We start from the raw sequence: 144,179 nt of genomic DNA on the forward strand, positions 1-144,179 counted from the left end.
ACATTTATTAGATATGTAATAAAAAAAAAGTGCCCTCAAACCACAAAACTGTGTCATATAAAATAACCAAACTAAGTGCAAAAATTCACAAAAAGCCCCAAAACCAGAGGCTACAGGAGGGGTAATCTGATTTGAGCCCCAATGCAATAAGAAAACCAGCCTGTGATATGCTATCAAGTATTGTCCTAGAATTCAGTACATTATATATATCTCAATATGCATCAAGTCCCGACGCGTTTCCTCCCTAAGAATGCAAATAAACAAACAATGCAAGGGGTTCATCAGGGGACAACAAGTAAAAGGATGACAGGCATAATTGGATATAAGGAAAGTAGGCTCATATCCGGCTCCCAAGTCAGGATAAAATCCAAACTTTACTGAAAACTTTTTAAAAGCATACAGGTACGGAGTGTAGAAAAAACAAACCAAAAGTAAAAACACAAACAAAACTTTTGTGTTTTTACTTTTGGTTTGTTTTTTTCTACACTCCGTACCTGTATGCTTTTAACAAGATTTCATTAAAGTTTGGATTTTATCCTGACCTGGGAGCCGGATATCAGCCTACTTTCCTTGGATCTACTACACCTGGGGACTCTGCTCTAGTGTTTCCTTCCGTGTTTCTGTTATGGATAATATATGTAAAATGAAGATCATTCTTCTTTAATGGAGGTTACATCCTGTATTACACCCTGTGTGACCATCCCCTTTTGGCACAGAGCGATTATGAAGCAATGCTTACGTAAAGTAGCTGACCAATTAGAATGCTTATACAATGTTCTACACCCTACTGAAGGATATATCTTGTGTTTACGCTATACAATAAATCAGAGAACTGCTTTGACCCAATGAAATAATCCGCGTGTTTTCTCCGTGCTCGTAGTATTTACCTAATTTGGAGCAGGACATCAACATAGAGCAGTTACTTGAAACTCATCCAAAACACTTCCAACATGAAATACATACCGCTACCTCTTACCTGATAGACCCACGCTGGAGCGGTGAGCTGATCAGTTTTGTACTTGAGGCTCACTAATGTAGACTCTCTGGGGGAGATTTATCAAAACCTGTCCAGAGGAAAAGTTGCTGAGTTGCCCATAGCAACCAATCAGATCACTTTCATTTCTGAAAAGGCCTGTGAAAAATGAAAGAAGTGAGCTGATTGGTTGCTATGGGCAACTTTTCCTCTGGACAGGTTCTAATAAATCTCTCCCTCTATGTGGTGACAGGAGCTGCAAGGCATGACTAGGGGATCGTCTAGATCCACTTGCCTACTACCACACAACAAGACACCGACACCTGCTTTTTGGTAGAAAAGGCCACAGCGGACCAAATTTTATTAAACATTTCACATAAATATATATAAATATTCACATTAACATAACATATTCAGGCTAACAACATCTACCCCTTCATAACAATTATAAAAGTGCAAAAACATGCTTAACCCTGAGTTAAACTGCCCCAGAAGAAGGGGGGACATGAACACAACCAAATCCAATCTTTAGTATACTGCCACGACCAGCTGGGTCTCATCCCACCATTTTCCAAGAAATGTCCCCCCTTTTCGCTCCTGCCACTGTGACAACACACCATCTCCTGCACACACACAGCCGCCACCCACACCCAATACACATGGCGGGTGGTCAGAAAAATCGTTAATTTCTAATGATAATTTGTTTTCCCTTTGTCCTAACAGTGGCACAGATGGGGTATTCCGCCCCCCGTGGACTGGTTAGGACCGGTGGAAATTTTATTGACATCCTCTTAAATAAATAAATTAGACCCTCCCACCCCCTTACATATAGGGGGGAAAGAGCCCAACCCCCTTGTGTAATTACAATTAAAAGAAAAGTAAAGGGAGGGATTGTTGTGCCACTAAAGGAAAGCAAATTATTGTTAGAAATTAACGATTCCCTTACATCCTAACCAGTGGCACAAATGGGGATTTAGCCAGCAGATACCCCTATGGGAGGGCACTCATGCCTGGTGAAGGATAAAACCGAATGTCCAAATGAGGAATAGCTGGCTATTCTAGAATCCACTCTATAGTGTGAAATTAAAGTGGAGTGTGAACTCCAGGAAGCTGACTTACAGATGAGTTCCAGAGGAATCAAGCTTCTTTCTGCAAAGGAGGTAGCTACTGCTCTAGTAGAGTGAGCTTTAACAAATTCAGGGGGCTCCAGACCCTGAGAGATATGAGATTCCCGAATGGCTTCCTTGATCCAGCGACTAATAGTTGGTTTGGAAGCCCCGTGTTCTAGTATGTGTGTGCCCCTTTCAGACATAATTTTAAAAACAATATATATATATATATATATATATATATATATATATATATATATGTGTGTTAGTATCTCACAATAGCGGACACTCACAGGGAATAAAAAAAAGTGTCCGCTATTGAGAGATGTCCCCTATTAAGAAAAAAGGCTAAAAAATCTTTCTAAATGACCGGATTCTAAACTTGCCTGAAAAACAAGATAAAAAGTAATATTACAGTAGAATCTCCCAGTGCTGTTTAATCATCCTCTATCAACTCGTGTCACTTCATTCCCCTGTGCCTATTCATCCCCCCCTTACCCCCCTGTGCGACATAATTTCCCCTTGATCCCACCTGTGCCGGGGGGGGGGGGGGGGGGGATGATCTGGCACAGGGGAAGTAAAGTGGAATGGGGAATGGGGGGCAAAGAGATGTGAAATGGCACAGGGGGTGGTAAAGAAGGGGTGATGAATTTTCACAAAGGGTAATAAAGGGGGAATAAAATAGCACAGGGGGATCAAGGGGAAATGATGTGGCACAGGGGGTAATAAAGGGGGAGGGATAATTTGGCATAGGGGGAATAAAGTGGCATGGGGGATCGGGGGGGGGGGGGGCGAATGATGTGGCTGGTGAATGTATAGAAGCAGGAGACCACTGTTTGTGCTGGGGCTGCTGCAGTGGGGTGCAGCGGAGACCAAGGCCCCCTGGGAGCCTGGGCCCCTTACTGAGGGTATTGGCTGTACCTTCTGATGGCGGCCCTGTGTACAAGGTAGGACTGGCACATAACCTGATTGTCCCCTGTTGGGAGTGTTTTGTCCCCTGTTGGGTGTGTCTGCATCCGCTATTGGGAATGTCCCCTAGTCAGAGGGTGCAAATACATTGTCTTATGGGACTCTGCCAGAGAATTAAAAACTGTCCACTATGGGGAGGTGTCCCCTATTGGGAGGTGTCCACTAAGGAAGATTTTACTGTATTGCATTAAAGTTCAGTAAGGTTGCAGCACAATAGAATGTGCACAATGCCAACCTGAGCAGCTCTCACTGCCGATCCCTGTGTCTGGTAAATGCACCTTTTTTTGGCAGCTGGGGAAAATAATTGCAATCCTCACATCATTTCTTCTGAATAATATTAAGACAACATAATCATATCACATGATCACAGAGTGAATTCCAATGAGCGGTTTTCTATTGCCTTGTATCTCCAGCTGTCTTCCGGCATAATGGCGCTATAAGAGGAGGTCTCATTTGTTTAGCAGAAGATTTGAAGCGCTTATAATATTAGGATCTAATGACAGGCTGGGCGGTAATTGAATTTCCAGGGAGGACTTTTAGAGAAATAGGTGTCGTGTTTGTTTTTGTGTTATTTATTTTACCGGTCACAGAGCAGCATGATAAAATCTATTCCTGTCTGCAGTAGTCAGTGCGATGTGTCCTGATAACACGTGGGATGCCTTCTCTTCTATAATATCACCCTGCACACCGTGATGCTGCCCGTGCACAAGGCTGACAATTAAAGGGGTACTCTGCTGCCCCAGCGTTTAGAACATTTTGTTCCGAACACTTGGAGCGGGCGACGGGGGTCGTGATGTCACACCATGCCCCGTCAATGCAAGTCTATGGGAGGGGGCGTGGCAACTGCCACGCCCCCTCCCATAGACTTGCATTGAGGGGGCGTGGTGTGACATCATGAGGGAGCGTGTCCGTGAGGTCACAACCCAACCGCCTGCACCCAGCATTACAAATGAATGCCGGGTGCTGCACAGAGATCTCAGGGGTCCCAGCAGTGGGACCCCGGCGATAAGACATCTTATTCCCTATCCTTTGGATAGAGGATATGATGTCTAGGGGCAGAGTACCCCTTTAAAGGAACACTCCAAGTAAAACCCTATCTGTGTTATGCATGGTGCAGGGCTTAAGGGGGTGGAGCATGACTTGTTGTTTGCATCTGAGTGTCATGCACCCTCCTCCTCTTAGAGTCAGCACCAGGAATATCAAAGGGAATCCATTTTACATGCATCGTTCCTTTTAATTGCACACTTTTTATCAACCCTAAAACGTTTTAAAAAACGTTTTATATGTTGGACATTTTGGCAAAACATTAACCTTGAATATACTTTATAAAAAAAAGTTTATCTCCTTTTTATAGAATTCATGGCTTATAAAAAAAAAAAAAAAAAAAAAAAAATAGGGGTCTCCATACTGGCTGCAGCACCATCTTTGCCCCAACTGAAGCGGAGGCTGGGATAAAGTCCAGGAAGTAAGATCGGGACTAGCACTCCTCTGTGCTCCCTCCTGAGAGGAAGGGGTTACAGAGCAGCTGGCAGTGATTCGATGAGGAGACCTAGGACAGCACAGTAGACTCTGGGAGGAAGTAAATGCACGGTAAGTGAGGACATGCCCCTTCCAGGACATGACCCCTGATCGGCAATGGAGGCCACTGAAAAAATGCAGAGTCTAACATATTTGTCCTACAGATGCTGAGGAAATGAAGTTTTGGCTGAAAGAAGACATCATGGCGGTCTGAACCGGATGGAGAAGAAGTGGAAAGAGGACGACGCTGATCAGAAAAGATGTAATTTTGAGTCCCTAAATGAAATTTTACTCACTTATGGTATACAGATCTGTATACAGCTGGTATATACCTCCATATAGTCCTGTATATAATCACTTATATGGTATACAGGATATGTATACAGCTGGTATATACCTCCATATAGTCCTGTATATAATCACTTATATGGTATACAGGATATGTGTACAGCTGGTTTATACTTGTATGTGTGTGGCACTATTATATTCAGTTGGTACAGTGTGTGGCACTATTATATTCAGTTGCTACAGTGTGTGGCAGTATTATATTCAGTGGGTACAGTGTGTGGCAGTATTATATTCAGAGGGTACAGTGTGTGGCAGTATTATATTCAGTTGGTACAGTGTGTGGCAGTATTATATTCAGAGGGTACAGTGTGTGGCAGTATTGTATTCAAAGGGTAAAGTGAGTTGTAGTATATTCGGAGGGTACAGTGTGTCAGTATTATATTCAAAAGGATATGGTGTTTGGCAGTATTATAATAATACTTTTTTCATATAGAGGTTCAGAATCCGCTGACATAGTGAAGGGCCGTCTGGGCATCAAGTTCTTCAGCGAGAACATTTAGCTGGACCCGGTGGTGTGTACCATCTGAATTAGATAAGGAAAGACTATAGAGAAGACGTCACCTGTAGTCACTGATATCATTGTGTATTGTCCTGACTGTTACATCAGAGCTGGAGTCACTTGTAAGTTTTGCAGTAATGATGGGTGAAACAACAACTCCCAGCATAACCTTACCACTACTTAGGTCATACTGGGAGCTGTAGTTTTAAATGGTAAAAACTTATTTAGCGCTTTCCCATTCTGTGGCAATTGGTATATTTGATTATTGTACTGGATACATTTAATAATATTGTAAGTTCTTTAAGCAACACCTTATTTTCTGTCCGCCAACGCAAGATTCTCTAATAGTGCCCCTCCCGAGACTGGACTCTGGATCCGCCCCTGCATGACCCCACCAGCGGGATTAGAGTGAAGCAGTACGGGCCTGTCTGCCATCTTGAAGTGAGGAGTCTCCGCTGGCTGGTTAGTGTCTGCCCTGGTAATAGTTTTTAATTGGTGTGTAACCTTCAGTATACAAAGAATAAAGCACTACAACCATTGTTGTGCTTTGTTACTTTGCATACTGGGGATTGTAGTGTTATGTTCCTTTACCGGTTGGAGCGGACCTGGGGAGATGTTGAGGAGATCAAGCATATAATGGCTATTAATGAAACCAGTGTTTCCCAACCAGGGTGCCTCCTGCTGTTGCAAAACTACAACTCGCAGCATACATATATATATATATATATATATATATATATATATATATATAGCCGCTAATATGCCAGCGATGACGCTAAGGCAGTGTTTCCTAACCAGCGTGCCTCCAGCTGTTGCAAAACTACAACTCCCAGCATGTCTGGACAGCCGAAGGCTGTCCGGGCATGCTGGGAGTTGTAGTCTTGCAACAGCCGGAGGCACACTGGTTGGGAAACACTACCTTAATAACATAAACAGCCAAAGGCTGCCTGGGTATGCTGGGAGATGTAGTTTTGCATCAGCTGGAGGCACCCTGGTTGGGAAACACTGAATCCAACATTCCCAGAACAAAATAAAAGAAGAATATAACTACAGAAGTTAACCACTTAAGGACTGGGCAATTTTTCATTTTTGCACTTTCGTTTTTTCCTCCTCACATTCTAGAAATCAGAACGCTTTAAATTTTCCACCTACAGAACCATAAGAGGGCTTGTTTTTTTTTGCACAACCAATTTTACTTTGTCAAGACATCAATCATTTCACCACAAAATCTACGGCAAAACCAGAAAAAAAAATATTTGTGGGGCAAAATTGAAAAAAAAAGTAACTTTTGGAGGCTTCTGATTGTACACAGTGCATTTTTCGGAAAAAAATACACTTCATGTTTATTCTGTAGGTCGATACGGTCGCAAGGATACCTAATTTATATAGGTTCTATTTTATTTTACTACATAAAAAAATTATAACTACATGCACCAAAATTTGTATGTTTAAAATTGTCATTTTCTGACCCCTATAACTTTTAAATTTTCTGTATACAGTGATGTATTAGGGCTAATTTTTTGCACGGTGATCTGAAGTTTTTATTAGTACCATGTTTGTTTTGATGGGACTTTTTGATCACTTTATATTTGTTTTTTTTAGAGTATACAAAATGACCACAAATGCACAATATTGGGCTATGGAATTTTTTTTACATATACACCATTGACACTGCGGTTTAATTAACAATATATTTTTATAGTTTGGACATTTACGCACGTGGCGATACCACATATGTTTATTGTTATTTTATTTACATATTTTTTATATGGAATTTGGAAAAAAGGGGGTGATTTAAACTTTTAGTATGAAAGGGGTTAATTCACATTTATTAAAGGGGTACTCCACCCCTAGACATCTTATCCCGCATTCTCAGTAGTTACACCCAGCCGTCATCACAGAGGAAAATCTCTGTGTGTGATGGAGCGATACAAGGGCCAGAGCACCGTCACGCCCCCTCAATACAATTCTATGGGAGGGGGTGTGGCGGCCGTCATGCCCCCTCCCATAGACTTACATCAGAAGGGGCCGGAGCCGTGATGACCGCTACTAAGAATGCTGGGGATCAGACATCTTATCCCCTATCCTTTGAATAGGGGATAAGATGTCTAGGGGTGGAGTTCCCCTTTAACTTTTTTTTTTTACTTTTTACAGCACTTTTTAGTCCCCATAGGGGGCTATACCATGTAATATTCTGATTACATATACTGTTCTGTACCATAGCATAGCATTGGTCAGTGTTATTGGCGCTCTGCTGCTCTAGCCTGGATCTCAAGCATGGAGCAGCAAATTGCCGATCAGACGAAGGGAGGCAGAAAAGGAAGCTTCCCCCCCCCCCCCCCGTCCGCTTAGCTGTTCGGGACGCTGCAATTTCACAGCGGCGTCCCTAACAGCCTGACTTAGCTGCCAGGAACCATTTACTTTAACTTTAGACACGGTGATCAACTTTGATTGCAGCGTTTAAGGGGTTAATGCTGGGTATCGCCTCGATCGGTGATGTCCGGCATTAGACACGGGTCCTGGTGGCTGATAGCCGCCAGGACCACCTGGCTATGACGCGGGGTCAGCCCGTGACCTTGCGTCATAGTAGGGCAGCGTGACCAGGGCATACAGGTACGCCCTTAGTTCCCAAGGTAGAACAAGTCTCATGCCCAACAGTACAGAAACACTTATTCCCTACAGTGTGTGGAAGTATTATATTTAGGGTACAGTGTCTGGCGGGTTTATAATGATCATTGTTTTCATACAGAGAATGAGGATCTAGTGACAAAGTGAGGAGCCTATGATGTGCGTCAGACTCTGCAGAGAAGATGTCGCTGGAAGAAGACCTGGCCTCTGGACCATATGAGGAAAAAAAGGAAAGATAACAGAGAAGACGTCACTCAGGTCACTGATATTCCTGTGTTTTCTCCTGACTGTCCCATTAGAGCTGTAGTCACTTGTAAGTCCTGCAGTGATGATGGGTAAAACTGTACCCCAATCTGTAGCTCTTCAGCTGTTACAAAACTACAACTCCCAAATGCCTGGGCTCTCCAGACATAATTGGAGTTTTAGCTTTCAAACAGCTGGACAACCACTTGAATCAAGGTGATCGGTGGGGGTCCCAGCCGTCGGACCTCCACCCTAAAAAATGGGCAGTTTATTCTAATATGCCAAGCCTATTTTTGGTCCCAGTTTGGCCTTTGCCTAGGGGGGTAGGGGGCCCTGAGGCAATTTTTTGCATCAGGGCCCTGTGGTTTCTAGCTACGCCCTTACTGGTGCTTGTGGGTTCTGGGGGTCTGATTGGGACCTTCATGGGTTCATGCTAACTTGATGGCCAGAGGTCCCTTACCTCGGGAATTGTGGTGTGTTAACATAAGTAAGATTTGTATAGTGCCCTTTTTTTTAATTTTTTTATTTGAGCCCCTGCCCTCCAGAATGTCTGTGCACGTCCCTGGATATTAGTCTATGTACAGTGGATTTTATTCAGAATCAGTTTGGTAGTATTATCCAATCATTATGTGATGATAATGGTAGTGGTTATCGTGTGGTACAATTATTTGTCCCTTGTATAGTGATGCTATTGGTGACAATTTGATATTTTGGGGGATTTGATTTGAGTGTATCAAGTACCTACATAGTGAGGAGGCATACATGCCCTGCCACCTAGCCCCTACTCTTATTTTGTGGGTACTTACTCCACACTCTGGTTTATCAGAGGTACGAGACTGGTGTTTTTAGCAAGGGTCACGTGACCATGTTAGTGCCCCCTAATGACAATGTATGCCTCAGTACATACAGGAGAAGAGACTCTTGCCTTTGACAGGAGTTCCTGTTCCTGTACATAGTCCTGTAAATAGCAATGGGTGGCATAGAAAGTACATACAGGGGCAGGGACTCTTGTCAAAAGCAGGAGTCCCTGCTCCTGTACACCCATTCAGAGGTTAAGTGGTGATTCTCTATATACACTCAATGGTACACTCACTGGACTGGGCGCTCTGCAACCGGCCCAGCGAGTGTGCGGCTGAATCCACATCAAATCCGCAGCTGATTTGCAGCGAATCCTCTTAAAGCAAATTACGTAAATTTCGCTCATCTCTATTCACTCCTTCTATTCAGATTAATTCTTCCATTTTTCACATGGATTCAGATTAATTTACTCCTATGAATGTCTGGTATAGTGCAGCTGAACTGACATACACAAAGGTCAAAGTTGAAATAAAGAATAGTTACAAGTTGCTTAGCGAAGTGGAATGAGGTAAGGGAAAATCGAGTCAGTTTCTGTTTTTTCCCAGCACCACTCTTGTCCATGGACTGTGTTGGTGTTGCAGCTCAGTTGCATTCCAGTGAAAGGGGCTAAATTGCTCAAGTTTACCGCTGTTTCCTGTCAGAAGAAACAGCTGTTTCTTGTGTATATATTTATATACAGTACATAGGCACCACAATGTCTGTCTGTGATGGTGAAATGTCTTCTCTGTTGGCACATTTCCTGGAGTTCAACTCTTTTATGCTGACATAATACTGAATATGTTTCATGTGTTTTCCTGTCCATAGACACAACCTCTTCTCAGGATGATCTGCATCTGTACATTATACTGATCGTATAACATCTTTTTACTTTTTAATGCAATCCCAAGCTGTTGGCAAATGTTTATCTAACTAGGACAATCCCTTTAATATAACCTCTCCCTTTAAAGGGGTACCCCACTGAATTATTATTTTTTTTTTAAATCAACTGGTGCCAGAAAGTTAAACAGATCTGTAAATTACTTCTATTAAAAAATCTTAATCCTTCCAGTTACTTATCAGCAACTATATGCTCCACAGGAAGATCTTTTCTTTTTGAATTTCTTTTCTGTCTAACCACAGTGCTCTCTGCTGACACCTCTGTCCATTTTTGGAACTGTCCAGAATAGGAGCAAATCCCCATAGCAAACCTCACTTGCTCTGGACAGTTCCTGACATGGACAGAGGTGTCAGCAGAGAGCACTGTGGTCAGACAGAAAGGAAATTCAAAAAGAAAAGCATTCCTCTGGAGCATATAGCAGCTGATAAGTACTGGAAGTAATTTACAAATTTGTTTAACTTTCTGGCACCAGTTTATTTGCAAAAAATAAAAAAAATTAAAGTTTATTTTTTGACTGACAAAGTTGTATTAGAGCTTATTTTCTGGATGACCAGTTGGACTTTCCACTGATTTACTTTATTTTTTTTTAATCATACAATGTATTACAAAGCCAGAAAAAAATTATATGCAGGGAAAAATTGAAATAAAATATGGAATTGCACAATTTTGTAGGGCAATAATTTTTTCGGAGTTCAAAATACGGTAACTGATATTTCACCTTTATTCTATGGGTCAGTACGATTCCAATGATACCGAACGTAAAATATTTTTTGTTTTGTTTTATGGTTAAAAATTAACTGTAGTTTTTAACGGTACTATGTTTGTGTAGTTCTGGCTTTTTATTACAATTTTTTGGGGATGTAATGTAACCAAAAATCAGCAATTTTGGCACTTGGAATTTTTTTGCATTTACGTTGTTCACCATGCAGGATCAGAAACATAAGAATTTAATAGTTCGGACAATTACGCACACGGTGATACCAAATAAGTGTATTTATTTTTTTGTTTGTACAGTGTTTTGTTTAAAAAATGTAGAAAAAGTAGAAGAAAAAAACAGGGATATGCGCCCCTAGTGAAGGATGTTTATAGGTGAGATGAAAACAAGTTAAGTTGTAACACTCACCTATTTTCGTTGTGCTGAGAGCACAACATCTGCGATAGCCTTAGGTGATGTCTCAGGTCTGCAGCCACGGTCCTCTGGAGCAAAGGTGATGTCCCAGCAGTGTAAATAACAAGAAAAAGGCAAAGTTGGGCCGTTGGTGGCGCTGGTCCCTTAGTCTATAAATGATAGACTAAGGGACCAGCGCCACCAACGGCCCAACTTTGCCTTTTTCTTGTTATTTATTGTTTAAAAAATGGGAAAAGGGGGGTGATTTGAATTTTAATTAGGGGAAGGATTTAAAAAAAAAAATTTTTAAAACATTTTTTTACACAAACTTTTTGATCCCTCCCCCGGGGCCTATCATAAGCCATCATGAGATGGCTTGCATAGATCAATCTAATGCTATTGCATTAAATTGATCCATCAAATCTGTGGTAGATTGCTAAGGGAGTCCTAAGCAATCTGAGTCAGGGAAGATGCGGAGGACCAGGTAAGGCCTCAGGCTTCCCCAGGAACCCATAAACACCCAGCAACCCATAAACTGCAGAGATTGGTTTAAGCATTATGCTCTGTTATCTGACAAATTTGCACGCGTCCTATTAGGTGATGTAGGTTTCACAAAAAAATTTAGGCAGTGCACAAAAAAATAAAACACATCCAAGTTGAATTTGCACAAATAATAAATACAGCTCCACTGCAAAAAGTGGTGTATGGTGCACCAAACAGTAGACAACTGAATGGCAGTGAATTGCGGCAGGTGAATGCAGCCTGTTTAGCCCAATCTTGAAAGAGGTATTCCCATCTTGTTTTTTTGGGCTTTACAGACTGTTTGCGGCCCATGAAAGCGGTTGGGAAGGCCAAAATACCCGAAAAGGGCAAGTTAAGCTATTTTCATAACTCCCATTGATTTTTAATTAGAGTTGCATAAGCGGCATAGCTTGGGAGCTACACTTTATGTAACAACAGGAGTTACAGCAATAAAGTAACTTGCTGCTGTATTTGAACAACTCCAATTAAAAGGAAAATTGCATAGCTCACCCTCTTTGGCTTTTTTACTGCTTTACAACCAAAAAGGAATATTCCTTTAAAGTGTACCAGACATTAACAAAAACTTTTGATATAATGTAGAAAATACCATTATATGTGTATTTGCAATATACATTGGTTAAAAAATGTGCATTTTTGGGGTAGAAAAGTGCTGTCCCTGCAGCTATTGCCTGTGAGGAGTCCAAATACAGGAAGTAAGGACAGGACAAGCAGGGCTCTGTGCAGGCTGCTGGCTTGTTAATCATCCTGATGTGTGAGCCTGTAGCAAGTCACAGAGCCTCACTGCACAGAGCGCTGCTTGTCCTCGGTGTACAGGGCCCTGCTTGTCCTCGGTGTACAGAGCCTTGTTTGTCCTTGGTGTACAGAGCCCTGCTTGTCCTCAGTGTACAGAGCCCTGCTTGTCCTCAGTGTACAGAGATAGCCCCGCTTGTCCTCAGTGTACAGGGCCCTGCTTGTCCCCAGTGCTCAGAGCCCTGCTTGTCCTCAGTGTACAGAGCCCTGCTTGTCCACCCTCACTTCCTGTATTTGGACTGCTCATAGAGACAAACAGGCAATAGCTGCAGGGACAAAAATATACATATTTTATCGTCTTGGAAACTGCTTTTTCTATAGATGAATACCATGAGTGACAAATATAGGATTTTCTGAAAGCGAGAGTCATTTTGCTGTAAAATGAATGCATCAAACATATAATTCTCACTTAAGGTGGCAGAGCTGACCTGAAGATGCCATGCATGGTCCAATAGTAAGCATACCCCAGATTTTATTTAGAACTAAATGGATTGCAGCTTAACAGATACAGAGGAATCATAACAGGTACATTCAGAGAGCCACAGATGATGGGGGAGCGACTTCAAGTTATTATTGAGTCATTGCATTGTGTTGCTTTAAGCCCTGTAGTTAAGTCCTTGCAATGTGACGCTGTCTGAACAGTTATCTTAAGCGATGGGACACGTGTCCCCGAGGAGTACCTGAGACGCAATCTGTGATGACTTCAACAAATTGTACATGAAAAAATGCAAATAAATAGCAATTTAAAAATTGAGGGTGTCAAGCAGATAAAATCCTATTGTCTCATTTTTACCATTTACATTTTTATTTAATTTCTTTAAGGAAATCCATAGGATATTTCTGCCACCAAAATAAAAAGCTGTGCAATATCTAATAGGGGTTGGCAATCTTCTTATCAGATATAAATAATGTAGTGTAATACTGCTCGGATAAGGGTGCATTCACACCACGTTTTTGCAATACAGTTCCCGTATCAGGTTTTTGATGAAAAACTGATTCCTCGAAACCAGACTAAACTGTATCAAAACATGTGTACAAGTTTCAACCCGTATACGGTTAAAAACCGTATACGGTATGAAAAATGATGTCCAGTTGCATCCGTTTAAGAAAAAACTTATACGTTTAACTTTTCACTCCATTATGAATAAAGTTTCACTTGTTTGATTTAAATTTCAAGAAAAAAACCGTGCAAAGTAAAAAACCGTATGGAACCGTATGCACATACGGTTCTGTGCGGTTCCCATTGACTCCCATGTTAAAAAAAAAATAAAAAATTATACGGCTTAATACAGTTTTTCACCTGGACCAAAAAACGTGGTAGGCTGTGGTTTTGGGTATGGGAAAAAAAAACCTGACAAAACTGTACAGGATGCAAAACGGACACAACCTGATGCATCTTTTGACATAATGGAGAGTCAATGCATACGGTTTTCAATACGGTTCCATATGGTTTTCACATTGAAAACGTATACGGGAAGTGTATTGCAAAAACGTGGTGTAAATGCAGCCTAAGGCTGGGTTCACACTACAGTTTGTCATTACGGTTCCCGTATACGGCTGGGAGGAGGGGTGGGCGGGGCTTAATCGCGGCACCCGCACTCAGCCGTATAGGGAACCGTAGTTAATGTATTTCTATGAGCCGACCGGAGTGAACCGCAGCCTCCGGTCGGCTGCTTTTTCGGCCGTATGCGGTTTCCCGACCGCAAGCAAAAACGTGGTCGACCCCAGTCGTATACGGGAACCGTAATGACAAACCGTAGTGTGAACCCAGCTTAACTAAGGTTCTACCCTCTTGCTCCCCCCACCCTTCTTCTGAGCATTTCATAAGATGGCATATGAGTGCACCTCCCTCTTCATCCTCCATAGGAATACACTGGATAGCAGAAGCTAGCCAGGTGCAGTAGTGCAGCGTTTCCCAACCAAGGTGCCTCCAGATGTTGCAAAACTACAACTCCCAGCATGCCCGGACAGCCAAAGGCTGTCCGGGCATGCTGGGAGTTGCAGTTTTGCAACATGCAACACCTATCTCAGCAACTGGTGACAGAAACTGCATCACTTTTGTCCATAGGCTATGAATTAGCTCCATTCAGGTGACACGACTCAATACTAAACCTAACGTATGGACAATGGTGGTTTTATTTCTATAAAAATAAAAAGCAGCCATTTTTGTTATACACAGTGGTCCCACGACTTACAACGGCCTCAGGTTACAATATTTAGGCTAGGTTTCCACTTGTTTTCTTTTTGGCAAAAACGCCAATAAAAATGCCCATTCTGCAAGTCAATAGGGAACTGCAAAACGCCAAATCCACTTGGCATTTTTCAGTTTAAAGTTTTCTTAATCCTTTTGGCGTTTTTCAGCTATTTTTGGCTCCTTGGCAGTTTTTCAAAAACGACCTCTTGTTGAGACTTTGGCGTTTTTTAACCCCTTAAGGATGAGCGATTTCACGTTTTTTTCCTCCTTGCCTTTAAAAAAGCATAACCCTTTCAATTTTGCGACCTAAAAGTCTGTATTATGGCTTATTTTTTGCGCCACCAATTCTACTTTGCAGTGACAGTCAATTTACCGAAAAATCCATGGCGAAACGGAAAAAAAATTAATTGTGCGACAAACTTGAAGAAAAAATGCCATTTTGTAAATTTTGGGGGCTTCCGTTTCTACGCAGTAAATTTTTCGGTAAAAATGACACCTCTTTATTCTGTAGGTCCATACGGTTAAAATGATACCCTACTTATATAGGTTTGATTTTGTATTACTTCAGAAAAAAAAATCATAAATACATGCAGGAAAATGTATACGTTTAGCCCTATAACTTTTTTATTTTTTTGTGTTCAGGGGGCTATTAGGGCTCATTTTTTGCACCATGATCTGAAGTTTTTAGCGGTACCATTTTTGTTCTGATCAGACTTTTTGATCACTTTTTAGTGGTATAAAAAGTGATCAAAAATGCGCTATTTTGGAATGTGGAATTTTGCGCGTACGCCATTGAACGTGCGGTTTTAAAAGCGGTATATTTTTATAATTCGGACATTTCCGCACGCGGTGATACCACATATGTTTATTTTTATTTACACTGTTGTATTTTGTTACTAGGAAATGCCAGAGGATTTAAACTTTTAATTCAGAAGGGAATACCTGAAGGGGTTAACTTTTTTTTTTTTTACACTTTTTTTTGCGAGCTCATAGCTCCTATAGGGACCTATGAGCTTGCAATGGCTGATTGCATACACAGATTGTTGCCTTGCCGTTGCATGGCAACAAGCTGTGTAATCGGCGGTTGATTGCTCCAGCCTGTAACTCAGGCATGGAGCAATCAGAGCCGGGACACCGACGGAAGAAGGTAGGGACTTTCTTCTCTCCGGGTAGCTGATCGGGGCATCGCGATTTTATCGCGATGACCCCGATCAGCCCGACCGGGAAGCATTTACTTTCACTTTCGATGTAGCGCTCAGCTTTGAGCGCCGCATTGGAAGGGTTAACAGCGCGTGACCGAACGATCGCGGCCGCGCGCTATTAGCCGTGGGTCTCGGCTGTGAATAGGCGCCAGGACCATCCCGCTATGATGCGGGATCCCGCCGGGACCCCGCGTTATAGACAGGGACCGGACTTAAGACGTACTCATACGTCCTAAGTCCTTAAGGGGTTTAGGAAAATCGCGGTGTTTTTTCACTGCCATAGACTTCCATGGGAGAAAAATGCCAAGAAAAAAACGCCATGTGGGTTTTAACTTGCCGGCTTTTTTTTTTTTTATTCTTTTTTGGACTTAAGCGATCAAAAAAGAGATGGAGATACATTTTTTAATAAAATTCCGTAGGGTACCATTAAAAAAGAAAAAAAAGATACAGTAGTGATGGAAAAAAAATTGTATTTAACAAAATTAATCTTTTTTTTATAACAACATTTTTATACATTTTTAAACAGGGATCAATTTATGAGGGCGGGTAGGGCACTAAACATGTAGCGGACAATAATAAAAATGTAGTGTGTGTATGTTTTTCACTTTTTTTCTATATATTTTTTAGGTAGTACTACTACTCCCAGCATGGAACACGCTGTTCCATGATGGGAGTAGTAGTACCTGTACCAATTGACAGATCGCCCGTTGCGATCCTCCTGTATAATGTATAGATGCGGCGGCCGTTCTTCTATGGTCCCCTGCACTGACTTATATATACACCTATTCATATTTCCCGCAGAGAGTTGGGATTGGCCAGATGGTTCCAGCCAATCACAACTCTCTGTGGGAAATATGAATGTGTGTATATATACAGCAGTGCAGAGGACATAGAAGAGCAGCCGCATCTACAGGAGGATCGCACCGGGTGTCAGAAGTGACACTCGCTGCAATCTATTAATGCAGGTACTACAGCTCCCAGCATGAGGCAGAGTGTGCTTCATGTTGGGAGTAGTAGTACCTGCAGTTAGGATGATCGCATTGGGTGTCAGGAGTGACACCTGCTGTGATCTGTCCTTATCTATTGCAGAGATACGGAGCTGCTTTCTCCTGCGCTCCGCATCTCTGCACTATACTCCGGCCAATGATATGAATAGAACATCACTCATTCATATTTCCCGCTGAGAGCTGTGATTGGCTGCATCCATCCATCCAGCCAATCCCCACTTTGGGCGGAAAATATGAATAGATATTCACCTCACTGGCCGGCCGGAGTATGGAGCAGAGATGAGAGCGCCGTATAGAGCCGTTCCGCATCTCTGCAATAGATAGGACGATCGCATCGGGTGTCAGGAATGACACCAGATGCGATCGTCCTATTAGTACAGGTACTACTACTCCCATCATGAAACAGTCTGTTCCATGCTGGGAGTAGTAGTACTACCTAAAAAAAATTAAAAAAGAGAAAAAGTGAAACGCACACTTTATTAAAAATTACTTAAAATTTTGCTATAAAAATGTTTTTTTCCCATCCCTACTGCATTATTTTTTTTTTTTTTGGTACCCAACAAATTGAGAGAATACTACCAAAGGGGCCAAACATGCAATTTCCACTCAAAGGCAAAAACGCAAGAAAAAAAACTGTTTTTCTGGTGTCTTTTTTAGTGTAAAAAGAAAAAAGGGGAAACCTAGCCTTAGTCTTTTCTAAAAATGTATATTTAATGTATATGTAAGGACTTGCTTTATCTATATATTAGTTATCTACTTATTTTTCTTGAATCTCCACTTTTTTTTATATTTTGGATGACATTTTGGAGCTTGAAAACAAATTGCTGCGTTTTTATAGAGTTATAGTCTCAACATACGATATTAAAGGGGTGCTCCAGGGAAATAAACCCATAACCCATCCTTTCCCTCTCACCAACCTACAGTATGTTTTTGTCTAAATATCATTCTTTAGCTATATATTGCAGTTTCCATCTTTCAGCTGTCACTTACATACAGCAAGTGAAAGAAAAACGTAATTTTTAGATCCACTCTGTCTCCTCAGTGAGGAGGACAACACCACCTGATTTCTGTTTGGTCTAGAGCTCTGGGGCTGTACAGCCACACCTACCCTCCCGCTGCAAACAAGGAAAAAGTATTTAGGAGACATCAGGGGCCAATGGAGCTGCAAAAACCACTTGGATAACAACAGGGGACACAGGACCGGTATTGTGGTGGCTTTGGGGCATTTTTATGTTTCTTAACTTCCCTGGAGTACCGCTTTAATTGGTTCCAGGAGGACCACTGTAACTTGAGGGACCACTGTATCTGGTTTAATTGGGCAATTTTCTATGTTTCAGGGGTTAAAAACTGATTATCTACCCTAAAGGTAGGCCATCAATATCAGATCGGTGGGGGCCTGATTCATGGCACTCTCCTGATCAGTTGCTTGAAAGGACCATGGTTCTTGCACAAGCCCTGCAGCCTCTTCAATGTTTACATCGGACTGTGCATGCTATTATCGTACTACTGCATCATTCTCCAATTCACTTGAATAGGAAGGACAATGCTGCAGTACCTTGCATTGCTATTACTAATAGTATAGTGATGACAGGTGTGAGCTGATGGAAACATGAAGACACCATGGCGCCTACAAGCAGCTGATCAATGAGGGACCCTAAGAACTGGACATAAATACTGAGATCTCAGAAAGTCACTCAACATTAATTTGAACACTTTGCTTAATCCCTACGGGGGAGATTTTTCAAAAACTATGCAGAGGAAGAGTGGTGCAGTTGCCCATGGCAACCAGAGACCTGTGAAGAATGAAAGCAGCAATCTAGTTGCCATGGGCAACTGCACCCCTCTTCCTCTACACAGGTTTTGATAAACCCAGCCTAAAAATGAAGCACATAGGGGTTAATTTATCACAATGCATTTTTTTCCCCTCAACTTCTGCAGTTTAGCTTGCAGTTATTGGTAGCTTGTAGTTATTGTTGGAATGTTTAACCTGATAAAACCACTCTGCCGATAACAGCAGTGCTAGACGATTTGCAGTAAAAACATGATTAAAAAAAAAACTAAAAAAATGTAATTCCATGTGAACCAAGCCTTAAAAACCTAAAGGAGTTGGCCAAGGCCCGTGACCCTGCTCTGGAGGCATTTCCATCGACCTGGTCTATGCCTGCCTTCACAAAAGTGTACCACAGCTCAAAACTATAAAAAAAATAAAAATAAAATGTAACTTCAAAAACATTTCTCTTTCAAGCAAAGGGTTTGTATTAAAACCAATTTACAGATATAAAAATCTAAAAGAAAAAATATATATATCCATGTTTTAAAGTTGCTGGTGTTCATGCCAAATTATTGACATCTGATCAATGTGAGGACACAAAAACCATCAGTTATCTGATCCCCTTTAATAAAATTATATATATAAAAAAAAAAAAATTCTAGTATTAGTGGTGAAAATTTCACAGTATTTTTCTTTAGTTTTTTTGTTTATTTTTTTATTAACAAAATGTTATTTTTTTTGTTATAAATAGCATCAGTCAATAGGGCCCTGGAAAATAAGTTTAACGCAGCTTTCTTCGCCAGTCAGTTGTGTTGCACAGAAAGGACAAGCAGCGTGAAACGCGTGGGTACCGTGAGGAAGTGGGATCTGAGACCAGTATTTGGCAGACTTTTCTGAGCTGACATGTCCACAAGGGCTAAAAGCGTGTGTAGGAGGACCAGCGTCTACATAAAATCCAGCTTCACATCCAAGCCAGAGAGGCACATATGGACCAACTGTTCTGCACATCGGGCACTCCCTCTCATTGGCCTCTGTGTCACTCCGATGACCCCAGTTGTGATATCCGTGTACATGGCCACAGGTAAGGTACGCCCAAGGCTGTTTTTCCTCCACTACATCCTTGCGGTTAATACTTGGAAAAGCTAAAGTGTTTAATCCGACCGGACATTGAGGTCGTGCGGCATTAATCTCCTGTCTCAAGGCTTCAATGTGTTTTTGGGTTGGTGTATGAAACAAGCCATCAGCTGTTCTCCATAGGAGGGTAGCTCCACACAAGTCAACGAGAGATCCATCCTGAAGAATGTTGGTTTCGTTTTCCACCTGTTAAGAAGAGAAAGGGGAAATGTAAGTCCATCAGTTACTGCACCAGTGCGTTACCATACAGAAAAGGGGTGACAGCGGGTAGAACAGACCCTAAAGAGGACCATTGAAATCTACACATACTTTAAAAATGTGAGCAATTTCCTAACATATTTAAAGAACTTATCTGAACTTTTAAAACTGATGGTCTGTATTTATAAATGTAGCATTAGATCAAGGTGCATGTTGTGGATGTGTCTGTTTTTTTCTCTAGTTGAATTTACACTGTTTTCTATCCCCCTCTTTTTTTGTTTTCACTTGGTCAGCACTCTGCCCCTCAGCCCAGGCCTATTTAAATTAGCAGGAAGCTGCATTAGGGCCCTATTTTCTGGCAGCCTCCCAGTGTCTGGCTGGGAGCACATGGTGAGTGAGCTTTTTTATATCTGTTCACGCTGGTGCGGTGCTGTGGGGGGCCCATTGCTGCTGTCTGTAGGAGACGTGGCCCAAGGACTGGTTTGAGTGGCATTAAGGCTGCTCTGCTCTGTTATTCCCCCTGTGGGCACTGGTGTTGGGGCGGTGGTAGTCGCCAATCATTGCTGCGCCATTTTATGCTAGGGATGTTAGGGACCCGCTACTTACAGGTGGCCGTGATGTGGCTAGCAGGCTTGCACTTTATGGTCATAAAGTACACTAGCGACCTGTTCGTTTAATAAATGTTGCTGAGAAGCCTTAGATCAAGGTGCATGTTGTGGATGTGCGACCATGTCTGTTTTTTCCCTCTAGTTGAATTCACAGATTTGTAAATTACTTCTATTTGAAGGTGTTACAGGTAAGGATTAAATTAAGAGAATCACATATAAAGTTAATACATTCTTAACTCTTTCCTGAGCATTGGAGAAATTCCCTGAACACCTATACACAAACTTCCTGCAACATGCTTGTATACAAGCTCTCCATGGCTATAGACCAATGTTTCCCAACCAGGGTGCCTCCAGCTGTTGCAAAACTACAACTCCGGGCATGCTAGGAGTTGTAGTTATGCAACAGCTGGAGGCCCACTGGTTGGGAAATACTGCTATAGACACTAAAATGCATTTATCAGGCCAGGTTAATCTTTCCAATGTAAGTAAGAATTCATTTGTGTCTTTAAAAAGGTATTCCATGAAAAAAATAAAAAACATTTTTAATATCAACTGGCGCCAGAAAGTTAAACAGACTTGTAAATTACTTCTATTAAAAAATATTAATCCTTCCAGTACTTATCAGCTGCTGAATTTGAGTTGTTCTTTTCTGTCTGACCACAGTGCTCTCTGCTGTCCATGTCAGGAACTGTCCAGAGCAGGAGAGGTTTGCTATGGGGATTTGCTCCTGCTTTGGACAGTTCCTGAGACAAGCAGAGGTGTCAGCAGAGAGCATTGTGGTCAGACAGAAAAGAACAACTCAACTTCAGCAACTGATAAGTACTGGAAGGATTAAGATTTTTTTTTTTTTTTTATAGAAGTCATTTACAAATCTCTAACTTTCTGGGGCCAGTTAATATGAATTATTATTATTATTTTTTATTACTGGAATACCCCTTTAAACCTCCACTGTTCTGCTTCTTGAAGGCACTCCCACTCTTTAATGGTTAGGGATACATAGAAATATATATAGAAAGGGAACAAAAAAGGGACGAGTCGCTCTCTAAGTAACAGTTTGCCAAATGAATGTCAGTGTAAAATTGGTTGATTTGTGCTGTCAGATACACGGTGAGATTGCACACACACCTTTCAGTGTTGCGCTGCAGGCACAACACTGTGATGTGCATGGATGAGTATGTATACTCAAGATATATCCTTGTGGCAGCCTTGCATCCTGGTCCCGGTCATCAAGGATGGCGGTCCGGCAAATCAAAGGTATGAAGAGGTATGCACCCCTCACTGGTATGGATCGTAGTTCGGCACTGCAAGGTGGCTGCCTGTCACAAATGCACGGAGGTTTGAGTATAAAAACATGGAGACAACGCGTTTCACAAGGATCCCCCTTGCTTCGTCAGGTCTGACGAAGCAAGTGGATCCTTGTGAAACACGTTGTCTCTGCATGTTTTTATACTCAAACTTGCTGGTTTTACCTCCGCGCATTTGTGACAGGCAGCCACCTTGCAGCGCCGGACTGCGATCCACACCAGTGAGGGGTGCATACCTCTCCATACCTTTTGACTCTTTAACGCTTACCACTGCTCACCCCTGCATTGCTATACTATAGGTAAACATTGAAGGGGATATAGCCCCTTCAACCAACTGATGGGTGTAGGTTCCAAGAGTCAGGCCCCCATCAATTTCGAGAGCTCAGAGAACCTATAAGTATAGTCCGACCTCTATTAACATCAATAAGACCCCCACTTTTGGGTCACTGCTAGACTATCCTAGCCCTTATGTATGTCTTTCATGAGACAACCCCTTTAACTCATTACAACTAGAGATGAGCGAATTTACAGTAAATTCGATTCGTCACAAACTTCTGGGCTCGGCAGTTGATGACTTATCCTGCATAAATGAGTTCAGCTTTCAGGTGCTCCCGTGGGCTGGAAAAGGTGGATACAGTCCTAGGAGACTCTTTCCTAGGAATGTATTCACCTTTTCCAGCCCACCGGAGCACCTGAAAGCTGAACTAATTTATGCAGGATAAGTCATCAACTGCCGAGCCGAGAAGTTCGTGACGAATCGAATTTACTGTAAATTCACTCATCTCTAATTAGAACCACCTTATTACTACCCAGGATCCTAATAAATATATTATATAAATATTATTTATTAAAAAATATATATAAACAAACATTTACCAGTTTTCCTCTCTGCTGAGCGGACCGAGTTTCTCTGAGAGTGTAGACATCCCCACAAACTGAGATTTCCCTCCAAACACCAGGTTTGGATTCTTCGGTGAACCCCCCTTTCGGATGCATTACAAGAACCCCATTGGTGGTTAATCCGTCCATGTGACCGTCAGGATTCTTCCACTTGGCTGCTTTCTCCTGAAGTAGGAAGAGAAATCTGGTCAACCTTTATGACAATATTGCATAGTGTGTGGCATCAGTTGTCACTGCTGGTCTTCTTGGCTAATCTGCTTGCCAGGGACCGTCCTATACAGCCCTCCAGCTGATATCCAAATGGTTCCTCTCCACAGTCTCATGCTGCCTGGCACAGGCATTGCTACCACCAGAAATGGCACGGACGAGCTATTTGCACAACAAAAGGTAAGAATAGAAAATATTGCTTTTCAAATAATTTACTTTACAAGAGGATGAGACGTACTGACAGAAGCATCTCTCATACTAGATTGGTGAATTTCTGGCTGGACTGGAGGGTCCAATCACCAAAGGAGAGTACTTTGTTACTACTTGGGCGAAGCCTAGCACTAAAATAATGTTGTGTGGTCTGTCTATGCCAATGTTTCCCAACCAGGGTGCCTCCAGCTGTTGCAAAACTACAACTCCCAGTATGCCCGGACAGCCAAAGGCTGTCCGGGCATACTGGGAGTTGTAGTTTTGCAACAGCTGGAGGCACCCTGGTTGGGAGACGGTGGTATTATTTTATAGCTAGACTACTTCTGAATGATTCCACATGGACGTTCTCTCAGCTGAACCCCAACCGAACTGTGATCAATAATTCAGGGGCAGGACGGAATGGCTGCTGAAAGAATCACTTCCTCAGTCATATATGCTGGAGGTTAGGCAGAGTTGACACAAATATATAAATATACAAATATATAAAGAAAAATATAGCCAGCTCACCGCTTATGCTGCGTCGTAATCAAGCACTTTGTCATTCTTATCCAAAAGCTAGTCAAGCCGTTATCCTCGATATTGCAATGGAAAAAGGGAAAAATTCCAGCTCCCCGGAAAATTGTGAAAAATTGTGAAAAATTAAGTCCAAAATGTATTAGTCCACTTTAAAATCCAAACGAAAAAACAACCAGTGCGGATAAAAACACCCCTGCGCTGATGTGTTTCGGACTAGTCAGTCCTTTAGTCCTTCCAAATGCGGGATGGGTTTTTTCTGAACCATGTGTTCTTACTGCATGAAGTATATAAGGTCAAGCTTAATACTCCTTTTTTTGCCATGACTAAGGACTGACTAGTCCGAAACGCGTCGGCGCGGGGGGGGGGGGGAGATTTATCCGCACTGGGTGTTTTTTCATTTGGATTTTAAAATGGACTAATACATTTTGGACTTTAAATTTTTCAGAATTTTTCACAATTTTCCAGGGAGCTGGAATTTTCCCCATTTTTCCATTACAAATATATTCTACCACTTAGCAGGCCTAAAAATCTGAAACTGTTCCATACAGATTATTTAGCAAAAATGTTTGCATCTCCTACAACCTGCTGCAAATTTGGGAAACTGCAGCCTGTGGAGATTTCACTGCAGATTTTTACCCTGTAGGTTTGATTTAAAAAAACCAAAAAAAAAAAAAACACTTACTTATATTGTAGTATTTGGAGTACTTTGGTGCAGGATCCTACAACCCAAGGGGCACAAGGAATACGCAATGAGCGGACCTGGCCATGGATACCTGCTGAGTTTTGCCCTGACTGAAAAATGCCCATGCGTTTGTTAGGTCAGCAAAGCCTGTAGTGTTCAGCAAGATGTGACCAATGTAACGAGACCTTGACAGTGATTCATTGGAGGCCTAGAGATTCAACCACAATAGCTCGAACGGGGAGGTAAAAAAGGGGTTTTCCTTAGGGCGCACACCGCTACGGTAGGTTAAAACCGCAGACATCAATAGTAAAATAATAAGACGGCTTAAAAAGGAGATATCGAGTGGTGAAAAACGTATCCCCTATCCTTAGTTTCAAATTGTGGGGGGGGGGGCAGACTGCTGGGGCCCCCCGCGATCTCCTGTACGGGGCCCCGACATCCCGCGGGAAGGGGGCATGTTGACCACTGCACAAAGCAGTCGGACCCCCTGAGATAAGACACTTATCCATGGATAGGGGATACGTTTTTAATAAACCCTTTGAACCCTCCTTCTTCCAAAAAGCATCCATTTTTTTGGGGCCAAAGTGGCTGAATAACCTTTGTTTGACTTTTGGATTAGAACAGTGTTTTTCCAACCTGTGCCTCTCTAGGCATGATGGGAGTTGTAAATTCAAAACAGCTGAAGAGCCACAGGTTGAAAACACTATAAGATCTTAGGTAGCCAGAGCCTCACAAAATATCAAAGACTGACTCAAAAACTGCTGGGAAGTCGTCATTGCACAGACAAGGCCCTAGTGCAGTGTTTCCCAGCCAAGGTGCCTCCACCTGATTCAAAACTACAACTCGCAGCATGCCCGGACAGCCTTTTGCTGTCCGGGCATGCTGGGAGTCGTAGTTTTGAAACAGCTGGAGGCACCCTGGTTGGGAAACACTGCCCTAATGTCACATGGCCGCTGTATGTTACTCAATCTGTAACCAATACTTACACCAAGAAAGATATTTTTTGAGGAGTCAAATCCTGCCGCAAAGATTTTTGCTGTGTATGGAGGATTCCGGTCACAGACAATTCTGCATGCAAACCTGGAGATGGTGCTTTGTGTTATCTGAGTCTCATCGTTCTGGTTACCAGATATTGTGTCCGTAACAACAAAGTCAATGGGGCTTTCTGTCGATCTTCCAATCTGCAAAAGCCAAAAAAAAGGAGTCTTGGTTGTAAAGAATATAAAGCAAATCAGTAAAGTCACAATGTAATAAATTATTAGAAAGAACAGTGTAAAGATTGGGGCTCCAGCCATAATGAATATATTCTCGTACGGAATATCATGTTCTAGATGTAAAGGTGCATTCACATCAAGGACTGGCGGGAGACTTTCGATACTGCCTCCTGTTGTAACCCTGCTGTTTCCTTATTGATTTTTATGAGCTGACCGGAGTCAGTGTCTCTGGTTGGCTCAAATTCCAGCCGTATTCTTTATTTTTTTTAAACCAGACAGAAAAAGCGCAGTCCGGTTTTCAGTCTGGTTTAAATTTTTTTTTTTTTTTATTATACGGTCACAATTTGCAATCAGAGATGTGAATGCACTCTTTTATGATCAGGTCTATGTTGTTTGTGTGTGTGTCATGTACATATAGCAATATATAAATTTGAAGGTTTCCCTATACCAGTACATCCCAACCAGGATGCTTCCAGCTGCTGCAGAACTACAACTCACTGCATGTTTGTACAGCCTTCTGCTGGGAATTTTAGTTTTGCAACAGCTGGAGGCTCATTGGTGGTTAAACACTGCCCTATGCACACTTATCTCATTTCTATTGTTGAGAAAACTTGGTTTAAAGGAGTAGTCCAGTGGTGAACCCAGTGGTGAACAACTTATCCCCTATGCTAAGGATAGGGAATAAGTTTGAGATCGCAGGGGGTCCGACCGCTGCGATCTCCTGTACGGAGCCCCGACAGCCCGCGGGAAGGGGGCGTGTCGACCTCCGCACGATGCGGCGGCCGACACGCCCCCTCAATACAACTCTATGGCAGAGCCGAAGCGCTGCCTTCGGCAATCTCTGGCTCTGCCATAGAGATGTATTGAGGGGGCGTGTCGCTTCGTGCGGGGGTCGACACCCGCTATCTGGCCGGAGAGCCTGGAGCCCGTACAGAGAGATCGGAGGGCCCCAGCGGTCGGACCCCCCGCGATCTCAAACTTATCCCCTATCCTTAGGATAGGGGATAAGTTTTTCACCACTGGACTACCCCTTTAAACACTGCCATTGATTGCTTTGGTCTGCATGACTCAGTTTCACTTTCAAAGGGCTCTGGTTGCCTGGAAAAGTTGATGTTGACAGTCTTAGGCCTCGTTCACACAGCGGAATATCCAAGCGAAATCTGGGGGGAAAAAATCTGCTCGGAAATTCTATTGCTTTCAATGGGATTCTGCTGCCCCGTGCACACAGCAGAATTTTTGCATTAAAATAAAAAAATAAAAAAAATCTGCCGTGGAAATTCAGACTCCAGCCTCTGCAGAAGGAATTTACTTATTTCTTCAGAATTTGCTCGGAAATGCAATGCAGTCAATGGAGACGCCGCAATTCCGAGTGGTCCTAGTGCCAGCATGTTCTGCCGGCGCTCAGTTTGCTGAAAATTTTTAGGGTAAAACTTGCACAAAAAATAAGCCATGTGAACATACCCTTAAGATCTAGGAGTGTATCTATATATTGTTCCAGGCAGCCAGAGCACTTTGAAAGTGGATTTATGCAGACCAAAGCAAACGATGGCCGAGCAGTTAGGTTTGGCTGCGTTTACTGTAATTTCCCTCAACAGGACTCATTTTCAGTACCTAGCACGATCATTTAATCCGTGCAAAGAATATCTATGTTGGGAACAAAGGGGTTATGGATATCCCATACAGGGACCCCCTATCTGGGATTGACTATTTATCAGTGTCAAGAGCTGCTAACAAGCAGAGGCGGATGTTCTGGTAGACTCAGCGGCCATTTATATTAAATACATGACCACGCTAAGGGTAGGGCCACACGTAATGGATCCGCAGCGTATTTTACACGGCGGATCCACCGGTGACCCGACCTATTTTGTGCCTCCAGCTGTTGCCACCCCCCCTTCCCCCGGCGGGGGAAGGGGGGGTGGCAACAGCTGGAGGCACAAAATGGGTCGGGTCACCGGCAGATCCCCATCGTAAAATACGCTGCAGATCCGCTACGTGTGACCCTAATACATTTTCTCTGCAGTTTAAGCTGGGTGTCACAGGAGCTGGACCTGCATTGATCAAGTGATCGCTGTGGGGGGCTCCCTGGTCACCAGCTGCTTGTGATGAGACCATTGACAAGTCAAAGATGAAATGTGAACAGAGACTTACACGTTTCTGGCTGCACTACTACTACTTTTTGTAAAAAAAAAAATTAAAATAACCAGATTTTATATTGAAATATCATATGCAGAAGCATGGGCACCTGAAACATATCCGTGTCCTTGTCATGCGTGTACTCCACGACAACAGTCTGGTTTCTGGAAAGTGTGTAGGAGATGCTGTGCTGACCTCTGCTGCTGATCGCCTGCCAGGAGGAAAAGGAAGAAGTTTATTGATCGCAGACACTTAATGAGGCTCCATCTCTGTAAATGTCATCACTCCCACAGGTACCTTCACAGCAGTACAGGAGGGCAAGGAAAAAACTGTCAAAATATGGTTACCCCCTATATAGCCACATAAGCAGGGGTCTAAGAGAAGGGGACAGGATTGAGGCAACCCATTTAAAGAGGGCATGTGGTCGACCCAGATTTCTTTTTAATAGTTTCTTGATACACCCTTCCGTTTCCAAGATATGTGGCTTTATAGTTTGTCTTAAAATTCAGGGAATCAGTCAGATGAGCGTAAATTTAATAAATAAATGGGAGATTGATGGAATTATACAGTCAGGGGGTTGTACATTCAGGGACGTGTAAGTCTAAGGGTACGTTCACACTGCAGACTCTCCGCTTGCGGTAGGACCGCGGAGCACTGCACCGTCACCATTGATGGCTAAGCAATACTCGCGGAATTCCACGCAAAGAATGAACATGTTCTTTCTTTGCACAGAAATTCCACAGTGTCAACGGGTCTCGCGGAAGACCCATTCACACTGATGATAATGTCCAGTGCTGAATTCTACTTGCGGAATTCTACTTGGGGAATACACCCCCCCTAACCGTATAATCCCGCCCATCACCTGATCACTCTTTAATAAAATTAGGCTCCAACCCATCTGACTGATTCCCTGAATTGTCAGACAAATTATAAACCCTCATATGTCAGGAACAGGAGGGTGCATCAATAAACTGTAAAAGGTGTGTGATTAGTAAACCCCTTAAAGGGGTACTCCGCCCCTAGACATCTTATCCCCTATGGAAAGGATAGGGGATAAGATGTTAGATCGCCGGGGTCCCGTTGCTGGGGACCCCCGGGATCTCCGCTGCGGCACCCCGCTATCATTACTGCACAGAGCAGACTCGCTCTGTGCGTAATGACGGGCAATACAGGGGCCGTAACATTGTGACATCACGGCTCCGCCCCTCAATATAAGTCTATGGGAGGGGGCGTGGCGGCCATCACGCCCCCTCCCATAGACTTCCATTAAGGGGGCGGGCCGTGACGTCACTATGCTCCGGCCCCTGTATCGTCTGTCATTACACACAGAGCGAAGCCGTGACGTAACGATGCTCCGGCCCCTGTATTGCTGGTCATTACGCACGGAGCAAGTCTGCTCTGTGCAGTAATGATAGCGGGGTGCCGCAGCAGAGATCCTGGGGGTCCCCAGCAGTCGGACCCCGGCGATCTGACATCTTACCTTATCTATAAGATGTCTAGGGGCGGAGTACCCCTTTAAGGACACAGGTTTTTTTCATTTTTGCACTTTTTTTTTCCACCTCACCTTCAAAAAATCATGACCCTTTTAATTTTCCTTCTACAGACCTATATAAAGGGCTTGTTTTTTTGCGCCATCAATTGTACTTTGTAATGGTATCAATCATTCCACCACAAAATCTATGGTGAAGCCAGCAAAAAATTAATTTACGGGACAAGATTGAAAAAAAAAATAATAAAAAAGGTGCCAAACTTATATAGGTTTTATTTTGCTTTACTTCTTTTAAAAAATTATAACTTTTTGTACGAAAATTAGCATGTTTACAAATGTCCCTTTCTGACCCCCTTCAACTTTATTTTTCCGTATACGGGGCTAAACGAGGGCTAATTTTTTGCGCCATGGTCTATGAGACTGATGGGACTTTTTGATCGCTTTTTATACATTTTTTTGGGAGTATACAAAGTGACCAAAAATACGCAATTCTGGACTTTAATTTTTTTATACGCATACGCCATGACTGTGCGGTTTAATTATTATATTTTTATGGTTCGGACATTTATGCACGCAGCTATACAACATATGTTTATTTTTGTTTATATATATTCTTTTTTTTACGAGAAAAGGGGGTGATTCAAAATAATTTTTTTAATACATTTTTTACACTATTTTTTAGTCCCCATAGGGGACTATTACATGCAATCATTAGAGTGCATACACTGTTCAATGCTATCATTGATCAGTGTTATCGGTACTCCATTGCTCCAGCCTGCTGAGAATTGATTGGCCGGCAAAGAGGCAGGTAAGGGCCCTCCCACCTTCCTCTCAGCTGATCGGGACATCGCGATTTCCCGATCAGCTCAGCTGATCTGCCAGCATTGCATTTTTGGCATTATAGATGTGTTAATGATGGGCACTGACCTGATCGCTGGTGTCCGGCGTTAGCCAGAGGTCCTGGCTAATAGGAGCAGGTCATTAAGGGGTTAATTACATTTTTTTTTTTTTTTTTTAAGGATGGGCACCGTTCCTCTAAGAAATTGCTATTTAACAAATGACCTTATGGCCGCATTTTTACATGCTGGTGAACAGCAGCCAAACCACATCCCCATGCACTCACCAATGGCTATGCAATGATACAGAAAACTGTGCATTCAGCTTCATGCATTTTCTAGTATGTGGGAACGTGTCCTATAGAAGCTGCTCTTAACCCCTTAAGGACTCATCCCATTTGGGCCTTAAGAACTCAGACAATTTTATTTTTACATTTTCGTTTTTTCCTCCTCACCTTCAAAAAATCATAACTTTTATATTTTCATCCACAGACTAGTATGAGGGCTTGTTTTTTGCGCGACCAGTTGTCCGTTGTAATGCCATCACTCATTATATCATAAAATGTATGGCGCAACCAAAAAAAATACTATTCGAGTGGGGAAATTAAAAAGAAAACGCAATTTTGCTAATTTTGGAAGGTTTCGTTTTCACGCCGTACAATTTATGGTAAAAATGTCATGTGTTCTTTATTCTTTGGGTCAATACAATTAAAATGATACCCATGATAATATACTTTCCTATTACTGTTGCGCTTAAAAAACAAAACAAAACACGCAAACTGTTTAACCAAATTAGTACGTTTAAAATCACCCTATTTTGAAGATCTTTAACTTTTCTGTTTAAGCGGCGGTATGAGGGCTCATTTTTTGTGCCGTGATCTGTACTTTTTATTGATACCATATTTGCTTATATAAAACTTTTAATACATTTAATTATTTTTTTGGAATAAAAGGTTATAAAAAAGCAGCCATTTTGGACTTTTTTTTTTACGTTCACCTTATGGCATCATTAACATTTCATTTTAATAGTTGGGATATTTAGTTGGCGATACCAAATATGTATATCAAATATTTTTTTTTACACTTTTTGGGAGTGAAATAGGGAAAATTGGACAATTTACGTTTTTATTGGGGAGGGGGTTTTTCAAAATATTTTTTTTTCTTACTTTTACACTTTTTATGACCCCATAGGGGACTATTTATAGCAATCATTCGATTGCTAATACTGTTCAGTGCTATGTATAGGACATAGCACTGATCAGTATTATTGGTCATCTTCTGCTCTGGTCTGCTCGATCTCAGAGCAGAGCAGAGCAGAGCAGAAGACCCGTGGAAGGCAGTGGAGGCAGGTAAGGGGACCTTCGTCTGCTGTTCTGGATGATCAGATTGCCGCGGCAGCGCTGCGGGCGATCCGATCATCCATTTTAGTGACCGCAATGCTGCAGATGCCGTGAACTGTATTGATCATGGCATCTGAGGGGTTAATGGCGGACATCCGTGCGATCGCGGATTTCCGCCATTACAGGCGGGTCTCTGGCTGCTATCAGCAGCCGGGACCTGTCGCGCATGACCCAAGCATCGCTCCCATGCTCCAGTTATGTATAGGGCGTAAATGTCCTGGTGCGTTAAGTACCAGCTCACCAGGACGTACATTTGTACTTGTTACGTGTTCTGATGACATGGTAGAAGTTTTGATCGGTGGGGGTCTGGGTGGCGAATACTCCACTGATTACTAAAATTTTAAAGCAGAAGTCACAGAAGTTTTCTATAAGACCGGACACCACTTACTCTGCTTTCTGGAGGAAGATAAGCAGAAACAAAGCAAAACAGGGTGTCTATCTTTTGGTTTAAACAAATGGTGAAGTAGAGGGGTGTATCTCAGCAGCCGGACCATCAAAAATCTCAACTTCTGACATGTCAGTATGTCATAACAGAAGTTTATTAAAATTGTAGGTATAATTTTATCCAAATTGGTAACATCCTGGGCGCTCTCTTGTCACCGCACTTTCGGGAGCCCTTCTGCTGGCAGATCCTGTGTTTTTCTTCTACTGCTGGTTTTAATGACCTGTAATGTTGACTTGACATGAATCAATGGAGTCAGAAAACAATGTAAGCTCTTCTCCCCCACTCCCTCCCGGTGTAATAACAGGACTTGGAAACCAGAAAGAAAAACTTAACTCCTTGTGGTGAAAAATGTCTAACAATTATTTATACTGATCACTAATACAAGTGCAACCCACCTTGGTTTTATACAAGTGAAACCTACCACACACAAGACTTGTCTGCCAAACCCACCAATTTCAGTGAGAACGGCCAACCATCTCATGTTTAAGCGGGGGTCGGACTCCCACCACCACTAATACGCTGTTTGCTCATCAAAGTTCCACAGCCTTTTTAATGTTTTCTTGCACTCGTCATCGATGTATCATTAGCAGTTCAAGGAACCACCGCGTTGTCTATTTAATGGAACAAGACATCGCTGCCCTGTCTTGCACCACTGCTACAAAAAGTTCAGCAATGCAAGGAAAAGCTGAAGTAAGTACTGCGGAGGCGGTGGCACTCACACAAGCACCACAGCAACCTCAAACAGCTGAGGGTCCGACCCTCAATGATCTACTAGGGTTAACAACATGGCAGACATTGAACACACATAACTCAAGAGATCATATTGTGGGATGGAGGGGTGACTGAGTGACAGACTTTAATGCCACTTGTCTGCCAAGGTCTACAGTGCCCAAAGCATCTAAGTGGTAAGTGACCAGGAACAGCGTTGTCTCTGCAGCACAGTATTATCTAACACTTGCTCCATATAGTCCTTGCACCATCTGCCATAAAATGTACACCAGATGGTGCCAAGATGTTAAAACTCCCAAAGTCCATACATAGTGTATACAGAAGAGCCAAGCATCCCTTTCCATCCAACCTCCAGTTGTCATATTAAAGGGGTACTCCACTGGCCAGCGTTCAGAAGTAAATGTTCCGAACGCTGTTTTCCGCACTGCCGGGGTCGGCCAAGCCCCTTGTGACATCACAGCCACGCCCCCTCAATGCAAGTCTATGGGAGGGGCCCGACCCCGGCAGTGTGAAAACTGCGTTCGGAAGGTTTACTTCCGATGGCTGGCCAGTGGAGTACCCCTTTAACACCATTAATCCCAGATCCGTATAAATTCAGTTTGCTACAAAAATGGTCTAAATCTACGCTATAAGTATTCGTTGAAATGAAAATCCAATTGAAATGAATGCTCGTTAAATATTCACAGTATTTCTAATTTAAACCTATAATTACACATCAGTCAGTAAGACAGTGTATGACCGAAGAGCGGCTCCTCTGTCAGTGTTATATCCGAGAATGTTAAGTACAATATTATTGGCTCCACATGGCGGCCGGCTAATATAGAAAACAGATTAAATGAAGCAAATTAAGAGTCCAGAAGAGAGGACGTACGTTTAGTAAATAATATTTATGGCTGAACCATTCTCTGCAACTGAATCCCTCATAAATTATGTACTATCCGCTCCAACCCACAATGGGAATTCATTAATGCCCGACGATGGAGAGGAATCGATAAGAATGTGAATCTAGATGGGAGAGAAGAAAGAGTCACGTGTTCACAAGAAAACCTTTTATTTTTCTGGTACATGTGAACAACCCTTTACTGTGTGCCCCATAAGGGCATCCAAAAGGAGGGGGGCCAACGCTCAGGACCGCCCTCCAGCAGCCAGAGCAGAAAGACGATACATCCATGTATTACACGGTCAGCCATTAATTTCAACAATCAGATGTAATACATCATTAACCCAGTAGTGGCTTCTAAAAATTTTGGGTGCCTTAATAAGGAGTTGTACGGCCTTAAAATGTCATAATCATTGTACAGAACATAAAAAGGAACAATGTTTGTGATGCATTGTTCATTGCAGAGAAGCCTGCTTGTCAGAAAAGGAGCAGTATAGCTGAGAAGGGTCCTGCAGGGGAAGACAGGACTATATTGTCAGCTGCCAGAGGAAGGAGGAGTCAGATTCTGTCCAGAACCTTTTCCCAGCAGCAAAAGGTATATTTTTATGCTAGATATGTTCTCATTAACTCTTTTAAAGTAATTTACAGGCTTTCAGGACTGCCTGCAGTTGAGGTACACAAAGGGCATGAAAAGGATTAATGGGAAATTGCTATTAATATATAAAAGCCAAAGTGCTAAGCACTGCAAACCTGAAAAGTGTGATCCCCTTTACCACCACTGTAGACAAAGCCTGTTACAGTTATGTTTAAAAGGAAATCTGTCAGGTCGCTATCATGCTAGCTGATAGGAAGAGAAAACAAATGATACCAGTCTCTTAGATGATGGCTGTTTGCAAGGTTATAAAATCAAGTTTTCCTTCCAAGCTCAAGTGTTGTGGATACGTTTGTTGAGCTGCAGCATAACAGGGCTCCCTGCTTGAAGCCAGGTGTCCATTTCCAGGTAGCATTAATAAAGCTAGGCTAAATAACGTTTACCTGGGAACTGAAGATAAGATCTATTTGTTTAGCTTCAGCTGCGAGAGGCTCTGAGTCACTGCTGTGACGTTCCTACATATACATAATGGAAAAATGTATTAGGTACCTTAAGGGTATGTTCAGACTACGGATTATAAACGGAATCTCCGCTCGCAGAATTCCACGAGGGGAGATTCCATTCTCCGCAATACTTCGACGATAGGACCGCACAGCACTGCGCAGTCACCATTGACGGCTATGCAGTGTTCGTGGACTTCCGCGGAATTGTCCGCCGCTGAAATTCCAGAGTGTGAACGGGTCTTGGGGAAACCCATTCACACTGGTGTTTATGTTCACAGCACGGAATTCCGTTCACGGGAATTACGTAGTGTGAACATACCCTAAATCATACAGTTCATGGTTTGGATTAAACAGATTGTGACAACCAACCATGACTGCCCTGTGGTGCCTTATCTAGGCTGAGCATTCTGGTATATACAAGGGGATCCCGAGCAGGGGACCACTCTATCTGAACAAGTTTTTACCATACTTCTTAAAGGGAACCTGTTATTAATTTCATGCTGCCTGAACCTTTTTCCAAGAATCATAAGGGTGGTCCCAAATGGCTTCAGCCTGCCTTACCAGGAACCACTGGGGACCGGCCTGGCGACTCCGGGTTTAGACAGCAACGACAAGTTCCATTGAGCAGTCACTCTTCATGGCACTAAATCCTACAGTAAACAAAATACTCCAAGTGGAAATATATTTATGACTTCACAATGGAGGTCATGGGCATACCTAGAAGCAAAAAGCCTGGGGATTTTTTTTTCTCTTGCACATGGAAGTATGCATTAGAGCAGTAGTCTTCAACCTGCGGACCTCCAGATGTTGCAAAACTACAACTCCCAGCATGCCTGGACAGCCAACGGCTGTCCGGGCATGCTGGGAGTTGGAGTTTTGCAACATCTGGAGGTCCGCAGGTTGAAGACCACTGCATTAGATGATATGTTTGTGGATAATATACGATCACATCTATATTAGACCCTCTTAACATCACATTTGGGGGGGGGGGGGGTCGACCATGCCCCTCATGATGTCATGACCACGCCCGTCACGTCCCCTCCCATAGAATTGCATCGGGGGGCGTGGCAGTGACATCACGAGGGGCATGGCAGAACTCTGCCAGTGGAGTACCCCTTTAATTTAGACATATAAGTGCAGCCTTATAAGTCACACCCAAATGAGGAGAAACTCTCAAATAATCTTATATCCTCTATATACCGTCTCACCTCCTGTGTAGGACTGTGTGACACCTGTAAACTATCAGCGCCGCTTCCTTCATTCTGCATGTATAGATCCTGCGTGCCAAAATTGAAGAGATTAATCCAAGCAGAAGATGACCCACAGCATGTATCATTACAGGTAGAGCTCTAATGGACCAAAAAAAGAGAACCCTTCCCCAGAAACAAACCCTACAACTGTACTGCAATAGTCCAGCAGCCTCCCATTATTATGTTCAATAGGATTCTGCTGCACCGTGCACACTGCTGAGCTTCTGGGCTCCACCAAAAGAGTGAATGGGTTAATACCTTTGGCAGAATTTTGTGCAGACTGCACTGCCCTCAATGGGGACGGTGGTGGGTTATCCTGCACACAGAATCTCTGCCCGGAATATCTCTACTCGAAAATTCCATGGTGTGAACGGACAAATTGTGTTGCGGATTTGGCGCAGATTTTACCTTCCCTTATTGATGGAAATTGACATGGTGCGGATTTTGAATCCATATTGCAGGTCAATTGTGTGTGAATTTAAAAGGGGTACTCCACTGGAAAACTTTTATTTTTTTAAATCAACTGAGGCCAGAAAGTTAAACAGATTTGTAAATTACTTATTTTAAAATGTTTTAATCCTTGCAGTACTTATCAGCTGTTGTACGATCCACAGGAAGTTCTTTTCATTTTGAATTTCCTTTCTGCCTGACCACAGTGCTCTCTGCTGACACCTCTGTCCATTTTAGGAACTGTCCAGAGCAGGATAGGTTTGCTATGGAATTTGCTCCTACTCTGGACAGTTCCTAAAATGGACAGAGGTGTCAGCAGAGAGCAGTGTGGTCAGGCAGAAAGGAAATTAAAAAAAAGAAAAGAACTTCCTGTATATCATACAGCAGCTGATAAGTACTGGAAGGATTAAGATTTTTTTTTATAGAAGTAATTTACAAATCTGTTGTGTACGTGTTATAAATATAAAATATATTTATAGATACCAGTCCTCAAAAGTACTGCAGATATAAAGTGGAATAAAATGAATATAGTGAAGAATAAAGAGATAGGACAGATAGTAATAAATGAATGCAAATTTATTTATAGCAATTGGTGTATGTCGTCACCTTTAGCAGGGCCCTTGCGTGGGGTGAACGGCAATACTAAATAATATCATACAAATGTCACGGTATCATGGTTACCATATAGCTACTGAAGAAAAATGTCTGTGACATTGAAACGAGTCTAGCTTGCCACAGCATAAACGCTATTGCACAATAACTACAAAGACTATTATTACTGCCATTATTTGATTCATCATCATTTTGAACTGTTGGATGCCCTTTATTTGGAGACCACTACAGCCCGCGCGCACATAGTGCCGCGTTCACACACGTGGAACGCTCTCTTCAATACCTAAGTGAGTCCCGGACATCTTATCCAGAGGCTGGACGCCTGCCGTGCCAGCCCGGGACCCACGAACCACCGGAGAACCACTCACCCATCACACAGACGGGCTCACACAGGACAAAGCCGTCCCCAGCACAGGACGCAGTCGTGATAGCCGTACCAGCCGAAGCAGTAATCTATCCTGCAGTGGGTGAGTGGTGCTGTGCACCGTTGATTATTACAAGCGATACACAATCAGCACGCTTCCAAGTTACCGTCATAATCGGCACTATATCACCAACAAACTATACTTATGAACTGTATCCACTGAACTGCATCCACTTAATACAATTTCACGAACTATATCATATGGATCTAATACACCAAATGGACTAAGTGCAATAAGCGAGTGAGAACATCTCTATCCAAAGCGTTATTTTATTAATGCTAGTGAATACTTTTTACTAGTATTGCCGTTCACCCCACGCAAGGGCCCTGCTAAAGGTGACGACATACACCAATTGCTATAAATAAATTTGCATTCATTTATACTATCTGTCCCATCTCTTTATTCTTCACTTTATTCCACTCTATATCTGCAGTACTTTTGAGGACTGGTATCTATAAATATATTTTATATTTTTTATTTTTATATTTATAACACGTACAATATAGTTATAGGCCTTTTTGGGTGAAGGTAACACCTTTAACCTCCAAGTACTATCTCTATCCTAGGTGAGCTACACACACCACATAATTTACAAATCTGTTTAACTTTCTGGCACCAGTTTATTAAATTACTATTTTTTTAAATATTATATATATATATATATATATATATATATTTATATATATATATTTTATAATTATAATAATAATAATAATGTTTTCCAGTGGAGTACCTCTATAGGGCCCCCATACACATTAGAAAAAAAGTTGGCTAAACTCGCCGATTTCCATGGGACTGTCTGACCAACTAAAGTGTATGGAGGCCTCCAAGCAGCAGACTATATATAGCAAGTATAGGAAGTAAATGTAATTTTTGAACTTTCATCTACACAAAAGTAAAAAATGACCCACAGGTTTTATACGGCTGGGCTCTCATGTTGTGGCTGCAGCATAGGGGCGAGGCCCTGCCTTGTGTGGTTGTCAATGCACAATTTTGGTACCGTGTATACTTGAGTATAAGCCGACCCGAATATAAGCTGAGGCCCAAAAACCCAGGAAAAGTTATTGACTCGACTATAAGCCTAGGGTGGGAAATACATCATCCCCCCTGTCATCATCCAGACCCCCGTCATTATCACCCTGTCATCATCCAGACCCCCGTCATTATCACCGCCTGTCAATCCCTTCTCAGTGGTCTTCAACCTGCGGACCGCCAGATGTTGCAAAACTACAACTCCCAGCATGCCCGGACAGCCATCGGCTGTCCGGGTATTCTGGGAGTTGTAGTTTTGCAACATCTGGAGGTCCGCAGGTTGAAGACCACTGCGGCCTTCGTCATCATCCAGACCCCCCTTTAGTTTTCTACTCCCCTCCCCTCGGTGGGAAGGAAGGGTGAGCTGGTCCGGGCCATCTATGCTGCAGGGACCGTCCGGTGGGGAGGGCTAGTCATTCCGGGCTGTCCATTTTCACCGTAAGGCCCTCTTCTTCGCTCCGGGCCGGCCCCAGACTAGTGACGTTGCCTTGACGATGACGCACAGGGACGTCTGCTGCGCATGAACCTCCCTGTGCATCATTGTCAAGGCAACATCACTAGTCTGGGGCCGGGCCCGGAGAAGAGGGCCTCCCGGTGAAGATGGTCAGCCCGGAACGACTAATCGAAAAATCGTGCTGAAAATCTCTGCTTATACTCGAGTATATACGGTAGTAGCACTGCCATATTACAGGCAAACTGGCCACCACACATGGTCCAGGTCTCGTCCATATACGGCAGCCACAGTGTGAGAACCTGACCGCAGGGTAAACAGCGCTCACATGAATATAAAAGTTTTGAGTTTTAAAGTAGCTATTTACAAATAGAAACGTAACAAAATACTGAGTAATATCAGATAACGGCCCCTTTAAGTTACAAAGTGAAACGCTGGATTAGACCGATGATAGATCTCATAACAGCTGCAAAACCATATTCCTGAAATATTGAATTATCTGGACACGAGGAGCAAATATAGAATTATTACTTGATATTACGGCGAATTATACTCTTCGCTTTGTGCCCCTGAGAAACCGAGGCATTCAAGGTTATATGTGATCAAGGCAGAAGGATCCCTTACATAGCAGAGCTCAGTCATAATCTCCTTTGATGGTAATACCTACAGAAGAACACACCTTTCACAGAGTATTATGTAAAGCTGCAGAGGCTTAGAGGAAAGTCTTGGGGTCTAAGAAAGGTTAAGAACAGGGTGTGTGTGTTCTGGGGATTCAGCAGAGAACTCTACAAGTTGCAGAAGTTATGCAGGCGGTTCGCACAACTCCTACTCATGTTCCTCGCCTTGGCTGACAACCATATAACAATGCGAGATTGTTTAGAAGAGGCAAACAGAACTAAACACTAGATGCCGAAAACACCACCGCTTCGCAACGCAACGCAGATCTGTTTTCTATAAAACGTCAGCGCACACCCCGAGATGTATCCAGAGCGTCGCCAGGAAAGTTTAATACACTAGGACACACTTCAGTGCGTCTGCATTTAAAGGGGCTTCAATCGAAGCTGCATGCCAACCCAATGCATTTCAAGCTGCACATCGCAACTTTAAACAGGAACCTGTCATTATTGAAATATAGCCCTACCTAAAGATTCGCCTTACGCAGAAGAGACTGTAAGTCACTGATTACGATTATGCTTAAAGGGGTATTCCAAGGAAAAAAATAAATAAATTATATATATATTTTTTTTTTTATATCAACTGGCTCCAGAAAGCTAAACAGATTTGTAAATTACTCCTACTAAAAACAAAATCTTATTCCTCCCAATAATTATCAGCTGCTGAAGTTGAGTTCTTTTTTTGTCTGGCATCAGTGCTCTCTGCTGACATCTCTGCTTGTCTCGGGAACTGCACAGAGTAGAAGAGGTTTGCTTCTACTCTGGACAGTTCCCGAGACAGGTGTCATCAGAGAGCACTTAGACAGAAAAGAACAACTCGACTTCAGCAGCTCATAAGTACTGAAAGGATTAAGATTTTTTTAATAGAAGTAATTTACAAATCTATTTAACTTTCTGGAACCAGTTGATATACGGTATAAAAAAAAAAACCTTTTTTCCTGGATAACCCCTTTAATCTTTTCCCACAACACTATCTATATCTCTCTCTAGCTACCTCTCTATATCTATTTACATTAGCGTTGTAAGGAAACAATCTGCATACCATGTGTACATATACATATATATTTATTAATTTATTTATTTTTACTTCGCGCCTCTAGCTCTATAATATGATGCTAGTAGACCAGACTGCAAGTTCATCATTATTTTTGAAAAGGTAAATTCACTGCACTGTTCCCCGTTATTTGCCACTGCAGGCTAACTAAGTTCTTCAATGGGATTACAGCACAACCTCCTCCAGACATCACGGGCGCGGGGTGTAGTAAGTGGCTCCATTTGGAGACATCGATTTACTTTTTGACCCTGTTGCTGTGCGATTAGGGCTATTCTATCAACCTACTCAACATGCCTCTTACCTGTATACTAACTAACAATGTTATGGGTTATGAATAATATGGGTTCTTTCTATTCCCCAGTTTTGTCCCCTGATGATACCGGTACCTTCTGGGTGAAACACGCTGGGACAGGGTTCTATGGGTTTTTTTTTCATACTGCTTGGCCTATATAGGATGCGCCTGTGACTTGTGGTACTGGGCGATTTTAATTCATACCTAATATTGTGTTGGTACTAGAGATGAGCGAATTTACAGTAATTCAATTCGTCACGATCCTCGCGGCTCGGCAGTTGCTGACTTCAGCCTGCATAAATTAGTTCAACTTTCAGGTGCTCCGGTGGGCTGGAGAGTCTCTCCTAGTACTGTATCCACTTTTTCCAGCCCACCGGAGCACCTGAAAGTTGAACTAATTTATGCAGGAAAAGTCATCAACTGCCGAGCCGCGAGGATCGTGACGAATTGAATTACTGTAACTTCTCTCATCTCTAGATGCTACCTTGCAGCGGTACTATTGGTCTTTTGACCTGGATACGTGTTATCAATTAGTACAGTCTAAAATTTAACCCATTGTTGTTATATGGTTTCAACTATATTTTGCGGTATTCCATTGTGTGTATTCCAGTAGATGTTTTAATACTAATGCTACAGTGACATTTCATTACAGCACCAGCACTACTTTATCACATCTCTCTGGAGTGGCGATGCAGGATAAGATGGTATAAGCAGCTTTATGGTTTCTCCTTGGATGGCCACAACCATTAATCTCCGGTTAACCATTCTGCCTAATTGTGTTGTCATAGTCTGTAAAAATAAAATCAAAACCCCATTAATCTAATAGGCGAGCCTCACGCTGTGTAACATATCCTCATTTTCCAGACAATAAGAAGGCTAATGAGATCTTAAGATGATGCTTTCCAGGGATGACTGGTGTAGAAGACAACACAATGAAGTTTAGGAGAAATAAGGAACCATTAGATGGGGGTTTCCGGGGGCCCATCAGTGTTTGATAGGTGAGGTCTGATCAGCAGGATGTGGGGGATACAGAGCTCTAGTGGGTGCAGAGTAGTGCTGGGCGGTATGACAAAATGAATATCACTGTATTTTTTTTTTGAATTATGACGGTATCACGGTATTACCGCTCTCCTACACCCCCAAACTCCCTCCCCGTGTTAGCTACACGTCATCCCCGAGTCTCCCGCACTCACCCCCCCCCCCTCCTCACGGGTCTCACCGGCTGATGTCGGCCGGCAGCTGCTTTTCATGGAGGGAGGGAGCGCGTTACACGGAGAGGGGCGTCGGTTACAGGATTTTCCGCTCATCACGCACCGAGTAACAAGCGTGTGCCCGGCTTCCTGTCATGCCCGTACACTCTGGAAACGGCCTCTATGGTTCTGGAGGACTGTCAATACTCCAGAACCATAGATATAGTTTCCAGAGTGTACGGGCATGACTGGAAGCCAGGCACACGCTTGTAACTTGCTACGGACCCCCTGCTCATGGTCCGGGAAAGGTGAGGGCTCCGCTGGCTGGGCTCTATAAATAATTCGGAGGTTGGGGGAGGGGCCTGACCGGTATAGGCAAAAATCCATAACGTGGGGGGAAAAAAAAAAACGGTATCCGATATGAACCGGTATACCGCCCAGCCCTAGTGCAGAGTACCTTTTATAACAGTGTTTGCCAACCAATGTGTCTCCAGCTGTTGCAAAACTACAACACCCAGCATGCCCGGGCAGCCTTTGGCTGCCCGGGCATGCTGGGAGTTGCAGTTTTGCAACAGCTGGAGGCATAAGGGTTTGTAAACCTTGTTTTATAGTTTCAGAACTATAGCCCTGTACATACAGCACCTATGTGCTACTGCTTGGTCCAGTGTCCTTGAACGGGATTCGAACACAGCTGCTTGTACAGACAAGAATAGGGACATGGCGGAGGACCACCATTTCGAGGACCACCAGTGTTTGGATTGGCGAGGCCTGATCAGCAGGATGTGGCAATACGGAACTCTTTCTGGTGCCGTGCACCCTTTATGGCAGGGCTTCCCGAACAGAGTGTCTCCATCTGCTGCAAAACTACAACTCCCAGCATGCTGTTGGGAAACACTGCTTTATCGTTTTACAAATATAGCCCAGTACATAATGTATATAGTCGTGTACATACTATATAGCCCTGTGTATACAGCGCCTAATGCTACTGCCCGGTCCAGTGTCTTTGAACGTGATTCAGACAGCAGCATGTATGGGGAGATGGTACTGCTGATCATGGGGGTCCTAGTGGTTGGGACTCCCACCGAACAATTGATGGCTTTTACTAACGTCATCAAGGTTTGAAATCTTTACACTTCACATACAGATACTAGAAATGCTGGGCCGTGGAGAATCCTGATGCCCTCCTGTTACAGCCGTCTGATCAGAAAAGCCGATAGGCATTCCCATTGGCCTGTGTATTGTTAGATTGCTCATGCTTCTGATCGAGTGGTTCGGAAAACCAGACTACATTAGGGAATAGCCGAGATACAGATCCCGTAGCTTCATAAAGACACAACATAAGACCGTGCGTCCCTAACCTGTGGCTCTCCCAGCATGCTGAGAGTTGTAGTAGTGCGACAGGTTAGCAACCACTGAGCCAAGCACTAGAGTTTTTAGAGAGACCACAGGTCATGAGCGCCACATCCCTACAGACCAGTGGAAGTGACGTATGGGATTGACCTTTTACCTTACGCACGTCAGGTCAGAAGATTTCCTTTAATCCTCAGGTGGCGGCTCTGGTCTGTGATCCAGATAAACCCTTCTACTGTGACAGATGCTTTAGAATTGTTCGGCTGGGATTACACAGCATTTTGTGAAAGGCATTTTTACAATACTTCAAAGAGACAAGTGCAATGCGCACCCCATTTTTATTACGAATAAGTGAAGGAAAACAATTACAGGGCATGGATAAGCCCTGTCCACATTGCAAAAAAAATAAAAAAAATAATATATATATATATATATATATATATATATATATATATTTTTTTTTTTATATATATATTTATTTAATATAAAAAAAAATATTTTTATTTATATAAAATTATATACATATATTTATTGTATATATATATATATATATATATATATATATATATATATATATATATATATATATTATTTTTTTTTTATTTATTTATTATTATTATTATAAAAAAAAAAATTCTCTTCCTAATGTCACTTTGATGCAGAATAGCCAATAGGGAGCAAACTTGGGTGAAACACACTGCAATGTGCTAATACCACCGATTCCTAAAACAGGGGCAGTCCTTTAGACCAGTGGTCCCAAACCCAGTCCTCAAGTCCTACCAACATTCTGTTTTTCTTTTGTCACTCCATTAGAACAGGGAAAAATTTGACTCCTGGACTGTTGGTGGCTCTACGGCACCCATAATCCATACGCTATCAGTTTGGCGCAGATTTTGGAATGTTCTGGCTGTACTATTAAATGGGACATTCACTTATGGCAGTGTTTCCCAACCAGGGTGCCTCCAGCTGTTGCAAAACTACAACTCCCAGCATGCCCGGACAGCCAAATTTCATGAACAATGGACCCTAAATGGGTTTTCCTACAGCAGGCTTTGTGGATCAGACACTCTCTAGGACAGTGTTTCCAACCAGGGTGGCTCCAATTGTTGCAAAACTACAACTCCCAACATGCCCGGACAGCCTCCGGCTGTCCGGGCATGCTGGGAGTTGTAGTTTTGCAACAGCTGGAGGCACCCTGGTTGGGAAACACTGACTTATGGACATATAGGATCTTAAAGGGGTACTCCGGTGAACACCTTTTTTCTTTTAAATCAACTGGTGGCAGAAAGTTAAACATATTTGTAAATTACTTCTATAAAAAAATCTTAATCCTTCCAGTACTTATTAGCTGCTGAATGCTACAGAGGAAATTCCTTTCTTTTTGGAACACTGATGACATCACGAGCACAGTGCTCTCTGCTGACATCTCTGTCCATTTTAGCAACCATGCATAGCAGATGTATGCCAAGGGCAGCATGGTGGCTCAGTGGTTAGCACTGCTGCCTTGCAGTGCTGGGGACTTGGGTTCAAATCCCACTAAGGACAACAATAAATAAAGTGTTGTTATTATAATAACGTCAGCAGAGAGCACTGTGCTCGTGATGTCATCAGAGAGCATTCCAAAAAGAAAATAATTTCCTCTGCAGTATTCAGCAGCTAATAAGTACAGGAAGGATTAAGATTTTTTTAATAGAAGTAATTTACAAATATGTTTAACTTTCTGCCACCAGTTGATTTAAAAGAAAAAAAGGTTTTCACCGGAGTACCCCTTTAAGGATGGTCAATTGCTGCCCCCATATCTAGACAGAGGCCCCTGTATACACTTCACAGGTTGCTTTGCTGGATTTCCTCTTCTAGATCTGAATGGTCTATATTATATGGATTGTTCTGTGTTAAACAGACTTATAAATATATACATGACACGTTCTAATTCCCGGGAATGAACCTTAACTTCAGCCATTAACAATAGGTGCCGATCTGCCAACAATATGGAGCAGCTGTAAAATACATAGTGATTGAGACAAAAGATGCGCCAGACATATAGAGCCATTAATATTGGATGAGAAAAATATAGATTTTTTTTTTTTTTTTTTTGTTCCTGGCAAATGAATCAGACTTTCCAATAAACTCCATTATGCATAAGCTTCTCGCGACCTCAGAAATGTCTTCTAATGAGAAAGTAATGCCGGTCCCATCTCCAAAGGGGGCGGTCAGGACTTCCTCACATTATCCACAGATGTTTGGGTGGAATTCACATGTGCAAGTGTTCAGATCACATTCCATATATAGCAGTAGACACAACGGGAACAAAATGTTCATGTACAAACCCTGGACAGCAGCAGAAACAAACACAGCGCGCCGGCTCTGCCTCATGTCCTGAGCCACGGCGGCCGCCAATAACCTTCTCAAACAGTCAGCAGTTACAGGAAGAGAGAACCCTCTCCTGACATATAGTGAAGACGAGAGATGAGCGAACTTACAGTAAATTCGATTCGTCACAAACTTCTCGGCTCGGCAGTTGATGACTTTTCCTGCATAAATTAGTTCAGCTTTCCGATGCTCCGGAGGGCTGGAAAAGGTGGATACAGTCCAAGGAGACTCTTTCCTAGGAATGTATCCACCTTTTCCAGCCCACCGGAGCACCTGAAGGCTGAACTAATTTACGCAGGATAAGCCATCAACTGCTGAGCCGAGAAGTTCGTGAGGAATCGAATTTACTGTAAATTTGCTCATCTCTAGTGAAGACTTCTATTCCCCGTAAAATAAAAAACACTGGAGCATCTGTGCTGTACCTTCCTTCGGTTATTCCTCCTGGAAATGCAGCAAAATTGACAACTGGGTGGCAGCACCCTCCTTGTCCGTGGTTGTGTCTCTATCAGCACTGTATGGACAGAGAAAGGGGTATTCCGGTGGAAAACTATTTTATTATTATTATTATTATTATTTTTTTTTTTTTGTTTTTTTTTTTGTTTAAGTGAACTGGTGCCAGAAAGTTAAACAGATTTGTAAATGACTTCTATTAAAAAAAAATCTTCATCCTTCCAGTACTTTTTAGCTGCTGAATACTACAGAGGAAATGCTTTTCTTTTTAGATTTCTTTTGTCTGTCCACAGTGCTCCCTGCTGACACCTCTGTCCATTTTAGGAACTGACCAGAGCAACATATGTTTGCGATGGGGAATTTCTCCTGCTATGGACAGTTCCTGACACGGACAGAGGTGTCAGCAGAGAGCACGGTGAACAGAAAGAAAAGAAATCCAAAAAGAAAATAAATTTCCTCTGTAGTATTCAGCAGTTAAAAAGTACTGGAAGGATTAAGATTTTTTTTAAGAGAAGTAATTTACAAACCTGTGTAACTTTTTGGGGTACTTCACTGGCCAGGGTTCAGAACATTTAGTTCCAAAAGCTGTGTGTGCGCGCGCGCTTTGGGGGTAGGCCATGCCCTCCTGTGCAGTCACACCACACCCCCTCAATTCAAGTCTATGGGAGGGGGTGTGGCGTCCGCATTGAGGGGGTATGGTGTGATGTCACAAGGGGGCGTGGCCGACCCCCGAAGCGCGCACACAGCACTTGGAACTAAATGTTCTTAACGCTGGCCAGTGGAGTACCCCTTTAATGTCGGACTGTGTTTAGACTGGTTAATGGCCAGTAATACATTTATTTAGAATTCATGGAGGAGTAATAAAGGACAGTGCATGTTTTATAGATGCGGGTCTCATCAAGGACCAGCAACTACCTCAAGGTGTAGTGCCCCCTGACCTCCTCCAGCTTTGAGATGCCAAAAATAGCCCATGGTCTGTGTTATGCAGTTCCGTAACCAGTATATCACCATGAACTGCGATTTGGAGAGGGGGAATGAGAACAAAAGGATCAGACCTTTGGTCCTGCCAAGATTTGTGGGTTCAGACAACATTAACCTAATGTGCAGTATCGAAAATAGAATTATTTAATTTTTTATTTTTTTAAATAATTGCCACTCACCTAATAGAAAAACAACAACTTTTATTCAATCCATTTAACCCCCTTCCCGCAAAATCAGGTAGACATACGGGATGATTAGGGGTGACTTCCCGCATCACCACGTACATGTACCTGATGAGAATAAACTCTCACAGCACTGACTGACAGTTTATTGAGCTCGTCTGTGCTGCACAGCAGAGCCTCCCTGAAGCCGGCCAGGGACCAATTGCAGCGGTCCCTGGCCAGCGATCGCTGCTATTGGTCCATCAGTACAGACTGACTGATAGCAGGGACCTAACGGGAGTCTCCTCCTTCCCCCTCTCCTCCATCGCTTCACTGTGTGAAGCGATCGGTGGTGAGGGGGGCCCCCATCGGAGGAGGCCACCCCCGTACACTCAGGATCAGAGCTGCGCTCCGATCCTAGGTTAACCCTGTAGACGCTGCAGTCAATAAGACCGCAGCATCTATTAGGGTAACAGAGGGAGGGAGTTCCCTCTGTCACTGATCAGCACTCTGCAAAGTGAAAGCAGAGCGCAAATGGTTGCCATACATTGGCCTCCGTTGTCATGGCAACAGTACTGACAGACATAGGCATAATTCAGTGGAGTACACATGTGTACTATTATTACTATTATGTGTACTATTACTATTATTAGCCCCTTAAAGATGCCGGACGTAAATGTACGTCCTGGTGAGCTGGTACTTAACGCATCAGTACTTAACGCATTTACGTTCTATACATAACCGCGAGCATCGGCGCGATGCCCAGATCATGCGTGGCAGGTCCTGGCTGCTGATAGCAGCTAGGGACTCACCGGTAATGGCCGACATCCGCGATCGCGAGGATGTCCACCATTAACCCCTCAGATGCCGTGATCAATACAGATCACGGCATCTGCAGCATCGCGGTCACTAAAATGGATTCTCGGATCACCCGCAGCGCTGCCGCGGCAATCCGATCATCCAGAACGGCAGACGGAGATCCCCTCACCTGCCTCCGCTGCCTTCCACGGGTCTTCTGCTCTGGTCTGTGATCGATAATACTGATCAGTGCTATGTCCTATGCATAGCACTGAACAGTATTAGCAATGGATTGACTATTAAAGTGTAAAAAAAAAAAAAATAAATAAATAAAAAAAAGTGGGGCAAAAAAGCATGAAAAAGTGGAATAAAAAAGTTTTTAAAAATGTGCAAAAAAAATTTGAATAATGAAGAAATCTTAAAAAAAAAAAAAAAAAAAATTATAAGTGTATAATACACCCCCAAAAATAGTCCCCCCAAATACATAAACCTGTCCCGCAAAAAAGGAGTCCTCACATAATTACGTCAGTGAAAAAATAAAGTTACAGCTCACAGAATGCAGTGACTTAACATGATTTAAAAAAAAAAAAAATGTTTTTATGCCGTAAATGAACTAAAATATATTAAAAAAAAAGTATATACATTTTGTATCCCTAATCATATCAACCTGCAGAGAAACATTAACATGTCATTTACACCGCATGACAAATTACCTAAATAAATTTAAATAAAATAACGCAGAATATTTTTTTTTTATGTATACACCTCATAAAAAATTAAATAAAAAAAAAAAACAGTGTCACACGTATCCCAGAATGGTACCAATGAAAGTGTCAACTTTTCTTTCAAAAATATTTTTGCACCCCAAGTCCCCCATAATTTTATATAATGCCAACAAAATATCCCAAACTAAAAAGGATGCCCCAAACTCCACACAGCACGCCTTCATGTCTGAGGCCTGTGTGAGAGACACGTATCGCACGAAGGCCACAGATGGGATATTTCTAAGTACGTCAGAATTCGAGGAAAAAATCTTGAGTTTTATTTTTATGTCAAGACCTACTGTGTTACAGAAAAAAAATAGATTAAAATGAAAAATCTACAAAAAAAAAAAAAAATGTTTAATTCTGCCTCCACTTTCCTTTTTGTTTCTGTGAAACGCCTAAAGGGTTAATAAACTTCTTTATTGTCATTCTGACTACTTTAAAGGTTGCAGTTTATAAAATGCAGTGATTTATGGGGGTATCTAACATACAGGCCCCTCAATTCCACTTCAGAACTGACTTGGTCCCTGAAAAATCTGATTTTGCTATTTTCTTGAAAATCTGGAAAATTGCTACTAAAACTTATAAACCCTCTAACATTCTAAAAAAGTAGAAGTGTGTATATCAAATAATGGGAACATAAAGTAGACATATTGTAGAGGTGATTTAATCATTAATTTGGTGCGGCGTGGCTATTTGTCGTATGAGCAGAAAATATCAAATCTAGAAAAATGCAAATTTTAATTTTTTTTCCGCAAAATAATTATTATTACTGTATTTTTCGCCCTATAGGACGCTCCGGCATATAAGACGCACCCAATTTTAAATGAGGAAAATCTAGAATACAATGTAAAGTATAGGTCACAGTGATCTTCAACCAGCGGACCTCCAGATGTTGAAAAACTACAACTCCCAGCATGCCCGGGCAGCCGTTGGCTGTCCGGGCATGCCGGGAGTTGTAGTTTTGCAACATCTGGGAGGTCCACAGGTTGAAGACCAATGGTATATGAATTTGTTCTCCCCTGTCCCCGCCGCTCCGGACCAGTCACCCCTCGTCACCGCTGCCCTGGATGTCGCCCTCCATCGCTGTCGCTGCGTCCCCGGGGTGTCCCTGTCTCTCTGGAACGTCTCTGCTGCCGGGTATCCTCGCTCTCCGTCGCCGCCATCACGTCGCTACGGACGCCGCTCCTATTGGATGACAGGGCGGCGTGCGCGATGACGAAGAAGGAGAGCGCCGGCCATGCAGGGGATCCCGGCATGGAGCAGACACCGAGGAGGCAGGTAAGGTCCCTCCCGGTGCAGCCGGGTTAGGCTGCATTCACACCTCGTTTTTTACATACAGGTGCCGGATCTGGCTGGGGAGGGGAAAACCGGCCGCTCCCGTACCCCAGCCGGATCAGCCCCTGACTCCATTTACTTTAATGAGCCAACCGGAGTCAAACGGTGACTCCGGTCGGCTCAGTTTTGACCCGTATGCGGTTTCCTGACCGGACCTAAAACCGTAGTATACTACGGTTTTAGATCCGGTCCAAAACCGGATACGGGTCAAAACTGAGCCGACCGGAGTCACCGTTTCACTCTGGTTGGCTCATTAAACTAAATGGAGTCACGGGCTGATCCGGCTGGGGTACGGGAGCACCCGGTTTTCCCCTCCCCCAGCCGTATCCGGCACCCGTATGTAAAAAACGAGGTGTGAATGCAGCCTTAGTGTCACTTTCGCTTCAGAGGCGGCGGTCAGCTTTGATCGTCGCATCTGAAGGGTTAATACAGGGCAACATATTTGTGGGGCAAAATTGAAAAAACAAAAACGCCATTTTGTAAATTTTGTGGGCTTCCAATTTTAGTACAAATGACACCTTGTTTATTCTGTAGGTCCATGCAGTTACAAAGATACCTAATTTATATAAGTTTTATTTTACAAAAAAAATCCTAACTACTAATTTGTATGTTTAAAATGGTTAACTTTAGTTTTCTGTATATAGGGATGTATGAGGGCTTATTTTTTGTGCTGTGGTCTGAAGTTTTTATCAGGATAATTTTTATTTTGATGGCACCTTTTGATCGCTTTTTATTAATTTTTTTCTAGTATATAAAGTGACCAAATATACGCATTTCTGGACCTTGGAATTTGTCTTGACCGTGCGGTTTCATTAACATTATATTTTAATAGTTCGGACATTTACGCACGTGGCAATACCAAACATGTTTAGGGTTTATTTTTTCTATATTTTTTGTTTGAAAAATGGGAAAAGGGAGGTGGTTACATTTATTAGGGAAAGGGTTAAAGGGGTATTCCGGGCGTGATGGCCGTCATGCCCCCTCCCATAGACATGAATGGTGGGGGCGTGACATCACTGGAGACGCAGCCCCGCATAGAATGCGGATGCTGCAAGGAGATCGCGGGGGGTCCCAGGGGTCCTTTCCTTTGGATAACGGATAAGAAGTTTTTTCCTGGAATACCCCTTTAATGCATATTTATTTCCTTTTTTTTTCTACACTTTTTTTAGTCCCCATAGGGGACTATAACATGCAATCTTTAGATTGCATACATTGATTAATGCTTCTCCATAGGAGAGCATTGATCAGTGTTATCGGTTCTCTATTGCTTCAGCCTGGCATAGCTGAACACAAGGCTGGAGCACCGATCGGACGGCAGAGAGGAAGGCAAGAAACCTCTCCACCTCCTCTCAGCTGATCGGGATGCCGCGGCAGTCCCGATCAGCCCACTGAGCTAGCCGGGAATGGGATTAACCGCTATTAGACGCTGTGATTAATTTTGATTTAATTTGATCACGGCATCTAAAGGGTTAATGCCGGACATCAGCCCGATAGGCGATGTCTGGCATTAGCCCAGGCCTGGTTGCTGATAGCAACTGGGACCCACCGGATATGATGCGTGCTCACCTGCTAAGTCCCTTTATATGTACATTTGTGGGAAGGGGTTAAGGGCAGGGTCACAACCAGGTGACAGGAGTCACAGAGGGGCTGCAGAGCGAGCTCCTGGCTGCGGCTGGGTAGCTCTGTGTATCCACTTGTATTGGCGGATTTCCCGCAGCTGGGATCTCACTCTGCAGTCCCGCTATGACTGCCGTCGATGCATCCTCAGTATGAATTATGCTGCGGATGCACCCTGTGTAACCCCGCCCTTACACAAAAAAAAATCTAAATAAATTAAGCAATCTATGGTGTCCAGACAATAGCAATGACCTCACACTTAACCGGCCCTCACCAGATAACCAGGCAGTGTGGAGTTATCACTTACGGCTGTATTGTCAAAGGGTGCTCAGGGTGGCAGGAAGATTTGATTAAGAAAACAAAAAACAAAGTGTACTCACCTGCTGCAACCCACCTGGGTCAGTGACTGGGCATGGAGAACAGGAAGCTCTGAGCAGCAGGTATTGGACCAAGGAAGGATCGGCAGCAGGTGACTACATTTTATAAGAACTTCTAAAATCCAGGTTATCCAGGAAAAAACTTTTATATATATCAACTGGCTCCAGAAAGTTAAACAGATTTGTAAATTACTTCTATTAAACAATCTTAATCCTTTCAGTACTTATGAGCTGATTGAGTTGAGTTGTTCTTTTCTGTCTAAGTGCTCTCTGATGACACTTGTCTCGAGGAACTGTCCAGTTCAGAAGCAAATCCCCATAGCAAACCTCTTCTACCCTGTGCAGTTCCCGAGACAAGCAACAACTCAACTTCAGCAGCTGATAATTATTGAAAGGATTAAGATTTTTTAATAGAAGTAATTTACAAAACTGTTTAACTTTCTGGAGCCAGTTGATATATAAAATAAAGTTTTTTTCCTGGAATACCCCTTTAAACATTTTCAGGATTACCCCTTGAATATTAAAAACCTCATCACATTATGTAAACTCGCAGTTCCTAGTTGTTACGAATTTACATCTCTCAGCAGGAAGGCTGTCAGTGCATGCTGGGAATTCTAGTTCCACAACATTTGGAAAGGCACAGCTTATCTAGGGAAAGTCAGGCTCTGCAAAAACAAGGAAGAAAGAAAACGAAATGATCCAGCACTTGACAAAATCCACAGCTTTATTAGATCCTCTATATATAAAAAAAACAGCATGGCAACACACAGTTCACAAGGTATGTAGAATCTTGACGCGTTTCGAGCGCATGCGCTCGAAACGCGTCAAGATTCTACATACCTTGTGAACTGTGTGTTGCCATGCTGTTTTTTTTATAGAGGATCTAATAAAGCTGTGGATTTCGTCAAGAGCTGGATCATTTTGTTTTCTTTCTTCATTGTTGGGGACACGGAGCCTGGGTGAAGATTCGCGCGCGACACCAAGAGGGTGAGCTGGACTTTCCTTTACTTTTCTGCAAAAACAAGCCCTGGGTTACAACAATAAAAACGGTTCCAATTTAAGCTGTAGGATGACACAATGGCTGGCATAACCACCATGTCGTGCTGGGGATGTTGTTTCGATCCTGCCCATGGTGCCATCTGGAAGCAGTTTGAGTGTGGATTTCCTTCATGGACTTTAGTTTCCTCCCACAGACCAAAAGGCAGGTCAGTTCAGACTACATTGTATAAGTGTATAGAGTAAATGTCAGAGAGAGCAGCCAACAACATATGGCAGTCTATGTCACTGGTTTGGAAGGATAAATCCTGTGTATCTACTGTATTATCTATTTGGCGCCAGGATCTGGAGGTCGTCCAGGTTCCTTACAATCTGCATACTGCATGCCCTGTGAGACTCCATAGAGAGACAAATAGGCAAGTACCAGCTACTAGTCCGATACCCCTTGTCGAATGGTCAGTCACTGACTAACAGTGTGGTGCTAGAGAGACTGTTTCTTCCTTCTGCTCATTTGCCAACTTCCATAAACCATTGCCTGCAAAACTTCAAATGGGCCCATGTACACTAAGAATTTTCCGATTTCATTTGGGATTCTTCTGCTCAGTTCACATTGTTGAAGTTCTGTAGCAGAACTTGGCAATAATAACCCAGATTCCAAGCGGCGCGGACCTGTTAATAAAATTCAGTGCTGCCAGGGCCGAAAAACGTCACAGTGCGGCTCAGCCTATCGCCGGTCGAGGCGGGACTTTGCTGCGGCTGGTGATTGGCTGAGTGTAGTAGGACTCGCTGACCACCGGCAACCAGGAAGAGGATCGCAGTGGAAGCCGGAGCGGGTTACCGGAGGAGCAATGGAAGGTAGGTACCTCTTTATTTTTTTACTGCCGGCAGTATGACGGGCAATTTTCCAATCCCGGAGTACTCCTTTAAGGTTACACAGTACCACCTAAGCAGATTATATTGCAAACAATCATTTAAAATGATAAGAAAAAAGTGGAGTCCAGCGCAGATGGTCGGATAAAATCGCAAAGTCCTTTATTAACCCCTTAAGGACCCATGACGTATGCATACTTCTCCGCACCCTGGGCTTTAAGGACCCATGACGTATGAGTAAGTCATGGCGTTTTCCGGTCCCTGCCGCGTGCCAGGCAGAGATCGGAAGCCGATGCCTGCTGAAATGCTTCAGCAGGCATCCAGGGCAAACGCAGAGGGGGGGCCATGTAGGCCCCCCATGTCGGCGATCGTCGCAAATCGCTGTGATCTGCGGCGATACCGGGCTGATTCGGTCTCTGGGACCCGACCGCCCGGTAATTTTGCATGATCCCGATTGTCACAGACAGCCAGGACCATGCTAAAGTATAGGAGCGAGGTGGCAAGCCTGCCACCTCCTCCTATCCCCTGCGATTCTTCGGTTAGCTAACCGACCAATCGCGCGGGGGGTGGCGGTTACTTCCTCCCGCCCGGACCCTAGAAGTCCGGAGAGAACGGGAGGAAGACCGGAGGACGCGGCGGGGGACGGGGGGAGTGCCCTGGAGACCCGGATCCCGGCGACGGCGGCCGCGGCGACAGGTGAGTGGATCTTCGGCGGCGGCGCGGATCTTTTGCAGCAGTCCAGACCGCCGTAAAGCGATCTGGACTGCTCCATCTGGTCCCCTTACACTACAACTCCCAGCATGCCCAGACAGCCCTTGGCGTCCGGGCATGCTGGGAGTTGCAGTTTTGCAACATCTGGAGGTCCACAGTTTTGGGACCACTGTGCCCTTCCAGATGTTGCAAAACGACACATCCTCAGCATGCCCTTATTGTCCATGCATGCTGGGAGTTGTAGTTCTGTAACATCTGGCCCTTCAGATGTTGCAGAACTACAACTCCCAGCATGTCTGGACAGTTTTGGCATACTGGGAGTTGTAGTTTTGCAACATCTGGAAGGGCACAGATTGGGAACCACTGTATTAGTGGTCTGCAAACTGTAGTCCTCCAGATGTTGCAAAACTACAACTCCAAGCATGCTGGGAGTTGTAGTTCGGCGACATCTGGCTCTAAAGATGTTGCCGAACTACTACTTCCAGCATGGGAGTTGTAGTTTTGCAACAGCTGGAACCCCCCCCCCCCCCCCCCTGTGAATGTACAGGGTACATTCACATGGGCAGGGGGCTTACAGTGAGTATCGGGCTGCAAGTTTGCGATGCAGCAAATTTTGCGCGGCAGCTCAAACTCGCAGCGGGAAACTCGCTGTAATCCCCTGCCCGTGTGACTGTACCCTAAAAACACTACACTAACACAAAATAAAATGTAAAAAACACTACATATACACATACCCCTACACAGCCCCCCTCCCCTCCCCAATAAAAATGAAAAAAGTCTGGTACGCCACTGTTTCCAAAATGGAGCCACCAGCTGTTGCAAAACAACAACTCCCAATATTGCCGGACAGCCGTTGACTGTCCAAGCATGCTGGGAGTTTTGCAACAGCTGGAGGCGCCCTGTTTGGGAATCACTGGCGTAGAATACCCCTATGTCCACCCCTACGCAAATCCCTAATTCAGGCCTCAAATGCGCATGGCGCTCTCACTTTGGAGCCCTGTCGTATCTCAAGCCAACAGTTTAGGGCCACATATGGGGTATCGCCGTACTGGGGAGAAATTGCCTAACTAATTTTGGGGGGCTTTTTCTCCTTTCACACCTTATAAAAAGGTGAAGTTGGGGTCTACACCAGCATGTTAGTGTAAAAAAATAAATTTTTTACACTAACATGCTGGTGTTGCCCTTTACTTTTCATTTTGGCAAGAGGTAAAAGGGAAAAAAAGCCCCCCAAAATTTGTAATGCAATTTCTCCCGACTAAAGAGATACCCCATATGTGGGCGCAAAGTGCTTTGGGGGCGCACAAGGCCCAGAAGGGAGAGTGCACCATGTACATTTGAGGTGATTTGCACAGGGGTGGCTGATTGTTACAGCGGTTTTGACAAACGCAAAAAAAAACCAAAAAAAACCACATGTGACCCCATTTCGGAAACTACACCCCTCACGGAATGTAATGAGGGGTGCAGTGAGAATTTACACCCCACTGGTGTCTGACAGATCTTTGGAACAGTGGGCTGTGCAAATTAAAAATGTTGTACAGCCCACTGTTCCAAATATCTGACAGACACCAGTGGGGGGTAAATGCTCACTCTACCCCTTGTTACGTTCCTCAAGGGGTCTAGTTTCCAAAATGGTATGCCATGTGGGGGTTATTTTGCTGTTCTGGCACCATAGGGGCTTCCTAAATGCGACATGCCCCCCGAGCAAAATTTGCTCTCAAAAAGCCAAATATGACTCCTTCTCTTCTGAGCATTGTAGTTCGCCCGTAGTGCACTTCAGGTCAACTTATGGGGTACCTCCATACTCAGAAGAGATGGGGTTACAAATTTTGGGGGTTATTTTCTGCTATTAACCCTTGCAAAGATGTGAAATTTGGGGGGAAACACACATTTTAGTGACATTTTTTTTAATTTTTTTTACATATGCAAAAGTCGTGAAACACCTGTGGGGTATTAAGGCTCACTTTATTCCTTGTTACGTTCCTCAAGGGGTCTAGTTTCCAAAATGGTATGCCATGTGTTTTTTTTTTTGCTGATCTGGCACCATAGGAGCTTCCTAAATGCAACATGCCCCCAAAAACCATTTCAAAAAAACGTACTCTTCAAAATCCCCTTGTCGCTCCTTCGCTTCTGAGCCCGCCGAACACTTTACATAGACATATGAGGTATGTCCTTACTCGAGAGAAATTGGGCTACAAATATAAGTATACATTTTCTCCTTTTACCCCTTGTAAAAATGCAAAAATTGGGTCTACAAGAACATGCGAGTGTAAAAAATGAAGATTGTGAATTTTCTCCTTCACTTTGCTGCTATTCCTGTGAAACACCTAAAGGGTTAAAACGCTGACTGAATGCCATTTTGAATACTTTGGGGGGTGCAGTTTTTATAATGGGGTCATTTGTGGGGTATTTTTAATATGAAGACCCTTCAAATCCACTTCAATCCTGAACTGGTCCTTGAAAAATTATGAGTTTGGAAATTTTGTGAAAAATTGGAAAATTGCTGCTGAACTTTGAAGCCCTCTGGTGTCTTCCAAAAGTAAAAACACGTCAATTTTATGATGCAAACATATTGTATAAGTGAATAAAAAAATTATTTGGAATATCCATTTTCCTTACAAGCAGAGAGCTTCAAAGTTAGAAAAATGTAAAATTTTCAAATTTTTCATCATATTTGGGGATTTTTCACCAAGAAAGGATGCAAGTTACCACAACATTTTACCACTATGTTAAAGTAGAATATATCACGAAAAAACAATCTCGGAATCAGAATGATAACTAAAAGCATTCCAGAGTTATTAATGTTTAAAGTGACCGTGGTCAGATGTTCAAAAAACGCTCTGGTCCTAAGGTGCAAAATGGCCTGGTCCTTAAGGGGTTAAAGGGATAGTCCATGAAAAAAAACCTTTTTTTTTTCTTCATTTTAACTGGCTCTAGAAAGTTAAACAGATTTGTAAATTACTTCTATTAAAAAATCTTAATCTTTACAGTACTTATCAGCTGCTGAAGTTGAGTTGTTATTTTCTGTCTAACAACAGTGCTCTCTGCTGACCCCTCTGTCTGTCCAGAGTAGCAGCAAATCCCCATAGCAAACCTCTCCTGCTCTGGACAGTTCCTGAGACAGGTGTCAGAAGAGAGCACTGTAGGTCAGACAGAAAAGAACAACTCAACTTCAGCAGCTGATAAGTATTGGAAGGATTAAGATTTATTAGTAGAAGTAATTTACAAATCTGTTTAACTTTCTGAGCCAGTTGATATGACAAAATTATTTTAAACTTCCATTAAACGACGCATAAATACAAGCGGATACAAGTGACACGTTTCGGCTGTCACACAGCCTAAGACTACGCAATTGTATCTGACCACCTGCGCTGGACTCCACTTTCTTCTCACCATTGTCTATGGAGTGGGTCTGCTCCTGTTCGTGCCGCAGTCTGGCATCAGCTGGGGTGAGCTGGAGTGATTCTCTTTGTTGAATCCTCCAAAATATAATAAACAATAGGGATCGACTACATGGTGCCCTACCACAGAGCTCCAGAGCAGAGCATTTCATCCATACCCTCTCACAGAAAAAGCCAAACCATCCACCAAGTAGGCGACCACTTTAGACAGCTACAGTGCTATACATTCTGCTTAAAGGGGTACTCCACTGGAATTATTATTTTTTTTATCAACTGGAGCAAGAAAGTTAAAACAGATTTGTAAATTACTTCTGTTTAAAAATCTTAATCCTTCCAGTACTCATCAGCTGCTGTATGTGTCACAGGAAGTTTATTTATTTTTTTTTCCTTTCTGTCTGACCACAGTGCTCTCTGCTGACACCTCTGTCCATTTTTAGGAACTGTCCAGAGAAGAAACAAATCCCCATAGCAAACCTATCCTGCTCCAGATAGTTCCTGACATGGACAGCAGGAACATGTCAGAAGAGAGCACTGTGGTCAGAAAGAAAGGAAATTCAAAAAGAAAAGAACTTCCTGTGGATCATACAACAGCTGATAAGTACTGGAAGGATTAAGATTTTTTAATAGAAGTAATTTACACTTCTGCCCATGTCAGGAACTGTCCAGAGCAGGATAGGTTTTCTATGGGGATTTGTTCCTGCTCTGGACAGTTCCTGACATGGGCAGAGGTGTCAGCAGAGAGCACTGTGGTCAGACAAAGGAATTTCAAAAAGAAAAGAACTTCCTGTGGATCATACAGCAGCTGACAAGTACTGGAAGGATTAAACTGGAAGGATTAAGCTTCGTCATCACTGCTGTGGTTTTCTTTACAGCATTCATAGCAGCTACACAGAAACCATGCTGATATATATTGTCATTATCAGGTATACGGTAGCGGCACAAAGAAATGCACTGATACAATACATTCTAGTCTCAGGCTTACAAATGAAACGCGTCACCCACCTTAGAGGCTTGTGGAGTAGAGATCACGTGAACACTACTGGCTCTGACACCATTAGATTTAGGCCGCTTATAGAGTGCAAATCTGCTTTTCCTTCTGCCTCGGTCTCCATTAGGAAGGCAGCCATTGTACCTACAAAAATAAAAAAGGACAAGAAGAGGTTAAATGTTAATGCGCTGCAATACTGGGGCCTGGATTTACAACAGACGTTTCTCATACAGCGTCTCCAAGCAAAGCTTTACTAGGGGAAGGGAGGGGAGGGGGGACGGAGATCTACTGCCGCACAGCCAGTGTTAGGAAGGGGATTTGCCATATTAACCGTTTCCTTTCCGTATAAACAAGGAGCCGTTCGTACCCGGTACGATTTACTAATAATGCAGTTTATATGGGATAAGATATTGTCACCGTGTTTTGGCCACAGCAGATTTTAATATCATGCAATGCTATTCTTCCTCTTAAAGTGACGAAGACCATTACAAGCCAGTGGGGGCAGCCGATTAGGTGCCGGACTTGCAGTAAACTTTACACCAACAGGATCGGCTGTGGTTTAAAGGGGTACTCCACTGGCCATTTAGTTCTGAACGCTGTTTTGGCACTGCGGGGTCGGCAACACCCCTCATGACGTCACGGTTGCACCCCCTCAATGCAAGTCTATGGGAGGGGGTGTTACGCCCCCTCCCATAGACATGCATTGAGGGGATGTGACCGTGACATCATGAAGGGTGTGGCTGACCCCCACCGCGCTAAAACAGCGTTCAGAACATTTAGTTCCGAACGCTGGCCAGTGGAGTACCCCTTTAATGACCCCCGGTCTCCTGACTGTCTGATCGGTGAGGGTTCTCCTGTGGATAGGTGATAGATTTAATGTTGGAATAACCCTTTCAGGGTACGTTCACACGCGCGTATTTTGCTGCAAGTACGAACCCGGGTAGCAAAATCCATCGTGAAAAATCTGCAGCAAAATACTTACACGTGAACGTACCCATGAGCTTTTTTGGGGTATTTTGATTTGATCTTTCATGAACTTCGAAGTTACTGAATGAGTTCAATAAAAAAAATAAAAATAAAATGCATGTTAAAAATGGAACAAAACAGTGTTAACACAGCCTTAAAAGTGGTGGTCCACTGGAAAACAAACATTTTATTTATTTATTTATTTTAAATCAACTGGTGCCAGAAAGTTAAACAGACTTGTAAATATTACTTGCATTAATCCTTCCAGTACTTATCAGCTGCTGTATATTCCTTTTTCCTTTCTTTTCTTTTTGAATTTCCTTTCTGTCTGACCACAGTGCTCTCTTCTGACACCTCTGGCCATTTTAGGAACTGTCCAGAGTAGGAGAAAATCCCCATAGCATACCTGTCCTGCTCTGGACAGTTCCTGACACGGACAGAGGTGTCAGCAGAGAGCACTGTGGTCAGACAAAAGAAATTCAAAAAGAAAAGAACTTTTTTTTTTAATACAAGTAATATTTACAAATCTGTTTAACTTTCTGGCACCGCTTGATTAACAAAAAAAAACAAAAAAATAATTATATACTATACAATATATATATATATATATATATATATATATATATATATATATATATATATATATATATATTAGGGGTGTGAATCGCCAATAATTTGGCGATTCGAATCGCGATACCAGGGTGGCGATTCGATATATCGCAATATATCGGGATACTGTCATGTTGGCGATATATCACGATATATCGCGATATTCCCTATTAAAAGCTTGGGAAAACTTATTCTAGCTGAGAAAGAACAAGATCCCGCGAGAGTTGTCCTGTGAGTGCGTACGTTCTCCTTCCTGTTTGTTCTGAGTCTGTAGTCTCGCGGTAGCAGCCTGCGAGTGGGACAGAGCTGATAACAGGTACACTGCCAACTAGTGGTCAGGAGTTTTTAAGTGTTATAAAAAAAATAAGACAGACAAATAGGACTGTGACTCAGTGAGTGAAATACAGTAAATGTTAATTATAATAATTTATAAAAAAAAAATCGATTCTCAGAATTTTAAAATCGATTCAGTATCGCGGAACCAAAAAATCGTGATAATCGCGCGAATCGATTTTTTCTTACATCCCTAATATATATATAATAATAAATGATAAATAATACTAATTATAATAAATAATAAAAATAAATAGTAATAAAAATAAATACAAATAAATAATAATAAATCCTAAAAATTGTCATAATAAAGAAAAAATAACAACTAATAATAAATAATAATAATAAATGATAATAAATACAAATTATAATAAATAAAAATAAATAGTAATAATAATACAAATAATAAATAAAAATAATAAATCCTAAAAGTAATAATAATAATAATAATAATAATACATAATATATATAAGTTTTCCACTGGAGTACCCCTTTAATAATACAAATGACCAGTAAATATAAACTTCTAAAATGTCAATTTATGTTTTAGTTTGAAAAGCCAAAATGAGTGAAAATCGGTTAGCATCCAGCTTTCTGAAACCCCTGAATAGCAAATATGCCAAGTTATTCAGCTATGTATACCCCTCCGGCCTTGCCGCTGCATATCTAGGCAGATCTCCTATTCAGGATTGTAGAAAAGCGGCCATATTGGCCTTCTTCACACTCTTCCAGACAGATAAGGCTCTGAGGGAAATCCGAGGACTTCTCAAGGACTAATATTTGGTTTCAGGTGGAGATGCTATTTAATGTTAACGTCTCAAACATGGAAATGAGAACGGCTGCTGAAGTGAGAACAAAAGAGGTCTATTTTAAGCAATGTGTTTCCTTGTGTGGGTGGAGCCCCCCCCCCCCCCTGATAACCCCCTGTCTATTCTTCAGGTGGGAGCTGACAGGACTTGTAGAACGTGAAGAATGAAGAGGACAGGGTACATTAGTCTGGTGCTCCAGAGTTACTGATCCGTGACACAGACAGAGGAGGGATGAGAATGAATGGGAACCGTTTGTCTGTGGTGTATGGGGGTTTGATGTGGAAGATTTAGAAGTCTAAACACACATTTTGGGAATTCCTCTACCACACACACCGTTTAACCACCACAATAAAACAAAGCGTGTTCTGACAAAGGAAGACCTGGAGCACGAGCACAAAGGAAGCCATTGATGTGGAGAACGTTTTATCCTCCAGTCAGATATTCCAGTGATCACACGGGCCGCTCCGAACATGTCAGGGGGAAGACTTCCTCGGAGAGCGTTCACATGAACAGCTGTACTGTACAGGAGACTCCTATTAACCTTCATTCACCCCCAAATCCAGCAGAGTTCCCATGTGTCCCAGGAAACTCTCATCTCCCCCCCCCTCCCACCACCATAGTATTAAATGGGTTTTCCATTAAATAAAAAAAATTTCATATCAACTGGCTCCAGAAAGTTAAACAGATTTGTAAATGACTTCTATGAAAAATCTTAATCCTTCCAGTACTTATCAGCTGCTGAAGTGGAGTTGTTCTTTTCTGTCAGACAACAGTGCTCTCTGCTGACACTTCTGTCTGTCTCAGGAACTGTCCAGAGTAGGAGCAAATCCCCATAGCAAACCTCTCCTGCTCTAGAAAGGCCCTAACATGGGCAGAGGTGTCAGAAGAGAGCACTGTGGTCAGACGGAAAAGAATCAACTCAACTTCAGCATCTGATAAGTACTGGAAGGATTACGATTTTTTTTTAATAGAAGTAATTTACAAATCTAATAAATGTGGAAAGGCAGGAAAAGGAGAGGGCACACAGAAGGGTTACTTAACCTGTAGTATAGATACAGCATAGTATCTGTGGCCTATAACAACGTCTCCTATGAAATGTATGAAGTACACTCACCGCTCGGCAGAGACAGCTCAGTTTGGTAGTCCGGTTCACGGAAAGCTGGGTCTCAGCATCGGCGCAGGTAGATAGATGAGCGCTCAGAGGCCGGAAGAAGCACGCATTCAAGTGTGAAACAGCCGGCGTGGCCTCCGAGCGCTCATCTACCTGCGCCGATGCTGAGACCCAGCTTTCCATGAACCGGACTCCCAAACAGAGCTGTCTCCGCCGAGCGGTGAGTACACGTACGTGCTTTCTTTATTGCATATAATTTACAAATCTGTTTAACTTTCTAAAGCCAGCTGAGTTTTTTTTTTTTACTGGAATATCCCTTTAAGACGGATATCCTCAACTTAACAAGGAATAGTTTTTAATAGTGAGGTACAAAATCATCAGCGAATAAAGAATGAGCAATAGGGTGTAACGTTTAGGGACATCGCTCCCCAATAGATTTTTTGATGTTTTATGGCAGACAATAGGATGCAGAACGCCCAATATGAAATTAAAGGGTTGTCCAAGCTTCTAAAATCGATGGGACTATCTTCAGGAAAGGCCACGAGTAGAGATGAGCGAATTTACAGTGATTTCGATTCGTCACGAACTTCTCGGCTCGGCAGTTGATGACTTATCCTGCATAAATTAGTTCCAGCTTTCAGGTGCTCCGGTGGGCTGGAAAAGATGAATACAGTCCTAGGAAAGAGTCTCCTAGGACTGTATCCACCTTTTCCAGCCCACAGGAGCACCTGAAAGCTGAACTAATTTATGCAGGATAAGTCATCAACTGCCGAGCCGAGCAGTTTGTGACGAATCAATTTACTGTAAATTCGCTCATCTCTAGCCACGAGTATCAGATCGCCAAGGGTCCATCTTCCCCACTGATCGGAAGTTGCAGTACATACAGAACCACCATGGCCTCTTCAATGTTTACCCCGGGTGGAGGCCTATTTGGACTTATAAATACCATTATCTGCATGATACGCCAGAAACATCTGATAGATGCACGACCCACCATCTATCTCTAGAGCAGTGTTTCCCAAACAGGGTGCCTCCAGCTGTTGCAAAACTACAACTCCCAGCATGCTGGCAGTTCGGCTGTCCGGGCATGCTGGCAGTTGTAGTATTGCAACAGCTGGAGGCACCCTGGTTGGGAAACACTGCTGTAGATCAAGGAGCCGGTGGCCACTTCCAGCCTGGCTGCGAGTGCCGTAGGAGTGTTGGAAGTAATTTGTCTTTTTTGGCTTACTAACCACCTCCCTTTAAAGAAGAAGTATCATGTAAAAAAGGATAGGGGATAAGATTTAGACTGTGGGGGGTCCGAGCGCTGTGGCCCCCCGGCTCTCCTTCACAGGGGCGAATCACAACCCCCCACCCCCTTGATATAGCTCTATGGGAGTGCAGAAGATTGGTGAACGGCTCTCCCATAGAGCTATATAGAGGGGTGGGTGGCAGCCCCCACTTCGGGCGGAGGTCGTGATGCGCCACTGTGAAGGAGAGCTGGGGCTCCAAACAGGAGATCGCAGGGGGGCCCCCAGTGCTTGACCCCCCTCGCGATCTAAAACTTATCCCCTGTCCAGAGCAGGAGAAAATCCCCATTGCAAACCTATTCTGCTCTGGACAGTTCCAGACACGGACAGAGGTGTCAGCAGAGAGCACTGTGGCCAGACAAAAAAAGACATTCAAACAGAAAAGAATTTCCTCTGTAGCATACAGCTGTTAAAAAGTACTGGAAGGATTAAGATTTTTTTAATAGAAGTCATTTACAAATCTGAACAATGTAGAAAAACCTCACTCACCCGATCTTGGTGCATAGATAACTTTATTCCGTGAAGTATAAACGTAGAACACAGGGGACAGGCAGTGGGCAGGAACGCCGGGGAACACGAGGTGTAGTTACAGCTGTTTCACGGGAACGCAGCCCGCTTCGTCAGACAGGAGTTGTGCTTTCCTGACCAGCACCCCGACTTAGCATACACTGTATAGTCTCCATTCATGCCTGGATCAGCGGATACCACACTACCAAGTATATTGCCTTCACCTGCATAGCAGTGCCGGACTTGTACTTTTTCTACTTGTGTATCATAATTTACAAATCTGTTTACCTTTCTGGCACCAGTTGATTTGAAAACATTTTTCTTTCCACTGGAGTACCCCTTTAAGGCTCCTACTCCTCTTTCCCAGGTCACACTCTCCAGAAGTTTTTCCCAACCTTCGGCTATGTGAGAATGCTGGAAATAGGTAGTGCTGCAGCAGCTGAAGGGACTGCTCTAGAAGGTCCCAGAAGCTGGGGCATGCGGGGCTGTTTGGTAAGTCCTGCACATTGTACACTTGTTTCCATGGATGAAAACACAAAGGTCACTGGGAATTTTTCTTCATGGAGCAATAAAATAATCCAATTGGTCGTCAGGAACAGAAAACCATTGGTCAGATCAATGACTAAAGTAGGAAAATCCACTTTTGTGTGGAATCTGCAGTGCACATTTGGCGCATAAACCATATCCCATAGACTTCTATAGGTAGGGCGCATGCCATATTCCATATGTGTAGGCCTCTTTGTTTCTCTTACAATAGGAGTTAAAGGGGTATTCCAGTGAAAAACTATTTTTTTTTTTCGTATCAACTGGTGCCAGAAAGTTAAACAGATTGGTAAATTACTACTATTAAAATATCTTAATCCTTCCTGTACTTATCAGCTGCTGAAGTGGAGTTGTTCTTTTCTATCTGACCACAGTGCTCTCTGCCGACACCTCTGTCTCAGGAACTGTCCAGAGCAGGAGAGATTTGCTATGGGAATTTGCTCCTACTCTGGACCGTTTCTGAGACAGACAGAAGTGTCAGCAGAGAGCACTGTTGTCAGACAGAATAACAACCTCAGCAGATGATAAGTACTGGTAGGATTAAGATTTTTTAATAGAAGTAATTTACAAATCTGTTTAACTTTCTGGAGCCAAATACTCCTCCGGTGGAAAAACTTTTTATTTTTTATCAATTTACAGATTTGTAAATTACTTCAATTAAAGAAATCTTAATCCTTTCCGTACTCATTAGCGGCTATATACTACAGAGGAAATTCTTTTCTTTTTGGATTTCTTTTCTATCACGGCCACAGTGCTCTCTGCTGACACCTCTGTCCATGTCAGGAGAAAATCCCCCTAACAAACATATGCTGCTCTGGAGAGTTCCTAAAATGGACAGAGGTGTCAGCAGAGAGCACTACGATCGTGACAGAACTGAAATCCAAAAAGAAAAGAATTTCCGCATTAGTATACAGCCGCTAATAAGTACTGGAAGGATTAAGAATTTTTAATAGAGGTCATTTACAAATCTGTTTAGCTTTCTGGCACCGGTTGATTTAAAAACAAAATGTTTTAGAGAGCGGAGTACCCCTTTAATAGCAGACAATAAGATCAAGAAATTTAGAGGCAAGTAGGGGGTGCCAAATGGCATATGGTAGGTGGGTGTCCATGCTACAGTATTTAGGAGACCCACATGATGCCTCAGATGGCAGGGAGGAGACTAAAATATACGGTTTTCACACCGAGCCGCAGTATGCTGGTGAGAGGACATACAGACTCCACAGATGTTCTTTTGGTCAGATTTAATCCCCGGACCTCAGGTTTTAAAAAGCTACCGTGCTAACCGCACCGCCGCACCGTAACACGTCCATAAACGTTGCTTTGTATTCACACTGCGATCATTTAATCTGGTTACGATTGGAACAAAGTTTCCAGGAAACTCCTAAGCGAGAGGACATCTCCCCTTTCACAGGGGCCTTTGCGGCTATAACTCATTTACTACACGCTGGTGGTGCCCGCAGCAGTTTGTCGCACATTCAGCTTCAGAGCCTGCCAGCATTTTTTATTTTTTTTCCTGCTAACTCCGCCATTAACATCCTCTCTGGATTGTCACAAGAACCAGAGCCAAAAGCTTTTCAGCATGTTTTGGGATAAGTGGCTTAAGCGCAGGCTAGATCTCTAGTTGGCTCAATGAAGACTATGCATTCAATGTTAATTATCACGTCGGCTCTTGCTTAAACCCCCCCCCCCCTACACCCTTTACACATGGTCTCCAATCCCTTTATCCCAGTGGTCTCCAAACTGTGGCCCTCCAGATGTTGCAAAACTACAACTCCCAGCATGCCCGGACAGCCATCGGCTGTCCGGGCATGCTGGGAATTGTAGTTTTGCAACATCTGGAGGGCCACAGTTTGGAGACCACTGCTTTATCCTGTATGGCTTAGCATCATGTCAGGGGGCTGCATGACCGGGAGAATGTCAGCCTATGGTCCATATCTTCTTAAAGGGGCACTGCAGTGGAAATTAACTTCTTAACCTATCCACAGAATATGGGATAAGTAGCTGATCTCCGGGGCGGGACCCAGTCTCGCTCAGTAAGGAGTATGTGTCGTCCACCGCTAGGCGGCACGCGCTCCATTCATTTCTATGGGAGCGCCGATGATTGCCGGGTGCTGGACTCGGGTCTCTTCGGAGTAACCATAGAAATCAATAGAGCAGGTGGAGTCTACCGCACAAGCTCCTCAGTAAGAGACGGGGCCCGTTCCGGAGATTGCGCGGGGGGGCCAGCAGTTGGACCTCAGCAGTTGGACCCCCTCCCCCCGTGATAAGTTCATTTCAGCTGCAGTACCCCTTTAAAAGGCGACCCCTTATACAGTGGTCCCTCATGTTACAATATTAATTGGTTCCAGGACGACCATTGTATGTTGAAACCATTGTATGTTGAGACCAGAACTCTATGGAAACCTGGTAATTGGTTCTGAAGCCACCAAAATGTCATCCAAAAATAGGAAAAAGTGAGAATTAAAGAAAAATAAAGTAGATAACTAATATAGATAAAGCAAATCCTTACATATAAAAGTAAGAAAGATCTGCTGGAAGCTGTAATCACTGTCTATGTAGAGGACAGGAGCTTCTTCAGGGTCCTGTACATCACACACAGTGTCCTAAAAAAGTAACATGGAGCCGCCCTCACCTGGGGCAGCTAACACTAGCACAGGTAAAGAGTACAGAACATGTAGTACCACCCTGTACTGTAGGGGGCGCTACCAGACAGCCAGTCTGTTCATGGACTTAAGGAATATAGGGGTTTTACCAGTGAATGCCCATTCTAATTGGTCAGTTCTTCTGGGTATTGACACGTTTTGCAGATCTGGACTGTCTGTAGAATTAAGCGCTGCGGAATCTGTAGGCGCTATATAAATAAAATTATTATTAAAATTATTATTATTAATTGTATGTTGAGTCTGGGTTCAAGTTACAATGGTCCAGAAAAGACCATTGTATGTGAAACTATTGTAAGTTGAGGGAACGCTGTACCAGTGTTTCCCGACCAGGGTGCCTCCAGCTGTTGCAAAACTACAACTCCCAGCATGCCCGGACAGCCGAAGGCTGTCTGGGCATGCTGGGAGTTGTAGTTTTTGCAACAGCTGGAGGCACCCTGGTCGGGAAACACTGCCTTATACATTGGGGGCTTACTAGTAGACATCTAACATCTCCAACACTGAGAATCTCCCTACAGGAGGGTTATGCCAAGAATAAATGTTACCTACTCCCTATTGAAAGGATACCTAGGCAGATCGGTGGGGGTCCACCGGCAGTCAATTGTACCACGGGTAAATAGAGGGGCAGCATGCATGCTTAGCCACCGCTTCATTTCTATAAGGCTTTCAAACATTGCCAAGACCTAAACTCCACAGTGTTTTTAGGTCCCATAGACAGTGAATGGAGGCCAAGCCTGCACGCTGCCACTTCATTCTCTGGAGGGACAATTGACCTCCGTTCCTGCAATCGTAGTTGTTCCAGCAGTCGCACCCCCCAAATGATCACCTAGTTATCTATATCCTAAGGATAGGGGATAACATTTTATCTCTGGATAACCCCATTCGGACACATTTGGAAGCGGACCCTGTGCCAAAACCTGACAACATTCTGCATCTCATGCAAGGGGATTCCACCACGTGAACACGTACAGAGATAAAAGCATCCATGAGGATAAGCAGCATGCTTCTTCTTCTTACGGATTCCTCATGGAAAAGCCAGAGGATTACCTGTTAGAATTCCCCAATCCTCAAAAGGGATCTGCGGCACTTCAAACTGCATATGGCAGAAATCAGAGGGTCAGCCTTGGATACCTGCCACATACCTTGTGAACATGCCCAAATGGTGACCATATCCAAACAGTATGGCTAGGCCAGAGTCACACTTACCAGGGGTGTTCTTATGTAAAACCTTAAAGGGATTGTCCAGTAAAAAGAAAGAACCTGTGTATGGTGTAAAAAAATTTAAAAAAAAAGTATAAAAAAAGCAACTTACTAATCAAAAACTAGCCATAGTGCACATATCTTCCATATCAGCTGTTCTGTCTGGCTTGTAGTTGTGTAGCTCCATCCCTGTTACCCCCCCCCCCCCCCCCCCCCACCTTGTCTGCTGACATGACCATTTATGTGAAGGGGGTTTGGGGGGGGGTATTGATATTACTGCTTATTAGCTTTTAAAGGCAACAGGAAGTGTTTCTCAGATCTTAAAATCTAAAGAGCAGTAATAGGAGCTCCCCCTCTTCACATCACTGGTCTCTGCCTGAGCAGACAGATGCGCAGCTCATATGGAGGGATCTGTGCATTATGGCTAACTACGCTAGTAAAGTTCCTTTATTATACTTTTTGACCCCACACACAGGTTGTTTCTTTCGCTGGACAATACCTTTAATATAAATAGGTTATCCAGTGATACATGCCAATCTCCTGCTTCTGCCATTCTGACACTTACTGGTTCCCCACTGATCCTTACCATCCTAGATATGTCTGCTCAGCCACCACAGCAACCGGCATATGTGAGTGGCCACTTCTTGCCTGGCACGGCAGCGATCAGGAAGTGAAGACTGGACCCCAGGGGCCAAGGGAGCATCAGTAGCAGGCAGGTAAGTAACTACTGTCAAAAAAAATAGCTGAATCACAGGGTAACTTCTCTAAAAGGGGGTGTCTAGTGAAAAGCAACTCATCCCCTATCCACAGGACAGGGCCCCCGGCTCTCACAGGGAGAGCGTGCTGCAGACGACACAATCTCCTCTCATTTCTATGGGAGCGTCGAAGTACAGCACTTGGATATCTTCTCTGCCCCCATAGAAATGAATGTCTGCAAACATGTACTCTTTGTGATGCGCAGAGAACCAGAGCCCAGTTTGGAAGATCGTGGGGTCCAACCGCTGTGTATAAGGGATACGTTATCTTTCAATGGACAACCCCTTAAAAGGCGGGCAAGTATTGCCAATTTGTAATATGCAATGAAATCTCTTTAAAAGTTTATTTGCAAAGTTTCTCTGAGAAGACCACCCCCCTTACACAGACCAGATTTTCTGTGCCCCCCCCCCCCCCCGCCATAAGATTAGTGACACCGTGTCAGTGAGGTCATTGCTCCCTTTACCTCAGGCACCAGGGCCTGGGTGCCACTGTTACCACCACTAACGTGTCAGCCAATCAAAAATCACCATTTTACCCTATATATATATCTATATCTATCTATCTGTCTATATCTCCCCAATGGTGAGGACCCTGACCAAAGCAAGCATACAGATCTGTGTCTATAAAGTTAAAGGGGTATTCCAGGCCAAAACTTTTTTATATATATATATATATATATATATATATATATATATATATATATATATATCAACTGGCTCCGGAAAGTTAAACAGATTTGTAAATTATCTTAATCCTTCCAATAGTTATTAGCTTCTGAAGTTGAGTTGTTATTTTCTGTCTAACTGCTTTCTGATGACTCACGTCCCGGGAGCTGTGCAGTTCCTATGGGGATATTCTCCCATCATGCACAGCTCTCGGGACGTGACATCATCGAGTAGTTAGACAGAAAACTTCAGAAGCTAATAACTATTGGAAGGATTAAGATTTTTTTAATAGAAGTAATTTACAAATCTGTTTAACTTACCGGAACCAGTTGTTTTTTTTTTTTTTTTCTTTTTTGTTCTGGAAAACCCCTTTAAGGGTAAATGTCCCATGTCACTGCTTGTTTTCATTCCCCTCCAATGTGGATTCCTGAAGCAGCAGCTTTGATCCTTAGGCGAGAACAGCCAGACATGGGAAACTCTCACTTTCGGGAGTTATGGACAGGAAGGAGTTCTATATATGAATGTGATAAAAGAATAAACAACATCTAGGAAGAGCTGTCGTCATCTCCTGTTGTGGTGTGGAAACCAAAAAGTGATGGAGTGAAAAAAATAAAAATAAAAAATAAAATTACTTTCTATTCTGGTCCTGAAAATCATATGTAATTTTAAGTACAAAGAAGATCCTGCAGAGCGCAACCACCAGAGAAAACAAGGAAGCCAATTGTCTAACAATTCAGGTTATTTCTCCGAGATCAAAGGAAACCAATGCACGCTGAGACAGAAGTGGTCTTGGAAGAGAAAACAAGAATTAGCAATGTTTCTGCTCTCATTAGAATGGTATTTATACCCTCCTATCTCTTTAAACCAGTGTTTCCCAACCAGGGTGCCTCCAGCTGTTGCAAAACTACAACTCCCAGCATGCCCGGACAGCCAAAGGCTGTCCGGGCATGCTGGGAGTTGTAGTTTTGCAACAGCTGGAGGCACTCTGCTTGGGAAACACTGGTGTAAACAGTAGGATAGCCGGCCGCACCGTCTCCGAAGACATGGCCATCTTGTGTGTATAGGGCAGGGCTTCCCAACTAGTGTGCCTCCAGCTGTTACACAACTCCTGTAGCCTTCTACTTCAAAAGATAGCCAAGTAACGTGCCTGGCTATCATCAGAAGTCCCATAGGGCAGCATTTCCCAAGCACTGTGTCTCCTGCTGTAGCAAAACTACAGCTCCCTGGCTGTTTGGGCATGCTGGGAGTTGTAGTTGTGCAACAGTTGAAGGCATACTGTTTGAGAAACACTCGTATAGGGCCTCCTGACTCTCCTTCAACAGATGACGACTGATAAATTGTCCCCCGGTCAGTACACGTGCATGCTGGGCTGAAACGGGAGTGCGTGTATATGGGTAGACCATGGAAGACCTGCTGTTGGAAGACCATGGCCACCATTAGTTTTATCTGCAAAGATAGTTTAGAAATTCTGAAAATCCAGTGCTGAACTGCAAAATAATCTACAACATTCAAAAGAACACCGGGAGCTGAAAAACCAAAATTATGACAAAAAAAATAAAGAAATTAAAAAAAACAAAAACAAAAAAAAACATTGGCTTAGGGTGCATTCACACCACGTTTTTGCAATACAGTTCCCGTATACGTTTTCTATGTGAAAACCGTATGTAACCGTATTGAAAACCGTATGTCAAAAGATGCATCAGGTTGTGTCCGTTTTCCATCCTGTACGGTTTTGTCAGTTTTTTTTCCCCGTACCCAAAACCGTAGTCTATCTAGTTTTTTGGTCCGGGTGAAAAACTGTATTAAACCGTATAATATTTTTTTATTTTTATTTTTTAATATGGGAGTCAATGGGAACTGTATAGAACCGTATGTGCATACGGTTCCATCCGGTCTTCACCATACGGTTTTTGACTTTGCACAGTTTTTTTTTCTTGGAATTTCAATCAAACAAGTGAAACTTTATTCAAAATGGAGTGAAAAGTTAAAAACTTATACGTTTTTTTTCTTACAAAATGGATGCTACCGGACATCATTTTGCAAACCGTATATGGTTTTTAACTGTATACGGGTTGAAATTTGTACACACGTTTTGATACAGTTTAGTCAGGTTTTGAGGAATCCGTTTTTCCATCAAAAACCTGATACGGGAACTGTATTGCAAAAGCTTGGTGCGAATGCACCCTTAGAAGAAAGGCATTAGGCTGGGTTCACACCACGTTTTGTTAAATACGGTTCCCGTATACGGCTGGGAGGGGGCTTAATCGCGGCGCCCGCACTCAGCCGTATTCGGGAACCGTATTTAATGTATGTCTATGAGCCGACCGGAGTGAACCGCAGCCTCCGGTCGGCTTCGTTTTCGGCCGTATGCGGTTTCCCGACCGTAGGCAAAAAAGCAGTCGACCATGTTTTTGCCTATGGTCGGGAAACCGCATACAGCCAAAAACGAAGCCGACCGGAGGCTGCGGTTCACTCCGGTCGGATCATAGACATACATTAAATACGGTTCTCGAATTAGGCTGATTGCGGGCGCCGCAATTAAGCCCCCCCCCCCCCCTCCTCCAAGTCCTTTACGTATTTAACAAAACGTGGTGTGAACACAGCCTTACTGGGAAATGTTCTGTACAGGACGCCTCAGCTTAGTTTTAGACCTAAGGGGCCAAATGGAAACTGAAAGATTTCAGGATTATTTTAAAGTAAATTTAGAAAAGTTAAAAAAAAAAACTATTTTTTTGACCATTTATTTATTTATTAAATTTTTTTATACTCCGTTTTTTTTACGTTAACCATATTTTTAAACAATGGGTCATTTTCCGACGATACATTCCTTTTATTGTGTATGACCGGCTTCGTACACTTTGGTGTCCTTAAATACATACGTTTGCACACGACAGTGAAACATTCTTGTTTGCAGCAGTGTATCGGGGCTACTTAGATCTTTTACAAGCTGGGTCACTGGTTACAAGTCAAGGATAAAGCTGTCCCGAAATAGTCCGTATGGCTCTAATATAGTGTTTTATGGGGCACGTCTGATAACAACAATGAAAGGCTAGATAGGCATTTGTAGAGTCAGGCCGCAGTCACACCCATGTGAATACACTACAACAGCTTGTGCAACTCCTTGGAACGCAGATAGCGGTTCCTGGACACGTCCCAGCTATGATGTGACTTGGATCACTTGCAGCTGTGTCAATTCTCCCATTTTTCTATTATATCCAAGCAGCTAAAGTAACCTTATTGAGTCACTAACCCGTCCTCCTCGCATATATACTGCGTACCCTATGTCAGTGTTTCCCAACCAGGGTGCCTCCAGCTGTGGCCAAACTACAACTCCCAGCATGCCCGGACAGCCATAGGCTGTCCGGGCATGCTGGGAGTTGTAGTTTGGCCACTGCTGGAGGCACCCTGGTTGGGAAACACTGCCCTATATATACACATTGGCCCAGATTTATCAAACTGTGTGAGAGAAAAAAAGTGGAGGGATTTTTCCACAGCGACCAATCACAGCTCAGCTAACGAGCTGAGGTAAAGTGAAAGCTGAACTGTGATTGGTTGCTATGGGAAAATCTCTCCAGTTTTTCTCTCACACAGGGGGAGAATCTCACAAAACTGCTGTCATTTCTGTCCCAGCGATATTATTCACACCATTTTTTTTTCTCCTCACATTTTCAAAGGTCTTTTGTGCTGCTTTGAAAGTATGAAAATGTGTGAAAAATTTATTTTCACGCCAAATTTGCTCTCTTGTTGCAGCCATATTGGATTTATTTTATTTTTTTTGCACAAAAATTGCAGATTTTTGCGCCAAATTTTACATCCAAGAAAATCCTGGCAGAAACATCTCCCGAAATATTCCATGGTTACTAGTGCCCAGACAAGCGATAACTGTGTAAATAAAACATTTCTGAGCTTAAATGGGAGTGTCCAAGTAAATAAAATGAAAAAATGTTTTATATTATATATATATATATATATATTTTTTTTTTTTTTTTTTTTTTTTCTAATTATTTTTTTTTTATAAAATTTTTCAAAATTTTTTTTTTTACTACTTAAATAACTCCTTTTCCCAAAAAAATAAATAAATAAATGAAACTACAACCATTTCTGTGATTTCTACACTGAAATTTTTGATGTAAACTAGACTCTCACCACTCGAAAATATCATGTAAAGCAGACAATATACGTGGACACGCCCACTTTTACAAAACTGACAGGGACAGTGTAAACCTAGGCACAAAGCTCTTTGAAAATGTGGTCGATACTTTTTGCGCCAAAATTTTGGTGCAAATTTTTATTTTTTTTTGGCCCGAAATTGTTTGGAAATCTCCCCCACAGTTTTATAAATCTGGACCAATATGTATGGAACCTGGACAGCAGGCTACATTAATTCTTCAAAACCCCAAAACAGCTAAATCTTCATCAATCCCAGACATGGGCCAGGAAACTGCTGCCGATCTCATGATACCCATCAGCGCCGCAGGCTAAAAACAACATTAAGTAAAAAAAAAAAAAAAAAATTTCCAAGACGCCTGATTCTAGCTCAAAGAACAAGCATCAGCCTTCTCCGATTCATCACGGCACACCTAAAATATTCTACAGAGCGTAACCGCTCGTCCCTAATACTGAAAAACAGCACGAAGAGCGGTGAATCGAAATGTAAAGAAGCCGGGATGAACGTGCGGCTCAGTATCAAGCGGTAGCTGGTAATGGATATTTGAGAAGGGGAAGTAATGTGAAACATCCCATATTTCCCAGCAGCTTTCAACAAGTCATTCGTCAAGCTACAAAGCAGGTGCACTAACTACATTAGGAGAATTTTATGGTGGTTAAAGACCAAAACAGATCTGCACATGAGCACTTAGGATAATTTGCGGGATTGTCAAGATTACATTTAAAGTGGTATGGTCCAGTCATAAAACCTACTAATAGACCAACAGGAACACTCCAAAGGCCTTAGAAATGAACCCGCATTCATGTCCTACAACCGGGGCTCAAATCATGCAGGAAGGCAAGGGAATAGAGTTCCTGTTCCTTTTTTCACTGCAGAAACGCGGTTCCTATTAGCAGGAGACCTACGGGACCAGCACTTGAGTGGAAATTTTGGGCGAGTTCCCACACTTTTTTTCCCCCCATTACACGCACTGCGACGGACTAAAACCCCCGAAGAGTGCAACCTGGGGGAGTATGGCTGCCGGAAGTTAAAGGAGTACTGCAGTGTTATCACCTGCGGATAGGGGATAAGTGTCTGACAGCGGGGGGGGGGGAACCATTGGACCCCCCAGCGATCTCCCATACAGGGACCCGGCAATGCCTCTGTGCGGCTTATGCGCGTGTCGTTGCCCTCAGACATGCCCCCTCCATACAGCTCTATGGGAGAGGCGGGGATGCACGAACGCTGCCTCTCCCATAGAGATACATGTAGGGGGCGTGTCAGCCCCCGTACAGGAGATCGTGGGGGTCCGACTGCTGAGGATAGGGGATAAGTGTCTAACAATGCAGATCTCCTTTAAGAGGTGAACCAAGGTCCAGACACATGGTGGACCCAGAAAGAACCATCATCTGCAATTTGCAGTAAACCAGTTTGTGTCTATTACAGATGACGTACAGTTAAAACACAAGGCTACAACATGCAGCAAAGGCGTCGTGTAGTAATACAAAGAAGCTAGCCATACACAAGACAAAGGGTAGCCAAACCTGACATGTGACTAATGCAGTGTTTTTCAAACAGTGTGTCTCTAGCTGTTACAAAACTCCAACTCCCAGCATGCCCGGACAGCCAACGGCTGTCCGGGCATGCTGGGAGTTGGAGTTTTGCAACAGCTGAAGACACACTGTTTGGAAACACTGTCTAATGTGTATAGTTATTTCCAAATTCTCTCTTCAAGCAGCAAATGTTGGGGGGGGGGATAAAGATAGATCGGGCTGTTGGATTTTAACATGCCTGATCATTTTGGTCCTTAATGAAATTTTTTTGTCCAGGGGCTTGTACTAGCTTTTACATGGACTTATGGACTGCATTAAATGGGCACTGTCACTTTAAAAAATCTTGACATGAAGACAGAAGTTTAAAAAAAAAAAAAAAAAAGGTCAGAGCCAGGGTGTTTGGACCCTCACTAAAAATCGCTAAAAATGAGCCAGGAAAAATGACCCAGTTCAGTGACACGTGACCAAGACAGACTCCCAAGTTACATCTATGGGACCATCTCAGTACCGTGCAGAGTGAGAAGCGGTCAGCTACGCACTTCACTCACCCAATCATTCTGAAGACTCAGACAAAACTTTTCACATAGCATGGCAATTGGGAGAATGAAGGGGGTTGCAGTGCGTTGCTTCCGGTTCACTGTCCATGGGGTCAGGTGCAATTGCCTGCATAGCCAAGAACGCCTCTGTGCCGAGAGGTTTGGTTGAATTTTATTCACACTGTGCATTTTAAAAAACGCGCCAGTCTATGATGCCCAAAACATCGACTATTTGTTGCCACAGGATAGTCTGCAACACATCATTCCCGCAGTGTGCAAATCCCCTGTTGTATCAAATCAGGGAAAACTAGAAATCCCCCTCCGCACATAAACAGCGCCACTCTCATACAATCTGGTATTGCAATAACAGACACAGACATTTTTCCGTTCAGGCAGCGCTATCTTTTATTGCGTGCAGGCATCTCGATAACTATGTGTTACAAACGGTCTTTTTTACCCAATAGCTGGTCGGACCTAAAGCACATAGGGCAGAAACAGAGGAGTAATAATGGTGACCCCCGTCTACATTACATAAACCGCTCTGAGCGGTGGGGTTATATCCAGATCTGTAGAGCTCGGTGTGTAACAATATGCGCTTTGATGAGGCTATTCGGTTTTGTGCCTGGCGCGGTATTGAAAGCGAGAGCATGTAGGAGTTTGAGTTGTCCTGACATGACTTTGTTTCTAATCGAAACCTTTGTTTCCATAGAAACGTAGAATTTAGCTGCGGATCGGGAACCGCTTGGCCCACCTAGTCTACCCCTCTTTCTACCTGCATTTCAAGTTTGCTTTTCTCTCAAGAATCAGGGAATTCAGATTTCACGACTACTTGATAGGTAAAAATTATAGCTGCCGGAATTAAAAAGAAAAAAAAGAAGCACTAAAAAGATAGATTAAACTATTATAAATTAGGTCTGCACGATATATCACAATGTAATCACGATTATTGCGGATTGCGATATTTCGATGTAGCCTTTGTCAAAATCAGGCGATTTACCTACCGCACCAGCTCAGGCAGCAGCGGCGGGTCAGGTGGTTCCAGCAGTGGCTCAGGCTAGGACAGGAGCATTGGTGACAGGTCAGGCTTAGGTTTAAGGGCACTCATGTTGGCAGAGCACTGCATGGCAAATGGGAGTGTAGAGGTCAAGGGGTGGAGCCACCACTCCTGGACAGCCCAATGCAATAGATATCCTTAACGCAGAGGGAACAGCTATATTGGGGGGGGGAGCGAGATGACTATTTGAGAAAGAATGGCTATATGAGGGAGGGGGAATGGATATATGAGGAGAAATTACTATATATGGGGCGAATGGCTATATGAGGGGGAGAGGATGACTCCATGAGGAGGAGAGGATGATTACTACACTGCTCAAAAAAACTAAAGGGAACACTAAGATAACACATCCTAGATCTGAATGAACTAATCGTATGAAATATTTTTGTCTTTACATGGCTGAATGTGCTGACAACAAAATCACACAAAAATTATCAATGGAAATCAAATGTATCAACCCACAGAGGTCTGGATATGGAGTCACACTCAAAATCACAGTGGAAAACCACACTACAGGCTGATCCAACTTTATGTAATGTCGTTAAAACAAGTCAAAATGAGGCTCAGTAATGTGTGTGGCCTCCACGTGCCCGTATGACCTCCCTACAATGCCTGGGCATGCTCCTGATGAGGTGGCGGATGGTCTCCTGAGGGATGTCCTCCGAGACCTGGACTAAAGCATCCGCCAACTCCTGGACAGTCTGTGGTGCAATGTGGTGTTGGTGGATGGAGTGAGACATGATGTCCCAGATGTGCTCAATCGAATTCAGATCTGGGGAAAGGGAGGGCCAGTCCATAGAATCAATGCCTTCCTCTTGCAGAAACTGCTGACACACTCCAGCCACATGAGGTCTAGCATTGTCTTGCATTAGGAGGAACCAAGGGCCAACTGCACCAGCATATGGTCTCACAAGGGGTCTGAGGATCTCATCTCGGTACCTAATGGCAGTCAGGCTACCTCTGGCAAGCACATGGAGGGCTGTGCAGCCCCCAAAGAAATGCCACCCCAGACCATTACTGACCCACCACCAAACCGTCATGCTGGAGGATGTTACAGGCAGCAGAACGTTCTCTACGGTGTCTCCAGACTCTGTCACATGTGTTCACTGTTAACCTGCTTTCATCTGTGAAGATCACAGGGCACCAGTGGTGAATTTGCCAATCTTGGTGTTCTCTGGCAAATACCAAACTTACTGCACGGTGTTGGGCTGTAAGCACAACCCCCACCTGTGGGCATCGAGCCCTCATACCACCTTCATGGAGACTGTTTATGACCGTTTGAGTGGACACATGCACATTTGTGGCCTGCCGGAGGTCATTTTGCAGGGCTCTGGCAGTGCTTCTCCTGCTCCTCCTTGCACAAAGGCAGAGGTAGCGGTCCTGCTGCTGGGTTGTTGCCCTCCTACGGCCTCCTCCATGTCTCCTGATGTACTGGCCTGTCTCCTGGTAGTGCCTCCATTCTCTGGACACTACACTGACAGACACAGCAAACCTTCCTGCCACAGCTCGCATTGATGTGCCATCCTGGATGAGCTGCACTACCTGAGCCACTTGTGTGGGTTGTAGACTTCGTCTCATGCTACCACTAGAGTGAAAGCACTGCCAGCATTTAAAAGTGATCAAAACATCAGCCAGGAAGCATAGGAACTGAGAAATGGTCTGTGAACCACCTGCAGAACCCCTCCTTTATTGGGGATGTCTTGCTAATTGCCTATAATTTCCACCTGTTGTCTGTTCCATTTGCACAACAGCATGTGAAATTGATTGTCAATCAGTGTTGCTTCCTGAGTGGACAGTGTGATTTCACAGAAGTGTCATTGACTTGGAGTTACATTGTTTTGTTTAAGTGTTCCCTTTATTTTTTAGAGCAGTGTATATGAGGGAGGAATGGCTATAGGAGGAGAAATGACTACCATATGAGGGGAAATGACACTATGAGGGGGTGGCTATATGAGGAATGACACTGAGGGAAGGGTATGGCTCAATGAAATAGGGGGGGAATGGCTATATTACAAATATGTTTAACTTTCTGGCATCAGTTGATTTAAAAAAAAAAAATAAATAAAATATTTCCACTGGAGTACCCCTTTAGAAAGGGTACATCCAGCGATGCTCTGGCGGCAGAATCTCTTTTCAAAATTCCTGTCAACTTTAGTGCCAGAGACTATCCCGATCTGAATATGGATTTTCCGGAGTTCCCATAGACTTGCGTAGTATTTCCGGACAATACGTATCTAGATCACAACAGTCCTAGGGGCAAGTTGCAGGCTGAAAAGTTGGCCGGGAAGTTTAAAAAGATATCCTGCTGCCCGAGCATCGCTGGATGTTTGCTTTAGGCTTACAACATGCCTGATGTGAACAAGCTGCTGCCAGATACCTCTGACCCTCCAGACAACTCTGTTGGCAGCTTATCGCCCATGTGAATAAAGCATAACCGATCCTTGTTTCCCATGACACCCGACATCAGACGAGAGCGGGGCCACCCCCATACACATTAGGTTGTGAACTGCACCAGCCAAGATTGGAAGGCTCTTCTAAGAGTGCATGGCCTCCTCATTGTGTCCCTGATCTTTTTGTGAGGACTAAAGTTGGGCAGTGTCACCATGAGTAATGATGCTGGTGATACGAGCGCTAGTAATAGTATACCTGAGCTCTGATCTCACGATAGACCCGCGTTTCCCAACCATGGTGCCTCCAGCTGTTGCAAGACTACAACTCCCAGCATGCCCGGACAGCCAACGGCTGTCCGGGCATGCTGGGAGTTGTAGTTTTGCAACAGCTGGAGGCACCCTGGTTGGGAAACACTACGATTTGCTAACAAACATATTCCCAGCTTATAATGGAAAATACTGCTCCCCCGTCAGATGGAAAATGCTGCTGAACATTCCAGCTACACAGAGTAAGAACAAAGCATTTTCACTGCCAGACACAGATGTCATTGGGAAAACCGGAGTATTACTAAATTAGGGTGGAGACGGGCCAACGTCTAAAGGGGTACAAAGTAGGGATCGACCGATCATCGGTTTGGCCGATATCAGCCGATAATCGCGATTTTGGACATTATCGGTATCAGCAATTACCTTGCCGATATGCCAATGATGCCCCGCCCCGAGATGACAGTCGCCGCCGCTGCCCCATCGCCAACCCCCTCCTCCTCTGCCTACATACCGCCGCCGCCCCATCGCCTCCTCCCATCCCTGGTGTTATAATTACCTTTTCCTTGGGGTCTGCAAACCTTCTGGCTCCTGCGACATCCTGCGCGCTGCGTAATGATGAGTGACGTCCCCAACGCAACGTCACCGTCAGTGCGCACAGTGACAGCGCAGGACGCCGACGGAGCCAGAAGTAGCGCGGACCCCGGGAACAGGTAATTCTAACACCGGGGGGAGGCGATTGGGCGGCGGCATGTGGGCAGAGGAAGGGGGGTGGCGATGTGGCAACTGTGATGGTTAAACTCAGGACCCAAGGACAGGCAAGGGGAGAGAAGTGGGCGGCAGCGGTCTCTGGCACCATAAAAGCCGCTGCAGTTCATTGATTTAAAGCGGCCACTTTAAATCATTGATCTGCAACGGCTTCTGCCCCGCCGGGTTATTGGGGGGGGGGGGGGTTGAAATAGCCGATAACTTATACCGGAATATTGGTATAAGTTATCGGCTATCGGCCTGAAAAGTGACAGATTATCGGTATCAGCCCTAAAAAATAAAAAAAAACGATATCGGTCGATCCCTAGTACAAAGGCTACAATAGACCCCTATGGGTAATATAAGTAATATGCAGTGGATTTAAAAGGCCACAGCCCCTCTCAGACCCAAGGGGAACATATTCAGGTCCGCTGCTTTATGTTAGAAATGGAGCACCGCGCCTCCACCTGCTGCATAAGGAGTAACGTAGTCAGATAGCACAGACTTCTGATCATGGGTTTCGGAAACACGAATTCCTATATCTGTTCTAAATCACATTCACTAACTGTGCTGAACTGGAGTCATGAGACCGCTCGCTCGTAGGCCGCCCGGTCGGCTTAACCATATCTCTTTTATCCTCTTAGACATCTGGGTTGTGTTTGGGAAAATCATATTAGGGCCAAAAGTCAGAAATCAAATGTGAAATTGGCAAGAGAATCCAGCGGCAGGACAGCCTCCCATAACATAAAAGTCTACGGAAAACGGAATAACGTTGTACTAGTCAATGCAACTGCGCAATTCTTGCACAACTTTTTCCCCTTAGGGAAAAGATGGAGGTTTGGGTGACATTTTCCCTGCCTATGCCGCTGTGAGCTCAACGCCAACTTAAAGGGGTACTCCCTTGGAAAAAAAAAATTTTTTAAATGAACTGGTGGCATTTGTAAATGACTTCTATTAAAAAAAATCTTTACCCTTCCAGTACTTATTAACAGCTGTATGCTACAGAGGAATTTCTTTTTTGTCTTGTCCACAGTGTTCTCTGCTGACACCTGATGCCCGTATCAGGAACTGTCTAGAGCAGGAGAAAATCCCCATAGCAAACCTATGCTGCTCTGGACAGTTCCTGAAACAGGCACCAGGTGTCAGCAGAGAGCACTGTGGACAAGACAAAAAAAATAAATTCAAAAGGAAAAGAGTTTCCTATGTAGCATACAGCTGCTTAAAAATACTGGAAGGGTAAAGATTTTTTAATAGAAGTAATTTACAAATCTGTTTAAACTTTCTGGCACCAGTTGATTTATATAAAAAAAAAAAAAAATTTATAATATATATATAAATAAATGTTTTCCACCGGAGTACCCCTTTAAGGAGTATCTGTCATCAAACCATATTTGTCTTTAAAAAGCTGTGTATCATACCTTTCCCCTTGCTCACATTGTGTGAGCTCACGGGAGGAGTAAGTGAGTGTTCCCCAGCAGGCGAAACGTCACTGAAGCCTGCGAGAGCTGTGCCTCACCATGCTCCGCACGCACTTCCTAAGTTTGGTCTCCTGCCAGGCCAGGAGCAGACCAAACTAATTGTTTGACTTGCAGCAGGGAACAGAACAGAGCCACCTAGTGGCCGTTTTTTCAATCATATTAAAAACATATAAAAGGTTTAGAATTTTAACAGCAAGTAAATAGCAAAGTGTCTTATAATTACATAAGGAACAATATTAAAAGTTTAGTTTGGTGACAGGTACTCTTTAAAGATGAAGGCTTTCACAGGTTCGTAATTGTCTATTCCACAGCCACTACTTCGGTCATACCTGTGACAATACTAGTTCTGTATGAGCAGTTGACATTTGCTATTCTCAGGGGCAGTGGTCTCCATACTGTACACCTCCAGCTGTTGCAACACTACAACTCTCAGCATGCCCGGACAGCCAACGGCTGTCCGGGCATGCTGGGAGTTGTAGTTTTTCAACAGCTGGAGGCCTATTATTTGGAGTCCATTGATCTAGGGGGCCAATACCTGGCCCAGCTCACTCCATAGGGGTAAACTGCAATGCCAAGAACAGGAGTCAGACCCCCAATAATTCCAAAATGGTGGCATATTATAAAGAAACACAATGCTCAGGCATTTTCCTGGGTCCCATTTGTGCCGCCCAATTAATCAATATGCACTTCCTCCCCTCTCCCAGATGAGGAAGCCCCCAGACCACGTGGCCGCTCCGCTTCTTTAGACACACGCTGTTCAGCAATGACCACAGTACATGGCACTTTCGGGCATACTGCGACTTTGGCAAAACAATCACGTGGTCCAGGACTCCCATATCTCCATGGGGGGGGGGGGGGGGGGGGCGAGCAAATTGATGAATAGAGCGGCACAGACGGGACCCAGGGGACGGCCTGAGCATTTCACAAAATCTCCAAACTGCCTCCATTGCACTAAAGAGAAGATTTGCATATTACAAAATTGCCTTTCATCTCGGAAGCGGATTTGGGTAAGGGAAAACTGTATTTTTACTCAGGATCACCCACACTAACCACTTGTATATGTTCAGGTTAAAGGGGTTGTCCAGGATCAGAAAAAGAACATTTGTAAAAACAGCACCACTCCTGTCTACAGGTTGTGTCTGGTATTGCAGCTCGGCACCATTGAAGTGAATGGCACTTAACTGCATCACTACACGAACTGTTGGCAAGAGTGCTGCTGTTCTTGCAAAAAAGCAACAGTGTTTTTTTTTCGTCCATACGGGGATCATTTGAATCATTCCAATGAGCCGACCGGAGTCACAGATCGTGACTTCGGTCGGCTCATTTTTGCCCTGTATCTGGTTTTCTGGCCGGACTGAAATCCGTGGTACGCTGCAGTTTTCAGTCCGGCCAGAAAACCGGATACGGGGCAAAAAATGAGCCGACCGAAGTCACTGATACGGTTGTCTGATTAAAATGAATGAGATCGGGGCCGAGGTTGGCTGGGATACGGGAGCGCCCGGTTTACCCATCCCCCAGCCGGATCCGGTCCCCGTATGGACGAAACTGTATGAATGCAGCCTAACCCTGGACAACCCCTTTAAAAAGGTAATCCAAAGATGCTAATGTAGCCCCTATTCACTGAGCAATGTTCACAAGCCCCATAAAGTATGAATGGCATACTGGATGTGCTCCATTTGTCCTTGGATTCCTAGGATCGAAGGGGGTCCATGTTGTTGGCCCCTCACCAATCAGCTAGTTGGATAGGGAATACCTTATCTTGGGATAACCCCTTTAAACGCTGCTAACGGACCACTATCTCCTCCAATCCCTCCATACACTTGATTGTTGGACTTGAGTGATCCAAACAGAGAAAGGACAAAACCCCAAGAAAAAAAAATGCCCAAAGGGTAAGTAAGGGGCCCTTGTACAATCAGAACCAAACCCCTGGGCCGTAGCCCGGGGTCGAAAAAATCCTATTAAAAAGGGGTACTCCACTGCTTAACGTTTGGAACAAACTGTTCCGAACGCTGGAGCTGGGAGCTCTTGACATTATAGACCCGCCCCCTCATGATGTCACGTCCTGCCCCATCAATGCAAGTCTATGGGAGGGGGTGTGATTGACGGCTGTCACGCCCCCTCACATAGACTTGCATTGAGGGGGCGGGGAGTGAAGTCATGAGGGGGCGGGTCTATGATGTCAAGAGCTCCCAGCGCCGACTCCAGCTGAGCAGTGGAGTACCCCTTTAAGCTTCCCTTAAAAAATAACTTTTATTGTGATCAAGTTAAAAGATTCCAAAAAAAGAACAAAAGATAAAAACAGTGAAGTGGCAGAGTGCATGTAACGTATTATCCGTACAGGAACTGCCCTGCTGTATGGATATAGACGGCGCTGCAGTACACTGTATTAACACACTGTCATTGGGATTTAAAATCATGCCTCTCTCGACATGTTTCGCCGTAACAACGGCATTGTCAAGGGGCTGTGGAGGTAATCCTGTACGGATAATACATTACACGCACTCTGCCACTTCACTGTTTTTTATCTTTTGATCTTTTTGGGGAATCTTTTAACTTGATGACAATAAAAGTTAATTTTTAAGGGAAGCTCATTAGGGTTTTTTTCTTACCCAGGGCTATGGCCCTGGGGTTTGGTTCTGAAATAGACAAAAGGAGTGCGTAGCCATTGTCAGACTAATCTCCTGATGCCTTATCTCTCAGAGAACAAAAGGCTCACACAGTTACAATCAAACATGTCCGACACCTGTCAGGGAGAGTCAGGAGGTCCCCCATATACAAGTCAGCCAGTCCCACCAAACTCTCTGCATTCAGCCTTCCTTTTCCAATGTCTATGGGGCCTTTAATCTTCTATAAAAAAGGAGTTTCTCTGTTTCCACAAATGTTTAAAAGGAGTGCTCCCGTGGAAAAAAAAAATAATAATAATAATTTTAAATCAACTGGTGCCAGAAAGTTAAACAGATTTGTAAATTACTTTATTAAAATATCTTAATCCTTCCAGTACTTATTAGCTGCTGAATACCACAGAGGAAATGGTTTTCTTTTTGGAACAGAGCTCTCTGCAGACATCATGACCACAGAGCTCTCTGCTGACATCTCTGTCCATTTTAAGAACTGTCCAGAGTAGGAGAAAATCCCCATAGCAAACATATGCTGCTCTGGACAGTTCCTAAAATGGACAGAGATGTCAGCAGAGAGCTCTGTGTTCCAAAAAGAAAACCATTTTCTCTGTAGTATTCAGCAGCTAATAAGTAGTGGAAGGATTAAGATTTTTAAATAGAAGTAATTTACAAATCTGTTTAACTTTCTGGCACCAGTTGATTTTTTATTTTTTATTTTATTTTTTTAAATCAACTGGTGCCAAAAAGTTAAAAAATAAAAAATCAACTGGTGCCAGAAAGTTAAACAGATTTGTAAATTACTTCTATTAAAAAATCTTAATCCTTCCAGTACTTATTAGCTGCTGAATACTACAGAGGAAATGTATTTTCTTTTTTAAACACAGAGCTCTCTGCTGACATCTCTGTCCAGAGCAGCATATGTTTTCTATGGGGATTTTCTCCTACTCTGGACAGTTCTTAAAATGGACAGAGATGTCAACAGAAAGCACTGTGGTCATGATGTCAGCAGAGAGCTCTGTGTTCCCAAAAGAAAATAAATTTCCTCTGTAGTATTCAGCAGCTAATAAGTACTGGAAGGATTAAGATTTTTTTAATAGAAGTAATTTACAAATCTGTTTAACTTTCTGGCACCAGTTGATAAAAAAAAAAATAATAATAATAATAATTTCCGCCAGAGTACCCCTTTAACAGTTTGAGATCTCCACTTGCAGTCACTCAATAGGAACCTTCATTATTTCCTTCCAATGAGATACAGATCTGCGCTGGTCATGTGATGAACACGCCGGTTCTTACAGTAGGTGTATCCCGATACCCTACTGTACCGCACCTGTGTGCCCATCACATGACCAGCGCAGGTTTTTAAACCACTGGAAGGAGTATCTGTCAGCCAGGGGGGGGGCATTTATACTTGTTTACGCTCCGCCGTCTGTTTTAAAGGGATTGTCTAGAACACGTTTTTACAAACAGCTGATCGTATGAATAATTCGTATGAAATAAAATTAAATAAAAGGTAATATTCATCCTTCTAATCCCCTGCAGCTCCCAAAGTCTCCAACCTGTCTATTAAAAAGGGGCCCTTGACAATAAGTAGATGAAAAAGTGTTACCCCCTTGAGATCCTAGCAATCAGTCGTAATCTATGGAGACGCATGGTAAACATTCAACTCCGCTGCAGCGCCACCCACTGGAGAAAGTAAACATTACACAGTGGCCATTCAAATCAGTGGGCTGTCTGTATAATGCAGGACAGGACACAATCATCCAGAGCAGTGTTTCCCAACCAGGGTGCCTCCAGCTGTTGCAAAACTACAACTCTTAGAATGCCCTGACTGCCTTTTTTCCCAACCAGTGTGCCTCTAGCTGTTGCAAAACTTCAACTCCCAGCATGCCCGGACAGCCAAAAGGCTGTCCGGGCATGCTGGGAGTTGTAGTTTTGCAACAGCTGGAGGCACACTGGTTGGGAAACACTGATCCAGAGAGAGATGCTCTTTGTTCAGGATCCTCAGCTGTTCTCCTACTCTTATTAAGGTGAATGAGAAGGTTACTAGTTGGTACGAGCACAGGAAAAATCTGCTGATATAGTGTTAAACCCTAAGGCTGCGTTCACATTACAATTTCTCCATCCGACTTGAGTACACGATTTTTAGAACTTAAAATCATAAGAAATGATATATAAAGTCGCAACCATTGACCTCCATAAAAAATAAATAAAAATAAAATAAAATAAAATATCCGATTTGATCCACATCTGATTTCACACGATTTTTGTTCGGGTCTGAAATCATGGTCAAACCCAAACAAAAACCGTGTGAAATCGGATGTGGATCAAAATCGGATGTGTGTAATGGATCTGATTTTTTTTTTCTATGGAGGTCAATGGTTCCGACTTTATATACGATTTCAAACGATTTTAAGTTATAAAAATCGTGTACTCAAGTCGGATGGAGAAATCGTGATGTGAATCATGTCTTAGACAGTGTAAACTTTAGGATAGACAATCTTAAAATATGCCAATTTTAACAGTCTAGTCCAGTGTTTCCCCAATCGATGTGCCTCCAGCTGCTGCAAAAGTACAATTCCTCGCATGCCCAGACAGAGGCTGTCGAGGCATGCTGGGAGTTGTAGTTTTGCCACAGCTGGAGGCACACTGGTTGGGAAACACTGGTCTGATCTAAGTGATTATCAGCCAAACAAGCTGCTATTGTCCTGGGTAATAGGGCCATCATCATGATAAAAAAAAAAAAAAAAAATTACAAAAAATAATAAAAAAAAAAATTACAAAAAAAATAAAAAAGGCTGCCAGTCGCACATCTCCATATGTAATAGAGGATAGAGATGAGCGAACTTACAGTAAATTCGATTCGTCACAAACTTTTCGGCTCGGCAGTTGATGACTTTTCCTGCATAAATTAGTTCAGCTTTCCGGTGGGCTGGAAAAGGTGGATACAGTCCTAGGAAAGAGTCTCCTAGGACTGTATCCACCTTTTCCAGCCCACGGGAGCACCTGAAAGCTGAACTCATTTATGCAGGAAAAGTCATCAACTGCCGAGCCGAAAAGTTTGTGACGAATCGAATTTACTGTAAGTTCGCTCATCTCTAATAGAGGATGAGTAGCCGACGGCTGATGACAGATAACTGAAGTGAAAACGATCCAGTTATCGTTCGTGTGATGCTGGCGATGGGCAAGTCCCTGTGAATATGCCGATGTAGGAGATCCCCTTGTTTACTAAATACCATGGGGCTTTTTAAAGGGGTACTCCACTGGAAAACATTTTCTTTTAAATCAACTGGTGCCAAAAAGTTACACAGATTTGTAAGTTAAGTCTATAAAAAAAATTTTTTTTTTAAATCCCAATCCTACCAGTACTGATCAGCTGCTGTATAATACACAGGAAGTTATTTTCTTTTCTAATGTCTTTTCTGTCTGACCACAATGCTCTCTGCTGACACCTTTGTCCATGTCAGGAACTGTCCAGAGCAGGAACAAATCCTCATAGCCCAAACATATGCTGCTCTGGACAGTTCCTGACATGGACAGAGGTGTCAGCAGAGAGCACTGTGGTCAGAAAGAAAATGTACCCCTTTAACATCCATGGAAGGACCATGCACACCAATGTTAAAAGGTTCACACAGCAGAATTCCTAGAGCATTGGGGACATACCCTAAGGGGGAAAGGCAGATGAGTAATAAAAGAGTTAATAATGGATGGAATAAGGTGGCTCATATCAGATAAAGAAGTATACAATCCACCAGTGAAAGGGTGAAGGTATAATGACTTGGGTCTGGAATAGTCCATAGTCCTCCCTTTATGGTGCTGTAGAAATCCTTCACTATAAGTAATGGAAACAATCCAGAAAATAGGACTGAAAATCTCTGCCAGACCACATTAAAAGTAAAGGATCTGGTGCACATTTCCACCCGCACAAGTGCCAAAAATCTACATAACATAAAATCACGATGAAGAATATTGTAAATCATATGTTTCTACTTGACGGATAAGGTAAAACCCCTGTTAAAAGTTTACAAAAAATATATAAGTATTTATTACGGGGAGAAAAGAGGAAATGACAACAAAGTCTGGTGTGTCTCTGAAACGCGTTCATCCAGATGTAAAGCGCAGCAAACTGACCCACTCCTGAACTCTTTTGTGTCAGCAGAACGTCGGACGGCGCACATAAAGGGTTTGTCCTTCTAACACAGAGAGGGGGTGAAAATCAGCGCACGTTGACCTCCGGGCTGCCTGCAGATGGCTGACAATCTGGGTTTTCGGGACTGATCTGGTCAATTTTGGCCCTTGGAATGGAATCACAGATGGGACCTGAAAGCTTTTTGGATACAAAGAGACAGAAGGGGCCCAATAGTCAAACCCACCGACACAATGTGCTGCAGAAAGAAGTCAATGAAAAAAAGAAAAAGAAAAAGGGGGATGGGGGTGTTATTCATCGAGACCATAATCGACATCCACCATGTGAGCTTCATGTCAAATCTCAATGCAAACCAAACAGACCACGTCCTAGACATTAGATTTAGCTAAACACATACTATTGTATGATAAAGAGAAGCTAAGAGGCATGGATCATTATTCCTCTGCCATCAGCCTGTGACTGATCTGCTGTTGTAATACTACATCTCCCATGATGCTCAGTCATGGCCATCAGGTTATGCTAAAGCTGAAGAACCACATGTTGCAGACCAATATTTTTAGTAAGAACCCCCTCATAACCAGATCAATGTAACTGCCAATAGGTCAGTGGCCAACACCCTTACAGACGTTAAAGGGGTTCTCCGGCCCTGAGACATCTTATCCCCTATCCAAAGGATAGGGGATAAGATGTCTCACCGTGGGGGTCCCGCCGCTGGGGAGCCCCGTAATCTTGTATTTCCACCCAGTGCACACGCCGCAGTGCCAGCTCACAAACAGCCGGGTGGCGACCACGGGGCCGGAGTATTGTGACGTCACCCCCCCACCCCTGCTAAGTAAGTCTATGGGTGGGAATTAGGGATCGACCGATATCGTTTTTTTAGGGCAGATACCGATAACTTATACCGATATTCCGGTATAAGTTATCGGCTATTTAACCCCCTGCGACACCGCTGCAGATCATTGATTTAAAGCAGGCGCTTTAAATCAATGATCTGCAGTGGCTTTTGCGGGGCCATAGGCCGCCGCCGCCGCCACCACCCGCTTCTCTCCCCTACCTGCCAGGGTGCTCCGGGCCATCCATCCATCGTTCCTGTAGTGTCCGGGGGCGTTCCGGGTGGAGGGTGCACCGGTCCGGGCTGTCCTTCTTCTCCGGCGGGCCTCTTCTCCACTCCGGGCAGTCTCCGGCCTAGTACGCTGCATAGACGTCGCTGCGCAGTGACGCCCGTGCGCAGCGACGCACCTGACGTCACGGCGTAGCGGCGTCTATGCAGCGTACTAGGCCGGAGCCTGCCCGGAGTGGAGAAGAAGACCGTGCGAGAAGAAGGACAGCCCGGACCGGACCACCCTCCACCCGGAACGCCCCCGGACACTACATGAAGGAAGGATGGCCTGGACCACCCCCATTACGGGTAAGTTTAATTTTTTTATTCACTCGGAGGGTGGGGGAGGGGCCTGACCGGTATAGTGGTATGGGCAAAAATCCATACCGGTATACCGCCCAGCATCACGGTGGGGGGTGCGACGCTGTGCGGTGGGTCGGAGGTGCGGTGTGGCGGGTCGAGGGGGTGGCGGGGGCGGTGCGGGGCATTATCGGCAAGATAATTGCCGATACCGATAATGCCCAAAATCATGATTATCGGCCGATAATATCGGCCATACCGATAATCGGTCGATCCCTAGTGGGAATACAAGATTGCGGGGGTCCCCAGAAGCGGAACCCCCACGGTAAGACATATTATCCCCTATTCTTTGGATAGGGGATAAAATGTCTCAGGGCTGGAGTACCCCTTTAAGCTTGCCATATTATATAAATAAGAAATATATATGTATATGTGTGTGTGTGTGTGTGTGTGTGTGTGTGTGTGTGTATAATTATTATACACACACACACACACACACTGCTCAAAAAAATAACACAAACAACACAATGTAGCTCCAAGTCAATGACACTTCTGTGAAATCACACTGTCCACTCAGGAAGCAACACTGATTGACAGTCAATTTCACATTCTGTTGTGCAAATGGAACAGACAACAGGTGGAAATTATAAGCAATTAGCAAGACCCCCCCCCCCCCAATAAAGGAGTGGTTCTGAAGGTGGTGACCACAGACCACTTCTGAGTTCCAATGCTTCCTGGCTGAGGTTTTGATCACTTTTAAATGCTGGCGGTGCTTTCACTCTAGTGGTAGCATGAGACGGAGTTTACAACCCACACAAGTGTCTCAGGTAGTGCAGCTCATCCAGGATGGCACATCAATGCGAACTGTGGCAAGAAGGTTTGCTGTGTCTGTCAGCATAGTGTCCAGAGCATGGAGGCGCTACCAGGAGACAGACCAGTACATCAGGAGACGTGGAGGAGGCCGTACGAGGGCAACAACCCAGCAGCAGGACCGCTACCTTCGCCATTGTGCAAGAGAAAGGAGGAGCAGGAGGAGCACTGCTTGAGCCCTGCAAAATGACCTCCAGCAGACCACAAATGTGCATGTGTCCACTCAAACGGTCAGAAACAGACTCCATGAGGGTGGTATGAGGGCCCGATGTCCACAGGTGGGGGTTGTGCTTACAGCCCAAAACTTTGCAGGACGTTTGGCATTTACCAGAGAACACCAAGATTGGCATATTTGCCACTGGCACCCTGTGCTCTTCACAGATGGAAGCAAGTTCACATTGAGCACGTGACAGACGTGACAGAGTCTGGAGATGCCGTGGAGAACATTCTGCTGCCTGCAACATCCTAGAGCATGACCGGTTTGGCGGTGGGTCAGTAATGGTGTGGGAGTCCGCAAAGCCCTTCATGTGTTTTTGCCAGAGGTAGCCTGACTGCCATTAGGTACCGAGATGAGATCTTCAGACCCCTTGTAAGACCATATGCTGGTGCGGTTGGCCCTGGGTTCCTCCTAATGCAAGACAATGCTAGACCTCATGTGGCTGGAGTGTGTCAGCAGTTCCTGCAAGAGGAAGGCATTGACACTATGGACTGGCCCGCCCGTTCCCCAGACCTGAATCTGATTGAGCACATCTGGGACATCATGCCTCGCACCATCCACCAACGCCACATTGCACCACAGAATGTCCAGGAGTTGGCGGATGCTTTAGTCCAGGTCTGGGAGGACATCCCTCAGGAGACCATCCACCACCTCATTAGGAGCATGCCCAGGCATTGTAGGGAGGTCATACAGGCACGTGGAGGCCACACACACTACTGAGCCTCATTGTGACTTGTTTTAAGGACATTACATAAAGTTGGATCAGCCTGTAGTGTGGTTTTCCACTTTGATTTTGAGTGTGACTCCATATCCAGACCTCCATGGGTTGATACATTTGATTTCCATTGATAATTTTTGTGTGATTTTGTTGTCAGCACATTCAACCATGTAAAGAAAAATATTTTATACGATTAGTTCATTCATTCAGATCTAGGATGGGTTATCTTAGTGGTCCCTTTATTTTTTTGAGCAGTGTATATACACCTGTGTATGTGTGTATAAAAGGTCCCCATACACTTTAAGGTAGAGTTAGCCAAACATACAGACTTTGGTTGAACCGGCCAAATGTCTAAAGCAGTGGTCTTCACACTGTGGACCTCCAGCTGTTGCAAAACCACAACTTCCAGCATGCCCGGACAGCCATTGGCTGTTCAGGCATGATGGGAGTTGTAGTTTTGCAACAGCTGGAGGTCCACAGTGTAAAGACCACAGGTCTAAAGTCTATAGAGGTCTTCCAACAACAGATGAGGCCAAAAGAGAGAAGAAGCAGGCATGTTGGATTTCAATTGCTCAATGCCTTTTCTTCCCAGAGAGTTAAGCCACAATCAGAGTTGTCTGGCAGCGGCATACCACTCCTCTTACCACATGAAAGAGGGCTACTTTTTAGGATGAAGCCAGTGTAGTTACCAGGCTTGTCGAACCATTGGCTAGGAGAAGTCATATCCAAGCAAATACATTTCACTGCAGAATGTAGTAAGGCATTATAGCACTGCTCCAACAGAAAACATCTTATCCCCTATTTAAAAGGGCATTCCAAGACTGTTCCTGACATGGACAGAGGTGTCAGCAGAGAGCACTGTGGTCAGACAAAGGAAATTCAAAAAGAAAAAATAACTTCCTCTGTAGCATACAGCAGCTGATAAGTACTGGAAGGCTTACGATTTGTAAATAGAAGCAATTTCCAAATCTGTTTAACTTTCTGGCACCTGTTGATTAAAAAAAAAAAAAAGTTTTCCAGTGGAGTACCCCTTTAAGCCCTTTTCACATTAAGTTTACAATGTCCATTTTTACAATGTATATTGTACCATTTTGTTTTCTTTTTATATGAAGTTCCTATGAAGTTCTACAGCAGATATACAGCTATGAGAAAGATCAAGTTGTCAAAATCAAGAGAAAAGGGTCCACTTAAAGGGGTACTCCAGAGTACCCCTTTAAAGGAAAACTGTAGTTGGGTATAACTAAGTTATATACAGCAGCAGTTCCCCCCCCCCCCCCCCCCCCCCCACGATTTCCAGTACAGGGCCCGGCAGTGGCAATGAAGGAAGCGTTCTGTCCCGGCATGACACGGTGACTGACACGCCCCTCCATGTATCTCCTTATGTACTGCCGGGGCCCCGTACAGGAGATCGCGGGGTTCCCAGCGGTCGGACCCCCCCATGATCTATCACATCCCCTATCCTTCGGATAAGGGATAAGTTCTATACCACTACAGTTTTCTTTTAAAATCTAGGCCACCACACTGTTCCACCTAGAGATAGATAAGACCTGAGGTCCATAGTCAGCACCTACCTTGAAATTAGCTTCTTCCCCCAGGCGTTGTCTAGAAATGCAAATACCACATTCTAAAGTCTAAACCAAATTCCAAATCCACAGCTAGAACGGTATGGATTAGCACATGAGAGCGACCCACTATATTGCTGGCTATGGCTTATAGAGGTTGATTCATAAAGACCACGCAGCTGCGTTAGCTTTTCTAGGACGCAGCCAATAAAACCCATTCATAGAGCAGAACCAGTGTCATAAAACACATTAGCGTAACCAGAACGGTCTCTGTAGCAATGAAGCTGTTAACAAGTCTCTCTGAGGAACAATTTTGAGACTTATTAGCTCCCAACTGTATTATTTACACTGATAATTATAAAATTGGCCCAACACCGCGCTCAATTACTGGGAGACTTCTGGGCCATAAAACAAAGTCAATTACCTTAATCCGCAGAGAATATGATTATCCTGTTGGAAACCAAAATGTCTTGAAGGTTTTGAAAGATTTGGATTTCTTGAGCTCTCACGTTACAATATTAAGTGCGGTGCAATGATAGACAACATGGATTGATGGGTTGCTTCTGCCTTGTACTATAGAGAACTATGCCTCACTATAGGAAAGACTCCCCTACACCTAGACATATACTGTATAGAGTAACCTGCACAATTATTCTTCAGTTAGTTACATTTTTGGAAGAGGACTTGCTAAATGGTTAGAAGTACATGCACATACATTCATTCATTCATCTAGAGACTGAAGATGGAGAAATGTACCAACTACTCAAAAGGAAAAAATATATATAAAATCAGTCAGAGCGGTGGTGGGGCTAGAGAACCAGAGAAGGGAGTCATGGCTGCGTTGGCGATGGGGCCAGAGAAGGGAGTCATGGCTGCGTTGGCGATGGGGCCAGAGAAGGGAGTCATGGCTGCGTTGGCGATGGGGCCAGAGAAGGGAGTCATGGCTGCGTTGGCGATGGGGCCAGAGAAGGGAGTCATGGCTGCGTTGGCGATGGGGCCAGAGAAGGGAGTCATGGCTGCGTTGGCGATGGGGCCAGAGAAGGGAGTCATGGCTGCGTTGGCGATGGGGCCAGAGAAGGGAGTCATGGCTGCGTTGGCGATGGGGCCAGAGAAGGGAGTCATGGCTGCGTTGGCGATGGGGCCAGAGAAGGGAGTCATGGCTGCGTTGGCGATGGGGCCAGAGAAGGGAGTCATGGCTGCGTTGGCGATGGGGCCAGAGAAGGGAGTCATGGCTGCGTTGGCGATGGGGCCAGAGAAGGGAGTCATGGCTGCGTTGGCGATGGGGCCAGAGAAGGGAGTCATGGCTGCGTTGGCGATGGGGCCAGAGAAGGGAGTCATGGCTGCGTTGGCGATGGGGCCAGAGAAGGGAGTCATGGCTGCGTTGGCGATGGGGCCAGAGAAGGGAGTCATGGCTGCGTTGGCGATGGGGCCAGAGAAGGGAGTCATGGCTGCGTTGGCGATGGGGCCAGAGAAGAGTCATGGCTGCGTTGGCGATGGGGCCAGAGAAGAGAGTCATGGCTGCGTTGGCGATTACCATTACCTACTATGCGGAGGGGACTGGCAGTCATAACAGACATCAGGTCACCAGACAGGCACTTTGGATAGAATAGGATTACTGATGGCAGTGTTTCGTATTATTTTTCCATATTAGATGGCGTCCATGTCCCATCTTGGCATGATTTGTATAATAAAAAGGTAGCTGCCAGACACCTCTGACCCAAGTGCAGCTTCCCCAAACGTCGCTATGTAAGGTGCTCTGGAAAAATATTCAACTCCCTATAGACAGACAGTAGGTCCAGAAGGAAACAACCAATTCAGCTTAAAGTGTATAATGGTTTAAACCTGCAGATCTACATATCCAGGAAAGAAAAATAAAAATAAATAGATGGACGAAGAGAGTGGAAATGCATCAAAGTCCTCTGAGCAGGTATTTATATTGGTTGCCCTGATATACACTAGATCTGCCGTGTAAAGCGCCAATTCACGGCTCAGATCTTATCTGGTTGTTATATCGACTGAAAACAAACACAGCAGATCACAAGACTAACACAAAAAGGTTTCTATAGTTTACAGTACATAAAGCTAAAATAACTGAGCTCATGTAGGGTAACCTGTAGGCTATGCTGTCATGGTCTGGTTATTTTTAGAAGTCCCAGAGGGCAGTGTTTCCCAAGCAGCGTGCCTCCAGCTGTTGCAAAACTACAACTCCCAGCCTGCCCGGACAGCCGTTGGCTGTCCGAGCAGGCTGGGAGTTGTAGTTTTGCAACAGCTGGAGGCACGCTCCTTGGGAAACACTGCTTTAGGGAGTAAATCAGAAGAGCAGAGGAAGCAGAGATACAGAAGCATGCGGGCAGCAGGGCACCCGAGGGTGTAACCCCCCACAGACAGACAGCTTCCATAAATTTCTGCACACGAGGATGCGAACAATGCGGCCATCTGCAGCTTTATTTATCACGAGCGTCGCTGCTCGTTATTTTTAACCATATATTTATAAACAAGGCTGAATTTAGCGTAAGCGAGCGGTGCCAACAACTTGACTATGCGCGCACAGACTGGCAGCTCTATATTTGGTCATTTAAGTAGCAGCATTGTGATGTTTGCTGGATACCCGCTTCTAGGGTGGCATAGATTACACAGCAGAAGATTTGTTACAATTTCGGAAAGCTTCGGTTCCAGTCCAAGTTTTACGACCCACCGATCTTTACAGGGGGCCGGAAGGAAGCCCCCCGCCCCACTGTGGATATTGCTGCAAACCAATAAACTAACTTCTTAAAATTCCTCTGACCTCCAGCTGTTATCACCAGGGCAACTCATGTCAAGATCCCATATACCGTACATTAGGAGAAGGAGTCGCCAGAACCCGTTCAGAACACCTGAAGATCAGCCGCACTGAGTGTCCACGTGTGTGGAGCGGGAGAAACAGTTGTTGCGCAAATAAACATTCGGCCAACAGCTATCGCGTGTATGGCTACTTTTAGAGCACGGATATAATCCACACTAGGGATCGACCGATATCGTTAGGGCCGATAGCCGATAACTTATACCGATATTCCGGTATAAGTTATCGGCTAATAACCCCCCCCGCGACACCGCTGCAGATCATTGATTTAAAGCAGGCGCTTTAAATCAATGCACTGCAGTGGCTTTTGCGGTGCCATAGGCCGCCGCCACCCGCTTCTCTCCCCCTGCCTGTCCGGGGGTCCTGAGACCTATCACTGCCACCACCTCCCTCATCCCCGGTTTAATAATTACCTGTTCCCGGGGTCCACTCCACATCTGGCTCCGGTGGCGTCCTCCTGAACTGTCACTGTTCGCACTGACGGTGACGTCACGTCGCGTAAATCACGTCACTCGTCATTGCGCACAGCGTAACGCAGGACGCAGCAGGAGCAAGAAGTAGCGTGGGCTCCGGGAACAGGTAATTATAAAACCGGGGATGGGGGATGCAATGGAGCCGGGGCGGTGGGGGGTGCGACGCGGTGCGGCGGGTCGGGGGGGAGCGGTAACGGTGCGGTGGGGACGGCGGGGCATTATCGGCAAGGTAATTGCCGATACCGATAATGCCCAAAATCGATAATATCGGCCATACCGATAATTGGTCGATCCCTAATCCACACCCTCTGCTGCAGGCAATGGGAAGGGGTCTGACCATTAAAAGGAGATCTCCGGCAAAAATGTACTTATCTCCTATCCACTGGGGGCCCTCTGCAATCACCAGGAAGGGACCCACATGCTCCATTCATTTCTATGGGATTACCGAAAAGACAGCTCTCGGGCATCATCGGCGCTCCCATAGAAATGAATGGAGCACGTGCCTACTACCGGGAGAGGACACTGGCTCCTCACTGAGAGCAGGTCCCATCCCGGAAATCGCGATCGGACCCCCTGCAATCAGCTACTTATCCCATATTCTGTTAATAGGGGATAAATTAATTTTCACCAGACTACTACTTTAAGTTCCCACTGATTTTACTGGGAGCTACAGCGTGTAACCGTGCCGGAAAAGGTCAGGTCATGTGTGGCCACCATCTCCCAAATGAAGTAAAGGGCAGCGAGGTTATTGAAGGAGAAATCAGGGTTTTTTTTCCTTTAAGGCTATGTTCACACGGCAGAATTTCCGTGCGGAATGCCACAGTAGAATTTTGCCATAATTTACTGCTTATTGATTCAAAGTGGGTTCCACAGTCCCATTCAGACAATTCCGATTTCTGCAAAAATGTTAGGCCAGTCTTATGTTTTGCGGGATTACAAGGAGGAATCCTATTGAAGTCAATGGGGCTTGAATTTCAGCGGAATTCTGAAAACATGAAAATTCTGCTGCAACAGTTTAATTTCCCCCCACAAGTAAAAAGACAACAGATATACAGTGGTTTCTCAACATACAATGGTAATTTGTTCCAGGAGCACCATCGTTTGTTCAAACCATCATATGGTGAGGTATTCTTACCATAGATTATACTCACATGTCCGCGCCGCTCCGGTCCGTCGCCACTCACTCTGCCCCTATTGGATGACATGTACGGCAACAGAGAGCGACTGCGCAGGGCAGTGGAGCGGCAAAATGATGGACCGGAGGGGATATGTAAGTATCCTTAGGTGGAGCACATGGGGCACATTCACACTCAGGGGGCAAAGCTTGAGCTCAAGATCCAGCCAAGCATCCTGAGACAGCAAAAGGATTGCTCGTCTCGGGAGAGAGAGGATTAAGGGAGCTGCTGAGACCACACTAACCATGAGAGGACTACACAACTTCCTGTCTGGGATAAATAAATCAAAAGCATGCTGAAGCCAGAACAATTTGTGATAACACTATATTAGTAAGTATTAATTGTAGGGTGATCGTTTTATGTACTTACAACTGTTTTTGATACAGGAATACCCTTACAAAAAGGAACACTCCAGGTAAAACATACAAACTCTGCAGGGCTCCAGAATCCAAAAATAGAAAGTGCTTAAAAAGAGTACCTGTAATCAAACCATATTTTCTCAACAAACTCAGATTATATTCACCAACTACTCCTAACACCCCTCCTACCCTTAAAAAAAATTCAGAGCTTTAAAAAGCTCCGTATCATACCTTTCCCCTTGCTCACATTGTGTGAGCTCCCGGCAGGAGAAAGTGGGCGTTCCCCAGCAGGCGGGACGTCACTGAATCCTGTGAGAGCTGTGCCTCGCCATGGCCTGCACGCACTTCCTGAGTTTGGACTTCTGCAAGTCCAGGTGGAGACCAAATTAACTGTTTAGGAACAGAACACAGCCACCTAGTGGCCGTTTTTTCAATCACATTAAAAACATATTAAGCTTGAGAATTTTAACAGCAAGTAAATAGCAACATGTCTTATAATAACATAAGGAACAATATATTAAAAGTTTAGTTTGGTGACAGGTACTCTTTAAGGTCATTCATCACTCCGGTAAGCCCTCTACTATAATACACCACCAGAGTGTTCCTTTAACAGAGAGTGAAGCTGCAGTGCAAAGTGAGTGAAAAATGTACAATCCCTTCTGAATGTCCCATGATTGAAGCCACCGGCGCTCCACAGGTCACTTTATCAGATAAACCACTTCTATTCAAGTTTCTAAGTGTATTGGCCCTTATTGAGTCCACTACATCCCCCCGAAGGCCATGCCCCCTAACTTAGCAGCACATTACATTCACAGCATTACAGAAGTACAAGTACCCACTATAGATAATGTATAGGGTCTACACCAGTGTTTCTCAACTTGTGGCTCTCCAGCTATTGGTTGTTGAGTTGTCGTTTTGCAACAGCTGGAGGTCCACTGCTCTATGTTATCATAAGGCTGAACCGTGTGACAGGCATTACTACTGAGGAATCCATGGCATCTGAGGAGTTTAGTGGAATAAAAATATATATATTTATTATTATTAATAATAATAATAATAATAATAATAATAATAATAATAATAATAAATACTGCTTTCACTAGTTTTTTTTTCTCCAGTAAACTACCAGATCCCCAATGGAGCCCATTCAAGTAAATGGGACCAGTCGGTACCCAGTGAAGTCAATTGTGCTCCAATCCCTTTTGGGGCTGTTTGGCGGGGGAAAAAAATAAATTGCCAATCGGACCCAGAAAAGGAGCACAACAGCAAGGTAAACCTTGCCTTATATTCCAAACCAGGGCTTGACAAATCCCGTGCACCAGATCGCCATGGTGAATAAAAATGTTGTCCTGGTGCCCAGGTTTTTGACACTTCTTTCCAATAAGGTGTTTAGGATGAAAAGAAAAACTAAAATACAAAAAAAAAAACAAAAAAACAACACAGAATTGTGTTACTTAGCTCTTCCTTGGGTCCTATGCCGATTCACAGTTCTACTTACAGGCGGCGGTCCAGAATAACATGAGCAGCGGACGCAAATCAAGCTCTGTTCTCAGGAGTGCAGAGTGTCACATCACCGCCATGGCTGCCGATTAGCTGCGGCAGTCACGTGACACCGGAGCAAAGATATCAGATGCTGAACACCAGAGGCAGAACAGGGGCTCAGTATGGAAACAGAGGTAGAGGTAAGTAAAACAGTTGAAGGGACTATAATACCTGACACACGGGAGAGATGAGGGGACAGTAATGGCTGCGACACACGGGAGAGAATAGGGGACAGTAATGGCTGCGACACACGGGAAAGATGAGGGGACAGTAATGGCTGCCACACACGGGAGAGATGAGGGGACAGTAATGGCTGTGACACAAGGGAGAGATGAGGGGACAGTAATGGCTGTGACACAAGGGAGAGATGAGGGGACAGTAATGGCTGTGACACACGGGAGAGATGAGTGGAAAGTAATGACTGATCATATGACCTTACATGAGGCATCCTGGCTCCTAACTTTTTTTGCTGGCTCCTAGGATTGATAAAACAAATTTGTCAAGTGCTGTCCCAATCCAGGACTGCCCTTACACATAGAGATAAAAGCTACACCCTCCGTCCCCTCCAAACACATGTATGATCAGCTGAGGGGAACGAGCTGCATTCCATAGTATTGGAAATGGTGAAATCAAACCTTTCTTCTTTTAAATCAACTGGTGGCAGAAAGTTGAACATATTTGTAAATTACTTCTATTAAAAAAAATCTTAATCCTTCCTGTACTTACTACAGAAGAAATTCTTTTCTTTTTGGAATGCTCTCTGATGCCATCACGAGCACAGTTCTCTCTGCTGACGTTATAATAATAATACTTTATTTATTGTTGTCCTTAGTGGACTTTGAACCCAAGTCCCCAGCACTGCAAGGCAGCAGTGCTAACCACTGAGCCACCATGCTGCCCTTAGCATACATCTGCTATGCACGGTGGCTAAAATGGACAGAGATATCAGCAGAGAGCACTGTGCTCGTGATGTCATCAGTGTTCCAAAAAAGAAAGGAATTTCCTCTGTAGCATTCAGCAGCTAATAAGTACTGGAAGGATTAAGATTTTTTTTAATAGAAGTAATTTACAAATATGTTTAACTTTCTGCCACCAGTTGATTTAAAAGACAAAAAGTTTTTCACCGGAGTACCCCTTTAATACATATATAAAATAAATATTTTACGGCCATGTGGCTGAAACAGATGTAAAACAAACAAAAAGATATAAATACAAATACAGACTATGCAAATACAGAACATGTCATACATTTAACCCACTGATAGATATTGTGTCAAAACAGTGGCATAAAAAAAATACAAGTTAAAAGCAAAAAAAAAAAAAAATAAAGAAAAAAATAAAAAAAATGGAAATGTCAATTGTGGATTTTTTATTTATATATTTTTTTTTATATAATTAAAAACGGAAACAATACAGAAGTGTAAATGAGCCCCAGACTGCGTTCAGAGATGAAGCAAAGTTGAACATCATAATAATTTAACAGGCGTTTTAGCGGTTTATCGTATTCTTTAGGCCGGTTCCAGACAAGCATAACAGGAGCATTTTAGCGCCCACATTACTGTCGCCGTTCCTGTATCGACCATGCGCCTACCGTCCAGAACTGATACTAGTTCGGGTTATTGGGCCCACGGTTAGACTGGGACTCGGAGACGTTACAGACGCAAAAAATGAGTCCGTATCGCCCTCGTCTTAACACGTCTTTAGTCTAACTGTACGGAGAATCACGTACATCCGTGTTTCCCAACCAGGGTGTCTTCAGCTGTTGCAAAACTACAACTCCCAGCATGCCCGGACAGCCTTTGGCTGTCCGGGCATGCTGGGAGTTGTAGTTTTGCCACAGCTGGAGGCACCTCGGTTGGGAAACACTGACGTATATGGTAGCAGAACCAACATCAAACAAGTCTTACATTAAAAAAAAAAAAAATATTAAAAATAAATAAAATAAAAAAGCACAAAAAGATGCAGAACAATCAACCAGTTGTATTATTTTACAAGAAACAGCGCTAAGGCCTAACATAACATGCCAAGTCACAAACCTGCAGGCCTGCGGGACTATAAACAAGAACTGGGGACGGTGCGTGCCAGCAGGATCACCGGGTGCGTGCCAGCAGGATCACCGCTGTCCTCTGTACCAGGGTGCGGGATGACACATCTACTGGGGCGCAGGAGTTTATATAGGAGTTTGCAGAACACGCTGCTGGTTGCCAGCTCTACCACAATTTGTGCCTTAGACAAGGTGTCAGGAACAAACCCAGCCCTGGGCTATAGGAATAGCTGCACCATGACAGTGGAGGTCCGAGACTGGCACGACAGATCCGTACCTATCACCAGGCTGCTGCAGAACCTCTTTGCAAAGGGAATAGAGCTACCATGGTGCCCCTTGACACAAGCTGGCTGTAAGAATAGCTGCACTATGACAGTAGAGGTCAGAGACCGGCACGACAGATCCATACCCATCACCAGGCTGCTGCAGAACCTCTTTGCAAAGGGAATAAATAGATACCCCCAGGTTGTGTCAAGGGGCAGTATGGTAAGAAAAGCTGCACTATGACAGTGGAGGTCAGAGACCAGCACGACAGATCCGTACCTATCACCAGGCTGCTGCAGAACCTCTTTGCAAAGGGAATAGAGCTACCATGGTGCCCCTTGACACAAGCTGGCTGTAGGAATAGCTGCACCATGACAGTGGAGGTCAGAGACTGGCACGACAGATCCGTACCTATCACCAGGCTGCTGCAGAACCTCTTTGCAAAGGGAATAGAGCTACCATGGTGCCCCTTGACACAAGCTGGCTGTAAGAATAGCTGCACTATGATGACAGAGGTCCGAGACCGGCACGACAGATCCATACCCATCACCAGGCTGCTGCAGAACCTCTGTGCAAAGAGAATAAACAGATACCACCCCAGGTTGTGTCAAGGGGCAGTATGGTAAGAAAGGCGGCACTATGACAGTGGAGGTCAGAGACCAGCACGACAGATCCGTACCTATCACCAGGCTGCTGCAGAACCTCTTTGCAAAGGGAATAGAGCTACCATGGTGCCCCTTGACACAAGCTGGCTGTAGGAATAGCTGCACCATGGCAGTGGAGGTCAGAGACCGGTAAGGCAGATCTGAACACATCACCCGCTGCTGCTGCAGAACTTCTTAGCAAAGGAAATAGAGCTACCATGGTGGTTCTTAACACAAGCTGGCTGTAGAAATAGCTGCACTATGATGGGGGGCGGTCAAAAATAACTGGCACGACATAGCACCAGGCTGCTTCAGAACCTCTTTGCAAAGGGAATATAACTACCATGGCCCTTGACAATCTGTCTGTAACAATAGCTGCACTATGACAGGGAGGTCAGAGACCGGCACGACAGATCTGTACCTATCACCAAGCTGCTGCAGAACCTCTTTGCAAAGGGAATAGAACTACCATGGCCCTTGACAATCCGTCTGTAACAATAAACTGCACTATGACAGGGAGGTCAGCGACCGGCACGACAGATCCGTACCTATCACCAAGCTGCTGCAGAACCTCTTTGCAAAGGGAATAGAGCTACCACGGTGCCCCTTGACACAAGCTGGCTGTAGGAATAGCCGGACTATGACAACAGAGGTCAGAGACCGGCATGGCAGATCTGTACACATCACCAGGCTGCTGCAGAACCTCTTTGCAAAGAGAATAGAGGTTAGCCAACTTGGGGAACCACGGTAACAACGTGACAATCAAATGGGATGAGTGCCAGGCCAGATGGGTGGGGGTTATAAGACGACAATTTCTGCCGCACAACAAGGGCCCCAATCGTCACGGTGCAACTTTTTTACACAAACCACGTCGCTCAAAGCCTTTTACTTCTCCATTGGCTCCTACCGGATGGTTAAACTTGGCGTTCCGGCAAAGTCGTAGGCGATTTCTGTGCAACTTATCTCCGGTCTCATAAGTTGTATGTCAAAAGGCGCACGTCCTCCCCATGAATGTAACCGTGACAAAGTTGCACTGCGCAAATGATGGTATTGCTGTAAGAGTGCTACTCAAACGGCGCGCCTCCAGCTGTTGCAAAACTACAACTCCCAGCATGCCCGGACAGCCATATGCCAAAAGTCGCACATCCTTTCCATTAATGCAACCGTGACAAGGTTGCACTGCGCAAATGATGGTATCGCTGTAAGAGTGTTACCAGACCAGCGTGCCTCCAGCTGTTGCAAAACTACAACTCCCAGCATGCACGGACATGCCTTTGGCTGTCCGGGCATGCTGGGAGTTGTAGCTGTGCAACAGCTGGAGGGTATTGCTGTAAGAGTGTTACCAGACCAGCGTGCCTCCAGCTGTTGCAAAACCCAGCATGCCCGGACAGCCATATGCCAAAAGTTGCACGTCCTCCCCATGAATGCAACCGTCACAAAGTTGCACTGCGCAAATGATGGTATTGCTGTAAGAGTGTTTCACAACCGGCGTGCCTCCAGCTGTTGCAAAACTACAACTCGCAGCACGCCCGGACAGCCATATGCCAAAAGCCGCACATCCTCCCCATGAATGCAACCGTGAAAGTTGCACTGCGCAAATGTTGGTATTGCTGTAAGAGTGCTACCCAACCGACATGCCTCCAGCTGTTGCAAAACTACAACTTCCAGCATGCCCGGACAGCCAACGGCTGTCCGGGCATGCTGGAAGTTGTAGTTTTGCAACAGCTGGAGGCACGCCATATAGGAAGCGCCACTGTATCCATTACATACGGACTATACGTAATTTTGTTAAAGTTTGTCGCCGCTGCTCGTATGGATATCTCGGAGGAGAAAAATAACACTGTGTGCATCACATGACATGTCAAAGTTGCCTGATGGCGTAACACGGATGACATCACAGTTGTAGTGACATCACAGTTCCACAGTGGGGAGGGGGGAGGGTTAAGTGGGTCAGTGAGACGTGACGACCCCCGGGGACCCCCCCACACACACACACATCAGCCATAGGACACACAGGACTCACCCCAGCACCACCAGCTCCCCGTATTTGATGGGCTCCTTGTTGGGGGCGCAGTGCTCCTCCTGACTCGGGGAAAACATGGATGATCCCCCGTGAGCGGCCACAATCCTCTCCACGATCGCTAACGCAACCCCCCGGGGAGCTGCTCGTCCGGCCTCATAGAGACTGCCCTCCGCCGGGTCCTCAGCGAGCCGTGGCGCAGACACTCCTCACCAGCATCGGGTTAATCCCGCTCGCTCGCTGCTGATACCCGGACTCCCCCTCTCCACCTCCTCAGCCACCGTCCTTTGCCGTTAACGTCCAAAGCGGAACAGTCCACTCCGCAGGGTCACAGGGGGGGGTATTCTCGAACCCAACCGCCCCAGCAGCGCTCGTGCAGTCTCTCCTCGGATACAAGGCGATCCCGTACAAGACGCTGCCGGCCCCCCTCCTCCACTGCTCTCCGCCCTCCTGCTCCGAGGCTGCGAATGACTCGCCAGACCGACCTCCTTCCTCCTCCCCCCTCCCCCTCCAGACAACAAATGGAACCCCGCTGCTCTCCAAGTGCCGTGGCAACAGGACACCGAACTACCCCCGGGGGGTGTGAGGGGCGTGGCCTGCTCCCCATTCCCGTTTTCCGTACCCCTTCTCGGTTTTCTTCATCCGTTTCCCGCCTTATACCATCCCTATGAATCATTTCACACGATATGAAACGCAAAGACGCCCCTGAACATGAAAACGAGCCTATTCCACAACACGGATCCCCCCCTCTGATGGAGTAGTGAGTGGTAGCGTCCATACTGTTATGTAAACATAGAGTAAAATGGGATGGGAGCTCTTAAAGGGGCCGTTCTATTTTTATTTACAGGCACTTTTTTTTTCTCCCCTGCCCTTTGCACCTGCAGGATTTTTTATTTTTTATCTTTTTTATTTTTTTCTCCCCTTCAGCGTTCATTTATATGTATGAAAAACATCTGTGTCCTGGTCCAAGGCGATGAATTACTGTTTGCAATCTGTTCTGTAGGCATCTGGATTCGATTGGGTAATAAAGCGTTTTGGAAAAGAAAACTTTGGCGCGTTATTTACATTCAGAGTCATGAATTTTTTCCCCCCGGTTATATTGGATAAACCAATGTGTGCCTTCAGCTGTTGCAAAACTACAACTCCCAGCATGCCCGGACAGCCGATGGCTGTCCGGGCATGCTGGGAGTTGTAGTTTTGCAACAGCTGGAGGCACACTGGTTGGGAAGCACTAGGATAAACTATGGCTAACTCTCGTTCACTCTGGCTGCATTTTTGTATCTGTTTCGCCATTTCCGTCAACTGGGCTATTGTGTACGCCGAAAAAAAAGGATACATTGCAATCCATTTGTTTATAATGGGAAGTAAATACTGCTATACGGCATACAGCAGCATGCGTTTTTAGCATCCGTTAATGTAGGTGTTTCTTTTTTCTCCTTGTAAAACGTATACGTTAAACGGACACAAAAACGCAGTGTGGACCCAGCCTTATGTCTAGGTTTTCAGTTACCTAGGCTGAATACATAAGCAGCATAAGCTTCCAGGACGTGACCAACCGTATATATAATCGCTGCGTGCTAATGGAAATAGATGAAATCTGAATTTAAAAAAATTCCTTCGACAACCTGAAATCTAAAAAAAAATCCTTCGACAATCTAAAAAATTTCATCGAAAAAAACATTTCTTCAATGATGTCATCCTTCACACGATGGATCCCTTTGATCTTAAAGGGGTATTCCAGGAAAAAAACTTTTTTATATATATCAACTGGCTCCAGAAAGTTAAACAGATTTGTAAATTACTTCTATTAAAAAATCTTAATCCTTTCTGTACTTATGAGCTTCTGAAGTTAAGGTTGTTCTTTTCTGTCTCAGTGCTCTGATGACACATGTCTCGGGAAACGCCCAGTTTAGAAGATGTTTGCTATGGGGGTTTGCTTCAAAACTGGGCGTTTCCTGAGACACGTGTCATCAGAGAGGACTTAGAGAGAAAAGAACAACCTTAACTTCAGAAGCTCATAAGTACTGAAAGGATTAAGATTTTTTAATAGAAGTAATTTACAAATCTGTTTAACTTTCTGGAGCCAGTTGATATATAAAAAAAAAAAAGGTTTTTCCTGGAATATCCCTTTAATGGAATAATTCCGATGCTCCCTCCATATGTCAGAAGCTTTGGCTGCATACCGGTGGAAGATTAAACGAGGTAGGCTTATCAAAAACTGTGCACAGGAAGAGTGGTGCAGTTGCCCATGGCAACCAATCAGATTACTTCTTTCATTTTCAAAGAGACCTGTGAAAAATGAAAGAAGCAATCTGATTGGTTGCTATGGGCAACTGCGCCACTCTTCCTCTACACAGGTTTTGATAAATCTCCCACACACATGTTAAATATTTCCGCAGAATCCACCAGAGAAGTCCTGTTTGTCAATAGGACAGCGCAGATTGACGATAACACAAGTGATCATTTTGAATAGTGCAGATCTATTGAGGGGAGACCATGCTGAATCTCCTCAGTGTGAACATACCCTTAGGGCTTATTCACACTACGAAATCACCACCCAGAGAAACTCCGTGGGCAGCAGGGGCTGGAAAAACAAGCCGGCACTAGGACCGCTCGGAGATGCGCCCGTCTCTATAGACGGCAATACATTTCTGAGCGGTGTCTGTCAAGAAGAATGTACATATTCATTCTTTCGGCAGAGGGTGGGATCCAGAATTTCTACGGCAAAACGTCCACCGTGGGAACTGAACCGTAGTGTGAATGATGCAGCCGAATCCCATTGAAAACAATAGAAGGCTGCTGCATCGGATATTCCGCAGCGGAATTCTGCTTGGAAAATACACAGTGTGAAGAGGCCCTTACAGTCATAAATGTGAACCCCCTCTAACAATGGGAAACTCTGAAGCTGATACGTAAAGCTCATTGTCCCACTGACTTATGGGTGCAAAGCAGAATTATGAATGCATCTCTGGACTGTAATAGAGGCTGTAAATAATGTGGAAATATGCTACAATCTATTACAATATAGTGTACTCTATGTGCACATTGATAACTGGACGGATATACAGTAAAATCTCCCTTAGTGGACACTTCTCAATAGGGGACATTTCCCAATAGTGGACAGTTTTTAATTCCCTGGCAGAGGCAGAGTATAAGACAATGTATTTGCACCCTCCAAATAGGTACATTCCCAATAGCGGACGCGGACACACCCAATGGGGGAAAAAAACACTCCCAACAGGGGACAAAACGCCGTCAGGGGTGTACTCCCCTGACGGCGGCCCTCTGTACAAGGTAGGGACGGCACTAGGCTTGATTGTCCCCTATTGGGAGTGTTTTGTCCCCTGTTGGGAGTGTTTTTTTCCCCCATTGGGTGTGTCCGCGTCCACTATTGGGAATGTACCTATTCGGAGGGTGCAAATACATTGTACAGCCAATACCCCAGTTAGGGGCCCAGGCCCCTGCAGAAGCCCCAGCACAGAAGCAGAAAACCACTGTTTAAACACTGTATGTCCACCAGCCACATCATTCAACCTCCTGCTTCCCTGATCTCCCCCCACACTCAGTGTCACTTTATTCCCCTGTGCCAAGTCCCCCCCCCCTTATTACCCCCTATGCCACCTCATTTCCTCTTGATCCCCCCCCCCCCGTGCTATTTAATTCCCCTTTTATTACCCTCTGTGCAAATTAATCTCCCTTTTTTTTTTTTTTTACCACCCCCTGTGCCATTTTATTCCCCCTTTATCCCCTTGTGCCACTTCATAAAGAGGAGGGTGATGAATTTACACAGGGGGTAATGAAGGGGGAATGATATGGCACGGGGGTACAATGCACGGGGGATAAGATGGCACAGGGTTTAAAGGGGGATGAAATGATACAGGGAGCGATAAGGGGTGATTTAACGACACTGGGAGATTCTACTGTAATATTGCTTTTTATCATGTTAGGTAATTATATTCTGGATTGAGTACAGGACAGTATTCCGTCATTTAGGAAGAGTTTTGAGCCTTTTTCCCAATGAGGGACATCTCTCAATAGCGGATACTTTTTTATTCCCTGTGAGAGTCCGCTATTGGGAGATTCTACTGTACATAGATTCCCAAACAAGTGCCGGGCTGGTAGAGTATGGGTTCTTCCCTAGTAACACACCATAAGACCATAGCAACTGAGGTGCCTACCTGAGATCTCCACGCTCTCATCAATGATCAATGTGGTCAACTTCTATGTATGCATTGTATATACTGTATGTATATATGTCAGAGGCATAGCTAAAGACTCATTGGCCCGAGTGCAGAACTTCAGTTTGGGGCCCCCAAGTAACCTCTTTTCATGGCTGTGGTTGCCATGACTTTCAGCTACATCAATATCAATGTTCCCTCTACCTATACCTGGTGAGATTGCATGTGGGGTATGTTCACACTACAAAATGCTCCAAAAATGTCCTTCCTAAAATCCTCATTGTGCTATGGGAAAGCCAGAGATACATTAGTACATGTCACATTACTCAGGGTGTACAGAGTAGCAGAATACCCACTGAAATCAATGGTAGTCTGATGCAAGGTATTCTGCTTTGATTTTCCATAGTGTGAACAACCCCTATTCACACTGGGGAACTTCCGCAGGAATTTGAGAATTTGATGTAGATTCTGCACAGATTCCACCTTGAATCCGACTTCCGTTGATTTTAATGGGATTTCCACAGCTCTGTTAATTTTTACTCGGAAATTTCTGATGCAGATCTTATTTCCTCTGGAATCTGTGAGTAAAATCCCATGAAGTCAGTGTAACTTTGAATTTCTGTGCCTGTGTGAGCATACCTAAAAGTGTACTTGTGGCTTTAAAAAACAAACAAACATCGTTTCACATGTCCTAAAGACATGTTAAAATCCGTCGGGGTCTGAGTGACCCCAACTGATCACTAGAATGAGCCAGGAGAGAAGCCTACGCTGACCGAGACGTTCCTATACATTGTACCTTTGTCTCGCTTAGCACACTCTTCCCAGCTCATTCTAGCAATTGTGAACTACTAATGAATACAAAAATAACACAATCCTCAAGGACAGTTCCAATAATTACTGATAAATGACAAAACTATTTCAGAGATCGGGCTTCAATGACATATAAAGTGTCATTAAAATATTAAACATAAAATATATATACACACACATATATATATATATATATATATATATAGTATCCTCTGACAGGTCCCTTGTGGGAGGAAAATTAATAAAATAGTTATAAATGGTTATAAATATTTCAACCCTTTCCTCAGTACTTGTGTCACAACTACTGAGGAAAGGGTCGAAATATTTATTTTAAGTACCCTGAAGCGCATCTAGTTACAGTGCAGAAGACGCACTACTGCTACCTGGAGCTTATACCATTGCAAGATATTGATCCGTGCCTGTATTTCCACCAATGGATTCTACCATTAACCAATATCCACCTGTCCAGCCTACTAATTTCCTGCTGCTGAAGTCATACACCATCACACGAGGTCTCCGAACTTGCAGGCTTTCAAGTATTCTTACCAGAAATCGTGCGGCATACACCGGGTCCTGAGCCATTCGGACCAGCCGCAGGAGCACCTGCCAGCGCTCCACTAACAGCCTGTCCTGACCTCGGCACTGCGAGCGCTTGCTGGCATGCCACTCGCAGATTAGTCCTGCAGATCATCACAGTGACGAATTGAACTTCCAGTAAGGCTGGTAATTAAAACTTTGTTTCTACAGGTGGAAAAGATGATACAATGCACACTTTGTCTATTACTATTTCTGAACTATTTCTGTCTTTTAAGTTATGGGATCCTCAGTACGGCACCAATTTATTCTGGACTATCAAATGCAGGATTATGTTATTTATGATTGACATTAGAGATGAGCGAATGTTTGAAAAATTCAATTGTGCCGATTCAACAAATTTCTCGAAAAAAATCGGTTTGGTCTGAATTTATTTGCGGCAAATCGCTATTAAAAACGGCTATTTCTGGCCTACAGAGAGCCTCAATAGGGGTGTAGAACACTTTGTCTTGCTGTAACACACATAGGGAGTGTGCTGGGTTAGTGATATAATACTGTTATTCAGTATGACATGCAGATCAGAGGTGTCGCTATAATAATCACTGTCGCAGAGCTGCAAAATGACAGAGCCTGGAGGTGGCATCAGTATGAGGAGACCAGATAGTGGCTGAATGACACAGCGTGGAGGTGGCGGCAGCATGAGGAGAACATATTGTTGCTGAATGACACAGCGTGGAGGTGGTGGAAGCATGAGGAGACCATATAGCCTCAATAGGGGTGTAGAACACTTTGCCTTGTCCTAACACGCATAGGGAGCGTGCTGTGTAAGTGAAATAATACTGTGAATAACAGTATTAGTATGACATGCAGATTACAGGCATCACTGTTAGAATCACTTCCGCAGAGAGTCTGGATGTGGCAGCAGGGAGACCATATGGTGTCAAAATTGAAGAGAATAAAGAGAATTTTTATTTCATTTAATTTGAACTTATTTAAATTTTTTCAGTACCCATTCTGGTGAGCATCGAGCTGGTGGTCCTCCGTCAGGCGAGATTCCACCTGTTCCAGCCCTTGCCTCTCAGCGCCTCCCTGACTGTGAAAGTTTGAATGTTTCATTTAATCAGTTATGGTTCATTGTTAACGCTCTATCGATTTTTTGAAATTTAAATTTAAGATTTAAGTAAAAAAATGTGTAGTTACAAAAGACCAAATCCAACAAGGAGTCACATGGTGGCACAATGACCGAGCCTAGAGGTGGCAGCAGCATGAGGAGACCATAATCTGGCAGAATGACATGGCCTGGAATTAGCGGCAGCAAGAGGAGACTATATAGTGGCTAAATGACAGAGCCTGGAGTTGGCGACAGCATGAGGAGACAATAGGGCTTCACAATCCCTAAAATTTAAAAATTTTAATTGAAGATTTATCGTAGCTAGTGCTATCATAAAAATGCTTAGGTAATGTCCCAGCAGCATAAGGAGACCATATATTGGCTGAATGACACAGTCTGGAGTTGGTGGCAGCACGAGGAGAACATATGGTGGCTGAATGACACAGCCTGGAGTTGGCGGCCCACGAATGTGCTATGCACTTTTGAGGGGAGATAAATGTACAACAGTACGCTTAAAAAAGTATTTGTATACACCAGCCGGTGAGGACTTTTGCCTGGCCTTTCACAGAATCTAGGCCCTTGAGACTTTAACAGGAAGAAAATAGTACACCACTTAGATGTACGTATGTGCTATGCACTTTTGAGGGGAGAAAAATGTGCTACAGTTCGCTTAAAAAAGTATTTGTGCACAACACCAGCAGTACACACCAGTGCTGCACCACACAGTCGTTGTGTACTACACCCAAAATTGCACTTTCTATCTCTATCTCACTCCCTTCCTTATCAGTGCTTCTATGCAGAATTTGTGCTTGAGTTGAATCGCTGCTGCTCTTCTGTGCAACACACTGCACTCTGTAATAGAACGCTGTAGACAGTGACTGGAAGGTAAATCGCTGCAGTAAGAATGCTTTTCTGTGAAGCCCACACTCCCTCTCTCTGTGTGCTACAGAACGCTGACTTGACTAGGAGGTGAATCGCTGCTGGAAAAAGCTTTTCTGTGCAACAAACAGCGCTATATCTGTCCATATCTCTCTCTGCAGTGAAAGGCTGAAGTGACTGGCTGCAATATGGTTGCCGATTATATAGGGCTGTGACATCACAGGGGTGACTGGCTGCTGATAGGTTGCATGCTGCATGTGATTTAGAGTCATCGCCTTCCTAGGATTCCTTGCCCCATGTCCTCACATGTGGATCCACCCTTTTGGATGCCTTGGAGCCTGTACCGAACTAAATGGAGCTAAATGAAGTCATTTGCGCGATAGAATCGCAGCGATATTCGCATTCCTTGCGAATCAAATTTTTTCCTGAAATTTGTAGCGAATTCAGATTCGTCACATTCGATTCGCTCATCCATAATTGAGATATGTGAAAACCCCTTTGTATCCAGTAATGTGTCTATTGTAGATTTTTATGTAAACCATTTTATAAATTTTCCTCCCACAAGGGCCATGTGAGAGGATAGTATATATATATATATATATATATATATATATATATATATATGTGTGTGTATGTATGTATTTTTTTTTATGTTCAATATTTTAATAAAACTATATATGTCATTGAAGCGCGGTCTCTAAAATATTTTTCTCATGTACCAGTAACTACTGGAACTGTCCTTGAGGTTTGGGTTATTTTTGTATTTATCAGTAGTTCACATTAGATGTATACCCAAATAACCTCGGTCAGAAATTAATTGTGAGCTTCACCTTCCATTTAATGTCCATTCTAGCAATTGGTCAGGGTCAAAACACTCAGACCTCAACCAATCAAAACTTTTGAGATGTCTCTACAACACGTCAAAGGTTTTTAAAGTGACAGTGCCCATTTAAAGGGCTATTCCAAATTAAAACATTTACTGTATCTCCCCTATCCACAAGGTTAAGAGTCAGACCATTGGAAAGTCGCAAGGACCCACAGCTATCTTATAATAGGCAATTCAAGTTGCACCTTGGTATGGATCATACATGCATGCCAGTGCTCCATTTATTGTCTGTGGAGTTGTTGAAGATAACCGAGTGTTGTTATTGTTCTCAAGATCTCAGGAAGTCCCAGTGGTCAGACCTAGCCACAATCTAACATTTTTCTCTCATTTTATGAGCAAGAGATACATGTTTAAATTGGAATATCCCTTTAATTTGGTGGTCTAGGCCAAGTAGATGTAAAGATCCCTGTACTCATCTCCCCCAGTCCAGCACTCCTGTCCCTGATGACTTGCTGTCCCTGCTCCCCCGATGACACTGTGAACACACTGCACTGCAGGTCAATTTTCATGCAGAAAAATTCTGCAGCACGTAGAGAAGATATATTAAAGGCGGTTTCTCATTTGGAAAACAATGTCTAATTTACAGGGTGGGAGATAACATGTGAATGGGTGGGGGTCCAACCACTGGTACCCTGAATGAATAGAGGATCACACATGTCACATCCTCTGTGAGGCCTTCCAAACATTGCTATTCTGGGGATTGGTCTGACCACTAGCACCTATAAGGAAAAACTTGCCCGAATGAGAAAATTCTTTAATATATCTCATCGACGTTCATGGTACTGTGATACTGGATGTTTCAAATTTGCACAGAAAATCTGCTGCATTAATGCTATGTTTAAGATCCAGGGAAGATGACAGTCAATCTGTAAAACTAAGAAGAGGAGGATCAGGTACGTAAAACTATTTTTTTAACTGTGTGTTGCGGGAGAGGGATACTGGGGGGAGGGGCTGTTATTAGGACAAACATTGTCTCCTTGTCGAAGGCTTTCTTTAATAATTATCATTTACCAAGAACCTTCTCGATGTCAGACTGTGCTCTTACAATGTGAAAATTTCTTGAAGACACTCTATAATTAATACATGGTGGGTAAAAACATCTGCAGATTATGTAACAACCGCTCCTGAGCAAGCAACGTCTTTTCTATTTTATTCCTTAGGCGACGAACAGACACAATTTTTGTTTTGCTCTTTCTTTCTCTTTTTTGGCCTGAAGAATAAAACTTCACAAAAAAAACTGTCCATTATTCTTTTCCTCCATGATGCAGTTTCAGTGGCATTTTTTAGTTTGTTTTGTTATTTAAACAGTGTGTATTAGTATATGTATTTTTTATGTGGCATTTTTCTCATTATTAGCCATTTAATTGTATCATCTTGTGACTTAAAGGGGTACTCCGGTGCAAAACATCTTATCCCCTATCAAAAGGATAGGGCATAAGATGTTAGATCACGGGGGTCCCCGGGTCGGCAGCAGCAGCGGAGTATGGAGCTCCCGTGTTCGTGACATCACGCTACGCCCCCTCCATTCATGTCTAGTATATAGCCACCACGCCTCCTCCCATAACCCTGAAAGGAGGGGGCGTGGTGTGACGTCACGAACATGGGAGCTCCACACTCCCGTGTTCTGGACGCCACTGCTGCCAGCTGCCAGCAAAGTTTGCTCCGTGCACAGATGACCGGGGTGCCGCATTGGCAATCGCGGGGCTCCCCAGCGACAGGATCCCAGCGATCTAACATCTTATCCCCTATTCTTTTTATAGGGCATAAGATGTTTTGCACTGGAGTACCCCTTTAAGGATTTAGTTGGAAGAATTGGGGGAAAAATGCCAACATACAAGTGGTTTTTCAGTTTCAGTTAAATTTTTTTTCACTTTGAAGGCTATGAGAGGAAACGTCTTACACACAAAAAAAAAAAAAAAACAGAGCAAGCTGCCCTTTTGAAAAATGCCTACTGAGTCTAGGGCTATGTTTAGACGTCGGATTTTCCGTGCCTGCAGAAAGAACGAACTTGTTAATTTTTTTTCTTTGGACTCCACACGAAATGCATAGCCGTTTATGAGACGGCGCACTCCCGTGTGGTCCATATTGTGCCGTGCGGACATTCCGTAGTGTGAACATAGCCCAGGTAACATCTCAACCTTAGGCCTCATTCACACGCCAGAATTTTTTCACCGAATTCAACTCGGAATTGTTTTCAAGGGGATTCTGCTGCACCATGCACACGGCAGAAACATCTGTCGTGGAAATTCGGATTCCAGCCTTTGCAGAAAGAACTGACATGTCAATTTTTCTGTGGAATTTCCTCTGAAATGCATTGCCGTCTATGGAGAAATTTTTTGTCTAAACATTCCAGAAAAACTACGCTGTGAGAACATTGCCTTATTATGAAAATGTGCATATGTTCTTGGTGCCTTTCAGCATTTACCTGAAGTAGAAAACATTCCAGTCAGCAAGATAGGGGGGAGTAAAAAAAAATCTAAGCGGGGGATTTTTAAAATGCCACTTTATAGTGTTCTTAAAGGGATAGGATCATGTGGTGTCCCAGCACCAAAGGCTGTCCTGTGGGCTAAAGATTGCCTTGGGCATCCCTGCTGTCTCTATATTGGGCCCACAGCTCCATTGTCTGACCTGTTATAATGTGATATATTAAGTTATGTATTCATTTAAGCACTGTACCCTTAAAGGGTTGTGGCAGAGACCTTGACGGCCCAATGGGGACCCCCAAACCTAGCCCTCATGTAGTGTAGGGGGGGGGGGGAGGAGAGTTTAGTTGGAATTTAGTGTAAGAGGAGTAAGGGGTGGAGATCTGATAGCATGAGGAGAAGCCTAGGGAGTAGAAGACTGCAAAATTCCACAGCCACGCCAATCTCAGGAAAAACCCCGGCCAACAGGTGAATGTCAAAGCCTGTCAGTAAGCAAAGCTCTTGGGGAAAATTTCTTCTTCAGTCAGTCAGTCTAGTTAAGTCTTTCAAGTCAGCATGTGCTGCTAATAATCCTAGAGCTGCGTTCAACAGCAGCTACAACTCCCAGCAAGGCGACAGGCTCCCCGGGTTCCACTATGCCCATCTCTCTGCACCAGAGACTGTATTCTTTGAGATCTGCTACCTCCAACAAAGTAAAGATAGTTATCAGTAACCTTGCATTGGTGTATTTATTACCCTGCGCCAGGCCCAGGAGACAGCTATCTCAACCTCGAACCGTGTAGTTTAATGGTGCCCTGGCGTCACAAACTGATTTATACACCCTGCACACAGTCAGTAGTAGTAGTTGCCCCACTCATCTTAAGGTCTTAAGAGGTGGCACAAAATTCTTTAGTGACTGGCTATCCACTGCATATAGTAATGTTTCCCAACCTGTGACTCTCCAGCAGTACTACATGCTAAGAGAAAATTTTTCCAAACCAGGGAGCCTCCAGCTGTTGCAAAACTACAACTCCCAGCATGCCTGGACAGCCGTTGGCTGTCCGGGCATGCTGAGAGTTGTAGTTTTGCAATAGCTGGAGGCACCCTGGTTGGGAAATAGTGTCCTAAATTAAATTAACATTAAGGATAAAAGAACACTGGTTCTTGGGATCATGTAGGCTTCATTGGTGGTCCTCTCCTAGACATGACATATAAATCATTTAGTGGAAAACCAAAGTGACAAATTGCCACCTATGGTGTGCAGCCAACGCCTTACTCGACCAACACCAAGGAGGGTACAGACACCAAATGGCTATGTTATACCCATGGTGACCACACACAAAGAGCTCAGTAACACAATTTCAATTAATTTCTACACACTTTGCACCAGTTTTTCTGCGGATTAAACCGGTTTTTAAGGCTTCACCGGCGCATAAATGCATGCTAAATAAAATGCAGGTACCCTCAATCCCCGCAGCATTGGAATGAAAAAAATCGGACAATGTGACATATTGCCGACTGTCACTAGATATAGTAAAGTTATAGTAAAGTAGATATAGTAAGTTATAGTAAAGCCCCTTGGCTGGATGTAGCTTTGTATGTGGCTACATTATAGTATTGTGAACGCCCAGCTGCAACTTCCTTTAATAGCATTGTCCAAAAAATAAAGCAAAAAAAAACAACAACAACTTTGCAAAAAGTCTTTATAAAAAAAAAAAAAATTATTGTCGCTCTGTTATCCACAGTTCCCATGCAGACCCTTATGTTTCTATGGTAACAGACTACATGTTAACCTTGTGTAGTCCGGTCTTGCAGTCATATTCCTTTCTATCTCCCGACTATGGCTACGAACAGGCACATATTTTGTTTACCTAAAAAAAAAAAAAAAATTGTAAAAAATAAAATAAAAATATGCCCTCTATTTTTTCTCTTTCTTGATGCAGGTTTTTTTTTTCTCCCTAGAATAGTGAATAGTAGTATAGGATATTTTCCATTACAATGTATGTCATGTAATTCTTTAATTTCTACTGGAGATATTGGGGAGGGGGGACTCTAAAAGAAAAGCACCAACGTACTTGCATACGTGTTTTATATTTTTTTCCGCCATTTCCCCCCCCCCCACCTATAAAAGGAAGAGAACACAACATTGTCACCACAAACGGAACATGCTGCAAAAAAAAACTCCACAGGTGAAAAAGCAGCAAAAATAGAAACACTGTGCAGGTATGGCATTTCATATTTCCCAATAGATGCCTAACTAACATCTGGCGCAGCGTTTGTTGCATAAAAAATAAAACACGTGGCATTTTTTGGGGGCATATTTGGAACGACGCGTCTGTTTCCAGCCTACTTCCTACTAAGGCTACCTTCGCACCATGCTTGTGGGGTATGCGCGCCATATTCAACAGGTAATCTTCATATGCATGTAGCAAAGGTAACCATAGACCAATGTTTTTCAAACACTGTGTCTCCAGCTGTTGCAAAACTACAACTTCCAGTATGGCTGTCCAGGCATACTGGGAATTGTAGTTTTGCAACAGCTGGAGGCACACTGTTTGAAAAACACTGGCTGTCCAGGCATGCACACTGCAAATTGTAGTTTTGCAACAGCTGGAGACCCAATGGTTGGAAAACACTGCCATAGACTGCCATCACCTGATAAAGGCATACATTGAAGGTGAAAATCTATGAGTCCCCCAATGTATATCAGCACAAGACACAGCAAAAATGCAGTGTGAAAATAGCCTAACTTACATTCTGTAAAGGGATGGCAGTCTGACACGGCTGCCGGTCAGGAGTTTGTTTGTAGTCTGTTACCATGGAAATGCATAGGTCTGCATAGGAGCTGTAGACTCAAAACATAGTAACATAGGGGGAGATTTATCAAAACCAGTGCAGAGGAAATGTTGCCCAGTTGCCCATAGCAACCAATCAGATCGCTTCTTTCATTTTGCAGAGGCCTTGTTAAAAATGAAAGAAGCGAGCTGATTGGTTGCTATGGGCAACTGGGCAACTTTTCCTCCGGATAGGTTTTGATAAATTCCGCCCATAGTTCATAAGGTTTAAAAAAGACCAGAGTTCATCAAGTTCAACCTTTAACCCTAATGAGTTCCTACTGAGTTAATCCAGAGGAAGGCAAAAAAAAAAAACTCATACTAGAGGTAAAAATTCCGTCCCTACTCCAAATATGGCATCAGAATAAATCCCTGGATCAACCTTCTGTCCCTATAAATCTAGTATATCCATAACCAGCGATGTTATTATTCTCCAAAATGCATCCAGACCCTTTTGAACTCGACACATTTATTTTTTTCATTTAGTTATTTTTAAAGACTGTTTGCAAAATTGCTAAATTTAAAATTTTAGATGCATAGTGAATAATAAAAATGGGTTCAAAAATGGTTCTTCCCTTTAAATGGATGCGGTGTGGGAATAAGTTGGTATAGCTGCAGGACACTGGTGACAGCAGGGAGGCAGATGCTCCTGGAAGCTCATCTCCCCCCCCCCCCATCTTCCATCTCTCTTGTTTGCTGGTCTGGTTACCTCTTAGTTAATCAGATAAAGACCACCCGTAGAGAGCAGTAAAAGGCTGAGGTGACCAAGTGGAGTCCATTCGGCAGGATCACAGGCTCCTATGACCTCTTGCCCTTGGCTAATAACTCTGGGAAAGGAAGAAACCAAAGTGGTGCTAAGTGAGCTGTTTAGGGAATTGTTATTTGCGTGTGAGGATTGTGTCTCAGTTACCGACTATTCCTAGTAAATCCTGTCTACACAGTCTAATGCACAGATGAGTCCGTAAGAAACAGAAAATATCGGCACTCACCAATTCAGCTTGCAAGTCTTCTTTATTGAAGCATACTTACAAAAAGGGTACAGAAGAGAAGGGTAGTGGGGGGACAGTGGATGGTGTCCTATTTCGCACGCTCCTATTTCGCACGCTTGGCGTGCTTCGTCCGGCCATGGCCGGACGAAGCACGCCAAGCGTGCGAAATAGGAGCTCGGTCGCCATCCACTGTCCCCCCACTACCCTTCTCTTCTGTACCCTTTTTGTAAGTATGCTTCAATAAAGAAGACTTGCAAGCTGAATTGGTGAGTGCCGATATTTTTTGTTTCTTACGGACTGATTTGAAAATTGCTTGCCATATCTGAGCACCACCTCCAGCAACACAGCTACACTAGCATCCATCTGCCGTCTTACTAGTGTTGAGCGGCATAGGCCATATTCGAATTCGCGAATATTCGCGAATATATGGACGAATATTCGTCATATATTCGCGAATATTCGCATATTCGTTATATTTCCGTTTTATTTTCGCATATGCGAACATTCGCGTATGCGAAAATTATCATGTGAAAATCAGCATATAAAAAATTTACATTTGCGAAAATTCATATATGCGAAAATTAGCATATGCTAATTTTCGCATATGCGAATTTTTGCATGGCAGTCTCACACAGTAGTATTACAGCCTTCTTTACACCACACAAGCTGGAAGCAGAGAGGGGTGATCACTGTGATGTGTACTGTGAAGAAAAAAAAAAAAAAAAAAAAACGAATATTCGTAATTACGAATATATAGCGCTATATTCGCGAAATTCGCGAATTCGCGAATATGCGATATTCGCGAATAATATTCGAATTGCGAATATTCGCGAGCAACACTACGTCTTACATCCCGGGACACCACTAGCAGTGCCGCACCACCTCTATTGTGAACTAATGTACAGATGACTGACCCCTGCTCCCAAAATGGTTATGAACCTTGGTCCAGGTGCGACAACATTTTGGCTCATAGTCCTGATTTAAAGGGGTACTCCAGTGGAAAACTTTTTTTAAATTTTTTTTTCAATTCAACTGGTGCTAGAAAGTTAAACAGATCTGTAAATTACTTCTGTTAAAAAAATCTTATTCCTTCCAGTATTTATCAGCTGCTGTATACTACAGAAAAAGTTGTATATTTATTTTCTGTCTGACCACAGTGCTCTTTGCTGACACCTCTATCCATGTCAGGAACTGACCAGAGCAGGAGAGGTTTGCTATAGGGATTTTCTCCTGTTCTGGACAGTTCCTGACATGGACAGAGGTGTCAGCAGAGGGCACTGTGGTCAGAGAGAAAAGAACAACTCAATTTAATGTGGAGCATACAGCAGCTGATAAGTACTGGGAGGATTAAGATTTTTTTTAAAGAAGTATTTTACAAATCTGTTTAACTTTCTAGCACCAGTTGATTTGAAAAAAATAGTTTTCCACCTGAGTTCCCCTTTAAAGGTTAATAGCTGGTCGAGACTAGACAGTGTTCAGACATGCCATATACATCAAACAGCCTAATACAAGGTGATAAAGCTTGCACATTTGAAGACTACGTTTGTACCGTCTAAGGCTAAGTTCACATATGCATTAGTTCTCCGTTCAAGGAGCTCCATCGCAGGGTCCTGAGCGGACAAAAAAAGTACTGCAAGCATGGACACCAGACAGAAGCGCAATGGACCCTATAGAAGTCAATGGGATCTCTCTAGATATGTTGGTGGAACTTTCTGTTTTACAGCACTGAGCAGAGTCTAAGGCAGAGCTCACTGAACAAAGCTCCAACGCAGATGCAAACTTAAAGGGGTACTCCGGTGAAAACCTTTTTGACTGGTGCCAGAAAGTTAAACAGATTTGTAAATTACTTCTATTAAAAAATCCTCTTAATCCTTCCTGTACTTATTAGCTGCTGAATACTACAGTGGAAATTATTTTCCGTTTGAAACACAGTGCTCTCTGCTGACATCTCTGTCCATTTTAGGAACTGTGCAGAGTAAAAGGAAATCCCCATAGCAAACATATGCTGTTCCGGACAGTTCCTAAAATGGACAGAGATGTCAGCAGAGAGCACTGTGCTCATGATGTCAGCAGACAGCTCTGTGTTTCAAAAATAAAAGAATTTCCGCTGTAGTATTCAGCAGCTAATAAGTACAGGAAGGATTAAGATTTTTTAATAGAAGTAATTTACAAATCTGTTTAACTTTCTGGCACCAGTTTATTTAAAAAAAAGTTTTTCACCGGAGTACCCCTTTAATAATCATATCCCTTTATTTCATCAGAATCCCTTTATTTACATAGCACCAACATATTCCTTAGTGCTGTACAGAGCTTGTCTGTATCATTCAAATTGGTCCCTGTCCCCTTTGGGGCTCACAATCAAAATTTCAAATTCCCCTATTAGTATGTTTTGGAGTGTGGAAGGAAACTGTAATACCGTATATAGTCGAGTATAAGCCGAGTTTTTCAGCACGATTTTTCGTGCTGAAAACACCCCCCCTCGGCTTATACTCGAGTGAACTCTCCACCCGCAGTGGTCTGCAACCTGCGGACCTCCAGAGGTTTCAAAACTACAACTCCCAGCAAGCCCGGGCAGCCATCGGCTGTCCGGGCTTGCTGGGAGTTGTAGTTTTGAAACCTCTGGAGGTCCGCAGGTTGAAGACCACTGCGGCCTTCGACATTATCCAGCCCCCTCTCATCTCCTTTAGTTCTGTACAGTACTCGCCTCCGCTCGGCGCTGGTCCGGTGCTGCAGGACTGTCCGGTGGGGAGGTGGTCCGGTGGGATAGTGGTTCCGGGCTGCTATCTTCACCGGGTAGGCCTCTTCTAAGCGCTTCGGGCCCGGCCCCAGAATAGTCACGTTGCCTTGACGACGACGCAGAGGTACGTTCATTACCAACGTACTTCTGCGTCATCGTCAAGGCAACGCCTCTATTCTGGGCCCGAAGCGCGGAGAAGAGGCGCCCCCGGTGAAGATAGCAGCCCAGAACCACTATCCCACCGGACGACCTCCTCACCGGACAGTCCTGCAGCACCGGACCAGCGCCGAGCGGAGGCGAGTACCGATGGCTGCCCGGGCTTGCTGGGAGTTGTAGTTTTGGAACCTCTGGAGGTCCGCAGGTTGAAGACCACTGAGGGCGGATGATGACAAGAGGATGATGAAGGGGGGGTGTGGGATGATGACAAGGGGATGATGAAGGGGGGGGTGTGGGATGATGACAAGGGGATGATGAAGGGGGGGTGTGGGATGATGACAAGGGGATGATGAAGGGGGGTGGGGATGATGACAAGGGGATGATGAAGGGGGGGTGTGGGATGATGACAAGGGGATGATGACAGGTGATGATGATGAGGGTCTGGATGATGACAGGGTGATGATGATGAGGATGTTAATGACGGGGGTCTGGATGATGACAGGGGGGGATGATGTATTTCCCACCCTAGGCTTATACTCGAGTCAATAACTTTTCCTGGGATTTTGGGTTGAAATTAGGGGCCTCGGCTTATACTCGGGTCGGCTTATACTCGAGTATATACGGTACCCAGTGGAAACCCACACAAACACCAGGAGAACATAAACACAGTACTTCTTGCAGATTTTGTTATTGGTGGGAATTGAACCTAGGACCTGGCCACTGCACAGAAACAGTGCTAACCACTAGGTAACTGTGCTGAGAGATTCCCCAGGAAGGAGGGGGGGGGGGGTTAAATTTAGGCTGCCCCTGCAGTCAGCCTGTGAGTTCAGGGTCTGGTCAGTGGCCTAAAGGGCATTGACAACCACTGCCCAGCCAGGACCTTGGGGGTGGGATCATCTTCTTTTGGATTTCCAGAGTTAGCCTGGGGCATCACTTAAAGGACATATCCACAGGATGTGCCAGTAATGTCTGACAGATCCTGGTCCCACTATTTGGACCCACACATATGTAAAAATTAGGGGGTTCCCCAACACATCTGGTGAGGCGGCCACCATTAGCCGCAGAATCCATGTGGCTGGGCATGTGCATGGCTCTTTCCAATTTTCAGATGGCTTCATACAACTCTTATCTAATGTGTATGATCAGCTTTAATTTCCAGATAACATATTATTTTTTTAGATCCCTTCAGGGTATATTCTTACAATATTTGTTGTAGAAATTTCTGCAACTAAAAACCCATTCCATAAAGTAGTTTCTGCATCATGTGAATAGATTTCTGCTAGCCACGCGACAAAGATATCTGTAGAAAAACGTAATCACAGAAAAGAGAATAACGGAGCACTCACCCGGTCAATTGAAGCAGTGCGTCTTTATTCAAGTTTTAGTCTGGCTTCATGAGTTCATGAGGTCCGAGCAGAGAGGCGGTAGATGGACGCCCGGCTTCTGAACTCCCCCCGGTTCCATCTACCGCCTCCCTGCTCGGACCTCACGGATTCATGAAGCCAGACTAAAACTTGAATAAAGAAGACGTACTGCTCCAATTGACCGGGTGAGTGCTCCGTTATTCTCCTTTCTGTGTTACGTTAGGTGCATGTATTACTTACGTGTAGCACCACCGGTAGCAGTTATCTCCAAGTTACACCTGGACACCTGTTATACAGCTACAAACGGGCAGAATTGTGTTTCTGCTTTCTGATAGTAGCAGTGCCGGACTCCGTACCCTACTGTGTTGTCATATCTGTAGAAAAAGCTGCTGGGTGTGAACATCCCCTTATGGGTAAAGTTGTCCCCATCTGAATTGATATGTTGAATATGAAATTACATCGTTGAAGCATAAAGAGGGTAATTCAGTACAATGGTCCCTCAACATACGATGGTAATCAGTTCCAAATGGACCATCGTTTGTTGAAACCATCGTATGTTGAGGGATCCGTGCAATGTAAAGTATAGGACAGTGGTCTACAACCTGCGGACCTCCAGATGTTGCAAAACTACAACACCCAGCATGCCCGGACAGCCAACGGCTGTCCGGGCATGCTGGGAGTTGTAGTTTTGCAACATCTGGAGGTACGCAGGTTGAAGACCACTGGTATAGGAAGTTGTACTCACCTGTCCCCGCCGCTCCGGACCGCCACCGTTGCCCGGGATGTCGCCTTCCATCGATGTCGCTGCGTCCCCCTGCTTCCCCGGCATCCTCGCTTTCCGTCGCCGCCATCACGTCGCTACTCATGCCGCTCCTATTGGATGACGGGACGGCGTGCGAAGAGACGTGATGACGACGATGGAGAGCGCCGACTTTGCAGGGGATCCCGAAGCGGACGCGCCGGAGCCCCAAGGACAGGTAAGTGATCGTCAGCGGACCACACGGGGCACCGTAAACGGCTATCAGGTGGCAGCTGAAGCAGTCTGCGCTGCCGGATAGCCGTTTATGCGATGGCCCCGACATACAAAAGCATCGTATGTTGATGCTGCCTTCAACATGTGATGGCCTCTGAGAGGCCATCGTATGTTGAAATGATTGTATGTCGGGGCCATCGTAGGTCGGGGGGTCACTGTACTTGCACTGTGCCTGTGCTCGCCACTCACAGATGTTCCATTATAGGCATCTTTTTTGCCCTATGAGGTTTATTCAGAATTCGAAAAATGAAATGTAGTTACAAATGTCAGATCCTTACATTTCAGATCAAATATTTAGAGTGCTGTAAAAGGGAGCTTTTCTATTTGAATAAGCTGTGGACGGTCTGAGCAGACAGAAGAATGGGATGCATTCAGCGAGCTGACATAAAGTAAACACTGCTTCACTGTACATGGCCTGAATGTGGAATTCCTCGGTGTAACAATATGATGAAGGCGGCTATTCTTCGCTGCCTTTCTGATGCTTAAGAAGAGTAATAAAAAAGTGCTTTATGGCATTATATATGTGTATTTACAAGGGGGCAACACAATGAAAAACATTTATGTGTTCCCCTTCGAGCAGTGGTCTCCAAACTGTGGGCCTCCAGCTGTTGCATAAATACAGCTCCCATTTATCTAAAAGACCTTTTCCAGGACAAGTATCCTTTTACAATGTGCTGTAAAAGTTACATGAAATGTCACATAGCCACCCGTTTGTGTTCCAGTGTCATCTCTTTACTCTAGCTGTAACCGCAAGGAAACCTATGAGGGGGCTGGCAGGCATGCCATGGGGTCCATATACAGAGTACATGGCCATTAGTTTAACACATTAAGGGGCTATTTTAATAGATTACAACTTTTCAGGATTTCAGAATCTAGCATTTATATAAGAGTCAAACAGATTCATCTGAGTTTGAAAGGATCTGGTGGCAACAATGTAACATAAAATGTGTCGGCAGATAAAACTATTCGGTCCATCTAGTCTGCCCGATATTGTAAATACTATGTATAGTACTTGTCCTTATCTTATATGAAGCCTTATACCTATCTCTATCTTATATAAAGGATAGCCTTATACCTATCTCTATCTAATATGAAGGATAGCCTTACACCTATCTCTATCTTATATGAAGGATAGCCTTATACCTATCTCTATCATATATGAAGCATAGCCTTATGTCTATCCCTATCTTATATGAAGGATAGCCTTATACCTTTCTCTATCATATATGAAGGATAGCCTTATACCTATCTCTATTTTATATGAAGGATAGCCTTATGTCTATCCCTATCTTATATGAAGGATAGCCTTATGCCTATCCCATGCATGCTTACACTCCTTCTCTGTATTTGCAGTGACCACTTCTGCAGGAAGGCTATTCCCTGCATCACATACTCTCACTAAAGTAAAATCTAATAAGTAGGGAACAACCTTACTGTCCCCCAACTTCTTCTCATTGGGGAACAAAGCACTGGATATGTGTAACACCCCAAAAGGTGCCATCTACCGGTTTACCTTTGGACCAAACTTGAGAGCAGAGTCTATGTATTCCCCTGTTTTTCACCCTATATCCCGCTCCAGGATGCAGAAGCTGGACTTCTGCTGCAGAGGCGATACAAGGGTGCTCTGTTTTTCTAATCCTAAATAACCCCTTTAAAGGGGTACTTCGGTGCTTAGACATCTTATCCCTTATCCAATGGATAGGGGATAAGATGCCTGATCGTGGCACCCAGTTCATAATCAGTCCCCGGAGCGTGTTCGCTCCGGGTCTGATTACCGGCGACCACAGGGCCGACAGCGTGTGACGTCACGCCCCCGCCCCCGTGTGACGTCACGCTCCGCCCCTCAATGCAAGCCTATGGGAGGGGGCGTGACAGCAATCATGCCCCCTCCCATAGGCTTGCATTGAGGGGCGGAGCGTGACGTCACACGCCGTCGGCCCTGTGGTCGCCGGTAATCAGACCCGGAGCGAACACGCTCCGGGGACTGATTACAAACGGGGTGCCGCGTGCAAGATCACAGGGGTCCCCAGCGGCGGGACTCCCGCGATCAGGCATCTTATCCCCTATCCTTTGGATAGGGGATAAGATGTCTAAGCACCGGAGTACCCCTTTAAGGTCCAAAAGGCATGCCAGGGAAGGGCTTGTGTGATGTCCCAGTAGGGCATGATATGGCCCTGTACTGTCCTCTTGCCCTGTCAGGCAGAGTCCCTGCATGTCCCCAGGGCTCCCCTGCAGCATCCCCCATTATGTATATAGGTTTGCCTCATTTACTGTACTGTTTCTTTAATGTTTGTACCACATGATTGTTACCCACAGGGCTCCAGTGACCAGATGACCCCCCAAGTGACCTATGGGCTCCTTGCACAGCCCCCCTATATAACCAGGGGGAGGGGCTGCAATCTCCCTCTTCTGCTGTATGCTGAGGTCCAGTGCAGTCGTCTCAGTGTCGAGAGCATTGGAGGCCTCAGGAAGTCAAGTCTAATATTGGACACGAATATTCGCATTTCGAATTTTTATCGCGAATATCGCAAATTCGCTAATATTGCGAATATATTCGCTAGATATTCGAAATTGCAAATATTCATTTTTCCGCATATGTGAATATTCGCATATTCCTTCTTTTCCCTTGTGGGCCAATTTGAATTATGTAAATACACTTGTCAGAGGTTATCATCAACATCCCTAGCAACCAATAGTAAAGTTGCCCACCCCCTCACTGTTTTCTTCCTCGAATAGGATGAATATTCGTCTATATATTTGCAAAATATCGCAAATTCGAATATGGCCAGTGCTGCTCATCACTAGTCATCTTATTGTCAAGTCCATCTGTAGTCACCATGGCCTGCACTAAAGTCAGTCTAACTACTGCAAGTCCCAGCAAGCCTGCGAGGTCCCACTGTGTCACTGGTCACCTAACTGGGATATTTGGCTGTACTGCAAAGACTAGATCACCTGTTTTGCCTCAGTAAAGCTGCCATTATCCTTAATCTGGCGTTGGTGTCTTCATTGCCCCTGCCTAACCCAGGAGCAGCGGTATTACCTTTGGGTGGTTAAGGCTAAACCTTGCCCTGGCATCACGACAAGAAGGGGTTAATGCCATCTGCCCCTTGGGCCATAACATCTGCCCTGTATCTTCCCTGCATTGCACCCCAGCACCACACTTGTCTAAATAATACCGCCACTCAGTATCAATAACATAAACATACTATATTACACCCACTAGGACCAGATTTGTCATATCCAGACCTACATGTAAAATATACATATAATCATGTAGGACCAATTTAAGATGCAAAAGTCCATCTTTTTCTTGCTGTTATGCAAGTGACCTGTACATTTGTATTTGTGATAAACCTCTATATTCACGCACCAAATACCAAGTGTGTTGGGCACGTATTGGCTTAATTTTTTTTATTTCACTCTCTGTCATGTGTCTTTCAATCTCTGGGGTAAGGAATCCAACAATTTTAAGAAAAGAAAAAAAAATTCTGTCTAGCAACAACTTAGAGAGTACACAAATTTGTCTTTATCACAGCTGCGCATGGAGAACTGGAGCCATGTCAAAAGACACAGTCTCACTGATGACTATCTCCGCACTGCCAAGAAGCAAGGCTCCATATTTATTTATTTATATAGCGCCTACAGATTCCGCAGTGCTTACAATTATGGGGTACAAACAAAGACAAGTATCAGACATAAAATTACACAATAACTATTCAAACAAGAGGTGTGGGGATATGTTGAGGATATGTTGGGGATATGTTGGGGATATGTTGAGGATATGTTGAGGATATGTTGGGGATATGTTGAGGATATGTTGAGGATATGTTGGGGATATGTTGGGGATACATTGAGGATATGTTGGGGATATCTTGAGGATATATTGAGGATATGTTGGGGATATATTGAGGATATGTTGGGGATATGTTGAGGATATGTTGGGGATATATTGAGGATATGTTGGGGATATGTTGAAGATATGTTGAGGATATGTTGGGGATATGTTGGGGATATGTTGAGGATATGTTGAGGATATGTTGAGGATATGTGGAGAATATGTTGAGGATATGTTGGGGATATGTTGAGGATATGTTGAGGATATGTTGGGGATATGTTGAGGATATGTTGGGGATATGTTGGGGATATGTTGAGGATATGTTTAGGATATGTTGATGATATGTTTGGAATATGTTGGGGATATGTTGAGGATATGATGGGGATATTGGGGATATGTTGGGGATATGTTGAGGATATGTTGGGGATATGTTGAGGATATGTTGAGGATATGTTGATGATATGTTGGGGATATGATGAGGATATGTTGATGATATGTTGATGATATGTTGGGGATATGTTGGGGATATGTTGGGGATATGTTGAGGATATGTTGGGGATATGTTGGGGATATGTTGGGGATATGTTGGGGATATGTTGAGGATATGTTGGGGATACATTGAGGATATGTTGGGGATATCTTGAGGATATATTGAGGATATGTTGGGGATATATTGAGGATATGTTGGGGATATGTTGAGGATATGTTGAGGATATGTTGGGGATATGTTGGGGATATGTTGAGGATATGTTGAGGATATGTTGGGGATATGTTGAGGATATGTTGAGGATATGTTGAGGATATGTTGGGGATATGTTGAGGATATGTTGGGGATATGTTGGGGATATGTTGAGGATATGTTTAGGATATGTTGATGATATGTTTGGAATATGTTGGGGATATGTTGAGGATATGATGGGGATATGTTGGGGATATGTTGAGGATATGTTGGGGATATGTTGAGGATATGTTGATGATATGTTGGGGATATGATGAGGATATGTTGAGGATATGTTGATGATATGTTGATGATATGTTGGGGATATGTTGGGGATATGTTGGGGATATGTTGAGGATATGTTGAGGATATGTTGGGGATATGTTGAGGCCAATTAGAGACTGTTATAGGCCTGTCTGAAGAGATGTGTTTTTAGGCCACGTTTGAAACTATGGATGTTGTTGTTGAGTCTGAGGGATTGAGGGATAGCATTCCAGAGAACCGGTGCATATTAAATGTTAACATATGAAAAGGCAAAAACTTCTTCCATTAGGCTTTTTGGTTTTTCCACATTTCGCTTTTGATAATAAAAAAAAAAAAAAAAAAAAAAAAAAGTTTCCTTGTATAAGGGCTTAGTTGCTGTACTGGTACCTGTTATTTTACCATAACATTTATTAAGAAGCCAGAAAATGAAATGATTTGTAGACACACTTTACGGTTGCTTCCATGCTATATAACTCCATAATAGCAAATCCATCAAGAATGAAAAGAGCGGGGCACTCATCAGGAGTTTTCTTGCATCAGAAGTGTATTTATTTTATACAAAGGTACAGCTACAGGGGAGCGGAAGGGGCAGCAAGTGGGGGGAGTTCCAGGTGACGGACTGTGTCGTGCACGCAGCACTTTGTCAGGCCGCGACAATACAAAATGTTAAAGAACCCCCCCCCCCCCCTTCTTAGGCACCTGGGGGGAGATTTATCAAAACCTGTGGAGAGGAAAGTTGCCCAGTTTCCCATTGCAACCAATCAGATCGCTTCTTTCATTTTGCAGAGGCCTTGTTAAGAATGTAAGAAGCGAGCTGATTGGTTGCTATGGGCAACTGGGCAACTTTCCTCTCCACAGGTTTTGATAAATCTTCCCCCTGGACTCTAATACAATTGCTGCATCTGTATCCCTTATAGCATCACTGGTTACACCTCTTTTTGAGTTGTAAGGGCAGCCATATTGGTTGTCTCAGCTTTTCAAAAAATTAGATATAACTAAGAAATTTTTACAACTTGACCAAAAAGGACCCAACAATTTTTTATGGTATAATTTTAAATGAAGGCTGTCAGATAAAAAAAAAAAAATAATAAACTTTTTATATGTTGTACATCTTGGCAAAACATTTTTTATATACCGTATTTTTTGTCATATAAGACGCTCCAGCATATAAGACGCACCTAATTTTATTGGATAAAAATCTAGAAAATAAAGATTCTGAACCAAATACAATGTAAAGTATAGGACAGTGATCTTCATCCTACGGACCTTCAGATGTTGCAAAACTACAACTCCCAGCATGCCCGGACAGCCGTTGGCTGTCCAGGCATGCTGGGAGTTGTAGTTTTGCAACATCTGGGGGTCCGCAGGTTGAAGACCACTGGTATTGGAGGCAATATTCACGTGTCCCCGCCGCTCCGGACCTGTCACCGCTCATCACCGCTGCCCTGGATGTCGCCCTCCATCGCTGTCGCCGCGTCCCTGGGGTGTCCCCATCGCTCTGGAACCTCTCTGCTGCCCAGTATCCTCGCTCTCCTTCGCCGCCATGATGTCGCTACGCACACTGCTCCTATTGGATGACGGGACGGGGTGCGCGACAACGTGATGACGATGAAGGAGAGCGCCGGCCATGCAGGGGATCCCAGCACAGAGCAGACACCAAGGAGGCAGGTAAGGTCCCTCCCGGTGTCCTGTAAGCTGTTCGGGATGCCGCGATTTCACCGCGGAGGTCCCGAACAGCCCGACTGAACAGCCAGGTTAGTGTTATTCTCGCTTCAGATGCGGTGGTCAGCTTTGATCGCCGCATCTGAAGGGTTAATACAGGGCATCACCACGATCGGTGATGTCCTGTATTAGCCGCGCGTCCCGGCCATTGATGGCCGCAGGGACCGCCGCGATACGTGTGTATTCGTCAGTTTTGGGAAGAAAAAGTGCGTCTTATACGGCAAAAAAAATACGGTACTTCATAAAAAGTATCTTTTTTTTTTTTTTATAGAAATCATGGCTCCTGGGTCTCCATACCATCCAGAACATAATCCTGTCTGGCTGTAGCCTCATCTTTGTCCCAACTGAAGTACAGGCCAGTAAGTGAGAGTAGGACTAGCACTCCTCTGTGCTCACTCCTGTCCTATCAGACTGCAGCATGAAAGAGAGGAGGGGTTTACAGAGCAGCCTGCAGCGATTGGATGAAGAGATTCAGCACAGCACAGCAGATTTAGGGAGGAAGTGAATGCATGGTAAGTAGGGGGTGGGCTCAGTGCTTGCCCTGGACATGACCATTCAGAAGCAGTGGATGTCAGAATGAGTGAGTAGCAGATCAGATGGATTTATGAGCCAAATACAGAAGCTGGACAGATAAAAAAAAAAAAAAAAAAGACATGTAAAGCATAGTGAGTAACATATATAAGCATTATTTTTTTCTGTGACAGGTACACTTTAAATATACCTCTCCAAATTAGAGATGAGCGAACTTACAGTAAATTCGATTCGTCACGAACTTCTCGGCTCGGCGGTTGCTGACTTTTCCTGCATAAATTAGTTCAGCTTTCCGGTGTTCCGGTGGGCTGGAAAAGGTGGATACTGTCCTAGGAAAGAGTCTCCTAGGACTGTATCCACCTTTTCCAGCCCACGGGAGCACCTGAAAGCTGAACTAATTTATGCAGGATAAGTTATCAACTGCCGAGCCGAGAAGTTCGTGACGAATCGAATTTACTGTAAGTTCGCTCATCTCTACTCCAAATGTTGAGCAATTCCTTGCAGCGTTCTGCTCTTCACAACTGGAGTGTCTATCAACCCCTTGTCCCACTGATAAAGGAGAAAGTGGATTTATTTTACTTGTAGAAAAAGAATTCAGTGAATGTGCAGCTGGACCTTAGAAACCAGTTGAAGAATGAGAAGGACGCGGGTGTTGTGTGTACCACCGTCTATGGGCTAAACAGGATTTCTTGAATCCCGTCTTTAAACCCAGCACAATACATATTGTAAAAGAATAGACTGAGCAGAGTGTCGGTGGCAAGTTCTGCCAGTCTCCATGCTGGGAGCTGAAGTAGAGGTCTCTGTCTATTTGAAGAAGGGCACAGAGGCTGCACTGTCAAGTCTGTCTCTCCAAGACAAGAAGAGGCCTTTGTAGTGATTGTCACTTTATTCTTTGCTATGCAGCAGAGTGAGCATCAAGTGCACCATACAAAAAAGGACAACAGCGACGATGTGAAAATGTTCAGCTTTTTTTTTTTGGCATCTACAGAAATATAAATCAGCAGTGTTGTATTATCTTGAGCAGGTAGAGTATGAAAAACAAAAAAGGACAATGCGCCTGAATCTGTGGCGTTATCCTCACCAACAGAGAAGTAGGGTATCACAATGAAGTGTGCTCACCTGGTAGTGTTATGCTGAGAGCATAACATCTATGGTTGCTGGTGTGGATCAGTGGTCACGGTGTGCTGCATGGATCCTCCCGTCTCGCAGGACGGTCAAATGTGGAAGATGCAATAGCAATGAAGAAGCGATCCTTAGACGGCGCTCACCTGTGCGGCAGAGTAGAAATTCAGAAGCCGATGGTATGTAGGAACATACTTTATTCAGAACATGTGCAGGGACTACGCGTTACGAAGGGACACGCTCCCCTCTTCCTCAGACACACCAAAATCCATTGTACTACTCATGGTTTATAATCCCTTATGGCACATCTCCAGTACAACCCATGTGGACAGAAGCCACACATAAATGCCTGGTACAGTCACAAACAGACACAAACTCTTCTAAACTGGGCGTTTTCCGAGATAGGTGTCATCAGAGAGGATTTAGACAGAAAAGAACAACCTTAACTTCAGAAGCTCATAAGTACTGAAAGGATTAAGATTTTTTCATAGAAGTAATTTACAAATCTGTTTAACTTTCTCGAGCCAGTTGATATATATACATTTTTTTTTCTTGGAATACCCCTTTAATAGCGCTAAAATCATAAGTAAAGGTGTATTCCAGGATTTATTTTATTAAACTGTGCTACAGGGGCTGTATACTTAGTGTAGTTCATACTATGGTGTCTGTACCTGTGTTTCATGGTGGTTTCTCAATTCTTATGTGATTTTTGCCCAAATGTCCATTTTTAACACCATACAAAATTACGGTTGTCTCAGGTTTACCCAGGTTGCAGTGCAGCTTAGACATTACATCATTAATCAGGTGATGACAAGGAGCTTGTCTTTGCTTTAATGGGTGGAGTGACTGCGGGGTGGGAGGGAGATCATTCTGCAAGAATTGTAGTTTTGCAGCAGCTGGAGGCAACCTAGTCAGAAAACACTGGTCTATTGCATGGAAAGGATCAGAAGTGTGTTTCAATGGGTGGGGAGACTGATGTGTGGGAGGGAGAAACACTTACAAACAAGGAATCCTGTGACCTGTAGTTTGAGGGAATGAACTCCAACAGCAAATAGCCTGTTCACAAAAAGATAGCTACAACATTTTGGTAATCTCACAACATAGCCATTAAGCCCCAAGACAAACACGGATCCTTCCTAAGCATGTCCATTACAGTGTTGGGCGTGAATATTCGCAATGCGAATATTTATCGCGAATATCGCATATTTGCGAATTCGCGAATATAGCGCAAAATATTAGCAATTACGAATATTCGCATTTTCATTTTCACAGTACACATCACAGTGATCATCCCTCCCTGCTTCCAGCTTGTGGTGTAAACAAGGCTCCAATACTAGTTACTGTGTCAGACTGGCGTGCGCCCGAAAATTTGCATAGGAGAATATTCGCATAGGAGAATATTTGAATATTTGAATTTGCCTGCATATTGATCCCTCCCTCCTTTTAGCTCTTTTATCATGCAATATTGCGCATGCGCATGCACATTTTATGGTGAATGCGCATGCACATTTTATGGCGCATAGTAAAAAAAAGGCAGCGAATATGGAATTTTGCAAATATATGACGAATATTCGTCCATATATTCGCAAAATATTGCGAATTTGAATATGGCCTATGCCGCTCAACACTAGTCCATCACTTTCTGGCAGGTACGTATGTAAATCACCTTATGGTGGATAACCCCTTTAAAGGGGTTCTCCGGAGCTTAGACATCTTATCCCCTATCCAAAGGATAGGGGATAAGATGCCTGATCGCTGGAGTCCCGCCGCTGGGGACCCCCGGGATCTTGCACCCCGTTTGTAATCAGTCCCCGGAGCGTGTTCGCTCCGGGTCTGATTACCGACGACCACAAGGCCGGCGGCGTGTGACGTCATGCCTCCGCCCCCGTGTGACGTCACACTCCGCCCCTCAATGCAAACCTACCATTTTGTCCCCGGTTTAAAAACCGTACTGCAACCGCATACGTTTTTTTTTAACATGGACGTCAATGGCAAACGCACATGTAAAAGGTTCCATACGGGAAAACATATACGTTTTTACTTTGCACATGCACATTTGAATCCTAAAGTCCCCACCCAAGACCCCTCCCATTAAAAATGGACAGCATTTTCAAAAACGTATGTTTTTTTTTCTATAAAAACGGACGGAACAGTATGCACTTTTAAAAACAGTATACTGTTTAAAAACGCATACGGTTTACTTTTTCCCATACTGTTCCATCCGTTTTTTTCCCATACGGTTTTTGATAGAAAACATATGCGGGAACTGTAGTTGAAAAACGTAGTGTGAACCCAGCCTTAGATGGTTGGCTAATGCTGCAGAAATTGGCAGACTTGGCTGACATTGATCTAATGTGTATAGTCAGCCTAAGCCTATGTTCACATGGCAGAATATCAGATAGACAGTAGGTGCCGGCAGAACAGACGGCTCGGAAATGACGGCCATAGACGGTAATGCATTTCCAAGTGGATTCCGCAGAAAGAATAGACATGTCCATTCTTTCTGCGGAGGTTGAAATCAGAATTTCCGCGGTGGAATCAAAATTTCTGCCATGTGCACTGTGCAGCAGAATCCCATTAAAAACAATGGGACTCTGCAACTACGCAATTTTTGCATTGAATCTTTCCACCGGATTCCGCTCGGTAATTCTGCCGTGTTAACATAGACCAACTCCTGCATAGTAGGTGTGCATTTTTTTCTGATAGGGATGGGGGTGGAGCAGCCGCCAGATACAACCAATCTTTTTTCAAAGAGCAGATGGCAGGGACATTTGTGCAAAAACACCAAATTCGATGCATTTCGTGTTTTGGACAAATAACGCAGCGGCCAGATGTCAGCTGGGAGTCAATAAGGAAATATGAAAAGCCATTCCCACGTTGGCTCCTTTCCCCTCTTTATTGACGCTTTTTTTCAGCTCAGTGGCAGTTAAAAAAAAAAAAAAAACACAGCCTGTTGAGACTATGGCATTTTTTTTTCTCCCATAGACTTCTATAGGAGGAAAAAAACGCCAGGAAAAACGCAATGTGAGTTTAAAATTGGCGTTTCCACTTGTTTTTTTCTGGTATTGTTTTGGCCTGAAAAAATGAACCAAATGGGTTTTACTCTTGGTGTTTTTTTCCAATGGCAGTTTTTCCCTTGGGTTTATATCATGACAAGTCATGTGATTCTTTCATCATGTAATTTAAAGGGGTACTCCAGTGGAAATTTTCTGAAAGTTAAACAGATTTGTAAATTACTTCTATTAAAAAATCTAAATCCTTTTAGTACTTTTTAGCAGCTGTAGGCTACAGAGGAAATTCTTTTACTTTTTGAATTTCTTTTTTGTGTTGTCCACAGTGCTCTCTGCTGACACCTCTGTCCGTGTCAGGTACTGTCCAGAGCAGCATAGGTTTGCTATGGGGATTTTCTCCGGCTCTGGACAGTTCCTGATACGGGCATCAGGTGTCAGCAGAGAGCACTGTGGACAACACAAAAAAAAAAAAAAAAAATTAAGATTTTCCTCTGTAGCAAACAGCTGCTAAAAAGTACTGAAAGGCTTAATATTTTTTAATAGAAGTAATTTACAAATCTGTTTAACTTTCTGGCACCAGTTCATTTAAGAAAAAAATAAAGTTTTTCACCGGAGTCCCCCTTTAAGGATTATTATTGAAGAAATGGGGAATAAGGGGAATAAAATGCTAGAACAAATGCCAATGCTAAACCCAAGTGGTTTGGTGTTTCGTGAATCCCAATTGACTTTCAGCTAACAAATAGCTACTTTGTTTTTTCAGAAAAAAAAAAAACAGTATGGCATTTGTGGCTTTTTTTGCAATGTTTTGGCAAAGAGAAAAAAAAAAGTGGAAACCCAGCCTCCCTCTTGATCTCCACTAAAATAAAAAACATCAGGAAACTACAAAATGCAGGGGAAAAAGCATTGGCAGTTTTATGGCAAAAAATGGGTTGTGTGAAAACGTAGTGTGGTGGCCCAGTACAGGAGTTGCACCCCTGTACCCTTGCTGCCCAATTAGGTGGACTCTATTTCAGTGACCACTGGGCCTCCCTTTCTTCTATGTTCCATAAACAGTACTAAGTGCCTATGTTATCTAATGTAATACATATTATAATGTGTACATATTGTTATGTGCCTTTAACCCCTTAAGGACTCAGGATTTTTCCATGTTGTGCACTTTTCCTCCTTACCTTTAAAAAATCATAATTCTTTCAATTTTGCACCTAAAAATCCATATGATGGCTTATTTTTGCGCCACTAATTTTACTTTGCAATGATATCAGTCATTTTACCCAAAAATCTACGGTGAAACAGAAAAAAAATAGAAATTACAAAATTGAAGAAAAAAGGCAGTTTTGTAACTTTTGGGGGCTTTTGTTTCTACGCAGTACATTTTTCGGTAAAAATGACACCTTATCTGTATTCTGTAGGTCCATATGATTAAAATGATACCCTACTTATATAGGTTTGATTTTTTCGTACTTCTGAAAAAAATCCTAACTACATGCAGAAAAATGTATACGTTTAAAATTGGCATCTTCTGACCCTTATAACTTTTTAAGTTTTCTGTGTACGGGCCGGTATTTTTTGCGCCGTGACCTGAAGTTTTTAGCGGTACCATTTTTCTTTTGGTCGGACTTTCTGATCACTTTTTATTCCTTTTTTCATTATATAAAAAGTGACCCAAAATACGCTATTTTGGACTTTGGAATTATTTTGCACGTATGCCATTGACTGTGCGGTTTAATTAATGATGTATTTTTAGAATTCGGACATTTCCGCACACAGAGATACGACATATGTTCATTTTTATTTACACAGTGATTCAAACTTTTATTAGCGAAGGGGTTAAATGATCTTTATTAACTTTTTTTTCACTTTTTTTTTTGCAGTGTTATAGCTCCCATAGGGGGCTATAACACTGCACACACTGATCTTTTACATCAATCTTTGTAATCTCATAGGATAACATTGATCGATCATTCTGCCGCTTGACTGCTCATGCCTGGATCTCAGGCACTGAGCAGTCATTCGGCGATCAGCAACGCAGGAGGCAGGTAAGGGGATCCTCCATGTGTTTGCCAGCTGTTCGGGGCAATTTCGGAGGTCCCAAACAGCCCACTGAGCTAACAAGCAGTACTTTACTTTCACTTTAGACGCGTCGATCAACTTTGAACGCCGAGTCTAAATGGTTAATAGCGCGCTGCACTGCGATCAGTGCACTATTAGCCACGGGTTGTTAGACAACGGCCGGGCCTGACCCGCTATGCTGTGGCCCTGCATTATAGAACGGGAGCGGACTCAGGGCATACAGGTACGTCCTGCATCCTTAAGGGGTTAAATATTGTTGTCATGTATTGTAACCAAGGAAGGTACCATTGATCATGTGACTTACAGGGTGACCTATGGGACCCCTCCAGAGTCTCCCCGATATAAGCCCTGGGAGGTGCTAGCTAGAGAGAGTAGAGTCTTTAATGAGATCACGAACAGTCAAGTCCTCAGAGAGTGTCTGGTGTCCTGAGGAGGCCTAAGGCCTACCACGCAGCCACGCTTCCACAAATCCAGTACCCCACAGGTGAATGTCAAAACCTGGTAAGCTACATACGGGGTGAAGTAAGTCTAGTCAAGTCAGTCAAGATCAGTCTATATACAGTCAGCGTAAGCCTGCAGCAAATTGTCCACTACAAGTCCCAGCGAACCCTAAGATTTCTGAAGTCACTGGTCACCTTCTTGGAACTAACTGAGCTGTCAAGACTATTACATCTGTCTACTTCAGTAAAGCTGCTGTTGTCCATAACTTTGCGTCAGAGTCATTATTTGCCCCGTGCCTAGCCCAGGATCCAGCGGTATACCTTTGGGTGGTGAAGAGGTTAAACCATGCCCTGGCATCACAAATACAAAGGGTTAATGGCATCTGCCCAATAACATCTGCCCTCCTCACACCCTCACCACAGTAGCATGACTCTGAAATAAATGTCATGTCTATGGCCCATAGCAACCAATCAGATCTCTTCATTCATTTTGTGGAAAGGCCTCTGAAACATGAAAGAAGCAGTCTGGGCAACTGGTCAAATTTTCTCTGCACTAGTTTTGCTAATCTTCCCAAATGTTCTTGAGAAAGTATTAGTCATATGTTCAATGCTATGCCTCATGGGTGACCAAAGTCAGATAGACCTACCAGAGCGAGTTCCACTACTGAGTTGCAGTAAACTCCCAATATCAGATTTTGTAGCATATAGCTGCGGTGTACCAGTACCGAATGTGGCCCTGTCAGGTGAACGTTGCCTCGGGTGCCTGTGCTGGGCCCCATTTCTCAAGGTGCTGCATTATATTATACTCTAGTTTACCGTATGCTGATTTCTAATTTGTTTGTTATGTTGCCATTAGTAAATGTCAAATATGCCTTTAAGGGAGCTAATGCTGAGTAAACCATGTGATCCTGATGCCCAATGGGATGCCCCCTAGACAAAGCCTTAAAAACTGTAGGGGGGAGTAGCTAGTTAGGAGTGGAGGGAAGCTAAGGTACAGGGTGGGGAGGAGTTAGAAGAAGTCTGTGGTAACTTGATGGAGTCCTGAGGAGAAGTCAAAAGCCTGTAGCCACGCATCTACAAGTGCCCTGTCAGACAGGTCCTGTCTGGAATTCTAGGATAGCAGGAGATAGAAAGCCTAAGGCAACTCTTGGTCCCAAAGTCTACAGTCCAAGCCTGGCGGTAAGATCATTTCTGGGGAGCACTACAGGATGCCTCAAGTCAGTGTGGGTAGTCTCAAGTCTAAAATGTTAAGTCTAAAGTCCTCAGTAACTAAAATCCAGTCAAGTGAAAAGTACTACAAGTCCCAGCAAGGCAACAGGATCCATAGGGTTACCCTGCATTTTCCCTGCTCTGATCTGTACTGTAAAGGATTACATCATCTATCCTCACCTCAGTAAAAGGCAGTTAACCCTGCTTCTGGTATCTTTATTGCTCAGTGCTTGGTGGAGGAGAGCTACTAAACCTTGGAGCGCTGTAGTTAACATTACCCTGGCATCAAAAACTGTTTATTTGTTATCATTACAGTAGCCAGTGTACAACACTTCAGGTAGTGCTCCAGCTTGTTCCAATGGTCAGTTGGAAGCTATATCCTTTATAATCTATCAGTCATATTAATCTATTAGGGGGTTGTATGGCATGTGTGCCCAATAAAGCTAGCAGAGAAAAAATATATAAATGTATAGCTGCAGATTGTACCCTCAGAATTTCAGTATTTTCTTTGGAGGGCCCAAAGTACCTCTGGATGAGTATTAGCAAACGGATACCACAAGATGGCCAAAATATAATTGTGGTGGCCCAGTATGGGAGGTGTTACCCAGTGCTCCTGCGGTCCTGTCAGGCAGCCTCCTTCAATGACCCCAAGGCCCCCTGCACTTGTTTCGCCATTGTAAATATGTTTTACCATGTAAAGTGTTATAAAATGTTATTTTTCTTTAAGAGATATGTGGCAGCTTGGGGGTGTAGGGTATGGGGGGTGTAGCTGTGCGGGTATCAAAGGGTGCTTGTTAACCCTTGCTATTCGCGATGCCAGGGTGAGGGCTCCTCAATAAAGCTTTTCCTACCGCCGCCCTTCCCAGGAATGATAGGGAGGTAGATGATAATAGGTTTGAGGTAGATAATAATAATGGATTGTCCACAACCGGAAAGCTTCTGTAAACTGCGTTAATTGTACTGAAGATTTTCTGTACACTTCATTAACATAACAGTCTCTTATCATACCAACTGCTTCCTTTGGAGATTGACAGTGGTTGAGATTTTTGCTTTAAGAGTCTTTTGGTCTATTGCGCTCTTCCACTGGATTTAGGGGAATTAGTTGCGGTCCAGTAGTCACGTTAGCATTAGCAGGAATTAGAGTAAAACTCACGATTTTTGGTTCTGCTGAGGCCGTAGGTTTTGAGGCCTAGCGTGTCTTTGAAAGTTGCGTAGCACGCCGTCCTGTTAGTCCGGCATCCACCAGAGCAGCAACCCAAGAGAGCGATAATTGGAAGCAGCTCCCTTATATGGGCAGGGGCTGGACTAACTCTAATTGGTCCAAACGGATGTCATTCACCATTACAGAGATTTGTGGGCAACACGTGACCCAAGGACCTCCTAAGGTCCTGCAACATACCATAGAGGTTACTAGCATGGTCACATGACCGAAGGTCCTGCGACGCTGAACAAGGTAAGTACTATACATATATACATTTATTATATATATTATATTTATTATATATATATATATACATTTATTAATATTCAAGTTAGACTTAAGAAGAGGCGACTAGGGGCTGTCCCACCTGAGGAACCCTACCTGAACGTAGTTACTCTGACTTTGGGGACCTCTACACTAGGTACTGGATGCAATATGGCACCGGGACACCACAAACCCCCTTACATAAGATAAGTTGGCCTTGACATCAGTCCCCTAAGACAGAGGGACGAAGTGAAGGTCAGGTACAACCTATAAACCTACTTAACATTTTTTTGGTGTACAAACATTGGTTTGGGAAAACTCACGAACAGGGTTGGTTAGTTCATGAATTTAGTAACAGGATGATATTAGTCACATGAGATACATCCTACTTAGCATTTTTTTCTCTAGCTCACTAGACAATTGAAATCTCACTATACATTTTATTTAGGTACACTAGACAATTGAAATCTCACTGTACATTTGTGCCATATTAGCTACCTGTTAAGTACACTGGAAGTATATTGGCTTTCCCGAGGCTTTCTACCAATAAAGCTAGCTACTAGGGTCTATTGGCTACACGCTCCTATCCCTAGAACACAACAGATAACCCTTATCTAGGTTACCTTTAATTATTTTGCATTATTTTTAAGCTCGCAAGAGTATCTACTGGCCAGGCAGAACACCACACACACGTATAAGAACAGAGAATTAGTGTACATGACAGTGGCAGGAATTGGAAAAATGACATTAGCTACAATTCCCAATGCATTTACTTTAGTGTGAGATAAGTTATTGTTTGTTTGGTGTACTAAATTTAAGTGAGGTAAGTACACTTAAGTGATTGTTTTGTGAAGTACTATGTGTTTAGTACTGTGTGGTCAGTATTGATATCTTAAGGGTAGTTTCCCTTGAGTGGACCTTTGAGAAGGTGTAAGTGATGAGTGACAAAATTGTTATTCCTCAGAAGAGCCGAGGAAGCCACCTACTAGTAACTACTACAACACCTATTCTATACATTTTTATGTATATTATGTACATGTGTACAATAACCATTTACATTTAGTTATTCTAGCATGAATATTTATTAAACACTCCAACAGGGTTCAGGTGCATGAACCTGATAAGAGCAACTTTCACGAAGAATGTCACGTTATGATTGAGGTATATACATGTAAACGTGCGTGCAAGGATCAGCAGTCCACCTGCACTAAGAATCTAAACTGTCATGGCTACAGCTATTAGCCGGGCACACACTTACGAATCTCCTACCTCTAGGAGTCTCTTGGTCTAAAGACCAGGCACAAAAGCTTGATGGGTACGTTACAACTTGAACAGTCTTAGCATAGTCCTGCTAGGCACATTTCTTGAACTTGTTACAAAACAGTCTGTGAAGACAAAAACAAAATAATTTTCAAAGCAGTATGAGTGTCAGCTTCAAATAAAACTCTGGCGATGTCGTCCTGCTCCTCGCCTAGAGCCTCTACCCCTCTCAGGATCACGAGCAGGCAAAGAGTTAATGTGGCTCTCCTACACCACATTGGTCAGGGTAGAATGTGACACTGAAGGATTGAGGTTAACAGTTGGTGCTGGTTGATTCGGCCCCACCTCCTCATCAGGCATGGGCCGCAGCACATTTGTTGGTACCTGGGGGGCAGACCAAAGCTCCTTGTGGGGAGTAGGCCCAGGTACTTCCGTCGGTACCCGTGGTCAAGGCCAAACCTCCTGGACAGGAGTAGGAGGTACCAGTGACCAGGTGATCCCAAGAGTGACCTTTGTGCTCCCTGCTAGTCTCCCCCATATAAGCCCATTCAATTGTCTAATCTTTCTACAAGTCCCAGCAAGCCCCTAAAGAGGCACTATCATTGTTAAAAACTTTTCGTACATTGTAGGACTCAATATAATATGACATTTCACAATATACACCTGTTAAAAAAATGTAATATTTTCCCCTGAAATTCAAGCTCAAAATAACCACCACTAGGGGTCGCCTGTCTTTTAGCCAGACAGACTAGTCTAGATTTTACAGCATACTGGATACCGGCCGTAAAGCATACCGGTATCCAGTATAGGAGATTTCTATTGTGTATGCAAAACTACATATAAAGGATGTGTGGACATGCTGGGAGCTGTAGTTTTAAAACAGCTGGAGGCAACACTGC

The 144,179-nt window shown here is 43.9% G+C and overlaps 1 protein-coding gene across 6 annotated transcripts; it reads right to left on the reverse strand.

Annotated features, from left to right (window-relative positions):
• Positions 1-18,714: 18,714 nt before the first annotated feature.
• PELI2 (pellino E3 ubiquitin protein ligase family member 2) lies at positions 18,715-106,100 on the reverse strand. Of its 6 annotated transcripts, XM_056545253.1 has the most exons (9): positions 105,724-106,100; positions 101,183-101,224; positions 59,230-59,359; positions 35,825-35,893; positions 34,557-34,628; positions 27,852-27,953; positions 25,382-25,576; positions 22,757-22,945; positions 18,715-19,956 (listed from the first exon to the last, which is right to left on the reverse strand). In XM_056545253.1, exons 1-9 carry the CDS (start codon positions 105,798-105,800, stop codon positions 19,390-19,392), a joined length of 1,443 nt encoding a protein of 480 aa, XP_056401228.1. In that variant the 5' UTR covers positions 105,801-106,100; the 3' UTR covers positions 18,715-19,389. The 6 variants fall into 6 exon arrangements, with proteins under 6 accessions (XP_056401228.1, XP_056401231.1, XP_056401230.1 ...); XM_056545256.1 differs by lacking the exon at positions 105,724-106,100 and having other exon boundaries at positions 101,188-101,206; XM_056545255.1 differs by lacking the exon at positions 34,557-34,628 and having other exon boundaries at positions 18,717-19,956; positions 105,724-106,093.
• Between the last annotated feature and the right edge of the window lie 38,079 nt (positions 106,101-144,179).

Source organism: Hyla sarda, chromosome 11 (assembly GCF_029499605.1).
Source record: "Hyla sarda isolate aHylSar1 chromosome 11, aHylSar1.hap1, whole genome shotgun sequence".
In the NCBI taxonomy this organism is placed as follows: Eukaryota; Metazoa; Chordata; class Amphibia; order Anura; family Hylidae; genus Hyla; species Hyla sarda.

Bases quoted from the DNA above. Each gene is read 5' to 3' on its own strand.
- PELI2 (XM_056545253.1), bottom strand. From the start codon at position 105,800: ATGTTTTCCCCGAGTCAGGAGGAGCACTGCGCCCCCAACAAGGAGCCC. The intron at 25,577-27,851 runs GTGCCCATGCTT...TGGCTTTTGCAG, and splicing joins AGGACACGGATATGTTTCAG to ATTGGAAGATCGACAGAAAG. The intron at 22,946-25,381 runs GTAAGTATTGGT...TTCCTACTTCAG, and splicing joins CAAAAAATATCTTTCTTGGT to GAGAAAGCAGCCAAGTGGAA.